The sequence below is a fragment of the Pan troglodytes genome, chromosome 12 (genome assembly GCF_028858775.2).
Source record: "Pan troglodytes isolate AG18354 chromosome 12, NHGRI_mPanTro3-v2.0_pri, whole genome shotgun sequence".
Classification (NCBI taxonomy): Eukaryota; Metazoa; Chordata; class Mammalia; order Primates; family Hominidae; genus Pan; species Pan troglodytes.
In genome coordinates this window covers 35,782,368-35,893,268 of record NC_072410.2, presented here as the reverse complement: position 1 = coordinate 35,893,268, position 110,901 = coordinate 35,782,368, and the positions used below count along the sequence as shown (strand labels likewise).

At 39.3% G+C, this 110,901-nt stretch overlaps 3 protein-coding genes and 1 long non-coding RNA gene across 4 annotated transcripts; all 4 read left to right on the top strand.

Moving 5' to 3' along the window:
• Positions 1-7,983: 7,983 nt before the first annotated feature.
• Positions 7,984-10,820, top strand: LOC134807800 (anaphase-promoting complex subunit 1-like). The gene is made up of 3 exons (XM_063788986.1): positions 7,984-8,253; positions 9,956-10,117; positions 10,610-10,820. The coding sequence occupies exons 1-3, from the start codon at positions 8,041-8,043 to the stop codon at positions 10,634-10,636; spliced, it is 402 nt and encodes a 133-aa protein (XP_063645056.1). The 5' UTR covers positions 7,984-8,040; the 3' UTR covers positions 10,637-10,820.
• Positions 10,821-15,270: 4,450 nt separating this feature from the next.
• LOC134807801 (uncharacterized) lies at positions 15,271-16,306 on the top strand. The gene is made up of 3 exons (XR_010149076.1): positions 15,271-15,324; positions 15,529-15,629; positions 16,225-16,306. It is a non-coding gene; the product is annotated as an uncharacterized LOC134807801 (long non-coding RNA).
• Positions 16,307-20,120: 3,814 nt separating this feature from the next.
• Positions 20,121-87,788, top strand: LOC107973078 (anaphase-promoting complex subunit 1-like). Its single transcript, XM_054677994.2, is given in 27 exon segments — positions 20,121-20,183; positions 23,352-23,497; positions 24,541-24,761; positions 25,829-26,038; positions 30,041-30,136; positions 31,556-31,646; positions 31,768-31,833; positions 37,549-37,683; positions 40,589-40,728; positions 41,255-41,316; positions 44,512-44,699; positions 49,569-49,643; positions 53,208-53,476; positions 54,762-54,853; positions 56,624-56,772; positions 62,221-62,299; positions 62,910-62,946; positions 63,041-63,111; positions 65,484-65,662; positions 68,670-68,884; positions 71,160-71,278; positions 74,492-74,763; positions 80,923-81,157; positions 84,216-84,307; positions 86,258-86,392; positions 86,563-86,645; positions 87,557-87,788. Coding segments are annotated over 27 exon segments (3,552 nt in total). The 5' UTR covers positions 20,121-20,125; the 3' UTR covers positions 87,594-87,788.
• An 8,484-nt stretch (positions 87,789-96,272) lies between these two features.
• Positions 96,273-108,339, top strand: PLGLB2 (plasminogen like B2). Its single transcript, XM_054677531.1, has 6 exons — positions 96,273-96,324; positions 96,646-96,750; positions 100,810-100,945; positions 102,093-102,199; positions 105,453-105,555; positions 107,359-108,339. Exons 1-4 carry the CDS (start codon positions 96,273-96,275, stop codon positions 102,196-102,198), a joined length of 399 nt encoding a protein of 132 aa, XP_054533506.1. The 3' UTR covers position 102,199; positions 105,453-105,555; positions 107,359-108,339.
• Positions 108,340-110,901: the final 2,562 nt, after the last annotated feature.

Here is a 110,901-nt window from a genome sequence, read left to right as displayed (position 1 = left end):
GTACTCAGGCAGTGCAATTGCTGGGTCATACAATAATTCTATGTTTAACTTTTTGAGGGACTAACCAACTGTTTTCCATAGCAGCTGTGACCATTTACATTTCTGCCAACAATGAAAGGGTTCCAATTTCCCCACATCATCGCCAACACTTGTTATTTTCTGTTTTTGTTTTGTTCCATCCTAGTGGGTGTGAAGTGATATCTCATTGTGGTTTGGATTTGTACTTCCTGAATGAGAAATGATGTTAAGCATCTATTCATGTGCTTGTTGGCCATTTGTATTTCTTCTTTGTATGTGTATTCAAAGCATTTGTTGTTTAGAAAACACAAGCTACCTCTTTCTATCCACTCTCTCATGGGCGCCACAGCATTGCAAAAGGAACAACTTTCTCAGTAAATGATTAAAAGTTACTCACTGCTTTGTCAGGTATTGTCTAAAATCATAGACAGGGAACCCCTGGATGCATTAGTTATGGAAACTCTTGCGTTTGTGATAAATTAACCTCTAAATATTAGTGGTTTAACTCAATACAAATCCCCTGCATTGTTCTGTGACATTCAAGTGCAGTTGTGCCAGGGAGTAAGGAGTATTTGCTCCACTCAGTCCTGCAGGGGACCAGGGTCTTTCCCCCATCTTCAACTCATGGCTCCAGGGATCACTGTGCAAAGGGAAAAGAGGATGACTGCCTTCACCAGGGCAGTGTAGGGGGTGCTGGGGCTGGGTACCAGGCCTGGAAGCATCAACATCACTCTATCTACTTTCCACTGGCCAGAGCTCAGTCACATGGACTCAATCATACCGTAAGGGGGCTGGAAAATGGAGTGTACTTGAGTGCCCAAGAGGAAAGGGGAAATGGAATCAGTGAATACATAACCAGCATGGACCGCACTGGTATAGCAGAAAGAGCACTGGTTAGCATCACTTCTCTGCTACTTATGCACTCTCAGGCCTCTGTTTCTACGCGGATAAATGAGGAAAATAATACCAACCATGCCATCTCACTGGGTTATCTTCAGGGCTAAATAAAATCCAGGATCTGCTTGCCCATTGAACTTGGAGGAGGTAACTCAGCAGGTCTCAGATGAAGCTATCACTTTCTTGTGGGACTGGCTTGGAAAAACATTGAGGGCATGGAGATGGTCATATCGATTGAGGTGGGCTGTGGGCGTTTAGTGGGTGGGGTCAGGGAAGCCAGGTGCACAGAAGGACCTTTCCTTTGATGTTCATGTGTGCCATTGAATATTCATTCAGGTGAATAACCTGTTTGTAATTAATTGTCTGAACCTGGAACAAAACTCAGTTTTGCCTGTCAACATAAAGTACCTTTCCCTCTCAGGTTTTGCCTTCTCTGAATGTAGTGGTTTTTAGTCCACCATTCACTTGTGCCTTTGCTCTTCCATTTTCCTGGTCTTGGCTACAGATCAGCTCATGCTCTGACTTCTCTTCGGTTGACGTTTGTTCAGTACAGGTTGGTATAAGTATTTGGGGACCTCACTATATTGTCTTCTGTAGCTGTGCCTGAGTGTTGACTGGTTAAAATACTTGTCCATTTATTATAAAGCAATCTCCTCTTTTATATAGTTCAGGATTTTTGTTGACTTGTTTTGAAATTACGTGTGTAGGTAGAGCCTATTATCTGTGAAATTCATTTCAGGACAGTAAAAGTATCATTACAAAGAGTCGTTCTGGTGAAGGAGGGCTGGTCTGATGGGTTGAGAACTGCTAGATTGGGTCATCGCAGTGTGACCCGCTGCCACTGTGGTGCCTGGCCAGAACTCAGTCACATGGACTCAACCAAACTGTAAGGGGCCTGGAAAATGGAGTTTAGTTGGGTGCCCAAGAGAAAAGGGAAATGGAATCAGAGAATACATAACCTGCCTGGACTGCACTGGTATAGCAGAAAGAGTGCCTGTTAGCATCGCTTGTCTGCTATTTACCCACTCTCAGGTCTCAGTTCCTATATTCATAAATGAGGGGTGCTCTTTAAATAGCTGTGGAAGGAGTGAACGGGTAAAAGGACTAGTGTAAAAATTAAGATAGTGCAGCCAGGCACGGTGGCTCAGGCCTGTAATCCTAACACTTTGGGAGGCGGAGGAGGGTGGATCACCTGAGGTCAGGAGTTCGAGACCAGCTTGGCCAATATGGCAAAATCCCATCTCTACTACAAATACAAAAATTAGCTGGGTGTGGTAGGGCACCTGTAATCTCAACTATTCAGGAGGCTGAGGCAGGAGAATTGCTTGAACCCAGAGGGCAGAGGTTGCAGTGAGCCAAGATCACGCCATTGCACTCCAGCCTGGGCAACAGAGCAAGACTCCATCTCAAAAAAAAAAAAAAAAATTAAGATAATGCAATAAGAAAATTCCAGAATACAAGCAGATTTTTAGATCAGTTTTACAGAGAACATGTTGAACCATGTAGAATAAAAGCTTATTAGGTTGATGCTCACTTTCCACTTGGAAATCTCACACTTAGTTCTAACCCAAATCAAAGAGAAGAAGTCTAGATTGCTTTTTATAGTCTCCTTAGGAAAAAGTCTCAAATATCAAACTAACCACCATCAAAGGGAGCCCAAATCAAACAAAAATATATTGAATAAGCCTCTTTTAGTAGGGAGTTAATGATTCCACTGTTACCATTAAAAGAAATGAAAGCAGAATCCCTCCTACTCAGAGAAGTGACATGAGGTGTAAAGCAAAGAAAATAATGTCTTTAGAGAGTTTATTTCCAAGTTGGAGACCAGGCCCATGGAATGCTCCCCTATTGGAGGTCAAAGTGCAGCTCCATATCTCAAAATCAAGTTCGTACAAACACTTTACTAGTACTACCTCCCCAAGGACATGTTCCACCTTTTTTTTTTTTTTTTTTTTTTTTTTTTTTTTTGTAGAGACAGAGTCTTGCTCTGTTGCCCAGGCTGGAGTGCAGTGGTGCTATCTCGGCTCACTGCAACCTCTGCCTCCCGGGTTCAAACAATTCTCTTGCCTCAGCTTCCCGAGTAGCTGGTATTACAGGCATGTGCCACCACACTCAGCTAATTTATTTTGTATTTTAGTAGAGACAGGGCTTCACTGTGTTGCCCAGGCTGGTCTCAAACTCCTGAGCTTAGGCAATCTACCCGCCTCGGCCTCCCAAAGTGCTAGGATTACAGACATGAGCCACCGCACCTGGCCTCCCACTTTTTTATTTTTCCACATTAATTTTCTTATTTTAGTGATTTTATTTTAAAATGTTGAAACACTATGTTCATATTGTACTGTCAATCAAAAATAAAAATAAAAAATGTTAAAAAACATAAGAAAGAATATCCAGGATTTTAAAAATCACATAAAGAAATGAAAGTCTCTTTTTCTGCTCCTACCAATTCCAGACTCTAGGGTGAGCCTTTTAACAAAAAGAAATTATTCAAATAAGAGAAAGAGGGCCAGGTGCAGTAGCTTGCACTTGTAATCCCAGCTACTCAGAAGGCTGAGGTGGGAGGATTGATTGAGCTCAGGAGTTGGAGACCAGCTCAGGCAATATGGTGAAACCCTGTCGTTACCAAAAAAAATAAAAAATAAAAAATTACCCAGAGGTGGTGGCGTGTGCCTATAGTCCCAGCTACTTGGGAAGCTGAGGTGGGAGGATCACCTGAACCCAGGAGGTTGAGGCTGCAGTGAGCCATGATTGTGCCATCGCACTCCAGCCTGAGCAACAGAATGGAAACCTTGTCTCAAAATAAAAAGGGATTTTTTTTTTCAGGAGATCAAAAATGTTGATCCAGTAGAAAAGTTAATCTCTGGCCAAGCAGAGTGGCTCATGCCTGTAACTTTGGGAGGCTGAGCTGTGAGGATTGCTTGAGGCCAGGAGTTCAAGATCAGTCTGGACAACATAGCAAGACCCCCATCTCTATTAAAAAAGAAAAAAAAGAAGGAAAAGCTAATTTAAAAATTATGACTACCCAGAGGACATCAACCATTTCTGTATCTAAATTAGCAAACTTATTGCAACATAAATCTCTGTTCCTTAAATACTTTTCAGACTAAGTGTGCCATGCTTGTTGGTCTTTTACTTCTTTGTGCACAAATGCAGTAGTAGAAGGAAGAAAATGAGATGGGCTGGGGTACTGAGTGTCAGTTAAGGGATCTGGCTTTGCTCAGGACCTTGGACAATGAGAGATCTATCGGTTCTAATTATATCTATAGCTATATACGCAGGTGCATATGCATTTATATTATTTTACATAGTTCAAAACATTCTCTGATAGATTGATCTAAAATCAGCTTGTATTTGGGAAATTTTCTTATTGTTTGGCGGTCTTAGTTCTTAGCTCAAACCTGGTGAGCAGAGAGGTCTAGATTCGAGCCCCCACTCACCTCCTTGGCTGAGCATCTGTATCTTGTGGCCCTGGGCCTATCAGCAAGATATAAATTGGAACCTGGACTGGACACTAACTGGTGCCCTGCCTTGGGGGAATGGCTTTCCTATCTGGGTCCCACAGTTCTCATATGAATCACACCTACTTCACAGGACATTTTGTGTGATCAGAGTCAGCATGTAATGCAGTGTGTTCTGTGCCCACCACCCCACACATGCTTACTGAGCACATGCTCTGCTATTCCGGGCCCTGTGCATTCCAGGCATTGTGCATATATTGATAAACTAAACAGATAAGATTTTTGTCCACGGGGAGCATAGAGTCTTGTGAGATAGACAAATAATAGGCCAGGCGTGGTGGCACACACCTGTAATCCCGGCAGTTTGGGGGGCTGAGATGGGAGGATCACTTGAGTCCAGGTGTTCGAGACCAGCCTGGTTAATGTAGTGAAACTTCATATTTATTTTTTTAAAAAAGCAAATAATAAATAAATGCTATAAAAATGTGCAATTAATGAGCCTGGTAAAGAAATAGAGGCCCAGATGAGACTTGGAAAATAAATTTTTTTTTTGAGGCAGTCTGGCTCTGTCACCAGGCTGGAGTGCAGTGGCACAATCTCGGCTCACTGCAAGCTCCACCTTCCAGGTTCATGAAATTCTCCTGCCTTAGCCTCCCGAGTAGCTGGAATTACAGGTGCCCGCCACCATGCTCAGCTAATTTTTTGTATTTTTAGTAGAGACGGGTTTCACCATGTTAGCCAGGATGGTCTTGATCTCCTGACCTTGTGATCCACCCGCCTTGGCCTCCCAACGTGCTGGGATTACAGGCGTGAGCCACCACGCCCAGCCGGAAAATAAATAATTTAAATAAGTTGTTGCAACCTTATTCTGTGGCTTGAAGAAAATGTGACTGTGGAACCTGAGCTACATAGCTAACAGCTGCAACTTCTGCTTATCTGATTATAGATTCATCCTTTTAAAATTTTTTTTTGTTTGTAAAATGTTGTGAAAGACTGAATGGCACCAAGATAAGACTCCTTCCCTTCTGAGTCACTGATCTTTTGTTATAGATTAACTTCTTCTCTTGTACCAGGTGGCACAAAATACTCCATGACTATTAAATTACTTAAGATGCAGCTGGAAGCTGCATCAGCTCAAGATGAGCGCCTTTATAATCTCCCTCACCAAAGTCAAACAAAACAAAACAAAACAAAAGAGCTTATCTAAAAAAATATAGAAATACACTTACTTCCAGATTTACAAACAAGTGGAGTTATTTCATCTAGTGGGTGCAGCATGCTGAACATAGTGGGCAAACGTTCTCTAGCAATAAACAAATAATCAATTAATTACCAATACGAGTATGTCTGTGCACAAATTTTGCACTTCTATTGAAAAGAAATCTCCAGATTACACGAGCAACTAGAAACCTACTATCTCAAAATGCAATCTTCTGAACTTTGTACATACTATTTTTCACATTGTCTTCTATTTCATTCCTAGAAATCTCTCCCCTGAGAGTAATTCTATCAATGCACCAACAGAGGAAAATCAATATAGTCCAGAGAATTTCTGCAAACAGCAGTCATCACAGTACAGAACAAATGGAGTAATGTGTATAAAGCAGTCTTTTTTTATTGACCTCTCTTACTGGCAGTGTGTCTTTGGCAGCTAAGAAAGAAATTTATTCTCCCATACGTGCTGACGAAGGAATGCATTTTTTAAAAAAGGAAGAAACAAACTACTTCAAGTAAATTAAGTCTGCTTTTTTTTTTTTTTTTGAGATGGAGTCTCACTCTGTTGCCCAGGCTAGAGTGCAGGGGCATGATCTCTGCTCACTGCAACCTCCACTTCCCAGGTTCAAGCGATTCTCCTGTCTCAACCTCCCGAGTAGTTGGGATTACAGGCACACACCACCACGCCCAGCTAGTTTTTTTGTATTTTTAGTAGAGACGGGCTTTCACCATGTTGGCCAGGCTGGTCTCGAACTCCTGACCTCAGGTGATCCACTCGCCTCGGCCTCCCAAAGTGCTGGGATTACAGGCGTGAGCCATCGCGCCTGGCCAAGAATAACATTTAATTCACAGCAAAATAACTTTGTGGCTTTAGAGGAGCTGCAAAGGAACTACATAGGCTTTGGGTGTTTGTGTAACCATATAGGACTCTTGCCCTATAAGCAGCAAGTCAATACATGGAAACAACGGGGATTGCAGCAGATAAAGTGTTTTACTTGCAGGGCCACCGAACTAGGAGACTGAGGAAACTTCAAGTCAGCCTCCCCAAAGAGTTAAGTTCTAGAGGTTTTTTTTTTTTTTTTTAGTTTTTTTTTTGAGACAGAGTCTTGCTCTGTTGCCCAGGCTGGAGTACAATGGCATGATCTCGGCTCGCTGCAACTTCCGCTTCCTGGGTTCACGCCATTCTCCCGCCTCAGCCTCCCGAGTAGCTGGGACTACAGGCGCCCGCCACCAAGTCCAGCTAATTTTTTGTATTTTTAGTAGAGATGGGGTTTCACCATGTTAGCCAGGATGGTCTCGATCTCCTGACCTGGTGATCCGCCCGCTTCGGCCTCCCACAGTGCTGGGATTATAGGCGTGAGCCACCGTGCCCGGCCCAGAGGTTTTAAAGAGAGGGTAGTGGGCTAAGGTATTGATTGGTCAGAGAATGAAGGATGAAGTCATAAGACAGAGAGATAAACCACATTCTTATGCTAATGTGGTTTCTTGATGGGGTCTTAAGACTAGCTTGCATCATCTCAAAAGTCTTAGGCTCCTAACATTAAAAATGCTGTCTATAGGAACATGGTATATATAAACAGGTCCAGGAAAGTGGATCAAAGGGCAATCTAATTATGCTTATCTGTGCTTTTGTCTAAAGCCTGGCTGCTTCCTAACCTTGTGATGAAGGCTTTAACAGTTATCCACATTTTTTTAGTAATAAACTGTACTGTAATAGATCAATAATTAGATTAATTAGATGTAATAATTAATTAAAACCTAATACCCTTAAATCTGCAAGCATAACTGTTCCGTGGCTAGAGTTATTCATGCCTCAGTTCTCTGGGTTTCGACCAATAATTGAAATTGATTGTAGTTATATATTTAGGTGGGATTGGGGGTGTCACAGCTACTTAAGACATTTGATAACCTATGTTTTTTGTAGATTGGTCAGCTGAAAGCAGTTCAACCTCTGATGAATTAGAGTAATGTGTGGTTTTTTATTGTTTTATTCCAATATGACAATGATCCCTTAGATGTACTTTTCAAATGAGGTTCTGGCATCTAACCAGAAATGACCTTAAATGTTGAGAAGCCATGTAGTTATGGGACTACAGAATACAACTTGTGTAAATACTTCATATATAAAGTATGGAAAAATTAGCGTATAGTAGTGGGAAACACGGGATAGGTGGTGCGGGACATAAGTACTTGTTGCATCTCAGTGGTTTCCTATAGTGGTAACTGTCAGTCTGTGACTAAAATGTAATAATTGCAACTGTCTGAATCAGATCTAGAATGCCCTTTTATGTTATGACCAACTTATACACTTACCAGTCTGATATAATTACTTGACACCTATGTAAGGATTAATGACTTGTGTGTTTATGGTATTTTTATTCTAGTTTTGAGTCTGGAAGCTGACCAGAATGTGTTTGAATTCATACAGAAATAATGTTGATATTTGGAACCCATGTCGAACTTCTATGAAGAAAGGACAACGATGATTGCAGCCAGGGATTTGCAGGAATTTGTTCCTTTTGGTCGAGACCACTGCAAGCACCACCCTAATGCTTTGAACCTTCAACTTTGCCAGCTGCAGCCAGCTTCTGAATTATGGTCTTCTTATGGTGCTGCTGGCTTTGTGGGATCCCTTCAGGAGGTTACAATCCACGAGAAACAGAAGGTTCCATTGAGTTTCCCATTGTGTTTTTGAAATGTAGAGTGATATAATCTACTTGTAATTTAAGGCTACTAAGATGCAACTGAGAGATCAGTGTGATGCCACTTCTAGGGTAGAGTTAAGGTGTGGTAATTTCAATAAATGTTGAAAATAATGACTTTATTACATTGTCATAGCGACTTATTTAGATACCCTCTATAACTTGTGGTTTTATTTATTCTCTATTTTTTAATTTTTTTGTTTGAGATGGAGTTTTGCTCTTTTTGCCCAGGCTGGAGTGCAGTGGTGCGATCTCGGCTCACCGCAACCTCTGCCTCCCGGGTTCAAGTGATTCTCCTGCCTCAGCCTCCCGAGTAGCTGGGATTACAGGCATGCACCACCACCCCTGCTAATTTTGTATTTTTAGTAGAGATGGGGTTTCTCCATGTTGGTCAGGCTGGTCTTGAACTCCGGACCTCAGGTGATCCACCCGCCTCGGCCTCCCAAAGTGCTGGGTTTACAGGCGTGAGCCACTGTGCTCGGCCAACTTGTGGTTTTATAATGTGAGTCAGGTTCAGTAGTATGATTGTTGTCCGTTTTAAACCTTTTTCTTTTCACTTAATATGTGGGGACCAGATTTCATGTTATTTAATGATTAAATGGTAGAGATTAGAAGTAGTCCCTGCTGCAGAAGATTTACATGTTTCTAAAGGAGAGAAGAAATGCCACAAAAGTAGGTAGAGTAATAGTTTTTTTTTTTTTTTTTTTCCTGAGATGGAGTTTCACTCTTGTTGCCCAGGCTGGAGTGCAATGGCACAATCTCAGCTCACCGCAACCTCTGCCTCCTGGATTCAAGCGATTCTACCGCCTCAGCCTCCCGAGTAGCTGAGATTACAGGCATGTGCCACCATGCCCAGTTAATTTGGGTTTTTTTTAGTAGAGGCGGGATTTCTCTATGTTGGTCAGGCTAGTCTCAAACTCCAGACCTCAGGTGATCCACCTGCCACGGCTTCCCAAAGTGCTGGGATTACAGGCGTGAGCCACCCACCACACCCGGCGAGTAATAGTTCTTAAGTAGGGGAATGAGATGTTAAGCGTGTGTCAGAAAATGAATCCCTCCTGCCTTATTCCATTGTCATATCCCTTTGGGATACCAAAATCTCGGGGAGGGAAAGCCTATGTAGTTACAAATGGAAACTTCTCTTTCTTCCATTCATTTTGGTGGGTGGGACAAAGGAAAAGAAGGTGAATATGTATGTGATTGCGAAGCAGGAAGTCTGCATTTGTGCGTGAGCTCCCCGAGTGATTCCACGCGCACCTCACTGTCCTTTCCCTACCCTACCTCATATACTTAATATGTCCTTTTAGTCTCCCAAGCATGTGATTTGACTTTTGGAACTATAGAGAAGGTGTACTTTTTGTTCGTTTTTGTTTTTGGCAGAGGAATATAGAGGAATAATATAAAACATTCAATATAGAGAATTATTGCATAAATTCTTCATGTAATTCTGTAGTGTAATGCATATATCCACATCCTCTGTTAATCAGTGTACCAAACTTTGTAGGAGTTGTGTTTGAATTGAGTCTGAATTGAGTGTGAATTGAATTGAGTTTGAATTGAGGAGTTGAGTTTGAATTTACTCCATGGGCAAATAAATTTTGTTCCAGATTTTTGAAGAACAAAAAAAGAGTGCTTGAATATGTCTTACATGTGTTAATTTTTAAGGAAAGCTGGCAGTTAAGGAAAGGAGTAAGTGAAATTGGAGGAGATGTGGACTATGATGAGGAACTCTATGTTGCTGGAAATATGGTGATATGGAGCAAAGGAAGTAAAAGCCAGGCATTGGCAGTTTATAAAGCGTTTACAGTTGACAGTCCTGTTCAGCAGGTGAGTTGATTTGAATTTTAGCATTTGATTCACTATTTAATGCAATTAAAAAAAAGTTTTGTTTTAAAATTTAACAGAAATGATAAAACCAGCCTAATGATCTCAGCAGCTGGGTGTACGTTGTAACATGACATAATGTGATGTGAAGATAATCGCAGGAAAATAAAAATTTAATTTTATTTTATATATCATCACTTTTTTTACACTCTCCTTTGTCAGTTTAATGGTAATCTTTAAACACTCTGTCCTTATGTAATTCAATTTGTTATTGCCAGCAAAAACCTATAAAACATTAAGAGTACAGAAATATTTTAACACATGATTACTATAATTGATTGCAAAGATTTGAATAAATAAAAATCATGGGATTCATAATGGTAGAGAGAAAGGAAAAAATCTGCTTTGCAACCATTGCAGTTGGCTGTTATAACTAACTGTTCTGAAAGTTGATAATGAAAGGGAAAGAATTAAGCATTTGCCATATTTTTTCAGGAAGACATGCAGTTCATCTCCATTTGATGAAGGAAAACTTGTACTTAGAGAAGAATGCCAGCTAATAAATGTAAAAGGAATTGTAGAATTAGAATATCACCATTTTGTAACCTCCAGTGCAATAATTGATTCCAACAAGGATTGTAAATGGATACTAACACGGTTGGTTGAAAGAATATTACCATGGCACCAACACATCACCCTGTGGATTACCTGGTAAATGTGAAGGAACAAATGTACCTCTACTTTGGAGTTATTTGTCAATCTCCACCTCAATCAAGTGATTGAGTTTAGCATAATTAGTAGTGGTATGAAGGAATATTATGTGCTTCTAGCTGTAATACAGAATGAAGTACGTGATGTCATCTAAGTTTTCTTCCCCAAAATATGAATATTTAGACCTAACTTCCTGTTTATAGGAAATATAGGCAATAGAGAATATTTTAAAATACCATGAGATAAGGAAATAGATAGCTAGGAATGGCTAAAGCTTTATTATTATTATTGTTATTTATTTATTTGTTTTTTGAGATGGAGTCTTGCTCTGGCACCCAGGCTGGAGTGCAGTGGCATGATCTCAGCTCACTGCAAGCTCTGCCTCCCAGGTTCATGCCATTCTCCCGCCTCACCCTCCCGAGTAGCTGGGACTACAGGTGCCCGCCACCACACCCGGCTAATTTTTTTTTAATATTTTTAGTAGAGCTGGGGTTTCACTGTGTTAGCCAGGATGGTCTCGATCTCCTGACCTTGTGATCTACCCACCCACCTCGGCCTCCCAAAGTGCTGGGATTACAGGCATGAGCCACCATGCTCAGCCAAGCTTGATAATTATTAAAACTGGCTGATGAGGATTCATTATCCTATTCTGTTTACTTTGTATTTATTTGAAATTTTCCATTATAAAAAGTTTGTAGTCTACATTCTGGTTTCTTTAAAAAAGTCACGGAGAAAGAAAAAAAGGTGGGGACTGTTCTACATTGAAAGAGACTAAAGAGACATCACCAAATGGAGTAATTTTTGATCCTTGTTAAATGAACTTTGATTGAGTCCTGGTTTTAGAAAACTAGCTAAAAAGATATTTTTGGGGAAAATTTGGGAAAGTTGAAAATTACTGGCCAGTAGCTGATGTTAGAGAAGTATTATTTTTTTCTTAGGGATGATGATTTTATGGTTTTATAGGAGAACATCTTTATTTTTAGAAAAGGCATGGTGAAGTATTTAGGGGTGAAATGTCATGATGTGTGTGCAATTTATTTTTAGACAGTCAGCATTCCCATTCCAAAAATCCCATATGTACACAAATGCACACATACAAACAAATATGGCAAAATTTTCATGATTGTTGGATTTAGGTGAAATATGTCTGCTGAATTATTTCAACTTTTCTTACTGAAAATTTTTATAACAAAAAGTTGGAGGAAGAACTAATGCATTTATTGTAGATGAATTAGGGTTGACAAGAGGTTTTGGAAGCTTTGACTGATGTTAAGGTTCATTTTTGTAAATGCTGAAATCTTTGTATCTGGACACTGCTTCCTCCCACTCCTCCCACCTACTATTAACTATTTCCTGATGAGTACTGTATTCTAACTATTTATTGGAAAGGATAAACTGAATCATTATTCCAACACTGGAGGGCATATGTGAAAGCATTTGTGTCCTGGAGTGTTGAAGCCAGTGATCTTTTTGATGGTAATTTTTTTCCCATATAATTCATATAGTTAGTATAGATGTGAAAAGTGCATTTGATGATATCCAAGTAGTTCTTTGCTTCTATATCTTCATCTTAATTTCTCCAAGAACAGTTGCCTGTTTACTAGATTCCATGGAAGTGCAGTTAGATACATTATCTCCTTTATCTTAAGATCACTTGTAAGTGTAATTGTAAGATTTGGAATTTCAGTCTTTTGATCTGGAAAATATATTGTTACTTAATCATGCTAATATGGAGAAAGATAATTTTCTATTTTGTTTATGAAATAATATCAGGTATATGTGACTCAGATTTTATCTGTTCATTGTTTTACCTATCCTGCAAGTATTTTTTTTGGTTGTTCTTTTTATTTTTTCATTTATTCTTTTTGTTTTTTAATAGAGATGGGGGTCTCACTATGTTGTCCAGGCTGGTCTTGAACCCCTGGGCTCTAGTGATCCTCCTGGCTTGGCCTCCTAAAGTGCTGAGATTACAGGCGTGAGCCACTGTGCCTGGTCTTCTGCAAGTATTTAGTCTCACTCTGTTTCAGACGTTATGCTGGGGCTACAAAGGTGAATGTAGTTTCTGCCATTGAAGGACTCATAGCCTAGAAAGGAGAACAAACAGATCAACTGAAATGCTGTATTCTGAATGCTGTATAATAACTACCTGTGCACAGAGTGATGAGAGCCCAAAGGACTGAGTGCCAAAGGGAGGGTTTTTCAAAGAAGATGCTATTTGTGTTATAAAATGGTGGCAGAAGGGCATTCTAGGCAGAGGAAATCACAGCAAAAAGAATTATGGAAAAAGATGACTTTTTAAACTTCAGAATGGCTGTACACAAAGAGTGGGTGTGGAGAGATGCAAGTGGATGCTGGCAGTATACAGACCAAAGGGCCTTGTATATAAACCAAGGAATTTGGATTTTAAACTGTGTGCTGAAGGGAGCCTGCCAAGGATTTTAAAATGGAAGCGATCAATTTTGTGTTTTGAGAAGAGATTGCTTTGTTAGCAATATATATATAGGATTGACTGGAGAGGAGGGAGACTGTTGTCAGGGGCACTATTTTGTGACTGTTCAGGTAAAAGATTGGTGCCTTGGCAAAGAAGGGGTGATAAAGCAGAGGGAGATGTGGAAGGGGTTAATGATCTCTTAGATATCAGGGATAAAAGAGATGTTAAAATATTTACTTTTAGAGGCTGAGAGGATGGGATTTCATGAAAGGAAGTTGAGACTGTAATCGGTGCATTGTAGATTTTGGACATTTCAGGTTGGAGCACAGCTCTCATGCATGGTTTTCTTCATGAATTTTCATTTCTTAACCATTAAAATCTCCCACAACTCAGCAATAAAACAAACTACCCAATTAAAAAATTGGGCAGAAGGACTTAAATGGACATTTTTCTAAAGATGCACACATGGTCAATAAGCACATGAAAAGATGCTCAGCTTCGCTAATCATTAGGCAAATGCAAATTACAACCACAATGAGATACCACTTTACTAGGTTGGCTGTTATTAAAGAAACATAACAAGTGTTGGTGAGGATGTCCAGAAATTGGAACCCCTGTGCATTGCTGATGGGAATGTAACATAGCTGCTGTGGAAAAGTTTGGCGATTTCTCAAAAAGTTATACATGTAGCCAGGCATGGTGGTGCATGCCTGTACTCCCAGCTGTTCAGGAGACTGAGGCAGGGGGGGTCACATGAACCCAGGAGTTCTAGGCTGCTGCGAGCTAGAATCATGCCTTGCATTGCAGTTTGGGTGACAGAGTGAGACCCCATCTCTTAAAAGAAAAGTTACACTTAGAATTACCATTATGATCCAGCAGTTCCAGTTCTAGGTATATGCACAATTGAATTGAGAGCAGGGACTCACAAATACTTGTATACCAGTGTTTTCAGCAGCATTATTTATGACAGCCAAAAGGTAGAAACAACCCATGTCCATTGACAGATGAATGGATAAACAAATGTGGTATATGCTAACAGTGGAATATTGTTTAGCTTTAAAAAGGGATAAAATTCTGATACATGCCATAACATGGATGAACCTTGAAAACATTATGTTAGGTGAAATAAAAGAGATATAAAAGGACAAATGTTGTACAGTTTCACTTACATGAGATACCTAGCACAGGCCTTTTCATAGGGAAAGTGGAATAGAGGTTACCAGAGCTCAGGGCATTGGGAAATAGGGAGTATTGTTTAATGGGCACGGAGTTTCTGTTTGAGATGAGGAAAAAGTTCTGGAAATGTGCAGTATTGTACAAGCTCACAAATTGTACTAAGCTCGTCAATTTAATGTTAATGCCACTGAATTGTCTACTTAAAAATTGTTAAAATGTTAATTTTCATATTGTGTATATTTGACCACAGTTTAAAAAAAACCACAAAATGCTGTTAAATAATAAGTGATTGCCAAGTATGTCAGTTAAAGTTTAATAGCTTTTCCTAGTTCATATTTTGTAAGATGGGCTTTTAAGAAAAGGAGGAGTTAGTTTTTCTAAATACTTTTTCAAAAGTCAGTCTAGAGAGAGTCTAAGAATAAGATCAATTGTTTAATCTAGAGATTGTAAAGTTTGAATAATCTTTAGTTTTGTATAGGATATAGGGTTTAGTATGGTTTGAGCCACTATTTGAATTTTTGCTGCAAAGTTTCTATCTGGTAGATTTTTTGATTCTTGTCTTCTCTTTTTGTAAAATTTATTTTTTTAATTTAAAATTTTAATTCCTATGGATCTTTTCATAAAATTTAATTGCAAACATATTTTGTCTTTCCTTATCATATTTATCATTTATTACTCTAATTTATTTTTTCTTATTCTTTTTGTTCCCATGATTGTACATGTTGAGCTGAGGAGGCAAAGTTATTATGTAGACGCTATTATTATTATTTAGATGCCATTAGTTAATAGATGATTATTTAGATATAATTTTCTTAGGTAAGCATTTTGTTTTGATTTTAGGCACTGTGGTGTGACTTCATTATATCACAGGATAAGTCTGAAAAGGCCTACAGTAAGTTTCTTTTTGAAATTTTATTTTTCTTATGATGATTCCAAATATTTATCTCATTGTATTTTTCATTCAAATGAAGTAGCCACTAGTAATAGTGGTTTACCATAAGCATCTTTATATTGTGCATTAAATAATTTGTGCTGTTAGGATTGAATTCCTTTGAGGGAAAAAACATATAAGTCTTGTTGTACCCTTTCTTTTCAGGTAGCAATTAAGTAGAAAAATGCATATGTATATTGCAAAGCTCATGTATTAACATGCATAGCATAGAAGGAAAGGATTACATAGCTTCATTACCATTTCAGGTAAACAAGTGTTTCAAATTTTGGGGGGGTTTTGTTGGAGAACATTTTTGAATTAATTGGTTTTAGAGGCATGTCTTATGTCTCATGTTTCGTAGTAGTCAAAAATGTTATTTTTACTCAAAATAACTAAATTTTGGCAGCTTTAGTGGCTTACCATTTTTCTGTACTTCACAAAAAAATAAGTTATTTAATGAAGTAAATTAGGAAGTCTTCTGTGGTATGTGTTTGTTGGTTTAAATGATATGTAAGAACTTTTGGTTATATTAAATAAGGCATATGAATAACACCAGTCTTTTTTTGTTACTCATCGTCTTTTTAATGCCTAGGGCTATTGTTAACACATTGTCATTTTGTTACTGATCCTGGCCAGTGGCAGGAATTTCACATTGAACAACTCCTCTTTATTAGATTTGATTTTATCTTAGAGTTGCTTATTTGTATTACTTTTTAAGAAAATACCGTATTTAATGATTATGTTACTTTGTAAAGCTATTACTAAATTGGAAAATAAAACATTCTGTAATGTTTCTTTAAAACATTTTATAAAGGGGTAGGTTCTCTTACTTCTATCTTTTCCCACCCTTTTACCTGAAAGGTTGCAAATGTTTGGCCCACTAAATATGGATTGTTGTTTGAACGAAGCGCTTCTTCACATGAAGTACCTCCAGGTTCACCCAGGTATTCATTTTATTCACTTCAGAATATTACTGCTTGGGATTTGTGTGTGTGTGTTGGTTCTGAGGTTTATCTAAAAGTTTGAGATGATGATAATTTTCATGCTGACAGCATAGATATATGCCATTTTCTCTCATCTCAGTACAAGTTGAGTATCCCTGATCCAAAAACCTGAAATTCTCCAAAATCTGCAACTTGTTGAGCTCCAGCATGACACTCAAAGGAAATGCTTATTGGAACATTTCAGGTTTTGGATTCTCGAATTAGGGTTGCTGTCATCAAAAAGATAATATGTCATGATCAAATGGGTTTTGTCTCAGGGATGCAGGGATGGTTTAACATACACAAGTCAATAAATGTGACACATCACATAAACAGAATTAAAAATCATATGATCATCTCAATAGATGCAGAAAAAAGCATTGGATAAAATTCAGCATCCCTTGATGATAAAAACAAACTAGGCATAGAAGGGACTTACCACAAATTAATAAAAGTCATATACAACAAACCCACAGCCAACATCATACTGAATGGGGAAAAGTTGAAAGCATTCCCCCTGAGAACTGGAAGAAGACTAAGATGCCTACTTTCACCACTTCTATTCAGCATAGTACTGGAAGTTCTGGCCAGAGCAATCAGGCAAGTGAAAGAAATAAAGGACATCCAGATTTGAAAAGAGGAAGTCATACTATCACTATTTGCTGATAATATGATTATATACCTAGCAAACCCTATAGACTCCTCCAAAAGACCCCTAGATTTGATAAATAAATTCAGTAAAGTCTCAGATTACAAAATCAGTGCACACAAATCAATAGCACCGCGATACAACAACAATGACAAAGCTGAAAATCAAATCAAGAACTCAGTCTCTTTTTTTTCGAGACGGAGTTTTGCTCTTGTTGCCCAGTCTGGAGTGCAGTGGCATGATCTCGGCTCACCACAACCTCTGCCTCCCAGGTTCAAGTGATTCTCCTGCTTCAGCCTCCTGAGTAACTGGGATTACAGGCATGCACCACCACGCCTGGCTAAATTTTTGTATTTTTAGTAGAGACGGGGTTTCTCCATGTTAGTTATGCTGGTCTCGAACTCCCGACCTCAGGTGATCCGCCCACCTTGGCCTCCCAAAGTGCTGGGATTATAGGCATGAGCCACCGCACCTGGCCAAAAATTCAATCACTTTTATAGGAGCAGCAAAAAGCCAAAAACAAAAACCTATGAATACGCTTAACCAAGGAGGTGAATCATCTCTATAAGGAGAACTACAAAACACTGCTGAAAGAAATCACAGATGACACAAACAAATGGTAACACATCCCATGATCATGGATTTGAAGAATCCATATTGTGAAAATGATCATCCTGCCAAAAGCAATCTATAGATTTCACCATAATTCTCATCAAAATAAGATCTTTTTTTAATAGAGTTAGAAAAAAACAATTCTAAAATTCATATGGAACCAAAAGAGCCCAAAATAGCCAAAACAATCCTAAGCAAAAAGAACAAGTATGTAGCCATCACATATACTGCAAGGCTATAATTACCAAAACAGCATGGTACTGGTATAAAAGTAGGCACATAGACCAATGGAACAGAATAGAGAAACCAGAAATAAAGCCAAATACTTGTAATCAAGTATTTGATCTTTGACAAACAAGCATACAAAAACATAAATTGGGGGAAGGACATCTTATTTAGTAAATGGTGCTGGGAAAACTGATACCTTTTTTAGAAGAATGAAATTGGATTTTTTTATCTCTCACCTTATACAAAAGTCATTTCAAGAGGGATCAAAGGCTTTAAGCCCTGAAACCATAAAAATTCTAGAAGATAACCTCGGAAAAACTCTTCTGGACATTGGCCTAGGCAAGGAATTTATGACTAAAACACCAGAAGCAAATACAACAAAAACAATAAATAAATGGGACCTGATTAAAATAAAAAGCTTCTGCACAGCAAAAGAAATGTCAGAATAGACAGATAGTTCACACAGTGGGAGAAAATATTTGCAAACTGTGCATCCAACAAAGCACTAGTATCCAGAATATATAAGGAACTCAGATCAGCAAGACAGAAGCTCAAAAAGTGGGTAAAGGACATGAGTAGACAGTTCTCAAAAGAAGATATACAAATGGCCAACAAACATGAAACTGCTCAATATCACTAATCATCAGAGAAACACAAATGAACACCACAGTGAGATCTCACCTTACTCTTTAAGGAATGGCCATTATTAAAGAGTCAGAAAAACAATAGATGTTGGCATGGATGTGGTGGAAGGGGAATGCTTATACACTGCTGGTGGGAACATAATTAGTATGACATCTATGGAAAACAGTATGGAGATTCGTTAAAGAACTAAAAGTACGTCTACCATTCAATCTAGCAGTCCCATTACTGGGTGTCTACCCAAAGGAAAAAAAAAAGTCATTATATGAAAAAGATACATGAACATGTATGTTTATTGCAACACAATTCACAATTGCAAAGATAAGGAAGCAGCCTAAGTGCCCATTGACCAATGAGTGAATAAAGAAAATGTATATATACACCATGGAATACTAATCAGCCATAACGGGGAAATGAAATAATGTCTTTTGCATCAAGCTGGATGGAACTGGAGGCCATAATTCTAAGTGAAGTAACCCAGGAATGGAAAACCAAATACTGCATGTTCTCACTTCCAAGTGAGAGCTAAGCAAGGAGTATGCAGAGGCTATATACAGAGTGTTATGATGGACTTTGGAGACTCAGAAGGAGGAGGGTGGGAAGAAGGTGTGGGATAAACAAACTACATGTTGCGTACAACATACACTACTCAGGTGACAGGTGCACTAAAATCTCAGAATTCACCACTACATAATTCTGTGTCACCAAAAGCCACTTGTACCCCCAAAAGAATTAGGGTTGCTCAACTGTTAGTGTAAGGTAAATAATCCAAAACACTTATGGTCCCAAGTATTTCAGATAAGGGATACTCAGCCTGTATGTACACTCATGAGCTCTACCCACTTGGCACTTAATTAGCCTTTTTTCCCAATCTAAGTGGTAAAATTGAATATGCAAATAAATGGCTTCAAAAAAGATTTGGCTGCGTACGGTGGCCCACGCCTGTAATCCCAGCACTTTGGGAGGCCGAGGCGAGTGGATCACCTGAGGTCAGGAGTTCGAGACCAGCCTGGCCAACATGGTGAAAGCCCGTCTCTACTAAAAATACAAAAAAACTAGCTGGGCGTGGTGGTGTGTGCCTGTAATCCCAACTACTCGGGAGGTTGAGACAGGAGAATCGCTTGAACCTGGGAGGTGGAGGCTGCAGTGAGCCGAGATCATGCCCCTGCACTCTAGCCTGGGCAACAGAGTGAGACTCCATCTCAAACAACAAAAAAAAGCAGACTTAATTTACTTGAAGTAGTTTGTTTCTTCCTTTTTTAAAAAATGCATTCCTTTGTCAGCAGGTATGGGACACACTGCCAGTAAGAGAGGTCAATAAAAAAAGACTGCTTTATACACATTACTCCATTTGTTCTGTACTGTGATGACTGCTGTTTGCAGAAATTCTCTGGACTATATTGATTTTCCTCTGTTGGTGCATTGATAGAATTACTCTCAGGGGAGAGATTTCTAGGAATGAAATAGAAGACAACGTGAAAAATAGTATGTACAAAGTTCAGAAGATTGCATTTTGAGATAGTAGGTTTCTAGTTGCTCGTGTAATCTGGAGATTTCTTTTCAATAGAAGTGCAAATTTTGTGCACAGACATACTCGTATTGGTAATTAATTGATTATTTGTTTATTTGTAGAGAATCTTTACCCACTATGTTCAGCATGCTGCACCCACTAGATGAAATAACTCCACTTGTTTGTAAATCTGGAAGTAAGTGTATTTCTATATTCTTTTAGATAAGCTCTTTTGTTTTTTTTTTTTTTTTTGACTTTGGTGAGGGAGATTATAAAGGCGCTTATATGAAAACTGACTTATAAAAATAATGTAATGTAAACATTTTACAAAAATAACTTCTATTTTGAATTTCTTGAATATCATGGTATTAACTGCTCAACAGTTATTTTAGTAAAAATAAGGTATATAAATCAGTGAGGAATACCGATATATTTATTAACCTACCTGTAGATGCTTTGTTCTTTAATAGTTAATAAGTAAATGAATGATACTTGGATGAAGTAAAGTTTATTTTTTGTTGTTGTTTTGGGTTTTTTTTTTTGAGAGGGGTCTTGCTCTGTGGCCCAGGCTGGTGTGCAGTGGCGCGATCTCAGCTCACTGTAACCTCTGCCTCCCGAGTTCAAGTGATTATCCTGCCTCAGCCTCCTGAGTAGCTGGGATTTCAGGCACACGCCACCGTGCCTGGCTAATTTTTTATATTTTTGGTGGAGACGGGGTTTCATCACGTTAGCCAGGCTGGTATTGAACTCCTGACTTCAGGTGATCCACCCACCTTGGCCTCCCAAAGTTCTGGGATTACAGGGGTGAGCCACCGTGCCCAGCTGCTTTTTATCTTCTATATTATGTCTTGGCAGACTACAGGCCATGGGCTAAATCTGGCCTGCAGCATGTTTTTGTAAAGCTTGTGAGCTAAGAATGTTTTTTTTTTGTTTTTTTTTGTTTGTTTGTTTGTTTTGTTTTTTTTGTTTTTTAAGACAGAGTTTTGCTCTTGTGCCCAGGCCAGAATACAATGGTGCGATCTTGGCTCACTGCAACCTCTGCCTCCTGGGTTCAAGCGATTGTCTTGCTTCAGCCTCCCAAGTAGCTGGGATTACAGGCGTGTGCCACCACACTCAGCTAATTTTGTATTCTTAGTAGAGACGTAGTTTCACCATGTTGGTCAGGCTGGTCTTGAACTCCTGACCTCAGGTGATCCACCCACCTCGGCCTCCCAAAGTGCTGGGATTACATCATGAGCCACCGCACCCAACATAAGAATGGTTTTTACCTTTTAAAGGGTTGTAGGAAATAACAAAGATTATGTGATAGAGTCAGTATGTGGACAGCAAACTGCACTATTTAGTCTTTGATCTTTTACAGAAAAAGTTCAAATTTTATGTTGTTACTAATTGCAGACAACCCGAATAAACATACTAGGGCCTGGGATTAAATGGCATGTAGCCTTTTTTTTTTTTTTTAAGTACAATTTCCATTTTATTTTTTCTCTGGAGAATAGTCTGTCTTCAATCTTTTTATTTTCATTTTGTTTTTTTTGAGATGGAGTCTCGCTTTGTTACCCAGGCTGCAGTGCAATGGCACGATCACAGCTCATTGCAGCCTCCGCCTCCCAGGTTCAAGCGATTCTCCTGTCTCAGCCTCCCTAGTAGGTGGGATTAGGGGTGTGCCATCATGCCCAGCTAATTTTTTGTATTTTAGTAGAGATGGGGTTTCACCTTGTTGCCCAGGCTGATCTCGAACTCCTGAACTCAGGCAATCCACCCACCTCGGCCTCCCAAAGTGCTAGGATTACAGACTTGAGCCACCGCGCCTCGCCTTGTCTTCAGTGTTTAAGGACTCAGCTCCTTACATGGGCTTTGGTGGGGGTTGTGGGGCAGCACTCCTCAAAGGTCTAAATCGGGGTGGGTGTGTTTGGTCCTTGTGGGCTTTACAAGGTGGATTCCTGACGACTTTTCTGTGAATTGCACATCTCACACAGTAATTTAGCTTCCCATACAGCTTGGGAAGCACATAGGCATTGAAGATACTCGCTTCAGAAATGTCCCTGACTGCTGCAGCCTCCACCACATTTCGAATGATGAATTAATTTCTTTTCTTTTTTTTTTTTTTTTGAGACAGAGTCTCACTCTGTTGCCCAGGCTGGAGTGCAGTGGCGGGATCTGGGCTCACTGCAAGCTCCACCTCCCAGGTTCACACCATTCTCCTCCCTCAGCCTCCCGAGTAGCTGGGACTACAGGGGCCCCCCACCACGACCCGCTAATTTTTTTATTTTAGTAGAGACGGGGTTTCACTGTGTTAGTCAGGATGGTCTCGATCTCCTGACCTTGTGATCCGCCTGCCTCAGCCTCCCAAAGTGCTGGGATTACAGGCGTTAGCCACCGTGCCCAGCCTCGAATGATGAATTTCTTAATGGCCTTGTCCTTGGGCACGCGTCGGGCACAGTTTGTGCAACGAATAGGCTGCATGTGGCTGCGCCCCTTTTTGGCATGATTATTGTTCCTTCTTTTCTTTGTCATCTTGGAGGCACGTACTGGAGGGAGGAGTGCAGCCATTATTGATCATATTTTTGAATAATATTTAGTGAACTAGAAGTTGCTTATTTGTAATGTCAAGTAGGATACAAAACTTTAACACAGTATGATTATAATTTTGTAAAAATATATGAAGTGTGTATATATGTATGAAAAAAACCAAAAATTCTCTAATGTATTAATAGTAGATATTTTGAGATGGTGGCATGATTTTTATTTATAAAGTATTTCTTATGATTATAAAATCATATTTTAAAATTTTTCAATATTTTAACTGAGTGGGAAACATTTCCTGTCAAATAAGGATATGGAGACCAGTCCATGGTACTTTAGATTAAAAGCTGAACTCACTGGGAAAAACCTTATTTTGCATGTGTAACTAGTAAAGCAGAAACAACAGTGTACTGTTCGGCACTGTCTGAATAGTAATTATAGAGTACAGCTTTCATACAGAAGAACAGAACCAATAAGGAAGTCAAACTTGGTAGAATAGTTGAGCGCAATTTATAAATAAGTCAGTTGAAGAAATCATCAACCTTTTACCTGTGGCTGATTCGTGTAATGGTGAGAGTCAGCACAAATCTTAACATTTAGCAACAGCATGTATGTGAAGCTAAAACTTGTAATGCTCTCATCTTTAATGTATTTTAAGGAAGTTGATGCCTAAAGTAAATTTATTAAAAATTCAGAGTTAATTATTTAAGATAGTAATAGATTTTATGCTCTCTTTGGCTTGGTTGTTCTTTATCTTTAACAATTTTAAGAGCTCCGTTCATAAATATCAGTCTTGTAAAGCCCATTGTTCTATACCTGATTTTTCTATTTTATTTTTAAGGTCTTTTTGGTTCATTACGGGTGCAATATGTTGTAGATCATGCAATGAAAATTGTTTTCCTCAATACTGACCCCTCTATTGTAATGACTTATGATGCTGTTCAAAATGTGCATTCTGTGTGGACTCTCCGGAGAGTCAAATCAGAGGTAAGGAGAAAGGCAAGTCACTTCTCCTTAATAGGAAAGGGTAGGCTGGGTGCACTGGCTCACACCTTTAATCCTAGCACTTTGGGAGGCCAAGGCAGGCAGATCACTTGAGGTCAGGATGTTCAAGACCAGCCTGGCCAACATGGTGAAACCCCATCTATACCAAAAATATAAAAAATTAGCCAGGTGTGGTGGCTTCTGTAATCCTATCTACTCGGGAGGCTGAGGCAGGAGAATCACTTGAACCTGGAAGGTGTAGGTTGCAGTGAGCCAAGATCGTGCCACTGCACTCCAGCCTGGGTGACAGAATGAGACTCTATCTCAAAAAAAAAAAAATGTATGTGTGTGTGTATATATATATATATATGTATGTATATATGTGTATATATATGTATGTATATATGTATATATGTATGTATATATGTATATATGTGTATGTATATATGTATATATATGTGTATATATATATGTGTGTGTGTGTATATATATATATGAAAGAGTAGTTAATACTTCATACCCTCACATTTTTTTTTTGGAAAAATCACTTGTGAATAGTTGTTTTATTATTATCATCATCATCATCATCATCATCATCATCATCATCATCATCATCTCTAGAGACAGGGCCTCACTCTGTCACCCAGGCTGAAGTATAATGGCACAATTACAGTTCACTGCAGCCTTGAACTCCTGGGCTCAAGTGATCCTCCTGCCTCAGCCTTCCGAGTAGCTAGGACTACAAGTGTGTACCACCACTCCCAGCTAATTTTTAATTTTTTGTAAAGATGGGATCTTGCTATGTTGCCCAGGCTGGTCTTGAATTCCTTGGCTCAAGCTATCCTCTCGCCTCACCCTCCCAAAGTGCTGGGATTATAGATGTAAGCCACGGCACCTGGCCTCATTTGAGAAATAGATTGAGCTTCTTAGGAAAGAAGAAATACTGTGTCTTTAGTAACTGACTTCAACTTGCATTCTTACAAGGAAATTGCTACTTTATTCTAATTATTGTTTTTTTTTCCTCTTTCTCTTTATTTTGACTTAAGGAAGAGAATGTTGTTTTAAAGTTCTCTGAACAGGGGGGAACCCCACAGAATGTGGCCACTAGCAGCTCCCTCACAGCACATCTCAGAAGCCTCTCCAAAGGAGATTCCCCTGTGACTTCACCTTTCCAGAATTACTCCTCCATTCACAGCCAGAGTCGCTCAACCTCATCACCCAGTCTACATTCTCGCTCACCTTCTATTTCCAACATAGCAGCTCTAAGGTAGAAGGGTTTCCTGGTTTTTCTTTCTAAGCTTTCTGTTTTGTTTTGAAGGATTTAGAATTGCTGTTGACAGCTGTTTTTAGGGGAAATATATTTAGGGGAGTTTTTTTAGGGGAAATAGCCATTATCCCAATTGAGACTTTTTTTTTTTTTTTTTTTTTGAGGCGGAGTCTTGCTGTGTCACCCAGGCTGGAGTGCAGTGGCGCAATCTTGGCTCACTGCAAACTCCGCCTCCCAGGTTCATGCCATTCTCCTGCCTCAGCCTCCAGCTGGGACTACAGGCGCCTGCCACCACGCCTGGCTAAGTTTTTTTTTTTGTATTTTTAGTAGAGATGGGGTTTCACTGTGTTAGCCAGGATGGTCTCGATCTCCTGACCTTGTGATCCGCCCACCTCGGCCTCCCAAAGTGTGGGGATTACAGGCGTGAGCCACCGTGCTCAGCCCTGAGCCAGTTTTACTAAGATTTCTAAGTTTACCATGTCACATTCTTTCCTGAGTCATATTTTGAAGCTGCCTATGCTTGTCCTAAGGTTAGTTGCCTCATTTCTACCACTATGTGGGCAACAGTTTGATGAATATTAATTCCCAAAATATTGTGGCACTATTTTATTTTTGCCTTAATTTATGTTAGTTTTTCTTTTTTTTTTTTGTTATTTGATATCTAAATGTATCTATTTCTCTATATAGATATATATTTAAATCACCAGATATGTATATCTGGTGCTACAGGGACATTGTTTTGTTGATATATATATGTCTGACTATACAGGGACATAGTTTAGAGCTTTTTGAATAATCATTCATTTTCCGAAAAAGAAGATGATCTAAGTTTTAGTTGTAAAAGATGAGTTCTTCTAATAATAATTCTAAATCTTTAGAATATAGTAAAGCACATTGACATGAACCATTTAAATAGCTACTCCTTTTTGAAAAATTTTAATTTCTGACCTGGATTATGCCATGAATGCTCTTCTGTCTGTGGAATTTTGGGAAGTGTCATTGGAGTGTGTGTCATATAAGCCTGCCCTGCTAACTGTGATGTACTCTCTCCTCTGTTTCTTTTGCAGTCGTGCTCATTCTCCTGCCTTAGGAGTGCACTCTTTTTCAGGGGTGCAAAGGTTCAACATTTCAAGCCATAATCAGTCTCCAAAGAGACATAGTATTTCTCATTCTCCAAATAGTAATTCTAATGGCTTCTTTCTTGCACCAGAAACGGAGCCAATTGTTCCTGAACTGTGTATTGACCATTTGTGGACAGAAACGATTACTAATATAAGGTTTGTTATATATATATTATTATATTCAAAGAAAAATGTTGCTGAAAGTCTTGGGAAATATATGGCATTTTATTTAAAGTTTCCTTTTAATGTGATCAGTTATTAATATATGTAAAAATATATAGAGATATGTATTAAGGCCACCTCAGTTTCAGTAGGGGATATTAATGATATTAAAGTGATCATAGGCTGGACGCGGTGGTTCATGCCTGTAATCCCAGCACTTTGGGAGGCTGAAGCTGGTAGATCACTTGAGCCTAGGAGTTCGAGACCAGCCTGGCCAACATTGTGAAACCCCGTCTCTACTAAAAATACAAAAATTAACTGGGTGTGGTGGTGCATACTTGTAATCCCAGCTACTCAGGTGGCTGAGGCAGAATTGCTTGAACCCAGGAGGCTGAGCTTGCAGTGAGCTGAGATCGTGCCACTGCACTCCAGCCTGGGTGACAGAGTGAGACTATCTCAAAAAAAAAAAGTCATCATAAAAATATTATTTTGTCATCTGATATTTCTTCCTTTATAGTAATAATCTCTCATTTTTCAGGTGTTTTTTGTTCTGGGGAGAAACAGTTAATTTCTATCAATGAGGAAATGTGGGTTTTTTAGCATGTTTCCTAAGTTTTATGTTCATGTTAGTTGAGTGCCAGCTTTACTTTTTGGGAAACATAGCTTAGATCTCTGTTCTGGGTGACCTTTCTTCTTTTATATTCTCTTTAATAATTCACGTGTTAATTTATATGCCAATGTGTGTGCTAGTTAACAGTCTAATAAGTCACTGTCCCTGTCCTCAAAAGAGGCAGATAGCTGAAGGATGGTGACACAGGAGGGACTACTTTTGCTGGTAGGGCTTTGAAAGATGAATAGGTATTTGCTAGGCAGGTAAGTTGAGAAAGACCACAGACGGCAGCTGGGATCAGAACAAAAGTTCTGGTGAGTGCGTGGTGTATTTAGGGAATTACAAGTACTCCCACTCTGGTTTTTGCAGAGAGGAGGGAAAAGGCTAATGAAGAGGAGGCTTCCTAGGTGCAGTGGCTCACACCTGTAATCACTCACTTTGGGAGGCTGAGGCAGATGGATCACTTGAGCTCAGGAGTTCAAGACCAACCTGCCCAACATGGTGAAACCCCATGTCTACTACAAATACAAAAATTAGCCAGGCATGATGGCGTGCATCTGTAGTCCCAGCTACTCTGGAGGCTGAGGTGAGAGAGTCATTTGAACCTGGGAGTTGGAGGTTGCAGTGAGCCAAGAGCACACCACTGTACTCCAGCTTGGGTGACAGAGTGAGACTGTCTGAAAAAAAAAAAAAAAAAAAAAGGAGGCTTGAGAGATTACTGATTGCCCTTTAGGCCTCTGGTCTGTTTGATGACAGCGGTAAGAAGGCACTTTATAAGTGTGTCGGAAGTTTGGGAAAGAGCAGAACAATAAATGTGGAATTGTCAGCTTATAAGTGGTGATTGAGGTAAGAGAATTAGATTAGAATTGAAGAATTATTGTATTCAATAATTGTGTGTACATGTAGTATATAGGCCTTTTCCCAAGGAGAGGGTTTTAACAATCCTTAGATTCTCAAAGGGATTTGTGGCCTCCAAATAGTTAAAATCCAGTGGTGTAGAATTAGAAGAGGGCTAGGAACTGAAGTCCTGGAAACTTAAGATTTGGGGAATGGAAAGAGACAAAGCTGGTGCAGAGAGACAAAGCAAAAGAGGTCAGATGGGAGAAGCAGCAGGAAATACAGAATACAAAAAAGAACATTTCAAGAATACAGAGATGCCAGTATTGCCAGGTACTGGTGAAGTGTGGCCCTGAGAGTTGAACCCAGAGAGGAGGAACCTGGGTGGCAGTGGGTTCCTTGGTGACCTTGGCCAGAGCATTTTAAGCTGGGAGGGTGGCGGGGGAAAGTGGAGTAGAAAAAGTAAATGGGGACTGAGGAAATGAACATAGGCATACAGACTCTTTAAGGAGTTTGCCTTTGAATAGGAATGAAGATACAAAATTAGAGGGAGTCTTGGTCAAGGAGAGTTTTGTTTTTGCTGAACTATAATAAAATTAGTTTTCATGACATCTTGCCCCAGTATTTTCTTTTTCTTTTTTTTTTTGAGACAGGGTCTCACTCTGTCACCCAGGTTGGAGTACAGTGAGTGACTCAATCACAGCTCACTGCAGCCTTGGCCTTCTGGGCTCAGGTGATTCCCCAACCTCAGCCTCCCAGGTAGCTGGGACTATAGGCACACACCGCCACGCCTGACTAATTTTTGTAGAGAAAGGATTTTGCCATGATGCCCAGGCTGGTCTCAAACTCCTGGGCTCAAGCAACCTGCTTGCCTCTGCCTCCCAAAGTAATGGGATTACAGGTGTGAGCCACTGTGCCTGGCCCCCAATATTTTCTTACCTAACCACAATACAAGTTTTATATCCAGTCAAATTGAGAAGGTCTTTTATATACTCTAATGTTGAGTCCATTTTATATTTTAAGACTTTTAATGTGAAATAGTAGGCTATACGGACTATACTCAAGGGAAAGTATTGAAAATACAGAAGAGAGGAAACGATTGATGGAACAAGTAACCAGAAAGGTGCACAAGTGGTGAGATTAGCCTTGGGATAAAGAAGTGAAGGTTGATCAGATACGTAAGGCAGGAGGTTGAGCTCAAGCCTTAGAGCCTCGTTTTATCTGAAATGGAAGGCAAATGCATAATCTTAGAGAGAATGAAATGGGGGATAGGTAGTCTGAAGAAAGTAAAGATGTGGATACAATGTTGAAGTAGTCTCTCTGGCTTGTTTCTCATGTATCAAATAAAAGTATCCTACAATTATAGATCATTTTTCTTTAAATAACTTATTTGTAAGTTGAATATATTATAGATTCTTATTTTTTAGATTTATGGGTCTTTTGTAGCACTTTATTTATTTATTTATTTATTTATTTATTTTTTGAGATAGAGTTTCGCTCTTGTTGCCCGGGCTGGAGTGCAATGGCCCGATCTCGGCTCACCGCAACCTCTGCCTCCCAGGTTCAATTGATTCTTCTGCCTCAGCCTCCCGAGTAGCTGGGATTACAGGATTACTGGCTAATTTTGTATTTTTGGTACAGACGGGGTTTCTCCATGTTGGTCAGGCTGGTCTTGAACTCCTGACCTCAGGTGATCTGCCCGCCTCGGCCTCCCAAAGTGCTGGGATTACAGGCGTGAGCCACCACACCCGGCCTTCTGTAGCACTTTAGAAGGAAGGGTTTGGGAATTAGAGATACGATTTCAAAAAGAGATGTGAATGAGGCCTAATCTGAGAAGGAGAGGGGGTAGATAGGAGAAACAGCATTATGAAAGATCTGGCCCTTTGCGGGATAGGAATTCAAGTTTGCATGCATTACTTTACAAGTAGGTGGCTTAGTTTGCATTACAAGTAGGGAGCTTAGATAGTATGTAATTTAAAAGTTCATCAGTAATTGTTAAATTTATTGTAGCTTTCCCCAACAAAGCTGTGTAATGAGCTCATAATCAAAGAACTGAAAGGATCTTAGAGATCATGAAGTTTAATTCTTAGAAATGTTTGTGTCTTTGAGATTATTGCTTGACCTAAGTAGTTTTTAGATTTCTTGCAGAATATTTTCAAAGACTTTTTTTTTCTCTCTCTCTCTCTCTTTTTGAGACGGAGTCTGGCTCTGTCGCCCAGGCTGGAGTGCACTGGCGCGAACTTGGCTTACTACAAGCCCCGCCTCCTGGGTTCATGCCATTCTCCCGCCTCAGCCTCCAGAGTAGCTGTCACAGGCGCCCGCCATCATGCCTGGCTAATTTATTTTGTATTTTTAGTAGAGACGGGATTTCACCGTGTTAGCCAGGATAGTCTGGATCTCCTGACCTCGTGATCTGCCCGCCTCGGCCTCCCAAAGTGTTGGGATTACAGGTGTGAGCCACCGCGCCCGGCCTCAAAGACTTTTAATAGTTACTGTGGTAGATTCTTGGACCAGTGCTGACAGTTACTTTATTGATGTATCTATTATAGAGAGAAAAATTCACAAGCCTCAAAAGTGTTTATTACATCTGACCTATGTGGGCAAAAGTTCCTGTGCTTTTTAGTAGAGTCCCAGCTCCAGTTACGGTAGGTGTATGTATTTCCCATTGTTTCTGTATAAATAACTCAGCATTGCTTTTTCTTTTTCTTTTCTTTCCTTTTTTTTTTGGCTTAAGTAGTTTTATTTAGAAATAATTTACATGTCATAAAATTAACATGTTTGAACTGTACAATTAAATGATTTTTAGTAAATTACAGTGTTATACAACCATCACCATGACCCAATTTTACAAGATTTATGTCACCATAAAAAGATTTCCTTGTGCTTGTTTGTAGTCAGTCTTGTTCCCATTTCCAGCCTCAGGCAACCATGCTAGGCTTCTGCCTTTATAGATTAGTTTTTCTGGACATTTATATATATATAATGTATGTACACACAGTGTAGCTTTTTGTGTTTAGCTTTCACTTAGCGTGATGTTTTTAGGATCCACCGTTTTGTAACATGTATCATTATTTCATACCTATTGCTATGTAATAGTCCATTGTATAGATCTACCACCATGTTTTGTTTATCTGTTCATCAGCTGATGGACTTTTGGTTTATTTCCACCTCTTGACTGCTGAGAATTAGGACAGTATGAACATTTGAACAAAGGTCTTGAGCAAAAATGTGGACATATGTGATTTTATTTTTCTTGAGTAAATGCCTAGGATTGGGTCATTGGGTTGAATGGTAAATTCATGTTTAACTTTTTAAGAAATCACCAAACTATTTTCCAAATAGCCTGTATCATTTTATATTCCCACCAGCAAAATATGAAGGTTAATGTCTCTTTATCCTTGACAGGATTGGATATCATCACACTCTTTGATTGTAGCTATTTTCCAGTGGTTGTGAAGTGGCTTTAATTTGCTTTTCTCTAATGCATTCTGATGTTGATCATCTCATGAAGTTATTAGCCATTCATTTATCTTCTTAGGTAAAATATCTATTCAGATCTTTTGCCCATTTATTTACCTTCATATTTTGAAATACGATAGATCACAGGAAGTTACAAAATAGTAAACAAGTCCTGTGTACCTTGCATTCTTTTTCCCTCACAGGTAACCTCTTATATAACTATAATACATTATCATAACCAGGAAATAGATGATCTCCACACGTTATTTCAAATTTCATCAATTTGACATGTACTCATTTATGTGTATGTATGGTTCTATGCAGTTTTTTCACATATGTAGATGTGTGTAAATGCCACCACAATCAAGATACAAAACATCTTTATCTGTCTTACACTAACTCCTTATAGTCACATACACCATTACCCACTGATCCTGGTAACCACTAATTCTCCATCTTGATAATTTGGCATTTGTGAATGTTTTGTAAATGGGCTCATACAGTATGTAAACTTTTGAGATTGTCTTTTTCTGTTCAGCATAATACTTTTAATACCCATACAGGTTGTTGCATGTATCAAGTTTCTTTTTTATTTTATTATTTAGCTGTGTAAAGTTTCAAGAGAGTAATGATAAAACCCAGCTCATCTTTGGTTCAGTGACCAACATACCAGCAAAGGATGCAGCACCAGTGGAGGTAATGTAGGCACATTTAAGAAGTTGACAATTACGCTTCATCAGATTTTTCAGTCAAAAAAATCTGTTAATTTGCTCAGATTGGGAAATAAATTTTTTGTCTTTTTTTTTTTTTTTTTAAGAAAATAGACACCATGCTGGTCTTGGAAGGCAGTGGAAACCTGGTGCTATACACAGGAGTGGTTCGGGTAAGCAATAAGTAGCACTTCATGCCTTTAGTAGGACTTCAGGCTGCCTGCATGAATATTTGTAATGTTACTTTAGATTGATATTTTAAATTTGTTATGTTCCTGTCTGCACAATTTGGCAGAAGAATTTTGTTAATAATTCTCAGTGAAGCTTCCCATTTAGGTGGGCCCTAATTTGGAGGGCTATGGCTCACTGCTATTAAAAGCATTGGTACTCTAAACCTGTCACAGATGGGAAACCTTCAATGAGTATAGGTAGATTTTTTTTTTTTTTAAGTTAAACTAGTTTTGAAATTGAAGCATGGGTACCTTTGGTAAGTACTAAAGTTTTGGTAAAGTTTCACTATATTAAATGTGGTATATGTTAGCTGTATTTTTTTTTTTTTGAGATGGAGTCTCGCTCTGTTGCCCAGGGTGATCTTGGCTCACTGCAAGCTCCGCCTCCCGGGTTCACACTATCCTCCTGCCTCAGCCTCCCGGGTAGCTGGGACTACAGGCGCCCGCCACCAAGCCTGGCTAATTTTTTGTATTTTTAGTAGAGATGGGGTTTCACTGTGTTAGCCAGGGTGGTCTCGATCTCCTGACCTCGTGATCCACCCGCCTCGGCCTCCCAAAGTGCTGGGATTACAGGCGTGAGCCACCGTGCCCGGCTGTTAGCTGTATTTTTTTAACATTTGTGAAATGTACATAGAGAATATACATTTTACAAATTTAAATTATGAAATTTAAATACATACAATTTGAATAATAATAATGAAGTGAATATTCATCTACCCAGTACTCTGGTTAAGAAATAGAATATTGCCAGTATCCTTATTTTTATTACATTCTTTTCTGATTGCATCCTATCTTCCCCTGCCCTCGAGATAGACAGAATCCTGATTTTGTGATAAGTCAGTTGTTTGTATTACTAGTTTTTACAGTTATGTATGTATCACTAAAGAATGCATTATTTAGTTTTCCTTGTTTTTGAATTTTTATGTAAAAAGTACCATGTACTCGCCTCTGATGTACTTATTTTGCTCAACATTATATTTGTTTTAGATTTGTCTGTGTTGATGTGTACTGTTGTTTACTCATTCAGTGTGATGTATATATTTAATAGTATTCCATCGTACCTCGTTTTGTGCTTTGCTTTATTGTACTTCACAGATACTGCATTTTTTTTTTTACAGATTGAAGGTTTGTGGCAACTTCGTGTTGAGCAAGTCTGTTGGTGCCATTTTTCCAGCAGCATGTGCTCATTTTGTGTCACTGTTTCAAATATTGATAATTCTTGCAATATTTCAAACCTTTTTGTTATTAGTTTATCTGTTATGGTGACCTGTGATCAGTGGTCTTTGATGTTACTATTGGAATTCTTTTGGGGCACCACGAACTGTACCCATATAAGATGAGGAACTTAATTGATAAATGTTTTGTGTGGTCTGCCTGATCATTTGACCCCTTTCCTGTCTCTCTCTCTCCTCCTGCCTCACTATATCCTGAGACAAAACAATATTGAAATTAGACCAATTAGTAACCCTGTAATGGCCTCTAAGTTTTCAAATGAAGGGAAGAATCACAAGTTTCTCACTTTACATCAAAAACTAGAAATGATTAAGCTTCGTGAGGAAGGCGTGTTGAAAGCTGAGATAGGTCGAGAGCCAGACCACCTGTGCACAAGAGCCAACTTGCGCATGCAGAGGAAAAGCTCTCGAAGGAAATTAAAAGTGCTATTTCAGTGAACATGGCAACTGATAAAGCGAAACAGCCTTATCGCTGATATGAAGAAAGTTTTCGTGTCTGGACAGAAGATCAAACCAGCCATAACATTCCCTTATGCTGAAGTCAAATCCACAGCAAGGCCCTAACTCTCTTCAATTCTGTGACGGCCAAAAAAGGTGAAGAAGCTGCAGACGAAAAGTTGTAAGCTAACAGAGGTTGATTCTTGAGGTTTAAGGAAAAAAGCCCTCCCCATAACACAAAAGTGCAAGGTGAAGCAGCATGTGCTGATGTAGAAGCTGCTAAGATAATTGATGCAGGTGGCTACACTAAACAGATTTTCAGTGTGGATGAAACAGCTTTCTGTTGGAAGAAGATGCCATCTAGGACTTTCATAACCTGAGAGGAGAAGTCAGTGCCTGGCTTCAAAGGACAGTCTGACCGTCTTGTTAGTGGCTAACGCAGCTGGTGACTTAAAGTTGAAGCCAGTGCTCATTTACCATTCCAAAAGTCTTAGGGCCCTTAAGAATTATGCCAAGTCAGCTCTGCCTGGGCTCTATAAATGGAGCAACAAAGAGTGGATGGCAGCACACCTGTTTATGGCATGATTTACTGAATGTGTTAAGCCCACTGTTGAGACGTATTGCTCAGAAAAAAGATTCCTTTCAAAATATTACCGCTCATTGACAGTGCACCTGGTCATCTAAGAGCTCTGAGGGAGATGTACAGGAGATGAATGTTGTTTTTATGCCTGCTGACACATCTGTTCTGCAGCCTGTGAAGGAGTAATTTTGACTTTCAAGTCTTACTATGAAATACATTACTTAACTAGAGCTGCCATAGATAGTGATTCCTCTAAGAGATCTGGCAAAGTCCATTGAAAACCTTCTGGGCCGGGTGCGGCAGCTCACGCCTGTAATCCTAGCACTTTGGGAGGCCGAGGCAGGTGGATCACGAGGTCAGGAGATCGAGACCATCCTGGCTAACACAGTGAAACCCTGTGTCTACTAAAAGTACAAAAAATTAGCCGGGTGTGGTGGCGGGTGCCTGTAGTTCCAGCTACTCGGGAGGCTGAGGCAGGAGACTGGTGTGAACCCAGGAGGCGGAGCTTGCAGTGAGCCGAGATTGCGCCACTGCACTCCAGCCTGGGCGACAGAGGGAGACTCCATCTCAAAAAAAAAAAAAAACCTTCTGGAAAGGATTCACCTTTCTAGATGCCATTAAGAATATTCATGATTCATGGGAGGAGGACAAAATATCAACATAAACAGGAATTTGGAAGAAGTTGATTCCAACCCTCATGGGTGACTTTGAGGGGCTCAAAACTTCAGTGGAGGAAGTCACTGCAGATGTGGTGGAAATAGCAAGAGAATTAGAATTAGAAGTAGAGCCTGAAGATGTGACTAAATTGCCAAGATCTTATGATTAAACCTGAACAGAATTGCCAAACTTGAACAGAATTGCCAAAATCTTATGATCAAACTTGAAGAGTTGCTTCTTCTGGATGAGCAAAGAAAGTGGGAACATACAGAAAACAAATATTAAATGGCAGATTTAAATCCCACTAGGCCACTAATTAAATACAATGGTCTAACACAAATAACAGAGACTAGCAGAAGAGATTAGAAAATACAGCCCAACTATATATGTTGGTTATAAGAAGTGTTCTTCAAATATAATGACATAGGTAAGTTAAAGGATGGAAAGAAGATATATTATGCAAACAGTAATCAAAAGATAGCTGGAGTCGCTATAAAGTGGGGGAAAAAAATGACCAGGAACAAAGAGAGACTTTAAAGGGCCATATCACCAAGAAGACACCCTTGAGTATTTTGTAAATGTCAGTTCATTCCATTTGGTTGATAATGTTGTTCATGTCCTCTCCATCCTTGGCAATTTCTTTTCTCTTCTTTTTTTTGATACAGTATCTCGCTCTGTTACTCAGGCTGGAGTGCAGTGGTGGGATCACAGCTCACTGCACCCATGACCTCCCGACTCAAGCGATCCTCCCACCTCAGCCTCCCAAAGTGCTGGGATATTACAGACATGAGCCACCACATCCAGCCTGGCAAACTTTTTATGTAGGAGTTCAGACAAGTATCTTAGCCTCTATGGGCCGCATGCAGTCTCTGTTACATATTTGTCTTCTGTTGTTTTTTTTTTTCCTTAACCATTTAAGTACATAAAACCTATTCTTAGCTCACAGACTGTACAAAAACAGGATACAAGCCAGATTTGGTCATGGAACATGGTTTGCTGACCAAGGATCTAAATAGATGCAGAGAAATCATTTGATAAAATCAAATATCCGTGATTAAAAAAAATCCTCAGCATCTAGAAATAGAAGGGGACTTCCTCAAATAGACGAGGGACATTCAAAATTTTCACTGTGTCTCCTGATGAGGAGGAAGGGATGGCCATGACTTTTTTCATGGTGTTTGTAAAGAATAGGGCAGATATAGTGAAAAGTTTCTGTCCTGGTTGGTCATTCTTTTCCCAACACTTTGGCTGGAAAGAGTAAGATTTTCTTAGGGCGTGTTTTGTCTGTGAACGTTGGCATGTCTGTGTTATAGGCACTTTGAAAGCCTGAGGCCTGGTTATGTAAGGAGTCAAAAAAACCAAAAACCTAGGGAATTCATCATTAGGTCATTCCTGGGTCTCAGGTTACTAGCCAGTTTGTCTTCTTTTCTTCACTTTTTCAGAATCTTCTGTTAGTTGCATTATAAATTTTATTCAGTTTTTTTTTCTTTTTGGTGATTAATGAGGGAATAGCATGGTATGTGCTTATTCCATCTTTTCGTAAATTAGGGGTTTGAGATAGCTTTTAAAAAATTATGCATAATTAGTTCTCACTGTTATTTTTGTTTTTTAAGCCTAAGGATTTTATTGGGGCAACTTCTGTTATTTTGTTAGCTGCTGAGTAGTGTGTTAACATGAATATGTACATTGTTAAGATCTCATTTTAGTTCTGAGCATCTCCTTTGTAGTCTTACCAAGTTTTCAGCCTGTACAGATGTGAATTTCTGTTTTTGCTAAGTACCCTACAGATAGCCAAAATAAGGAGTGGTTAGCACGGATTGTCAACTCATTCTTTTTTTTTTTTTGAGACAGAGTTTCGTTCTTGTTGCCCGGGCTGGAGTGCAGTGGTGCGATCTCGGCTCACTGCAAGTTCTGCCTGCCGGGTTCACACCATTCTCCTGCCTCAGCCTCAGAGTAGCTGGGACTACAGGTGCCTGCCACCATGCCCGGCTAATTTTTTTTTTTTTTAATTTTTAGTAGAGATGGGGTTTCACTGTGTTAGGCAGGATGCTCTTGAACTCCTGACCTTGTGATCCGCCTGCCTCGGCCTCCCAAAGTGTTAGGATTACAGGCGTGAGCCACCGCGCCCGGCCGCTGTTCTTACTGTCTTTATGACCAATAAGGTAGAAGAATACATAGTGTACAGATTTTTATATAATGTGTTGACTATATTAACATTCCTCTCCTTGCCTGCAAAAAAAGTCTTCAGTAATGAAGAGAAGGAATCCAACCAAGAGAAATTATACCAAGGTATGAGAGGTCTAGGTGGGCAGATGGCTTCAGCCCAGAAGTTCAAGACCAGCCTGGATAACATGGTGAAACCCTGTCTCTACCAAAAAATACAAAATTAACCAGGCATAGTGGCATGTGCCTGTAGTTCCAGCTACTCAGGAGGCTGAAGTGGGAGGATCACTTGAGCCTGGTAGGTTGAGGCTGCAGTGAGCTGAGATCATGCCACTGTACTCCAGCCACAGGGAAAGAGTGAGATCTTATCTCAAAAAAAAAAAAAAAAGAAATTATACCAACATATTTGCAGTTGGATAGTGGAATTGGATAGATTATTGACATTTGAATTGTTTCTTTGCTGTGTTTGGTGAGCATAAACTTAGAAATATCAAAAGAAATATATGTTTATATTCCTTAACATTTTATTTAAGGATGTGATGCATTAAAGGCAGTATTTTTTTTCCCACATGTTTTTATTGCTTAAAGGTGGGAAAGGTTTTTATTCCTGGACTGCCAGCTCCCTCTCTGACGATGTCCAACACAATGCCTCGGCCCAGTACTCCACTAGATGGCGATAGTGCTCCAAAGCCTCTTAGTAAACTCCTTGGATCACTGGATGAGGTAAGAAAAGGACTAGGTGCTGCCAAAAAGTTACCATTTTTTAAAGAAGTTTGGTTAAATATTAGTTCTTTCCATGGTTAACTTAATTTTAGTTTCTACTTGCAGAATAAATGTTTTCAAACAGAAGTGATTCAGTTAACATACACTGACCTCCCTTGTGATGTATGTGATACTTTTTGAAGGTGCTGGAGAGATGGAAATGATACATTCTTTTCCATCTAGGGATCTCACAATTGTGTGGAGTTGATGTACTGTCTGCATAAGAAATTAGCATTTAAGAAAGACTCATGACTCAGTAATGTGGAAAAGAGAGTACCATCGTTGATTGACTGATGGGAAGATACCATCCAATGGGAGGCCATGGCAAAATCAAAGCCTCATCTCTGAGAGACATGTCCGTCTTCGTTTGGACCTTGGGGATGAGTAGGATATCTGTAGGTAGAAAGGAGCATTCAGGGCAAGGAGAAACCACACAGGCACAGGCAGGAAGGCCAGATAATGCGGAACATTTTTTAATGGATATTTGTATCTTCATCTCCTAGTCATAAGGACTCAATAAATCTGTAGAATAAATACTTATAAAAGTACAAGTAGTCTGTAGGGTGAGGCAGGATAGGGTTTGGATAACAATAATAACCTTTTTTGAGCATTTTCTATGTGCTAGGCATTGTTCTCAGTGCTTTATCAGTAATAATTATTTCCTTAGAACAGCTTTATTGAGAAGATAGTACTATGATTCTTTTTTTTACAAATGAGATAGAGGTTACAAATGAAATAAACCTACTAAGTGGTAGAACTGGGATTTACACTCTTACTAATGTGCTCTTAAAGGGAGAAAGGATGAAAAGGTGGTTTTCTTCTGAATGCAATTGACAGGGCATTACAGGATTCTGAGAAAGGAGTTACGAGGTTTTGGATCTGTGTTGTAAATAGGTGTATTTTGGGATTAAAGATAAGGAGACCAGTTAGCCTCCAAGTGAGGTTGTCTGTGTCAGTTTAAGAAGTATGAAGAGGGTCTGAGCTAGGGCAGTATATGTGTGGAAAGGAGGGATTAATATGAGAGGCCTTGAGAGGTGGAAATGAGTTTGTCAGCTGATTGGTTTTGTGCTGCTGGGCTGGGGAAAGGTGATGTGGAACGAGGCTCCGAATTCTCTGAACGACCTGGGAAGGTACCTGGATTTACCAAGTTAGGAAGCCTGGAGAAAAGTGGTTTGTATTTAAAGGACATGTGAGTGTGGATGTTTAGGGACGGTTCAAAGGGAAGGTTAGTGCTATCTGTTGTATTTGATAATGTCTATGTCTTCATTATATTTTTAAACATGTGCCACATTGAATTTTTTTTCCTTCAAACCAGCACATTTGCAGAACATTCAAAGGGGGAACTGGAGAAGTGTCAGAGTGTTTTGTGTGATTTGGAAGAATTTCTTTTATAATGGAAAATGGTTTCCAACTTTTTTAGAATTCTATAAGCCTGGTAATAGTGCCTTTTTGATAGGTGTAAGGTCATGGAAATGATAGTCTAACACATTGGCTGATGGCTTTTCCACTTCTCTGAAAGATTTTGCTAGTAGACTTAGAGCCAGGACCAGTGGAGCTGAATTTTTCCTGGTGACTTTTAGAGTAGAATCTGGAATAGAATAAATACATCTTAGTCTTGATTGTCAGTGTTGACAAGATATTCACTTCGAGATATATAAATTGAATTAAAGGAATCAAAAAAGGATCAGTGGTCATGACTAGAGATTAAGATTGGAAGCATCTGCATGTAGATAGTAACTAAGACCATTTAAATTTTTTGTTTGCATATCTGCAGTTAAGCAAATAAATGCTGTTCCTGTATTTTTGAATAAATAATTGCCTATAGGGGAAATACCACTAAATACTGGTCTCATTTGTTGGCTTTTTCATTACTGTCCTTTCTTCCTGGGCTCTTAGTTCCTCAGCTGCCTCAAATCACAGTTTAGTTTTTGTTTTGTTTTGTTTTGTTTTGTTTTGAGATGGAGTCTTGCCCTGTCATCTAGACTGGAGTACAGTGGGGCAATCTCACCGTACTGCAACCTCCACCTCCTGGGTTCAAGCGATTCTCCTGCCTCAGCCTCCCAAATAGCTGGGACTACAGGCACCCACCACCACACCTGGCTAATTTTTGTATTTTTAGTAGAGGTGGGGTTTCACCATGTTGGCCAGGCTGGTCTTGAACTCTTGACCTCAAGTGATCAGCCCACCTCAGCCTCCCAAAGTGCTGGGATTCTAGGCATGAGCCACCGCGTGCCCCGGCTCACAGTTTAGTCTTTAGCCCTGTAAGGTTGCTAACAGTGCTGCTGGCTTCCCTCCCTGTTAGCTATGACTTTCTTTGCATATTGTCAGCCTTTCCATATGTTCCTCTTACCACCAAAATTTGCAGATGGCCAGAGCAGAAAAAGCAAGGTTCTCCAAGAACATTGGCCCCCTTCCCTGCAGTTGCCTTCTCTCCTAGATCTTGGTCCCTCAAGTCCAGGTTGCTTCCACAGCTTTTCCACAGCCACCAATCAGATGTTTTCCTTTTACCTACCTTTTCTAGCTGTTTTCTGTGAGGACCTTGGTTTGCTGGTACTTCATTGTATCTGGAACAAAGTGTTTTAAAGAGCCTGGGTCTTGCCGTGTCATCCAGGCTGGAGGGCAGTGACTATTCACAGGCTCACTACAGCCTCAAATTCCTAGGCTTAAGTGATTCTCCTGTCTCAGTCTTCTGAGTAGCTGGGACTATACAGGTGTGCACCACCATGCTTGGCTTGGAGCAGAATGTTTTTGAATCATTACATATTATTGTTTGTTAGACCATATGCAAAAAAGAAATAGTTAAATTTCCTTGTCCTTAATTTCTCAGAAAAGAATTCATTTGTATTGTATTTACGACTTTTTACAGGTTCTTCTGTTGTTCCCAGTTCCAGAACTGAGGGATTCTTCAAAACTTCATGATTCTCTCTATAATGAGGATTGTACTTTCCAACAGCTTGGAACTTACATTGATTCTATCAGAGATCCTGTCCGTAACAGAGTCACCCTAGTAAGTATAAACATTTGGTAGCTTTCCAAGAAGTGGGCTGGCATTTCAAATTTGACAGAATACAGAATTTTGTCTGAAAAATGACAACAAACATTTCTCATGATTTAAAAAAATCTATTGTGTCATTTTTTGGCACTATTTTACTTTTTACTATACAGTAATTCTGCTTGTTTTCTACAGTTTCTGTATTATTAAAAACTTAGTGAAAACAAAAGCTTGTTGAGTCAGTTGAATTGTATATTGATGTGATTTTTTGTCGTCTCATTAAAAGTAAATGTCCTTTTGATGATGGTGACTCACTGTATAAAGATTAGACACTTTTTATTAAAACAAGCATTTTGGAAAACATTTTGCAAATAATTACATTTAAAGTTTCTGAAATTTGGAAGTGTTCATTTCTGTCTGAAAATTGTTTTTCATTTATTTTATTGCTTTGATGGGCAAAGTCTTGTACCAGCTATTTTTAAGACATTCAAAGACTTAGAATGCACAGATTTTATTTACTTTCTCATTTGTTTCCATCTGGGAACTGAGTAATGGCTCCATGGTTAGGATCACTATTCCTGAAATTGCCACCACTGAGTTAGGTACGATTGAGAAGTTTCATTTATAAGACATGAAGTAATTGTGATTTACATTAATAATTGGGGTTTTAAACATTATTTTGCCATTTTTGAAGCCACTGGATCAAGTTCTTAGCTTTGTAGAGGAGCTTTAAAGTGCTAGGGGGTGCTTTGTGACGTCCACTCTATGTGTGCTCTAAGGCTGGAGTACAGGTGAAGGATGTGCTATTTCTGTTCTCTGAGGTTCTTCTGTTGGGGAATATTGTGCAGTATAATAATATATGGACATGCCTGCTGGGCATGGTGGCTCACACCTGTAATCCCAACATTTTGTGAGACTGAGGCAGGTGGATCGCTTGAGGTCTGTAGTTCGAGACCAGCCCGGCCAACGTGGTGAAACCCTTTCTCTACTAAAAATACAAAAATCAGCGGGGTGTGGTGGTACACTTCTGTAATCTCAGCTACTTGGGGGTCTGAGGCAGGAGAATCGCTTGAACCCAGAATGCGGAGGTTGCAGTGAGCTGAGATCGTGCCACTGCACTCCAGCCTAGGTGATAGAGTGAGACTCAGTCTCAAAAAAAAAAAAAAAAATATATATATATATATATGTATATGTATATATATGGACATGCCTCTTGCAAGAACATCTGGGAAACTGGAAGCCTAAGCGACTAAGATAATTCTTGGCATATTTAATGTTTTTTTCTGTAATGTATTAATGATGTTTTTAATTTTAAAATAAATATCTCAATTTTCAGATAAATTGTGAAAGTAACCTAATTGCCTTAATTGAATAAAACTTAATATTATTGTCAAAATACAATCAGAATTTTCTTAATAAATATTGGATTCTGCTTGAATTATTCCTGAGTTGCAATTTCAAAAATGCTAGAGGAGAATATTTCTGAACATAGCATAGTAAACAAAATATTAGAATTGAAGGGATTTGCCAACAAACGTAGGTTAAGAAAAGAATGCCTGTGTGATATAAGGAAGTTCATGACATATCTTGGTTTCCAATCTAACTGCCAAAGCAAGACATTGGCAGATTGTAGACAAGAATGACTTTTTCATTTTAGGAATTTTCACTGCTGGTAAATGGTATTCCAAGTGGCTATAGAGATTCCTTGCCTTCTAAAAGGTATTTCATAATCACAAGGCCAGGTACCTAGAAGTATTATAAGCCTAAGCAAAATATATAAAAACAAATAATAATGGAAGAAATTAAATAAATAAAAACAAAAAATCTTACCCCTTTATAGCCAAATAGAAGCCCCATAGTTTATGCACGTAAGTTTATGTACTTTACCTGCAAAGGGTTCTCACATACTCATGCAGCATTGGGTTTACACTTATTTTGGATTCAGCTATGACATACTTGGTTATATGGTATTTTAATATTATTTGCTTCCAACCTGTGCTGTGTGAGTTTGCATATTGCAAACTGATGGGATAGAGGATATGTTGATGAGGGTGGGCCCAGTGGCATGACAGTGGAAAGGGAAAAAAGAATCCTGGAAGAGAGGATATGTGAGTACACAAACATTGCAGTTTGGGATTATTTACTACTAAAAGCAGATTTGGGTCTCTTCGCAGTGGTAGCCCTGGCCACTCTGAGGGGATCATTGTATGACAGTGTAGTGCTATAATTGATGTGGAGCCACTGAGAATGGTATAAGGCCAGGTGTGGTGGGCTCATGCTTGTAATCTCCTCCCTTTGGAAGGCTGAGGTGAGGGGATTGCTTGAGGCCAGGAGTTTGAGACCAGCTTGGACAACATAGTGAGACTAGGTCTCTACAGAAAGAAAAATAAAATTAGCCAGGCATGCTGGCATGCATCTGTAGTCCTTGCTACTTGGGAAGCTTGAGCTGGTGGACCACTTGAGCCCAGGAGCTGGAGGTGACAGTGAGCTATAATTGCACCACTGCACTCCAGCCTGGGGACAGAGGAAGACCCTGTTTCCGCTTACCAAAAAAAGAATGGTGTAAATTATGTGGTATTAACTCTTAACCCTTTTAAGGCAGAGAGCATGTGAAACATTTTAGAAACTGAACGACATCAGAAATAAAGTTATAAAGCTTTGGTTAATAGGCATGTTAAGTCATTTAGAACATCATGTAATGCTAGAAGCATTGCTATTCGTGGATGCATATATTGAATATTATATATTTACTGAATTATGTAGGCAGTATTTTATATAAATGTATAAACATAGAAGTTGTATGTTTTTCATAGTGACTTTTTTTTTTTTTTTGAGACAGTTTCGCTGTAGTCATCCAGGCTGGAGTGCAATGGCGTGATCTTGGCTCACTGCAACCTCTGCCTCCCGGGTTCAGGCGATTCTCCTGCCTCAGCCTCCTGAGTAGCTGGGATTACAGGTGCCTGCCACAATGCCCAACTAATTTTTGTATTTTTAGTAGAAATGGGGTTTCACCATGTTGGTCAGGCTGGTTTCGAACTCCTGACCTCAGGTGATCCACCCGCCTTGACCTCGCAAAGTGCTTAGATTACAGGTGTGAGTCACCATGCCTGGCCCATAGTGACTTTTAATTTGTCACCTGAGCTAGAACATCTTTAAGAGTGAAGGGGAGCAGTTAGTAATTGCTGGGCAATGGATGTAAATCAGGACTGTCTCTGGCAAACTGGGCTATTTGGTTACTTTATTTCTGATGCAAAATTAATGATCAAAAAGCTGTCCTTGGCCGGGCACAGTGGCTCACACCTGTAATCCCAGTGCTTTGGGAGGCCAAGGCGGGTGGATCATGAGGTCAGGAGTTTGAGACCAGCCTGGCCAACATGGTGAAACATGGTCTCTACTAAAAATACAAAAATTAGCCTGAGGCAGTGGCAGATGCCTGTAATCCCAGCTACTTGGTGGCTGAGGCAGGAGAATCGCTTGAACTCAGGAGGCAGAAGTTGCAGTGTGCCAAGACCAAGCCACAGCACTCCAGCCTGGGCAACAGAGCGAGACACCCTCTCAAAAAAAAAAAAAAAAAAGCTGTCTTCAGACCCCTTTCAAGCCCTGTTGAATTCAGTAGTTGGTTTTAGTTTCAGATGATGGGTTAGGTAATGTTTGCATCTCATTGGCTCTTTAATGACAGTTTTCTTTTCATAATAATTGGCCTTTACATAGTAGAAGTTAAAAAAACTTGGTTATTGAAAGGGGAAAAGAAATGCATGCAGAGTAAGAATACTAAAATTAATCTTTGCTTTTAATAGTACAAACGTGTTTGCAAACAATTAAGTTTATCCTGCCAAAAGAAATAGCAGTTCAGATGCTTGTCAAGTGGTACAATGTCCACAGTGCTCCAGGAGGACCCAGTTATCACTCAGAGTGGAATTTATTTGTGACTTGTCTCATGAACATGATGGGTTATAACACAGACCACTTAGCATGGACTAGAAATGTAAGTAAATACAATTGTTTTCTTTATGAGTTATTCTGTTAATGTAATGGTTGCATAATTGGTAATATAACATTGAGACTATATAATAGGCGTACCATATTCAAAATAATAGAATAATATTAAGGTTTATTGTATCTATATGTTGTAAATCAAATCTCACTTAATATTTAATGTTAACATTTTACTAGTGATTATAATTACTGAGCTTTAGAATGTTAAAGCATATATGACTATTTCTCATTTCACCTTTGTAAAATGACTGCAAGTTATGCTAGGATTAGTGATAGTCTTGGTTTTATTGATGAAGAAACTGGATCACAAAGAAATCACAGATCTGTGATTTTTTAAAAACTATGACTAGACTGCATCTTCTGACTCCTTGTTTAACATTGTTTTCTGAAGACAAGATTGTCTTTTTACACACATATTGCTTGGGATGTGAAGAGGAAGGTTTGATTTGAGGGAGATTTAAAGTACTTTAGCCTGAGTATCTACTCTGTTAATGGTATAAAGCCTTACCTCTTACCCTCTTCCCCCAGTAACATCCTTACAGGTCCTTATTAGATTATTTACAAAATCAGCAGAGTGGTGTCTTCAGTATTGGTGATCTCCTTCTAGCTTTGGAGATCACTCCCGGGACAACTTTGCCTGGGTCACCCTGAAAAAAAAATCACTCTAGATTATAATTACCCCTTTTCCAGGTAGCTCAGCTGTACCATTCTATATGTTTTAGCCTTGCACACCAAATCCTTTTTTTTTTTTTTTTTTTGAGACAGAATGTCGCTCTGTCACCCAGGCTGGAGTGCAATGGCACAATCTCAGCTCACTACAGGCTCTGCCTCCTGGGTTCATGCCATTTTCCTGCCTCAGCCTCCCGAGTAGCCGGGACTACAGGCACCCGCCACCACGCCCGGCTAATTTTTTTGTATTTTTAGTAGAGACGGGGTTTCACCGTGTTAGCCAGGATGGTCTCGATCTCCTGACCTCGTGATCTGCCTGTCTCAGCCTCCCAAAGTGCTGGGATTACAGGCGTGAGCCACCGCGCCTGGCCAGCAAATCCATTTTTAAAACTTGTTTTTTGTCTTAATTATGAAAGGAAAATGTGGAAAATGGAGGAATTAAGAAAATAATTATACTACTCAGAGATAACCACTCTAAATATTTTTGATGTTACCTTCTATATAAAAATACCAATGAAAATTTCCCGTATCATTAAAAATTTTTTCTAAAATATCTCCATCATTTCTTCATAGTGTAGTTTTATCATAATTAACCAATAGCTAATAATTGTGCCTTGTGAATCTGTTGTTTTCGTTATTGTAATTTATAAACATCCTTTTTCATGACTCTTTAACCACATCTCTAGTTACTTCCCAAGAATTGAATCTTAAAAGAGAAACTGTGAGGTCAAGTAATGTTTGGAAAGGGGTTCGCCGGTGACATTCTTACTAGCATCATTTAAAAGCGCCCATTTCACCACAGTGTTTATTTGTGGTGTGGTGAACCTTTGCCAGCTTCCTGAGAAATTTTATCTTATTTCTCTATAAGTAAATGGGAATGTTTTTTTCAAAATTTCATCAGTTATTTATAGTTCTTATTTTTTGATTCGTATTTCATGTCCTTTGTCTATGTTCCAGTCTCTTCTCAGTCCAGTGGCCAAAGTAATCCTGTTTGATAACGTCAGGTTGCGTTCGTCACGCCTCTGTGTAGAATCCCCCAGTGACTTCCCATGTCACTCACAGTAAAGGCCATAGGCTTATAAGATGCCATGTGACCTAGCCCGTGCTCACCTTCCTGGTCTTATTTCTTAATGCTTTGCACGCATCATCCCAGCCACATTGGCCTCAGCTCTGTTCCCTGAACACTGCCAGCATGTTTCTGCCTCTGAGTGTTTGTACTTGCCATTACCTCTACGGAGAATGCTTTCCCTCCGACAAGACGTGCTTAGGTCTTTATTCAGATGTCACCTCAGTGCTGCCTGTCCTGCCTCTCTCTATAGAATTACACCTGCCTCCATACCTTTAGTGCCATTTACCTGTTTTTTTTTCTTCTCACTTAATTAAATATAATATACTATATGTTTTACTTATTTTGTTTTGTGTCCCTCCTCCCCCAACTGGAATGTAAATTCTAGGAAGGCAAAGATTTTTGCTTAGTTTTGTTTACTACTCTCTCTCTCCAGGACCTGTGGTATTGCCTGGCATAGAAGGATACTCAGTGAACATTTGTTGAGTGAATGCCGTTTTCCATCTGAGTGAGATACTGTTTTTAAGAGTTTGTGTCTATTTCAGCACATGAAGGAATTGCTGTCTGCATTTTCCTTGAGAAAAATCTTATGGGAAAATAGGGACAATTTTCTTTTCTTTTCTTTCCTTTTTTAAGACGGGGTTTTGCTCTGTCGTCTAGGCTGGAATGCAGTGGTGCTATCCTGGCTCACTACAGCCTCTGCCTCCTAAGTTGAAGCGATTCTTGTGCCTCAGCCTCCCGAGTAGCTGGGATTACAGGCATGCACCTCCACGCCTGGCTAATTTCTGTATTTTTAGTAGAGACGGGGTTTTGCCACATGGGCTATGCTGGTTTCAAACTCCTGAGCTCAAGTGATCCTCCCACCTTGGCCTCCCAAAGTGCTAGGATTACCTTCTTTTCTTATTTTAAACAATTGTATCCAAGTGACATTATCCCCAATTTTTCTGTTCTTTATTACATGTGAAAAGATTAAGCCTCATAGAAACTGGATTTCTACATTATGAAAAAGCATGTCAGCTTTCTGTAGTTTTGTGTATCATTGTCCTTGGAACTTGTTGATGAGTACAGATTGTTGTGTCCTAGTCTCTGGCAGAGAACCTATGCCCCCTCGCGTTTCCATGTTTTGGGGAGGACTGAGCAGCTACCCATTTTTTCCTTTGCAAAGAAGGACATGGCTCTTTGACTTACTTATTGCATGATAATTATAAAGGAAGGAATAAGGAAATCAATTCTTGAGGCCAAGTTGCTTTGCCATTTATTTATAGGGCTGCATGGTTAAACCCTTGTTATCTTTTGTCCTCATAGTCAAAGCTTAGGATGAAATGGTCCTCATTGGCAAATGATTTTCATTTTGCTTTGTTCAGATTTATTCTTTTTGTTTTCACATATATAATGTGGTGGAGTACAGAATTTCTGCCAATGACTCGTTACACAATTTTTGGCATTTCTTTGTGCTTTCTTTAATTTGCTGATGTGTTCCATGAGTGCACTGGACTGTGCATTTGGGGTTAACTTTTTGTGGCTTTTGGGCTGCTCTTTTTTTCATTAGATAAATATTGAATCCCTGCTGTGGGCCAGGCATGATGCCAGGTTTCTCACATATACCCCAAACAAAACAGATTGTTCCTCTGGAATTGACTGTCTTGAGGGAAACAAATAAATAATATTTGATACATGTGTTATGACAGATGAAGGGTAAGGGTCCATAGGAGCATATAACAGGGTTGGCTAACCTGAGACACATTGAAAGAGTGAAGATTAAACAGATCCATGTATGGCACAAAGAGCCATCCTTATCAGGCAGTTTCTACTTTCTCATAACTCCAGGCCTTATGAATCTGATAATTATAGCAGGGACATTCTTTTTGACTGTGGGACTTTGTGTGTGTTACATTTTGGTTGAAGTTTTAGGTTAGATAGTTACTGTTATATTTGTTGCTTTGATTTCACTGTTACTACCAGGTTTTTTATAATATATATGAGTTGGGCTGTTTTTTATTTGAATGCTTCACAAGCAAATCTTCTCTCTCAATAACATTTGGTTTTAAAAATCACTTTATTGCTACCTATGTTTAGTTTTTATATAGAAATCAACTCTGTTTAGGTGAGTGAGTTGATAAATATGTAAGTTTTTCAGCATAGGAAAATAGCCATTGCCATTTATAGAGTTACAGTTTATTAGTTGATGGTCAATGCCCATGTGAAGTAGCTGGGGCAGCAAAGATTATGCCAGGGGAAATTGAAGAAGATCAACTTGCAGAAAACTGCTTTGATGTAGTTGTACTAGTTGGAAGATAGGCTCACTATTGTAATAGAAAGGCCTCAAAAGATACAATGGCTCAAACACAATAAAAATGTCTGTCTTGCTTACATAACAGGGCTTAGCAGATAAACAGGCCACACAGTTATTCAGGAACCCAGGTTGATGGAGGATCTTTTGTCTTCGGTTCAAAGCTTGCCGTTGGTTGACTGCATTCCAGTCAGGTGGAAGGGGCAAAGAGCCTGGAGGAGCAGGGGTAGGACTGGACTGGTCCTGGAAGTGATGACAGTGACTTCCATTTATAATTAACTCTGTCAAAGGGTCACACCTAACTTCAAAGGAGGCAGACGTATGTATGTAGTCTGGCTGTGGGTTCAGGAGAAAGAGGAGAAAAAAGATTTTCCAGAGTAGCTACTTGTCTCTGCCATAGGATTGTTAGATAGTTTACTGTAGGTGGACTGTAAATAAATGTTTGCTTAGTTCTAACATTTGACTGATATTGAGTTGATCCTTTGAGACTTGGTATATTGTGGATATGCCTAAAGTTTCTTTTTCTACCAAAGATGTGTTGTAATCTATGTCGTTACAGAAGTAGGAGAGGGAAGGAAACTACCATTAAAATCAGTCCTTAGGAGCCCAGGCACTGTTCTAGATGTTTGCATATATTAATATGATTTCATTTCATCTTTACAGTAACCTAGAAGAAAGATATTTAAATAATGACTTTCCAGATCAAAAAATGAGTTTTGATGGCTTTTCTCAGTTTTCATAATTGGCAGAACTGATTTCTGAATCCTTTAAGTTGATCAGTTGACAGGAATGCATTTATGATTTTTATCTTTTCTTTTGGGGTTACTTTTCAGTTTGACTTTGAAGGATCACTTTCCCCTGTCACTGCGCCCAAAAAAGCAACGCCTCCCGAGACTGGATCTGATGATGTAAGCATTATTATTTCTTGCTAATATAAATTAATTTATGGATATTCATACTATTCTTCCACTTCTGTGGTATTCCTATCAATTCCTCTATCTTTCCAACACCTTTCACTTTATTTAGTTTAATACTGAATAGCAATTATTTTGAAGAGTAGGATCTGTTACATTTTCTATGGCCTTTAATGATTATCTAAAAATTAATGTATGTATTACTGCATGATTTCAGTTTGGGTTTGTAGACATTTTATTATCAACTGATCACCTGAAATGACAGCATTTACCTTTTTTATGCAGTGTTTTTTAAATTAAGGTTCTCAATCATATCAGGTTCCATGGTATATTCCTTTTTTTTTTTTTTTTTTGAGACGGAGTATCGCTCTTGTCGCCCGGGATGGAGTGCAGTGGCACGATCTGAGCTCACTGCAATCTCCGCCTCCCAGGTTCAAGCAGTTCTCCTGCCTCAGCCTCCTGAATAACTGGGATTACAGGTGCCCGCCACCATGCCCGGCTAATTTTTGTAGTTTTGGTAGAGACAGGGTTTCACCATGTTGGCCAGGCTGGTCTCGAACTCCTGACCTCAAGTGACCTTCCTGACCTTGGTGTCCCAAAGTGCTGGGATTACAGGCATGAGCCACCGCACCTGGCCTCCATGGTGTTATTCTTAAGTGGTCCAAATATGTTTTTTTAAATTGTGGTGTAATTTACAAAAATGAAATACATCTTGAGTTTACAGTTTGATCAGTTTTAATATATGCACACTCATGTAACCTACACTCCTATAAAGACACAGAATATTTTTATAACTCCATAAAATTTCCTTGTGCGGTTTTTTTTTTTTGAGACGGAGTCTCGCCTTATCGCCCAGGCTGGAGTGCAGTGGCACGATGTCGGCTCTCCACCTCCTGGGTTGAAGCTATTCTCCTGCCTCAACCTCCTGAATAGCTGGGATTATAGGCATGCGCCACCACGCCTGGCCAATTTGTGTATTTTTAGTAGAGATAGGGTTTCACCATGTTGGTCAGGCTGGTCTTGAACTCCTGACCTCGTGATCTGCCCACCTCGGCCTCCCAAAGTTCTGGGATTACAGGCATGAGCCACTGGGCCTGGCCCCTCTTGCTGTTTTTAATCAGCTTTATTCTCTTCTTCTAGCAATCACTGATCTGAATTCTGTCACCATATCTTAGTTATGCCTGTTCTAGAACTTGATGTAAATAAAATAATATAGTATGTAATCTTTGGTATAAGATTTATTCAGCATAATGCTTTTGAGATTCATTCATATTGTTACCGATATCAGTAGTTTGTGCTTTTTTATTGCTGAGTAGTATGAATATACCATAGTTTGTTTATCCATCCTTCTTCTGCTGGTAGATATCTAGGCTATTTCCATTTTTTTTTTTAAGTCTTATGAATAAAGCAAGCTACTGCCAAAATTCACTGGCAAGTCTTTGTGGATATATATTTTCTTTTTTTTTTGGAGGGGACAGAGTCTTGCTGTGTCATCCAGGCTGGAGTGCAGTGGCACGATCTCGGCTCACTGCAACCTCTGACTCCTGAGTTCAGGCAGTTCTCATGCCTCAGCCTCCCCAGTAGCTAGAATTACAGGTATGCGCCACCATGCCTGGCTAATTTTTGTATTTTTAGTAGAGACTGGATTTTGCCATGTTGGCCAGCCTGGTCTCAAACTCCTGGCCTCAATAATCCGCCCATGTTGGCCTCCCAAAGTGCTGAGATTACAGGTGTGAGCCACCATGCCCGGCCCGTGGACATACATTTTCATTTCTTTTCTTTTTTTTTTTTTTTTTAAGAGACGGGGTGTCACTCTTTTGCCTACGCCGGACTGCATTGATGCTATTGTGGTTGACTGTAATCTCGAACTCCTAGGCTCAAGCCATCCTCCTACCTCAGCCTCCAAGTGGCTAGGACTACCGGTATGCTCCATCATGCCTGGCTAAAATTTTTAAATTTTTTTGGCAGAGACAAGGTCTTACTATAATATGTTGCCCAGGCTGGTCTCAAACTCCTGGGCTCAAGCAGTCCTCCTGCCCCTATCTCCCAAAGTGCTGCGATTACAGGCATGAATTTTAATTTCTTTTAATTTAATTTAATTTCTTTTAAATTAAAATTCACATCTGTAATTTTAATTTCTTTTAATTTAATTTCTTTTACATGAAAATTCACGCCTGTAATCACAGCACTTTGAGGGGTAGGGGCAGGAGGACTGCTTCAGCCCAGGAGACCAGCCTGGGCAACATATTATAGTAAGACCAGTTGTCTACCAAAAAAATTTGAAAATTAGCCAGGCATGATGGCGCATAACCTGTAGTCCTAGCTACTTGGAGGCTGAGGTAGCAGGATGTTAAACACTCTTTCATGTGCTCATTAGCTGCTTATGTATCTTTTTGTGAAGTTTCTGTTCAAATCTTTATCAACTTGTAAATTAGATTTTAAAAAATATATAAGCTGGTGAAGTTCTTACATGTTCTAGACATGAGTTCTTGACCATATTTTCCCTTAGAATGTGGCTTTAACAGTGTCTTTGATGAGCAGAATTTTTTATTTTAGTTATCCAATGTATCAGTTTTTTATTTTATTTTTGAGATGGAGTCTCGCTCTGTTGCCCAGGCTGGAGTGCAGTGGCATGATCTCAGCTCACTGCAAGCTCTGCCTCCCAGGTTCATGCCATTCTCCTGCCTCAGCCTCCCCAATAGCTGGGACTAACAGGCGCCCGCCACCACATCCGGCTAATTTTTTTGTATTTTTTTTAGAAGAGATGGGGTTCCACCGTGTTAGCCAGGAAGGTCGTGATCTCCTGACTTTGTGATCCACCCGCCTCGGCCTCCCAAAGTGCTGGGATTACAGGCATGAGCCACTGCACCCGGACCAGTTTTTTCTTTTATGGTTAGTTCTTTCTGTATCTAGTCCAAGAATTTTTAATTTAGAATAACACACTGTATTAAGCCTTATTAAAAACACCAGTAAATTCCAAGATCTGGAAATAGCATAAACCACATTCTCTGAACCAAATGCAGTAAATCACAAGTAGAGCCAAAATACACTGAACATTTGGAAAATGTAGTCCAATCAGTCTGAATATAAAAATCAGTTGATTATTAGATTATATTACTAGGCCTGGCATCTTATACATGTGGAAAGATGAATACACCAGATGAATGCAGGTGGACCTTCCTTCTTACCAAAACACAGTTCAGTGTAGTGGCCACTAACTTGCCATCTACTTTTCCTATAAAACCTAGCCTGAGATAATCTTAAATTTTCTCTCTCAATCTCTACCTAAATAGTATAATTCTTCTCCCAATGTCTTTCCTAAAAGGGCATGAAAAGATTTTTTTTAATGGTTTTTAAAGGTGGCTTGCCTTAACGTTTATAACAGGCTTGCTATTTTATAGTTACTTCATTCTTAGCATTGTCTCTTTTTTTTTAACATACTCTTAGATCAACTTAATGTGAAAATGAAACTTGAATTGTTTTAAGTGAATTCATTTTCTTATGATATTATAAGGAGGTATTATTTTTAAAAATTAATATTCTTTTTATTCTTCTCAGGACTGGGAATATTTACTAAATTCAGACTACCACCAGAATGTTGAGTCTCATCTTTTGAACAGATCTTTATGTCTGAGTCCTTCAGAAGCTTCATAGATGAAGGATGAGGATTTTTCACAGAATCTCAGTCTGGATTCTTCTACACTTCCCTTTACTCACATACCTGCAATTTTTTTCGTTCTTCACCTTGTGTATGAGGAGCTTAAGTTGAATACTCTAATGGGAGAAGGAATTTGTTCACTTGTTGAACTTCTCATTCAGTTGGCAAGGTAAATTTGTTTGTAGGTTAGAAACTGCCAGGAAGTCCTGAGATGACTCTGTTTTCCATGATATCATATAGGGACCTTGTAAATAAGTTTCTGAAATCTACCTTCTCAGAAAACTAGGGCATCTCTGTAAACCACAGAGTTGTTTGAAGATACTGGTTTTGTAAGGGCCTGTGAGCCATGCAGGGATTTTTAGTCTTTGTCCTGAGATTAGTGGAAGGTCACGAAAAAATGGAGATGACCTGCTCAGATTTTCATTTTGACAGGATGACTGACCGACTATACTGTGATGGGAGTTCTAGAATAACATCTGCTGTTTTGTAATATCCACATTCAAATAGTGCTTTATAGTTGACAAAATCATAGTTTACATATAAAGTCTCAAACAAGGTAAGTTTCCTATTTTAGTGATGAGGAAACTTGCCTAAATTTGTTTCCTGGGATATGAGTGTTTGATAGTTGTAGACTCATTTTGCTATGCTATCCTTGTTGCAGTCTGAGGTTGTCCCTGTCTTTGAGGCACTCATAGTAGATCCACAATAAGATAGTTCTAATAATACGTTTCAACACCTTTCAAGAGCTTTGAAGCACCTTGTGTATGGCTCAGAATTCTAGGGTCATACTTGTGTTTTGTTTGACCTTTATGACCTTTGGTGATAAAGAAGTTGAATTTGAATTGAAATGTCAGCCTCTGAGTTAAGACATAGTACGTTTTCTAATTTCTGTTGTCTTTTTTGAGATCTTGAAATTCAATCCTGAGACATGGCAGTTTTAATCAATGGTAAATATCTCTTAGGATGTCATTACTATCATGAAAATTATTTTGTAATTAAATAATTTCCAAACCATAATCATGGCTGTCTGAAATAAGTAATGTGTATGATGTTTTACATTTTATCAGGTTTTTTTTTTTTACATATTTTATCTTATTTACTCTTTAAAACTTCAGAGTAAGTGAGCTGGTATTGCCCCATTTTCTAGAAGAAAATACTGAGGTTTATAGACATGACTTATGGAAGATCACACAGCTAATAAATAGCAGAGGAGGAACTAGATCATGGTGCTTTTACTGTAGTTTTACTTCCACAAAATTTAGCAAAAAGAGGTTGGGTTCCATTTGTCACACTGGGCACTTTAAAGTCCAAAAATACAATAGAGAGACTCTAGATTTGGTTATCTTTCTCATAAGTAAGTTTTTAAATTGAAAGATTCAACTAATTAATCCTTCCAATTTTGTTGGGAGAAAGTGCTGTAATACCTTCTTTTTTGCATGCCCTTACTGTTTTAGGGACTTAAAATTGGGGCCTTATGTAGATCATTACTATAGAGACTACCCAACGCTTGTCAGAACTACTGGACAAGTGTGCACAATTGATCCAGGTAAGTAGTCGTGCTTTTAAATATTTTCTAAACAGTGTAGTGATATTTCCTTGTATCTTTCTCAATGAATAGCAGAGGATGTATTTCTTACCATTAGCTTCTAAGTCAGGGGCAATGCCTTTCCACCAGGCAGATTTTAGTTCGTAGCGCTTGTTTTCTGACACGTAGTAAGCCATAATATCTTCAGTGTATAGGGAAAATTTTACCCATCCCTAAGGTTCTGACTTGCAAAAGTCAGAGAAAGAGCTTCCAGTGTCAAGGATGCTTTTTTTTTTTTTTTTTTGAGACGGAGTCTCGCTCTGTCACCCAGGCTGGTGTGCAGTGGCGCGATCTCGGCTCACTGCAAACTCTGCCTCCTGGGTTCACGCCATTCTCCTGCCTCAGCCTCCTGAGTAGCTGGGACTACAGGTGCCCGCCACCACGCCTGGCTAATTTTTCTGTATTTTTATTAGAGACGAGGTTTAATCATGTTACATAGGATGGTCTTGATCTCCTGACCTCGTGATCCACCCACCTCAGCCTCCCAAAGTGCTGGGATTACGGCGTGAGCCACTGCGCCAGGCCGCCAAGGATGCTTTTAACTTAGACTTGTAGCGTACAATTAGTACCACTAACCATATGCTACTTAAATTCAATTAAAATAAAACATATATTTCCTCAGTGCACTAGCCGCATTTTGAGAACTCAGTAGCCACATGGGGCTAGTGCTACCACATTGGACAGTGCAGATACAGACACAGAACATTTCCATCACCACTGTACTATCCTAGACCCTGAGCTAAAGGTACTGAAATTTGGGGCCCAGTTGTTGGAACAGAGCTGAATCCTGGATGTTTCTTTTGTTTTTTTCACCTTTAGGTTTAGGGCAAGATTTTTGATTAGATTCTTTTTTTTTTTTTTTTTTTTTGAGACAGGGTCTCACTCTGTCGCCCAGATGGGAGTGCAGTGGTACGATCTTGGCTCACTGCATCCTCTGCCTTCCAGGCTCAAGCGATTCTCCTGCCTCAGCCTCCCAAGTGCCTGGGATTGCCTGGGGTTATAGGTGTGTGCCACCACGCCTGGCTAATTTTTATATTTTTAGTAGTGATGGGGTTTCACCATGTTGGCCAGGCTGGCCTTGAACTCCTGACCTCAAGTGATCCACCTGACTCAGCCTCCAAAGGGGCTGGGATTACAGGTGTTAGCCACCACATCCAGCCTTTGGTTAGATTCTTTATATGCCTTGGGAACAAGGATTTGCTAAATTTCCATCCAGGATGGGATAAAATAGAAGTCATTTAAATTCTACATTTAATAACATAGTTACTTATGTACTGTGGCAGAAAACATGAAGCATTTTGGAGAATATGGAAAAATGTTATTCCTTTTTTTTTGAGACAGAGTCTCGCTCTGTCTCTTAGGCGTGATCTTGGCTCACTGCAACCTCCACCTCCCGGGTTCAAGTGATTCTTCTGCCTCAGTCTCCCAAGTAGCTGGGACTGACTACAGGTGCGCACCACCAGGCCCAGCTAATTTTTTTTTGTATTTTTAGTAGAGACGGGGTTTCACCATATTGGCCAGGCTGTTTTTTAACTCCTGACCTCGTGATCCACCTGCTTGGGCCTCCCAAAGTACTGGGGTTACAGGCGTGAGCCACTGCACCCGGCTGGAAAAATATTATTCTAGTTGTTTCAAAATGACAAGTAACTGTTGATCATCTTCCGTTTAAAATAAAATAATGTTGTCTTAATGTATTTTCGTGTCTTTTTGAATATTTATCTAATTTTAAAGGTCAAACAGGATTTACGCATCATCCATCATTTTTTACGTCTGAGCCACCAAGTATTTATCAGTGGGTGAGTTCTTGTCTGAAGGGTGAAGGAATGCCGCCTTATCCTTACCTCCCTGGAATCTGTGAAAGAAGCAGACTTGTAGTCTTGGTATGTATGTGGAGTGTTACTACCTATCTCCTTTTTCTTTTAAAATTTGGTTTTCAAAAGTACACCTGATATTAAGTTTTTCTTTCTGTGTATAGTTCTGTGAATTTCAGTACGTGTATAGATTCATGTAATTACTACAATGAGGATATAGAACATTTACATCACCCTCAAAAATTTCTCTCATGATTTTGAGACTCATCCAAGTTGTTTCCTGTATCGACAGTTCATTGCATTCTATGGCTAATTAGTAGTTGATTGCATGAATGTGCCATAGTTGGTTTTTCATTCAAGATAATTGGGTTGATTTCAGTTTTTAGCAATTGTAAATATAGATGCTGTCAGCATTCATGCTTAGCGTTTTATGTGAACATAAGTTTTGCTTTCTCTAGGACAGGTACCTAGGAGTAGGATTGATGGGTCATATAGTTAAGTTTATATTTGGTTTTTAAAGAAACTGTCATCTGTTTTCCAGAGTGGCTCTTCCATTTTACATTTTTACCAGAAATATTTAAGAGATCATTTACCTGCATTCTTGTTGGTATTTGGTATTGTCACTCTTTTTTATTTTTGTCTTTCTGAGAGATGTGTAGTTATACCTCATTGTGGTTTTAATTTGCATTTTCCTAATGGCTAATGATGTTTTCAGCGTTCTAGGTATGAGGTTTTGTCAGATATGTGGTTTGCAGATATTTTCTTCTGGTTTCTACCTTGTCTTGTCTCGTCATTCTCTTAATACATCAAAGAGCAAAAGTGTTTAATTTTGATGAAGCTAGTTTATCTGTATTTTTCTTTAATGGATGTTGCTTTTAGTGTCATGTCTAATAATTCTTTGTTTAACTTCAGGTTTTGAAGATTTTCTCCTGGGTTTCTTTGCATGTTTTACATTTAGATCTCTAATCCATTTTGTTAATCTTTTATAACATGTCAGGTTTTAAGTCAAGGTTTTTATTATTTCGTTTGGATATCCAGTTCTTTCAGCACTGTTTTTTGAAAAGACTATCCTTTCTCTATTGCATTTGCACTTTTGTCAAAAGTTAATTTGGCCACATTCTTGTGTGTCTGTTTCTGGACTTTCTATTCTGGTTCATTGATCTTTGTGGCTGTCTACGCTGTCATTACTGTAGCTTTATAGTAAGTCTTTAAAATTGATTAGCGTTACTCCTCCCTTCATTACTCTTCTTGCCTTTTCATACTGATTTTATTTTTATTTTTATTTTTGAGACAGAGTCTCACTCTGTCGCCTAGGCTAGAGTGCAGTGGAGTGATCTCAGCTCACTGCAACCTCTACCTTCTGGGTTCAGGCGATTCTCCTGCCTCAGCCTCCCAAATAGCTGGGATTACAGGATCCCACCACCACGCCCGGCTAATTTTTTGTATTTTTAGTAGAGATGGGATTTCACCATATTGGCCAGGCTGGTCTTGAACTTTCAACCTCAAGTGATCCGCCTGGCTCAGCCTCCCAAAGTGCTGGGATTACCGGTGTGAGCCACCGCGCCTGTCCCATACTGATTTTATAATCAGCTTGTCTATAGCTACAAAGAAAAATCCTGCTGAAATTTTTTTCAAAGAAACACTTCTTTATTTATTTTTATTATTTTTTATTTACCTCTAGCTGCAAATCTCATGATTTATTTATTTTTAGAAATTAGTTTGTTATTACTGGTTAATACATGTCCAAGATCAAACCTTCATATAGAACCATAGGGCTGTAATGGTGAATAAGTTAAGTTTCTTGGCATACCTGTTCCTCAGTCCCCCCATCCTGGAGCAGCCTGCTCATAGGCCCCTTGTGGGCCTTTCCAGGTGGGGTCTTCCCAGGCTTGCAGGAGAACCATATGCTTTTGTCCCTTCTCTCAAATGTTGGCAGACTGCAAATGTCTTTGCCCCCTGCCCTTCTTTTTCTTTAATCTACGTTTTGCTCTGCTTCACGGTGAGAAGTGCTTCAGAGTCCCCCCATGGCTCCAAAACAGACATACAGAATGATGATTCTGTTTAAAAAACACAGATTTTTTTAATGATAGCAAAATATATATAACATAATATTTGTCATTGAAATTGTTATTATTATTATTTCTTGAGATGGAGTCACTCTTGCCCAGGCTGGAGTGCAGTGGCACAATCTCGGCTCACTGCAACCTCCGCCACCTAGGTTCAAGCGATTCTCCTGCCTCAGCCTCCCGAGTAGCTGGGATTACAGGCGTGAGTCACGAAGTCTGGCTAATTTTTGTATTTTTAGTAGAGATGGGGTTCACCATGTTGGCCAGGCTGGTCTTGAACTCCTGACATCAGGTGATCTGCCCACCTTGGCCTCCCAAAGTGCAGGGGTTACAGGCGTGAGCCACTGTGCCCGGCCTGAAATTATTTTTGAGTGTACAATCCAGTGGCGTTGAATACGTTCACATTGTTATGTTGCCATCACCACTGTCCGTACCCAAGACTTTTTCATCATCCCCAACATAAACTCTGTACCTATTAGACAGTGACTCCCCATTCCCCTTCCTCCCAGGCCCTGGTAATTCCATTCTCTTTCTTATGAATTTGTCTCTTGTAAGTACCTCATATTATGGGAATCAAGCAATATTTATCTCTGTGTCTGGCTTATTTCACTTAGCATAATGTTTTCAATGTTCATCCATATTGTAGCATGTATCAAAATTACATTGTTTTAAAGGCAGTATTCTATATAGTATTCCATTGTATGGATATACCACAATTTATCATTTCACCTGATGATGGACATTTGGGTTGTTTCCACCTTTTGACTGTGGAATAGTGCTGCTGTGAACCATGGGTATGCAAATATCTGTTCAAGTCTCTGCTTTCAGTTCTTTTTAATATATACCTGGTGGTGGAATTGTTGGGTCATATGGTAGGTAATTCGATGTTTAACTTTTTGAGAAACTGCTAAGCTCATTTTCATAGTGGCTATACCATTTTACATCCTTATCAGCAATGCAAGAGGAAGGGTTCCAATTTCTCCACAGTCTTGCCAACACATATTATTATTTTCTATTTGTTTTTTTAAAAATTATAGCCATCCTAGTATTTATGAAGTGATATCTCATTGTTTTGATTTGCCTCCTTAATGATTAGTGATATTGAGCATATTTTCATGTGTTTATTGGCCATTTACATATCTTCTTTGAAGAAATATCTATGCGGATCTTTTGTGTATTTGAAAATTGGATTTTTATTTTCGAGTTTAGGCATTTTTATGCTCTAGATATTAATGTGTTAGATACATGATTTGCAAATATTTTCTCCCATTCTATAGGTTTTTCTGTGAATGTCTTTTCAGTAAAACTGGCATGAGTGCTCAGTTTACCTCTCTGGCCTTTCATCTTAGTTTTATCCTCTTGGTATTCCTTTATAACTTGTCAGCTCAGAGATCTATTTATAAAAATATGAATTTATTTTTATTTATAAAAATATTCTGAAAAATATCAACAGAAGCCCTTATTGATAGGTTTTTGGTTTCGTCATTATAAGTTTTATTGGACTTTTTAAATTTTTTTATTTTTTATTTGAGACAAGGTCTTACTCTGTCACCCAGGCTGGTGTGCAGTGGTGCAATCATGGCTCACTGCAGCCTCAACCTCCCGGGGCTCAAGCAGTCCTTCCACCTCAGCCTCCTGAGTAGCTGGGACCACAGGTGCACACCATCACACCCGGCTAATTTTTGTATTTTTAGTAGAGATGGGGTTTTGCCATGTTGCCCAGGCTGGTCTTGAACTCCTGACCGCAAGTGATAAATTTTTTTTATGTGATGTTTAGCTAATGAGACATTTGTAGTAACCTTCTAGCTTATGGTGGCTCTTTTTCTATTGAGTCACTTGTATATGCGGAGATGGCATTGTCTGTGTACCATTTGTTGAAATGAGGGAAAGGAAGGAAGTGAGATAACATTTATTGGGAGCCTGTTGTCTTCAAGGAACTTTATGTATGTTTTCTCATTTAATACAGAGATCTTATGTACTTTTGTGTTTGTGTTATATGTTGAATATTTTAACTCTTTTGAGAGACTTTTTCCTTTGTCTTATCTTTTTCTTTTCCTCTTCAAAGCAAATACCACTACAGCTCTGTACTACTAGATACTTCTTAGATAGTGAGAGAGCACTATTCGATACCTGTTGGAATGACTGAAAATAACTTTTGGTGAGGTTATGGAGCAACCGAAACTCTCATACATTACTGGTGGGACTGCAAAAGTGGCACAGCACTTTGGAAAACTGTTTGGCAGTTTCTTGTGAAGTTAAACATACACTTATATAAGACAAATTCCAACTCCTTGGTATTTACTTAAGAGAAATGAAAACATATGCCTACATAAAGACCCGCATGTATGTGAATGTCTTTGGGGCCAGGCGCGGTGGCATAATCTCAGCACTTTGGGAGGCCGAGGAGGGCGGATCACGAGGTCAGGAGATCGAGACCATCCTGGCCAACATGGTAAAACCCTGTCTCTACTAAAAAAACAAAAATTAGCTGGGCGTGGTGGCGCATGCCTGTAATCCCAGCCACTCTGGAGGCTGAGGTGGGAGAATCGCTTGAACCCAGGAGGTGGAGGTTGCAGTGAGCCAAGATTGTGCCACTGCACTCCAGCCTGGCGACATAGCGAGACTCCGTCTCAAAAAAAATAAATAAATAAAAAATAAAGCAGCTTTGGTCATAGTGACCACAAACTGGAACCAAATGTTCATCAGTTTTTGAGTAGGTAAACAAAGTTTGGTATGTCTGTATAATGGAATAACTCAGCATGAAAAGGAAGAAACTAGTGATCCTTGGAGAGACGTGAATGAATCTCAAAGACTTATGCTAAGTTAAAGAAGTAGCACAAAAAAGACTACATATCATATGATTCATTTACATGATATTGTAGGATAGACAAAACTGTAGAGCAAGAAAGCAGATGAATTGTTTCCAGTGCTGGGTGTAGGAGGAAAGGATTGACTACAAAAGGAACAAGGGAACTTCTTGGTATGATGAAAGTATACTATATTGTGAGTGTGGTAGTGGTTATGTGATATAACATTTGTCGAAACTCACAGAGCTGTACACCTAAAATGGACGAATTATTCTATGTTATAATTATTTTCTAGTTATACTTCAATTATGTAGCTAGGTGTGGTGGCTCATACCTATAATCCCAGCAGTTTGGGAGGCTGAGGCAGAAGGATTGCTCGAGGTCATGAGTTTGAGCCCAGCCTGGGCAACACAGCGAGACTCTGTCTTTACAAAAAATAAAAATAATATAAAAGAATTAGCTGGGCATGGTGGTGTGTGCTTGTAGTCCTAGCTACTCTGGAGACTGAAGCAGGAAGATTGCTTGAGCCAAGGAGTTTGAGGCTGCAGTGAGCTGTGATTGTGTCACTGCACTCCATCCTGGGTGACAAAGTGAGATGCTGTCTCTGGAAAGAGAAAAATAATGTTCAATTTCTTCTTTTGCAGAGTATTGCACTGTACATACTTGGTGATGAGAGCTCGGTTTCTGATGAATCCTCACAGTATTTAACCAGAATAACTGTAGGTAAGTTGGTGCAATGTTGCCTCTGGAAACAAATTTTTGTAGATGTCAGTATCGGAATTGAAAAAAGAATTGAATTTTTCTTGTTTGCTTTGGCGGCCATGTCTTACCTTTTTAGTACTGTTCTGGTCTGTTGCGGTCTGTTGTCCACAACTAATTTTCAGGTATCAGGATTACTTAAAATCGAATAAATCGTGTATTTTCAGTGCAGGTAAAAAGGACTATTTTAGCCTGAAGGAAATTATTGTACCATTGACTCTTGAACAACATGAGTTTGAGTTGTGTGGGTCCACTTACAATGAAATTCTTTTCAGCCAAATGCAGATAGAAAATGCAGTATTCTCTGATGTGAAATCCATATGCAGGTTCTGCAGGGCCAATTGCAGGACTTGAGCATGCACGGATTTGGGTACACATGGGGTGTCCTAACCAGTCCCCTGAGTATTCTGAGGGCCTTGACTGTACTTTTCAGCCTGCCACAGTATTGCTTATTTTATTATTTTTTTAGATGTTGTTTGCTAATGGATTCTTATTTTCAAATGTCTTCTACATGTTACATGTTTTCTTTACCAGGATGACTATCAAAATTAAGTTTCATTTTGTTGCCTTTTAGCCCCCCAGAAGTTGCAAGTAGAACAAGAGGAAAACAGGTGACTTTTATTTAGACTGTGCTTTTATGTCAGACACTTAAAACAATATTATTTACTGTTCTGCTTAATTACTTTATGTTTTATTCTCTTATAGGTTTAGTTTCAGGCATTCTATGTCTGTTTCTAGTCTAGCTGAAAGGTTGGTTGTCTGGATGACTAATGTAGGTGAGAGCTTCTTTGTTACCTCCTAACTAGGCCGTGCTTCCTCCAGACCAGCTAGAAGTGGAAGGCATGAGGAGAGAGGGGCTCTGGCTTTGTGAAAAGGCCTCACAAGATTGAGATTATGGGTCATCAGGCCATGTTCTTTTTTTCTCGACAATCTCACAACTTTCATATAATAATATGTGGGATACCAGCTTTTTATCTTGGTGCATAAGGAATCTTTATTTGCCATTACATTGGAACATTTGAGGCTATGGCTATGTAAGCTGGTCTCTGAGAATGGAGAACTCTAATTACCCTACATATACACCTGAAATCATTGTGATACTCAGATATCAGAAATGGGTGGTTTTGGCAAAGTCTAAAAGCAATAATATAAACATTTCAGGGTATACTTTTGAAGGATAAATGCACTTTTGAAGGGATTTCAGGCACCAAGATGAACATTGAACTGGGAAGAGGAAGAGGAAGGAAAAGAGTTCTATATTCCCTATTCCCCAAACCTATGCTCCTAGGTTTTAAATTAAGTAAAATACCAAAGAAATTTTTTTCACAAAGAACTGAAAAACAAAATTAAAAATTACTGCCACGAAGACATGATTTTAAAAATGAGGATGTTAGATGGGATGTATGTTAAAAAGTAAAGTTTTCATGAATATTAAAAGATGTTTTTGAAGTCTTATCTAAAGTATGTTCTAAATGAAGTTTCTGACAGGTTTTTTTTTTTTTTTTGCATTTTACCTTAAAAATGACAATAACTGTTGCGTAGTATACATACAGGATACCTATGCTGAAAAATATTGGATTAGTTCTATCCATTTGTATATTGCATAATATTTAATAAGTGTTATTCTCATATAAGGAAACATTTTTTGCCTCAATAGTTAATCGACTTTTTATATTATAAATAATGCATAGTATTATAAAATTTAGAAAATCATGATAAGAAAAACATGATTTAATTAACCTGAGGATAAAAAAATTTAAATATGAAATATGGTATACTTACAAAATAATATGTCAAACGTATATGTTTAGTTTAGAGAATGGTACTAAAGTGAGTATTGATGTACTGGTCACCCACCCCTAGAAATAGAACATTACCCGCATAGTAGAAGACCCTTACATATCTGTTCTTGGATGGTCCCCTCCTGTCACACACCCCAATGTTATAGTGAACCACTGCCCTACCTACATTTGTGTTACCTTACTCTTGTTTTTCTTTATAGTTTTACATCTTTATAAATTGCTAAGTTTTATGTAGTTTTGAAAATATATAGATGTAAATATGTTCCTTTTTCTTCACTCAACTTTGTTTTTTAAAGATTCATCCATGTCGACTCATGTAGCAGTAGCAGTGGGCCATTCATTTTCTCTGATATAGAGATTACTTTGTTTGAACATATCACAATTTAATTACCCATTCTGTTAATGATAGACAATCGGACTTACCCCTTTCTCCATCTCTTTTTTTTTTTCCATAACAAACCAGTATTGCTAATGAATATTTTTATACCTGTGTCTTGGTGTACCTGGGTATAAGTTTCTATATGGCTGTTGATGGATCAAATGGGTGGACTGACCTATACATACCAACTGTTTTCCAAAGTGGTTGTACCAGTTTACACTACCATTGGCTACGGATAAGAATTATTGTTGCTCGGGCCGGGCACGGTGGCTCATGCCTGTAATCCCAGCACTTTGGGAGGCCAAGGTGGGTGGATCACGAGGTCAGGAGATCAAGACCATCCTGGCTAACACGGTGAAACCCTGTCTCTACTAAAAAAAAACTACAAAAAAAATTAGCCGGGCATGGTGGCGGGCGCCTGTAGTCCCAGCTACTCGGGAAGCTGAGGCAGGAGAATGACGTGAACCCGGGAGGAGGAGCTTGCAGTGAGCCGAGATTACACCACTGCAGTCCATCCTGGGTGACAGAGCAAGACTCCATCTCAAAAAAAAAAAAAAAAAAAAAAAAGAATAAAAAGAATTATTATCGCTCTACATAGTTGCCAACACTTGGTATTGATTGGCTTTGACATTTATATTTCTCAGTGGCTTTAATTTGCATTTTCCTGATCACTAATTAGGTAGAGCATCTTTTCATATGCATATTGCCCGTTTATGTTTCCCTTTCTAGGAAATGTCTTTTTGTCTTTTATATTTTTCTATTAGATTGTCTTTTTTTCTTCAGGTTTTTACAAGTTGTTTCAAAGAGACTTCCTATACTAGTCCCTGATGTTAAGACATTAGTCTGGCAGTAAGATGAATAAAATGAATTTATTTGTCAGGAGAGATATTGTTGCCAACTTCAGTCAGGATAATTGGGACAGTGGCAAGTCTAAATTAAAATTTTTCTCTCTTCCTTTAACCATTAGGATTCACTTTAAGAGATTTGGAAACTCTTCCCTTTGGAATTGCTCTTCCCATCAGAGATGCAATTTATCACTGTCGTGAGCAGCCTGCCTCAGACTGGCCAGAAGCTGTCTGTCTCTTGATTGGACGTCAGGATCTTTCCAAGCAGGCCTGCGAAGGAAACTTACCCAAAGGGAAGTCTGTGAGTATCAACATAGAAAGTTCAGAGTTCCAATTTTAGCCTTAAATAAAATCATAAAGTAGAAATGTTCTTCATTTTCCTTTAAGGCTTTTTCTAAGTATATATATTAGCTTGTCTTTTATATTATATGCCAGACGGGGTTTGTAATTGTACGCGTCTTATTAATTGTTAAGTTGAGCATAGGAGCAGGAGATTTTGTGAATGTTCTGTCTTGTGCCTGGATCTTTCTTTGCCTTGAATCAGGACAAGTCCTGAGTGTAGTCATGGAAACTACCATGGCTATTTCCCTACTTGTACCATATTAGTAATTAACCACTTTGTAATTATTACATAGGAAAAGGGAGAGCACATATATCCTGAATTTGGATGGGTAATTACATATAAATATTTTCTACTGCATATTTTTCGATGTGTTGAATTTTTTGAATTTAACCTTTTAAATAGGTGTAAACATATTTATTTAATCACATAAAACTGCAGCCCCAGGGAAAAAATGTGTTTTTTTAGTAGAGTTGTTTAAAAAGATGTCTTAAGCTATCCCTCCCGAAATACTGTCTTTCATCAATCATCAAGTCTGTTTTTTTTTTTTAAATGAGTTCTAGGAATCCTGCAAGTAGAAAGTAAAATTATTTCATTACTCTCCAATTATCTTTTTAAATCATCCTCTCTTAAAACTTGAAAATGAAACTTTTAAAACTTATTCTAGAATTCTAGGTAACTTTAAAAAATGACAGTAGAATCTCATCGAGGAGGATTCAGGAATAATAATTCCACTCCTGGTGACTCTTTTATGTTCATGTCCCTGAGAAGACAGTGGGAATTTGGTCTTACCTCTTAGTAGCTTTTGAATCAATACATAATAATCAGTACATTGTAACTATGAGTCACCTTAGGTCTTATTACTACTTCTTCAGAGCCTATATCAAAACTTATTCCTAACCTCAGAGTTGCCTAATGTGTACCCATGCCGGAGTCAGTTTCCATGGGCATCTGATCTCCAGCACGGTCATCCCAACACGTCTCTCCTTTAATCTGCGCCTCAATCACAGCTCTTCGTTGAATTAGTATTTACATCCTGTTTTAAACAGAAAACAAATCTTTTTGCTTATAAAATGATTTTCCTGTGAGAGAGAGCAGTTCAGCACCATTAGCATTAAAACATTAATCTGTATTTGAATGTCATTTTAAGTAATTATGTCTAAATACAGTTTGTTCAGTTGAGGCTACATTTTATAACTAATCCCATCTAAATTTATTTTGTCACTGTTTGAGACTATGTTTTATAGCTAACTCACCCATTAGAATATAGTTTTTTTTTAAATTAGATATTTTATAGGAACTAAAAATGAATTTTTAGGAACTAAAAGTGATTATTTGGTCGTATCTACTTTTTTTTCAGGCTGACCTTGTTGGTTTCACATTAAATGTTGCAAAACTTTAACATTTCAACTTGGAGTTATTCTTTTGTTAAAAGAGTATAATACTGTTTTTGAGAGAATATGATATGATTCCACGCAATTCACATCTGTGTTGCAGTTAGATTTAATTATTTGGACTGGGAAGCCCCATATTAAAGCACATGCTGGGCTTAGAACATGATGACAATCAAGGAATTTACCCTCTTACTTGTTTTGCTGCAGTTCAGTACTTTTCCTTCTAAGAAATTTTTATTGGAAACACATTTTTTAAAAATAGTGAAAACTGGCTGGGTGTGGTGGCACATGCCTGTAATCTCAGCACTTTGGGGTGGCCAAGGCAGAGGACTGCTTGAGCCCAGGAGTTTGAGACCAGCCTAGGCAACATAGTGAGACCTCATTTCTACTTAAACAATTTTTTAAAAAATTTAGCCAGGTGTAGTGGTATGTGCCTGTAGTCCTAGCTATTTGGGAGGCTGAGGTGGGTGGATCTCCTTGAGGTCAGGAGTTCAAGACCAGCCTGGTCAACAGGGCAAGACTCTGTCTCTACAAAAAATAAAAAAAATTATCTGGGTGGGCGGTGCACATATGTAGTCCCAGCTACTCGGGAGGCTAAGGTTGAAAGACTGCTTGAGCCCAAGAGGTGGAGGTTGCAGGGAGCCAGGATCACACCACTGCACTCCAGCCTGAGTGACAGAGTAAGACCCTGTCTCAAAAAAAAAAAAAAAACTTAATAATGGAATCCAACCATGATCCTGTCTATTTAAAGTAGTAAAGTAAAAAGTATTTCATTGTGTGACTTCCCCCAACCCTTGGTGTATATCCTTTCAGGCTTTTTTCCTTCTCCTTCTATTAATGAACAGACAATATTTAAATTAGCATTATTAGCAGTGACTAGTATTCATATTCTACTTGCAATAATTTTTTTTTAAGAAATGATCAGGATGTAGTTAGATTTTTTTTTATAGTTTATTCAGAATATTTCTCTGTTCGTATCCAGCCCCTTGACTGTTGTCCTAAATTTAAACTCTCCCTGTCATTTCCAAATATTTCCAAGTAGGCAATGTAGTACTTTTGTTTGTTTGTTTGTTTGGTTTGTTTGGTTGTTTGAGACAGAATCTCACTCTGTCACCCAGGCTGGAGTACAGTGGCACGATTTCGGCTCACTGCAACCTCTGCCTCCTGCGTTCAAGTGATTCTCCAGCCTCAGCCTCCCCAGTAGCTGGGACTACAGGTGTGTGCCACTGCGTCTGGCTAGCTAATTTTTGTATTTTTAGTAGAGACCGGGTTTCACCATGTTGGCCAGGCTGGTCTGGAACCCCTGGCCTCTGGTGATCCACCCACCTCGGCCTCCCAAAGTGCTGGGATTACAGAGTGTGAGCCACCACACCCAGCCAGCAATATAGTACTTTTTAGAAAGATTTCTAGATTAGAGTCCCAGTATGCATTGCGGCCCCAACCCATGCCTGCTTTGGAAAACGTATTTTCTCTGTGCTAGTATAGTCATGGCACATCAGCCTATATATCCTCATGTTCAGTAAGTGCGCGTTAACTGCTTTTGAAATTATTATTACAATAAATCTGTTACTCAGGTGCTCTCATCAGATGTTCCTTCAGGAACAGAAACTGAGGAGAAAGATGATGGCATGAATGACATGAATCAAGAGGTCATGTCATTAATATGGAGTGAAGATTTAAGGGTGCAGGATGTGCGAAGGCTTCTTCAGAGTGCGCATCCTGTCCGTGTCAACGTAGTGCAGTACCCAGAGCTCAGTGACCACGAGTTCATTGAGGAAAAGGAAAACAGGTGAAAGAAAACACGTGCACTATCTCTTGTCACGTTTCATTGTTACATTTGTGTCTTGTTTATATTTGTTTTTCCTTCAAGTTTTTAGCATTTAAAATCCTAAAGAGATTTCAAAGATACTTTCAAGTGAAAATATGCCCTGTGTTTTAAGTTTTCATCCAACTTCAACAAACCACGTGTGTTAGCAAAATGGCTTTGGCTTTTGAGGACGTAATTGTTGTATTTCATACCGTCCTCCTCTTGAAATACATATAACAGTTTACTCTTTAGAAAAGGTGAATGCAAAACTATTTTGCCTGATAGTTACCTTAAGAATTTACAAACAAAGAAAACACTGCACTTGTTTTTCTGTGTCTTGATCAGGAATAGATTTTGAGGTTAGTGGGGTTTTTAGTGTAGTTTAAACTTATATCAGTATTTTTTTTTTGGATGTGATAGATAATACTCCAAATAAAAATAGATAAGCCTTTCTTCTGCCACTCCCCTGCACAGGATACATCCCTTGATACATTGTAAGACTCACATGCCTGTGACATTCCAGAGCTATTCTCTTGGGACACTTCTATTTTAAAATTCTCTCCTGTTCTTTTATCTGCTTGTCTCTATCATCTATCATTCATCTGCCACTGTTTTCTAGTTCTCTTTACTTTTTTTATGGTACTGTTTTGAGGGGAACCGTCACCCACACTTAGCCACAGGCTGCTGAAGATCTGAATTAGTTGTGATTTCCCTATTAACTGTTTCCTCTCCACATGTACCCAGTTATTAGTCACCTGTGAATAAAAAGATGGAGTGACAGAAGTTGAGTTTAGAGCATAGGATTTATGAGCATGGCCTCTAGAGCCAGGCATGGCCATGCTGTGCTGGGTGACTGGTTAAATTACTTTACCTCTTGTTGCCTCGGTTGCCTCATCTGTAAAAATAGGCATACTTCATGGGATGGTGCTGTGTATCAAGTGAATTATTTTTACATAGCACTTAGAATACTGTCAGGTACATAGTAAAGCTCAGTGCAGTCAGCCATTATTAGTAGTAGAGTTCATTGATTCTAAGATGCAAGTTTTTTCACTTTTTAATATCTCTGAAATCAGATGTGTATTTCAGTGAACAGGTGTCATAGTTTAACTGGCAGTGCTTTTTCTTTCTTAGTTTCTCATGAAATAATGATACATCTTATCAGTGGCATCTTATATTCAGGGGATATAATATTGTTCTCATTATAATTTTGTTACTTGTGCAAAGTTGAAGTGAATTATGTGTAAGATTTCCTCTAAAAAAATTCTATGGGTTGCAACAGCCTCTTGGCTTTGAATTTTGCTGATCCCAAATTAATGTGGCGGTCATGTTCCCAGAGAATCTTTAAGACAGCAAAATTTTTCTTTCCAGTTAGCTGGAAAAGCAGTTATGTGTGTCCAGTTAAGGAGGGAGTATGCTTATGAATAGCTTTGTCTGCAGAGAAAATGTTCGTCAGTTGTCAGCCTCTGAAGGGATATTTCTGTGTCTTCAGATATAACTTGTATAAGCGTTTCTTAGTTATAAATGCCTTACTTCCAAAATTTCTGTTAGTTTTTTTTAAGTGACTATATGGAATGTTAAGCTATTTTAACATAGGAACAAGTTGAAGAGTGGTGTATTAATTTCACAGTAGAGCCGACAGAAACCATTTTAACCTTGAACATACCTGATACATAATGGTATTAGTCCTATAAACCTAGCCATCATGTAAGTGAAACCAATCTGTATTTCCCTTGGAGACACCATGAAATCCATTCACCTCTAACATAGGGACCTTGTTTCTTTTCTTGTGTACAGGCCACAGAAATGGTTCTTCTGAGGCTGTATTGGCAAAAGGGATGGGAGGAGGATCCCACAGGTACTGAGGACAGCTAGACTGAAATTAACACAGTGATAAAAACCCCAAAAGTACGGTATTTTCCTTTGAGAAGGTTAGCATCCATCGGAGTGGAATTTTAAATTTCTTTTTTTTTTGAATGCCTAGAGAGAGTCGGCTTGGTTTATAGGCCAGGTGGTTTTCATTCAATGTAAATATGAAACAAAACAGAGGAAATATGTCTCTCCCTAAGAGTGTAATAGGAACAAGAATATTAAAATGAAAATAATCATGTTTGGGTAGTTCACTCACATCTCTGTATGAATTTACTTTGAGACAACTTCATCTTACACAGTACACCTTCTTTTGAAATACTTACAGATGATATTTCAATTGCGCTTTGCTTTAAACATTTTCACATGTTGGTTTTTACTTTAATTACAGATTGCTCCAATTGTGTCAGCGAACTGTGGCTCTTCCTGTAGGACGAGGAATGTTTACCTTGTTTTCGTACCATCCTGTTCCAACAGAGCCATTGCCTATTCCTAAATTGAATCTGACTGGTATGTTAAATTCTGGGCTCAATGAGAAAGGAAAGTGATTAAGTACATGCATTAAGTGTAGTTCTTTAAATTAGTTAAAACAAAAGAAATGCTCCCTCTATCCCCAGTGATTTTAAATTTTCCTAATAGCTGCTGTAGTGGTTATCAAAGCTCAAATGCCATGTGAAACTAAACTTTGAGAGAAGCAGAATATAGTTCGTTACTCATTTTTGCTTTTTAATGAGGTGATTTCAAGGTATAAAAAGTCACTTGGAGAAGTTCAGAAAGATATAATTGATAATGATGAGACTATTGAATTTTAAATAATCTTGAGTATAATATGTAAAAATATTTAGTTTAAAATGTCTTATGTCATAGTTTAAACAGATGATCATTGTATAAATCAAGAAATGTACTAAGCAAAAAGAGAAAAAATGGTCACTTGCAGTACTCCCACTATTCTGCGTCACTCCTTTTAACATTTTAGTATATATGTTTACTAAGTTTATTTCCACATATTTATAATTTTATATTTGTTTAATTATCAGAAAATTTAAATCTATTTTAGATATTTTTTAAAATTTACAGTGAACATCCTTTTATATCTAGCAAATAAATGTATGTGTTTATAATTATGTGTATGTATTGTATACACGTGTTTTTAATTGATACATTCATTTTTATTTGCTTCAGAGTATTTCATTCAGTGGATATACCATAGTTTATAGAAGCAGCCTGGTATTGTTGGAAATCACAGTTTTTTGGTATTATAAACATTGTTGGGGCGTATTCATTCTATGTATTTAGGCTAAATGCTTAGAAGTAGAACTCTTAGGACAGCAAGATGAATGGTTTTAAGGAACATGTCAAATTGCCTTTCTGGTTGGCACAGGTTTTTATTTCTGCTATGTATAACTGAAGTTATAGTCTTGATTACAATGAGTTTTATAGTGTATGTCCCCCTAATGCTAATTTGAATGTGTTCTAAAGGTGACAATTACATAGTTGAAATTATCATTGAAACTCTATTATAGTATATATGGTTTTGTGAAACCTATACAAAATGTATGTGTAATGTATGTTGTAGTAGTGTATAGTATATGTAGTAGTATATAATGTATAATTTAATATATAATAAATAGTACATAATATATGCAAACATAATTGTACAGTATTTTAAATTGCATACTTTAAAAAATCCAGAGTTCCACTCAGATTTGTGAAAAGCTTGTGCTTTGAGCAGCATGCAGGAAATGAGATTGACTAAGTGAACAACACATTTCCATCTCCATATCATGCTTATTCTGAGCCCTAATCTCACTGAGGGACATAGTGAGCAGAGTTGCTTTTAATATTTAAATTGTCTCAGAGGTAAAGCACCTATGGCAAAATTTTAACAATTATTGATTCTTGATGGAAGGCATGGTATATAGATGTTCATGTTAGTAGTCTTTCCAACTGTTTATATGAAAGATTTCATATAATGAGTGCGGGTTAAAAAGAAAATCTAATGCAAAATTGGCAAATGTTAAAATGTATTCAATCTGGGTGATTTAGCACTCAAGCGATACTTGGGTGGGTTTAAAAAATATATACATGCATCTTTTTTTCTGAATACATTTAATTGAATTTGCATGATTTAAAATGTGTATATGACATTAATCCAACATTTTATTCTTTTAGTCATTCTGATAGGCCAAAAAGAAAGGTTATCCTGTTAATTTAGGAAAAAATATTTTCTTAAATAGTTGCTTAACCCACACTGATGTGGCCTGTTGTACTTTTGTATGTTGTTATTCTCATTGAAGAAAATTTACCTTACCCTTTGCATTTTATTTTCTCTCGTGTATAAATATTATGTCTTTTGCATATGATGAATGAATGTTTCAGAAAGGTCACTCAGTTTTTTCATATTGATATGTCTGCCTTTTTTGAGAAAGTGCAAGTGTAACTTATGAACTTATTACTCATTGTGGTGCTAACACTAGCAGTTGAGTTAGCTTTTAGGTACAAAAAGCATATAGTAAAGACAAATAAGTCTTACTTTGTGCTTTGTGTGTGTATGTGTACATGCTACAAATAAGACACTCTGCATCTACTTAAAATTTATTTTACATAACATCTTAGAACTCTTTAAAAATGGTACTTTTAAAGCTGCAGTGAAATGGATAACTTTATGCAGTAATTAAAATATTTATGTTAATTATTTTATCCGTGACTTAAGACAGTATTCAAAATATATTTAAAAAGATTCAGTGTTTGCTGTATATAATGTAGATCAAAAAGAAAAGAATCAAGAAAAAATTCGTAGGGAACATATAGCATTGTGAACATATAATTTACATTGTTCTTAAATAAATGGACCATAAAAGTAAATCTAGTGAATGCCCTTTTGAAGTTCACTGGGTGACTCAAGTCTATAAAAGGATGCTTTTTACAAAACTATCTCTAAGCATTTTAAACAATAGCATATAATTAGATATCTATATCTGTATGTATATAGAGAGAGAGAGAAAAAAAAAGAGAGAAGGGCGCATATATAGGTAAGAGCTGTAGCAGATTTATTAAGGTTCTTGTGTCTTTTTTTTTTTTTTTTTTTTTTTGAGATGCAGTCTCTGTCTGCTGCCCAGGTGGGAGTGCAGTGGCATGATCTTGGCTCACTGCAACCTCTGCCTCCCAGGTTCAAATGATTCTCATGCCTCAGCCTCCCAAGTAGCTGGGACAGGCACGCACCACCAGGCCTGGCTTTTGTCTTTTCTTAAGATGTCATTTTTCCTTAATGTCCAGGGGAAAATATAGGATAGAACATTTGAAATTAACATCAATGTCATCAGATGTTGGGATTTATAACTTGTATAGTTTAACAGTGATGTTAGTCTTCATTTTGGTTTCTAAGCTCTCTACTGTTTGAAAGAAAGATTTCAAAGCAGTGATTATCCCAGTCATCTCTGTATAATGTTAAATTGGTATCAGTTATCTCATTATATAGCCTCATACATTTTAACAAAAAGGACAATGAACTGTTTAGACAGTGATGGTTTTTCCAGTTCCATTAAGTTTGACTCACATGTACAGAAGTTTTAAGTGGTCATAGAGACCTAACATTCCAGGCATTATGGGGTTAATGGTTTTGAATGTAGAAAATGTAAGTAATCTTAGTCTCAAAGATCTAAATTTAACAATCTTGGTTTTGTGAATTTTTATTCTCTCAATGTTCTTCGTTTGGCTGGATAGGGCGTGCCCCTCCTCGGAACACAACAGTGGACCTTAATAGTGGAAACATCGATGTGCCTCCCAACATGACAAGCTGGGCCAGCTTTCATAATGGTGTGGCTGCTGGCCTGAAGATAGCTCCTGCCTCCCAGATCGACTCAGCTTGGATTGTTTACAATAAGCCCAAGCATGCTGAGTTAGCCAATGAGTATGCTGGCTTTCTCATGGCTCTGGGTTTGAATGGGTACCTTACCAAGCTGGCGACTCTCAATATCCATGACTACTTGACCAAGGTGAGACCTGTGCTCCCAGTGCCTGGCTTTGTGCCTTGCCTGGCTATTGTAGTAGCTCCTAATTGCTCTATTTGCTCTTCTTTCTTCATTCTTGTACTTCTAAGTCCATTTGTCTCATAGTACATGGAATAATCTTTCTAAAGCATAAATCAGAGTATGTCACTTCTCTGGTCAAAGCCATTTAATTAATGATCTCCCATTGCTTTTTTTTTTTTTTTTTTTTTTTTTTTTTGAGTAAGGCAGGGTAGAATTTAATGAGTGACAGGAAAGCTCTCAACAGCGAGAGGGGACCCGAAGGTGGGTTGCCAGCCACGAGGCTGAGTCTAGAGGTTTTTATGGGCTTGAAATGGGGGAAGTGCATGCTGATTGGTCTGTGGGTATGCTTGAAAAAGCACCATTTAGAAGTAGGCAACTGGGGAAGGGCAGGTATATGTAAAGTAGGTGAAGGATAAGGACCAATCAGGAGAGAGCATGCCAAACAGAAATGAGAGCTCTCTAGTCCATGGATTTATCCAGAACTTGTAGCTTGGTTTTCAGGCTTTCAACTGTCCTTGGCTTGAAGGTTGAGTTTCATCTGAGAATTTACCTGCCTCCTATCGCTATCAATCCCCACTCTGAAGAGGTATATCTAACTGCTGTTAGGATAGGGGTGATGACTGTTCTGCTTCATGCTGACAGAGGGTGTTGTTTTGGGAAACAGCAGTCAGGTCTCTCTTAGAGGCCTATCTAAGGGTCCCCTGGTAAAAGAGAGCCATCAACCGAGGTTCCATTTGCATGACCACTTGGAGTTTGATGGCCTCTAGGTGAGAAAAAACAAATTTTACAAGGAGGTTAAGTACACATGGACCAAATATGAGTATTACAATGAGAACACAAAGAGGAACTAAAAGGGGGAAAATCCATGCCCATATATTAGGGACACCTAGAAAGGACAGGAAGAAAGCCTCTGAAAATTGACTGTTCTATTCCAGGATTTTGCAAAATAGGGTTGTCATGGGCATGTCCCCCTAGATTATTAGATATGTTATAATTAGGCATTGCAATGCTTTTAATTAGATTTCTGATCCATAGGCTGCAGAATCCAGTAATGCCTGATAATCCCCTTAGTTAGCTGAGGGTCTTGGGGAGAAGGAAGGAGAAAATGGGTCCAATTCTCTCCTCGCCCAGTGCCCTGGTCCCTTCTGACAAGACCAGGCATAGGTACTTCACTGAAGTCTAACGGAGTTGAGTCTTGGACTTTGAAACTTTATGTCCTCTGTCAGTTAGAAAATTAAGAAGAGCCTTACTGCCTTTCTGAGAAATTTCCTCAGTTGGGGCACAGAGTAGAATGTCATCTACATATTAAGACTAACTTGAGTTTGAAAGAACTCAGAGAGATCTTTTGACAATGCCTGTCCAAACAGGTGGGGGCTGTCTTGGAATCCCTGTGGTAACACCATCCAGATTAGCTGGGTAGTCTGGTTGGAGGGATCCCTGAATGCAAACAAGTTTTGGGAGTTGGGGTATAATGGTATGCAGAAAAAAAGCATCTTTTAATTCCAAGAATGCAAACCATTTAGTTCCTTCAGGTATCTAAGTTAACAAAGTATAGGGATTGGGAACCATTGGGTAAATTGGTTAATTACACCAATTACTCATTAAGGAGGTGGAGATCCTGGACCAGTCTCCAATCCCTGTTGGGTTTCTTTCTGTACTCCCAATATTAGGGTATTACAAGGACTGTTGCAGGGTTTAACAAGGCCCTGCATCCTTAGGTTATTAATGATGGCTTCTAGCTGTTTCCTAGCTTCTGGTTTTAGGGGATATTGTCTTTAATTAGGGAAGGAGATGAGATCCCTGAGATGGATTTGGACTGGTGAGACTGTTGTAGCTCAGCCAGTATTTTCCTGAATTGCCCAAACCTCTGGATTAATATCAGTCTCCACCAGAGGGAGGCAAAAAGTCTGTCCTGGAGCCATAAGGATGGTGGTTCCCATGTGAGCTAAAATATCCCTACCTCAGAGGAGTCGGCCTTTCAGGTATGATTAAAAAGGAGGTAAACAAAAGGTCTCCCTAGGTACAGCTAAGGGATTGAGAAAAATATCGAGTCAGAGGCTTTACTGAGACGCCCCTCAGAGTTGTGCTAAGGGAGGAGGGGAGGCCCGGGATGGAGAGGAGAACAGAAATGGCTGCTCTGGTGTGGAGTAGGAAGTCCGTCCTCCGAGTCCTTTGACCTCCAGACTCACCCGGGACTCCTGGATGGTAATGCAGCCTGGGCTGTCAGAGCTGGGGAAGAGAGCCCTGGGACCCATCAGTCCTACTGGACCATTTGAGAAGCCGGCTCTGAACCTTGGGACGTATGTTTCTGGAGGCAGTTCATCTTCCAGTGGTCTCCCTTACAGATTGGACAGGGCCGTGGGGGCTGCTTCTGATTTTGGGGGCAGACTCTCTTTTAGTGCCCCCACACTGATAACAGCCGGTCATAGAATGAGAAGCTCCCTGGGATCGAGAGGTTTATATGCCTGTATGGCAGCTATTAGTGCCCTGCCTTTTTCTCGTTCCTTTTCTCCCTTTTTCTTGGGCTTCCTCATGGTCCCGATTATAAAAGACCAAGGTGGTGACTTTCAGGATTTTCTTTAGAGTACTGTCTGGTGCAATAGCTAACTTTTTGCAGCATTCTTCTAATATCTGGGGCTGCTTGGGTTATAAACTTGTCTTTCAAAATTAACTGTCCTTTTATAGAGTCAGGAGAGAGATGTGTGTTTAATTAAAGCCTCTCTCAGTTTTTCCAGGAAAACAGAAGGGTTCTCTTCAGACCCTTGGTTTATGGTTAATAACTTAATGTAATTGAGAGATTTGGCTCTAGTTCTCAGACTTTCCACTGTGCATCCCTGAAAATGTTTTCTCGGCCACTTTCCTAGAGCAGTGTCTGAGTCCCATTGAGGATTATTGGTGGATGCTGCCTGCTTGGCTGTCAGAAAGGGCTCCCTAATTTCTTCCGCCTTTTGGTAGGTGCCATAATAAGATAAACATTTCATCTCCAAATGTCTCAGTGACCTGTAAAGCCGCCTGCTTCTCTGAAGCTCCAAGAGTCTGGTTGAGAAGTAACATGATACCCTTCCATGAAAGCTCAGACACTTGAGTAAGGTTCTGAAAGGCTTCAATATACCTATCAAGGTCGACACAATTGTCCTAGATTTCTTTTTATCTGCCTCAAGTCTTGTAAAGAAAAGGGGACTTGTACTTTGATAGGACCATCTTCACTATGCATTTCCTGTAAAGGAAGAAGTGATGCTGGAGCGCATCCAGGTTGAACTCTTCTAACAGGATGAGGTTCAAAAGGGGGCCTGGATAAGGGGGACGAGATGATCCAAGACGAGCTGGGACCTGGGCTGGTGCAGGGGCCTCTGTCTCCTTTTCTAACGAGGCAGACTGTTTTTTCCCTTCTGCCTGGATTAAGTCTGGCTGGATATCACTGCTATAAGTGCAAGGTCTATTATACATTGCTGACAGAGCTTGGGGTTATTCTGCAGGGCAAAAAAGGCCTATACATATGGAATTTTGGACCATTTTCCTTCTCTGTGGTTGAAGAGATCTAGCTATAGGATAGTATTATAGTTGTTATTTTCCCAAGCTGACTAGGTCTCCCCATCTTCCAACTTCTAGCTGGGCCAAGCCTTGGTACTGATAAATACCAGGTATTTTTTCTTCAGAGTCTGAGGATCAAAGGAGTCCCAATGTCTTGCACTTGAGAGGAGTGCAGGCTACCCATTTAGAAAGAGAGAGGGGAGAAAAAGGCATCCTTAGTCTTTCCCTCTGCTGTGCTAGAGTCCAAGGCGTCTCTCAGGCTTGCCTTGGTCGTGGATGTGCACACAACCGCCATTCATGACCGGGGGGGATCAAGCCAGCAGGAGTAGTTGCGTTCACTTGCACTCAGCCTTGACCCTCCTTGTCAACTGCCTTTGATTTCTCTGAATTCTATATGAGCTCAAGACTAAGATGAATCCTGCATATTATTTGTCTATAATTCTCATCTGGCTGGCAGTTTATTTAGCTTCATCAAGCATAACCCAGCATCCTGCCCTGAAAAGAAGCAATTTCTCAAAGAGACACATAACTAAGTAACATTTCTCAGAAGAGCAGTAGGAAAAACATGATAGGAAAGATTGGAAGTCTTTGTCCGACACCTGAACAGGCTGTTGGGGACTGGGGGCCGGTGTAGGGTCCTTCGGATGTACCCTTGGCCAGATACCTTTAGTTGCCCCAGGACCTTATTCTGATCCCACACGATGGCTGAACTTCTGTGAAGGGAAACTGGTTTAGAACAAGGCCAACATTCCCAACACCAGAGGGCAAAGGGGGATCGACCATTGCTCTTAATATACATTCTAGGAGCTGGTGTGATCCTGTTCACTTCTCCAGCCCTAGTTGGTACCACTGTTCTTCTTCGTTTTTGTTTTTTTTGTTTTTTTTTTTTTTTTGATATGGAGTCTCACCCTGTCACCTAGGCTGGAGTGCAGTGGTGTGATCTCGTCTCACTGCAACCTCTACCTCCCAGGTTCAAGCAATTCTTCTGCCTCAGCCTTCTGAGTAGCTGGGATTACAGGTGCGCACTACCACACCTGGGTAATTTTTGTATTTTTGATGGAAACGGGGTTTCACCATGTTGGCCAGGCTGGTCTTGAACTCCTGACCTCAGGTGATCTGCCCGCTTCAGCCTCCCAAAGTGCTGGGATTATAGGCGTGAGCCTCTGCACCCAGCCCCACTCTTCTTGCTCCCCCACACTCTAACCATACAGATTGGATGTTTTAGCTCCCTGGCAAACTAAACTCTTTCACTTCACAGCGTTATTTTTTTTAAGGAATCTTTATTTATATAAATATATAAAATTCACATACCATACAATTCACTGTTTAAAGTATGTGGTACAGTGGTTTTTAGTATATTCACAGAGTTGTGCATCCATCACCACTGTTAATTTTAGAACATCTTTTTCACCCCATAAAGGAACCTTGTACCCACTAGTGGTGACTCCCCATTCCTCTACCTCACCCCCCCACCTTCACTTCACTTCCTGCCAACCACTAATCTACTTTCCGTGTCTATGGGTTTGCCTTTTCTGGACCTTTCATATGAACGGAGTCATACAAAATATGGTATTTTAGGATGGGCTTCTTTCACTTAACCTGATAATTTTAGGGTTCATCCATGTTGTGCCATCTATCAGCAATACATTCCTTTTTATTGTTGAATAAATGTTTTATTTTATGAATGTACATTTTATTCATGAGTTGATGAATATTTGGGTTATTTGTACTTTTTAGCTATTATGGATAATACTGCTATGAACATTTGTATACATGTTTTTGTGCGGATGTATGTTTTCATTACTCAAGAGTAATGAAGTAATGGTAAGTAGTGGTACATACTTAGGAGTGGAATTGCTGGGTTATATGGTAACTCTGTTTAACTTTTTGAGGAACTGTAAACTGTTTTCCATAATGACTGCACCATTATATAACCCCATCAGCGATACATGAGAGTTCCAATCTCTCCATGTTTTTGCCAACACTTGTTATATTGTGTTGAGTCCAGCCTCATTCTTTTGAATGTGTCCTTCCACTTGTCCCAGCACTGTTTTTTGAAGACTGCCCTTTACCTATTGAATTGTCTTGGCACCCTTGTGGTCAGTTGATGTTAATGTGAGGGTTTATTTCTGAATCGCCTCAGAGCCATTTATTTACATGCTGTTTTATCACCTGAAACAGTCTTCCTCACCTTCTAAACTTGAGTGTCCCCTTTCCTGCCACTGTTCCTGGCTAATTTGTTTTCATCCTTCAGGTCCTAATATAAATTTCTTTGTATAATCTTTAGAGATTTCATCCCTAATAATCCTCTAGTCCCTCCCAATCTAAATTAAGCTATTTTAAAATACTCTTTCATAATACTTTGTACTTTCTTATTGTACTACTTTTTAATAATATGTTTGTTTATGTTTTTTAATTTAACACTTTTTTTCCTATTAAGACATTAGGTCCATGAGAGCAAGGACCATGTTTGTTTAGTTTACTGCTATATTCTCAGTGCCTCTCACCTTGCCTGTCAACATAAAAGTACTTCTTGAAAGTGGCAGGCAGTATTTTATTTTAAACTATGTATTTGTTTTGTTTCTATCTTAGAGCCATGAAATGACAAGCACTGGACTGCTACTTGGTGTTTCTGCTGTAAAACTAGGCACCATGGATATGTCTATTACTCGGCTTCCTAGCATTCACATTCCTGCTCTCTTACCCGCAACGTCCACAGAGCTGGATGTTCCTCACAATGTCCAAGTGGCTGCAGTGGTTGGCATTGGCCTTGTATATCAAGGGACAGCTCACAGACATACTGCAGAAGTCCTGTTGGCTGAGATAGGTATGGGATTAATAGTGCTGAATCTTCATAGGCATGTACTCTCCACTCCACATGAACCCAAGTAAAAATGATAGTAAAATTATAAAAATTAAGGAAAGACAATGGTAGCTTTTGTGAGCAAAGAATGATCTAGTACTAATTTAAAAAAAGCAACAAAACTCTAAGTAATGTTATCCAAGGCTAATGTAACTGCAGGTTATTAACCTCCATATTTATTTGCTAGCTCATTACTGAATTCCAGTGGTCACATTTAATGAGGTACCTGTGGTTTTAATCACCTATGAGTATGCTGTTTATCCTGCTTTACCAGCAGTGTCTAGCAGTGGCCTGCACTTAAAACTCAGAGTAGATTGTTTTGGTCCCTGAGAGACACTAAACTAAACACATCACAGTGTTTACTGTGTTGGATAACAGCACTTCCAATAGAAGTCAAGTAATGGACTCCTGCTTTCCTCCTTTACATGCTGGTGGGTATGTTGGTGATGAACCTGGAAATGGTAAGGTCCACACACTCACTTTACTGAACATTGTCTCTGTTTTTTATTGGGTCCAAACTTTTTGGAAATCTGTATTTATGTGTTGTCATCTTTTTCTGCCAAATGGAAATGCTATTGGCATTATTAATATGCTCAACAATTTATTACATACTTATATGTCCTATTCAAGATCTTTTCTATATGCATTTGTGAATATATTGTTAAAGATGTATTATTCTTTAGTATAATTGTATCAGATAGCTATTGCCACAGTGATGCTACATACATACAGGCATAGCATTGGCCCAGGCAGCTCTGCTTTAGGCTGTAGATGTGTAGCCAGCTGTTCTGCTGCTGTTCTGCCTCACCTGCCTCATTCTGGGACCCAGGCTGGAGGGTGTGTTTCTCTCGTGGTGTTGATAGAAACCTAAGAGAGAACCAGTGAAGATTGGGACCCATAATTTAGTCTACTATAATGATAAATGAAATTGTTCCCAAAGTTGAAATGTTTTGGCTATCACAATGCATGGTAGCATAAGTCAGAGATCTGAAAAACGCTTATTCTGAAAATATTCAACACTGGTTGTTAAAGCATGTTCATCTGCAAAGTAGTCTACCCTTCTTTGGCTATATCATGATGATGTCTAATGATGTCATTGCACAGTCTCACAGCTGCGGCATACCTCTTTCACACTGTATATAGAAGATTTCATCTTTAATTCATATGTATATGCCTTCTTATATAATTACTGTCAGAATGTACATTAAAAACTTTTTTTTTTTTTTGAGACAGAGTCTCGCTCTGTTGCCCAGGCTGGAGTGCAGTGGTGCAATCTCGGCTCACTGCAAGCTCCGCCTCCTGGGTTCACGCCATTCTCCTGCCTCAACCTCCTGAGTAGCTGGAACTACAGGCGCCCGCCACTACGCCTGGCTAATTTTTTTGTATTTTTAGTAGAGACAGGGTTTCATCGTGTTAGCCAGGATGGTCTGGATCTCCTGACCTCGTGATCCGCCTGTCTCAGCCTCCCAAAGTGCTGGGATTACAGGCGTGAGCCACCGTGCCCAGCCTAAAAATTGTTTTTATAGATCATTGTTATAAATGGATTTTAAAACACATTTTGTATAATATTCATTGAGTCGATGGTCTGTAAAATGCCTTTTTTTAACTTTTAGAACTTTTTAGATTGTTTCTAATAATCCTTTGTTGTTATGTATAAACATTACACTGATTACCTTTGTGTGATTTTTTCTTTAATTTTTATTATTTATTTATTTATTTAGAGACAGAGTCTCGCTCTGTCACCCAGGCTGGAGTGGAGTGGCGCGATCTCGGTTCACTGCAGCCTCTGCCTCCCAGGTTCAAGCAATTCTCCTGCCTCAGCCTACCAAGTAGCTGGGATTACGGGTGTCTGTCAGCATGCCTGGCTAATTTTTGTAGTTTTAGTAGAGATGGGATTTCTCCATGTCGGACAGGCTGGTCTCGAACTCGTTGACCTCAAGTGATCCGCCTGCCTTGGCCTCCCAAAGTGCTGGGAGTACAGGCAAGGGCCACCACGCCCTTTTTTCTTTTTTTTTAAATTGCATTTTTTTCCTATAGGGATAAAATTTCAGGAATGTGAACATTTTTTCAGAGGGAAGGGTTTTAATACATAGTATGTTTTATCGTTTTCAACAAGGTAGTGTTAGAGTTATAGGATGCTTTTTAAAAGTGTGAATTTTGTATCCAGTCAGACTTCTAGGATCAGTACACAGAAATTCTACCATAGTAGGGCTCATTATTATATACACTCGAAATAAATGTCTAAACATAATATTTAACAGCTTAACAACATAAGTAAGTGACCTCCTTATTCATTATCATCATTCGAACATGTTTCACCACATGTGATGTGTGGATTTGAAAGTAATGAAAACAAAATGTAAGATATTTTGTTGTTGTTGTTGCTGAGATGGTGTCTCACTCTGTCGCCCAGGCTGGAGTGCAGTGACCTGATTTTGGCTCACTGCAACCTCCGCCTCCCAGGTTCAAGTGATTCTCCTGCCTCAGCCTCCCGAGTAGCTGGGATTACAGGCACCTGCCACCCTGGCTAATTTTTGTATTTTTAGTAGAGACAGGGTTTCACCATGTTGGCCATCTGGTCTCCAACTCCTGACCTCAAGTGATCCACCTGCCTCAGCCTCCCAAAGTGCTAGGATTACAGGCATGAGCCAGCACACCCGGCCAAGATGTTTAAAAAAAAAAAAAAACAACTTTTTTTTTGAATACTCTTACCTTTTTCCCTTTAAAATTTTTTTCTACTACTTGGTAATTGTTTTGGTAAGACTCAAAGTTTCACAGTATTTGAATATCATTGCTTATAAAGACTTAAATTGGCAATTTAAAAAGAACTATTTGGGGCCCTTTTTTTTTGGTAGGTAAACCTACAGTTGTGGACACCATTTATTATAGTGTCATAACTTTCTGAATAGAGTTATATTCCATTCGTATCTCCAGTGCAACTTGCTAGAAAGTTAACTCTAAGATTTTTATGAGATGAGATTTTGAGAAGCTAGTTTGAACTGTGTTGCTTTTCTTTTTACAGGATGGCCTCCTGGTCCTGAAATGGAATACTGCACTGACAGAAAGTCATACTCCTTAGCTGCTGGCTTGGCCCTGGGCATGGTCTGCTTGGGGGTAAGCATAGCCTATGCCTTCCCATGCTTCAGTTAGGACATCTACATGTTGAGACAAATAACGTTGACACCTAAACCTGAATATTGTCCCTTACTATGACTTAATCTTCTGCCCAGCTCTCTTGTCTTTTTGGATATTTTTCAAGGTACCAGATTTGCAAATTGAGAGAAACTGTGGTCAAGAGTGAGACTTTAAGATTTCTTTTCCTCCAGCTTACAGTGTTCATGAACAAACTAAAGGGAATAAAGTTTTTTTTTTTAAAGTGTTCAAGACATAGAATGAATAAGTGACAGCCCACTATGACTGAAAACAGAGAATAGTGAAAACGTATATGATCGGGAGCCTTAAGAGTCTATAGTGGCTGCTTGAAACAAACCCTAACCCCCTTTTGCCATAGTGATGTTCACTGTGTATCCCAGAATGTTGTCCCAGTAGCATCTTCCTTGTGACAAAATGCAGTATCAGATTGACCCATCTTTAACTCCATCCAAGAGATGTGTACAGAATTACCAGAAATGTTTCATTAAATGATTGTTTCACTTGAAATGTGGTTCCCCTTGAAAAACCACCAATACATTGTTATGGTCAAACTAAATGATATAAAGAAAGTTATAAGGCCGAGGTGATCGGATCACCTGAGATCAGGGGTTCGAGACCAACCTGACCAACATGGAGAAACCCCATCTCTACTAAAAATACAAAATTATCCAGGTGTGGTGGCGCATGCCTGTAATCCCAGCTACTTGGGAGGCTGAGGCAGGACAATCGCTTGAACCCAGGAGGCGGAGGTTGTGGTGAATCAAGATCACACCATTGCACTCCAGCCTGGGCAACAAGAGTGAGACTCCATCTTAAAAAAAAAGTTATGGTGGAAGGAATTTTTTCTCATGTGTGTTCTGAAAATCCACCTTGTGGTTGACCATCTGTTAGGGCCTTGAATTCACATTGGCACGTGAGCTAAAGAGGCTGGTGGTATAATGGAAAATAATCAGCTGGGTGTGGTGGCTCATGCCTGTAATCCCAGCACTTTGGGAGGCCGAGATGGGCGGATCACGAGGTCAGGAGATCCAGACCATCCTGGCTAACACGGTGAAACCCCGTCTCTACTAAAAATACAAAAAAATTAGCCGGGCATGGTGGTGGGCGCTTGTAGTCCCAGCTACTCAGGAGGCTGAGGCAGGAGAATGGTGTGAACCCAGGAGGCGGAGCTTGCAGAGAGTCGAGATCGTGCCACTGCACTCCAGCCTGGGCAAGAAGGCGAGACTCCGTCTCAAAAAAATAAAAGAAAAGAATCACACAGGGAATTGCAACTTGAATTCTGGTCCTAACTAGTGAGTCAAGTCATTTAACTACATTATTGTCTGTTGCTTAATCAGCTTCATGGGTTGTTGAGCCAGATGGCCGTGTTTTATATATAGCCCTGCAACTTACTATAATAGCTGTATAACCTTGGGCTTAATCCCTCTTTGCCACACTTTCCTTATTTATAAAATAGGGTTTTAATAGTAGCTATTTGATATGGCTGTTCATTCATGTTAAACACACAGAATAGTGCCTGACACAGAGCATGCATTTAATAAATTACTATTATTATCATAGTTATTGTTGGAAAAGTTCTAAGTACAATGATGAAAGTATTCAGATATTTACAGTTCAGGTTTCAATTATATAACTAATATTTTTCTTTATTGTTAAATGTAACTAACTCTAAAGCTCTTATGTATTTTAAGACAGTACTTAAAGTTGAACATTCATGTATTAAAACTTTTATGAGAATTGTTAATATTTATTAACTCATGATTAATGTTTGCTTTAAATTGGAAATAAAAAAAAACAAAACCCGAAATAACCTGCTTTGAAGTTAGTTCATTTTTATATTTGTTATGGGTATGTGTTATGGATCTTCCTCCATAAAATTTCTTTTCACTCGTCTGTTATTGTCTTTTCCAGCATGGCAGCAATTTGATAGGTATGTCTGATCTCAATGTGCCTGAGCAGCTCTATCAGTACATGGTTGGAGGACATAGGCGCTTTCAAACAGGAATGCATAGGGAGAAACATAAATCACCAAATTATCAAATCAAAGTAAGTACACAGCAAAGTAATAGATCAAAAGTCTGGAAGCTGGGAAGTTAATTGGAAAATACTAGAGTTCATCCTGACATTGGTAAATATGTTAATTTTAAGCATAGTTATCAGAGGAATTTTATAAAAATTTAGAACTCTTTTACATGCATAAACTCTTCTTTCAATAGGAAGGAGATACCATAAATGTGGATGTGACTTGTCCAGGTGCTACTCTAGCTTTGGCTATGATCTACTTAAAAACCAATAACAGGTATTTCTACCCACTCACCCTTCCTCCCACGGTGATAGTGTGATATCCTCTCTGACCTTGGTTGTAAAATTCAGTTATCTCATGTGTTTCTTTCCCCTGTGCTGGATTAAGCTGATTTTCGTTCTTTCAAGTACTGTAAGTTTTTGAAAGAAAACTTGCAGTATTTGAAGTTATAAAGATTTTACCTAGAAATAATGTATTTGGCTATTTTAATTGTATTTGACAATATAGTTTTCAATTTCTGTTCATTTCTGTTTTGTAGTTGATGTCAGTAACACCCAAACAATGCCCATGTTTGTTTTCATTAATTTAGCATATTGCTGTGAGGACTGGTTAAGCCAGAAATACTTATCATTAGTGTGATCTTGGCTACCATGTAAAACAATGGTTTTTGCCTACTTCAAGAGCTTTTGTAATTACCAAACCGTCTACCTTCCTAACTTGCTATATTAATGCTGATGCTTGAAAGTAAGATCTTTGGCATTTATGCTTACACGTTGCATGAAGAGTAAGTTGAGTACAAGATGTTATGCCATGTATTAAGTCTATTAATTAAAAACAAATTCTAAGATTCAAGGAGCTTTTCAGTGTTCCACATTTCTCCCTTCAGAAAAAGTAAATGTGTGCAGAATTAACAAAGTGTTTAAAAATAGAAATTTATTACTTTACTATTTGGATGAATGTGTAGGGCAGTGCTTCCTTGGCACTGGGGATATTTCATTGAGCAAAACTAAAAATATCTTCCCTCATGGAGTTTATGTTATAGTAAGACATACATGTACATCTATAATAACTATTACGTTAGAAGGTATAAAATATTGTGAAAAATATATAGAGCAGTAGTGGAGTGGGAAGAAATGTTTTGAAATAGAGCTTGAGATTCTTGATTGTCTTGCCCTCTACTTGAACAGTGTCTCTAGGAAGCCCAGACACATGGAGAAGTTCTGAGTGTTTTGGCCGATAGTCCCAGATGAGGTTCCAGCAACAGCTGGGATCACCCATGAGATGTGAGTGAGGAAGGCTTTGAGATGGTTTCAGCCCTAGCCACCACTGACCTCATGAGAGACCACAAGAAAGAGAATCACCTGGCCAAGCCCAGCAGACCTTCAGAATTCAGAAATAAAATAATTCGTCTTATTTTAAGCCACTGTGTTTTGGTTTGATTCATCCCATAGCAAAAGACAACTTCAACAGGCCCTTTCTGAGGCTCTGGAGGGGCCCTGGCAATGTATCCATTTGGTCATTTGCTTTTGACAAAAGCAGACATTTTAGCTGTAATTGGCTAAAATTCTGATCTCTTTCTGCCCTCTTGTTGGGTGGTGGTGGAGTGGATGTGGGCATTTTGAGGATCCAGCAAAAGAAGAATTGAGTTGAGTCATTGAGTTTGGGTTCCATGGGATTTATTTATGTGGTATGGAGTCATTTCTGTGTATGTTATTGCTAGCTGTCCCTGTGTAAAACAGATTCAGAATAGTCCTCACCTCCCTTGTGCTGACTTACCTGGTGGTGTAATGTAAATATGCAAGACCATAGATTACATCACGATTGTGTCACATGACATGTGCATTTGCAGGAACATGGATGGAGCTGGAGGCCATTATTCTTAGCAAACTAACACAGGAACAGAAAACCAAATATCGCATGTTCTCACTTATAAGTGGGAGCTAAATGATGAGAACACATGGACACATTGAGGGGAACAACACACACTGGGGCCTATCAGGGTTGGAGGATGGGAAGAGAGACAGCATCAGGAAAAATAACTAATGAGTACTAGGCTTAATACCTGGGTGATGAAATAATCTGCACAACAAACACCCATGACACATGTTTACCTATGTAACAACCCTGCACTTTTATCCCTGAACTTAAAATAAAAGTTGAATAAGAAAAATAGAAATGTACAAAGCTAGAAAAGAGTGTAGCTCATCCCATCTGGGAATTATTCCAAATCTTACAGTTCATACATAAAAATAGTTTGATAAAGATTTTCCTAAGTGTGCCAAGAATCCTGAAAACTTATCTTCCATTATCGATCCTGAGCTATGAAGCCAGAAGAAAAATTTACATCTATCAATAATAAAATACTAGAGCCAAAATAGTTTATTATTCTCTTCTCTCATAGACTATGATATTACAACATTATTGAAGAGGCAATCAAAGAATACGCAGGCAAAAATGTTGGGAAAGGAGTATTACAGAGATAGGTCAGGAATTTGTTTAATTAAAATTGCTATTTTACTGAGTTTTACATATGTTTAGTGGTAGCGGTAGCCAGAGTAGACTTTGCTGGAGTCTGGGCCATTGAGATTGGTATTATTAAGGTTATGTTGGCCTCATTTGCTCTTACCTTCTGGCATACACAGGATACATCTCACTTGATTTCTCACAAGTCTTTGGTACCCATGACCACTCCCACCTTTTTACAATTTTCACTTTTGCTGGCTTCTCTGGACTCACACTGTCAATTTTCCCCTCTGGCTAACTGTTCTCAATCATCTCTACAGAATTCTCTTCTTCTGGGTCCTTGTGTTGTTGAGGGCTTTATCCTAGGGCTTCTTTTTCTCTCTCTGAGAAAGCTTGTCCACCCCCATTGCTTCAGTCCCACCTATCTGCTGACAGCTGCTGATTCCACATCTCCAGCTCAGATCTCTTTCCTAGGCTCTACACCAGGAATTGGCAAACTTTTTCTGTAAAGCGATGATAACAAATATTTTATCGGCTTGCTGGTCATTGTACTGTCTCTGTCACATCTGCTCAACTCTGCTAAGGTGGTGCAAATATAGCCACAGAAAATAGTAAAAGAATGGGTGTGGCCATGTTCCAATAAAACTTGATTTATAAAAATAAGCCTGCTTCATGGGCTATAGTTTGCCAACTCCTGTTCTAAACCAGAATATTCAACTCCCTTCTGGAAATTTCCACTTGGGTTTTCTCAAGTTCCTAAACATAACATTGTCCCCAGGCAATTTCATCTTATTCCCTCCTATGCATTCCTTCTTAATGAATGATCCACTGTCCACCAGATGTCCAAGTCAGAAATTCAGGCAGCATACTTGATTTCATTCCCCACATTCAATGAGTCACAAAATCATGTCAATTCCACTTTCTCAACATCCCCCTAATCCATTCTTTTTTCTCTTTCTCCGCTGCTTTCTTTCACCCCCTCTCATCTCTCACCTCCTATGACCTCCTCACTGTGCTGCAATCAGAGGGATCAAGCCACCCTTGGATTTTAAAAGCCTTCAGTAACAGTAGTCCCTGCCTTTCTTTGGCTGAAGTCTAAACTTCTTGAAACAGAGTGAGAAGCCTGCACAATTGGACCATTTCCCCATGTTAGCCAAATTCCTCTCATCTGTCTGCTCCTCCTGCCTCTGGGACCCTGCACATATATTTCTTCTGCTTAAAGAATGTGTAGCAGGTGAAGCAACTATCTGAGGCCAGTATACCATGGGCAGTAAGAAGAATTTACCAAGACAGTTGTAGATAAAGGCAGATTTATTGAAGAAAGTATGAAAATATGTTGCAAGGCAGCAACAGGCAGGCCAGCAAGAGAGGAACTGAATGCCAAGAGACAAAGGCTTGCTGGGGGTTTTATAGGATGTTGCTTTTGCTACGTGATGAAGAGGGCTTTGTGCAGCACTGATAACACCAAGGTTGCAGTGGGATAACCTGCATTTTTCCATCAGCTGAGGGCCTGGTGATAGCTGGGCACAGGAAGATTGTGAGCTATTTGTGCAGGAGGGCTATGGTCCTGGACCATGAAGAAAGGCAAACTTATAGCTTATCTGCTTTCTCTTTCTTTTTTCCTCAGTGTCACCAGCCTGATTCCTTTTGCCTAATTAGGACTCCACAGAATTATTCTCCTTTCTCATGCTTCCAGCTGTCTTCTAAGTCTCAACTTGGATGTTACTTCCTCTGGGAAATGTCTCCTCACCTCTCAAGACTGTCTCTCTGTGCACCACTACAGCAAATGGGACCTGGGCCACTTCACTTTTACAATTGCAGTTTACAGACCTGCATTGCCCCAAACCCATGAGACCAAAAACTCCCTGAGGGCAAAGATGGCCTCTTATTTACTCTTGATTCCCCAGCACCTAGCACAGCACTAAACACTGTACCCACTGAAAGAACATCTGAAGGATGAGAGTTTATAGCAAAAGTGGTTTCCACTGACATTCCCTTCTCTCTTCCCCAACTTTGGATTGAGGAGCCCAGGAGCTGGTCAGGTGGCAAGATAAGATGAGAAAGGAGAAGTCATTACTTGGGGCCTCTGTTTTGCTGGTGTTTTGCTGGTGTGTGGAGATGGTGGGTTTCCCTTGAATACCTGGGAGGCAGGAGCAGGCATGAACTACTCCAACCTCTGGCTTCTGGACCCACATGGGGGGCTGCTGCTCTCTGGCACCCATCAGTCCTTAACCATCTGGTCTCCAGCCAGGGAAGGAGTGTGGTGGTGGAGAAGCCTCTCTGTCCCACCCACTCATCCCAGGAGCTCACGAGAATCAGCCAAAGTCTGAGTTCTGCACCCTGAGTTAGGAACTCTATAACTTTAGACTTTCCCTGAAATTTGGGAATTCTCTTAACTAGTGTGAAAGCAGTTACATCATCCTAGGTCCTCCTAAAATAGACACATGTATCCAAATATAGGCACATGTATTGCAAACATAACATGTATACATATATATAAATATACACATATAATTTTTGTTTTGAAATAAGTATAAACACAACAAGTTACAAATATAGTACTGAGAGGTCCTTGTGCCTATGGCCCCGCCTCCCTCAGGCAGTATCTTACATAAATATAGTTCATGATTACAACCGGAAAGTTGCCATTGGCACAATATCAGAAACTAGTCTGCAGACCTTGGTCAGATTTCACCAGGTTTTTTGTGCACTCGTTTGCTTTCCTGAAAATATTTTAATGTTTTTCTACATGACTTATCTCCCTGACATACTGTGAGATAAGATTTTTTTTTTCTCTGAATGAGCTTCGAGAACAATGAATGTGAGAGATGGGAAGGATGATTTGGTGCATCTCTGTTTTATCCATGGTGAATCTGGACCTCAGAGCAGAAGGACCCTCGTCTCTCCTCTGGGGAGTCCTGGTGCCACCTCAGTGCAGGCTGCTAAGTTATCCGGGTCTGACTTTCTTCTTCTCTGCTAATATTTGTCTTAAGCATGTAACACAGTCATGCTTATTAATGATGAGGAGACAGCCAATGAAAATTAATTTTTTCAAAGATGAATAGATATCTAGATTTTTTCAAGCACAACTCAATTAAGAAAATATCACCTCACTGAGCCCCAAATGAGTTAGGTCTCACTGAGAAAGTGTCTCCTAGTGCCAGGCAAAGTGCCTCATATTTGTAATCCCAGCACTTCTGGAGACTGAGATAGGAGGATCTCATGAGCCCAGGAGTTCAAGACCAGCCTGGGTAACATGGCAAAAACCTGTCCCTACAGAAAATACAAAAAAAAAAAAAAAAAAAAAAATAGCTGTGCATGGTGGCGTGCACCTGTGGTCCCAGCTACTCTGGAGTCTGAGGTGGGAGAATCGCTTGAATCCAGGAGGTTAAGGCTACAGTGAGCTGTGTTTGTACCACCGCACTCCAGCCTGGGTGACAGAGCCAGCCTCTGTTTCCAAAAAAAAAAAAAAAAAAAAAAGAAAGAAAGAAAGGAAAGGAAAATGCCCTTGAGTGGATTACATTTTAACCACTGTGCTAACTTGAGAGATAGCCTGCTATCTCTTTACGGGACATGAGGGCTGATAAGCACCTCATTGCATGGTCCTGGGGACTGATGAACAAAGGCTAACATGTGGAAAAGAGCAACTAAAGAAAGAAGAGCCACCTCCAGGTTAATTAGTACAAGTCTCCTCGCTGATATGCCCTAATACACTAAAACAGCAGTAAAAACAATCTGCACATTGGCATCGAGGGCACAGATAAACTTGCTGAGGACCCTTACCACGACAGAGGGATGCTTTATATGAATCCTTAGTAGATTAATTAAGTTCTTGCTATTTCCAGTTGGAAATGATACTGTCCTCTTAGGGCTATTCAGAGAAGTTCATCTTGATGAAATGAGCTGTCCTAGAATGGCAGTTCCCGGGCAGCAGAGCCTGGGCTCAAGGAAGGTGGAAAGAGGGGGTGGCGAGGAGCTGCCAGGTGCAAATGTCAGGCCAGCAATGCAGTCCAGCTTGCATGGACGTGCATCACCTAGGAAGTTGTGACTTGGCTGCATTTTCCACTTCAGGTGAGATGGAAGGGTGAACTCTACCTCACCTCCTGGTGAGGTTGATGTTTCCTGGTGTTTATAACTTTCTTTGTAAATACTTGCAAGGAATTTACCATTTTAATGCTGGAAGAGACGTCTATTCCTTCATAAGAGGACCTGAGTGGATCTTGATTGCAGGCCTTATGCTGGGCAGAGCTAAGGAAATTCAATTTGTCTCCAATCTTATTTGAATGTTCTTTTTTTTTTTTTTTTTTTTTTTTTGAGACAGAGTCTTGCTCTCTCACCCAGGCTGGAGTGCAATGGCACGATCTCGGCTCACTGCAACCTCTGCCTGCTGGGTTCAAGCAATTCTCCTGCCTCAGCCTCCCCAGTATCTGGGACTACAGGAGCATGCCACCATGCCCGGCTAATTTTTTGTATTTTTAGTAGAGATGGGGTTTCACCATGCTGGCCAGGCTGGTCTCGAACTCCTGACCTCGTGATCCACCCGCCTTGGCCTCTCAAAATGCTGGGATTACGGGCATTAGCCACCGCGCCCAGCCTATTTGAACGTTCTTATGCCTGCTACAAGTGCAGCAGCAGAATCTCCACACATCTTGCGTGCGAAAGTTTCCTGTAGTTCCTTTAGCATGGAGAGGCTGGGGAAGGTTACAGACTGATTTGTACTCTTTAGACATATAGTTGATCATTGAACAACACACGTCTGAACTGTTACACACAGATTTTTTTCAATAACTGTGTTAGAAAATCTTTTGGAGTTTTGCAACAATTTGAAAAAACTCAAAGACAAACCATGCAGCTAGAAATATCAACAAAAATAGAAAAAGTTAAGTATGTCATGAGTGCATAAAATGTATGTAGATACCTAGTCTATTTTATTATTTACTACCATAAAATATAACAAAACTATTGCAAAAGTTAAAATTTAGTAAAACTTATGTACACACTCACAGATCGTATATGGTGCTATTCTCAGTTGAGAGAAGTGTATACAAACATCAAGATGCAGTATTAAATTGTAACTGCATAAATTTAACCGTAGTGCATACCACAGTACGGTAATAATTTCATAGCCTCCTCCTGTTGCTGTTGCAATGAGCTCAGGTGTTGCAAGTATCCACTTAAAACGTTCTGTGATACTCAACATTCCATCATGAGCAGTTCATCCCCAGTGAATTGCGCATCACAGTAAAAAGTGCCCTCTCCCTGTTCACATGGATTTTTCGTCCTGTTTCGTGCTGTACTGTAAACCTTGAATAACACCATGGGATCCACATGAAGTGGCACTAGTGATGCTGGAAGTGCTCCCAAGAAGCAGAGAAAAGTCATGACATTTGACATTACAAGAAAAACTTGATTTGCTTGATATGTAACAGAGACTGAGGTCTGTAGCTGGGGTTGCTTCCATTTCAGACAGATGATTCATCTTGTAAACAGGCGGTGTAAACTTACTGTATGGATAAATACATAACAGTACCATAGATGTATTTTCTCCTTAGAAACGTTTCGTTTTCTCTAGCTTACTTTATTGTAAGAATACAGTATATAATACATATAACATACAAAATACATGTTATTAACTGTTGCTGGTCAACAGCAGGCTATCAGTAGTTAAGTTTGGGGGAATCAGAGTTATACCTGGATTTTCTACTGTGTATGGTCAGTGTGCCAAGCCCCCAAGTTGTTCAAGGGTCAACTGTAATCCTAAAAGAATCTAATACAATATTGTACACAGTAAGTGGTCAGTAAATAAGGAATTGAACTAAATAAGAATACATAAATCTCAGAATATGTGCAACCTGATCGTAGTACACAGAGATCTCTCTATATATCTCTTTTCTCAGTTCATGCCATTATTTCAGGTAGAAAGCACCTTATTTTGAATTAGTTGTCTTTAGAGCAAAAATCCGTCTAAGAGTGCAGTGTGGTTTCCTATGCACAATCTGGAATAGTCCATTGCTTCATGCCTACCCTGGACATGAAGGGCCGTGCCACAGCGGAAGTCTCTATGCATCCACCCCTGTCTATACCTGAGCAACTCATTCCTCTTTGCTGCTCTTTTACAGGCTACAGAGTGCGGTGGCGCCAGCACAGAACTCTGCTCAATGTCCCTCTGTGCTTTCACAATGCTGATGGATTATGAAGGTAGGGAAGAATGTACAGCCAGGAGGCCATTAGGAGGGCAACTATTTTATAAAATCACATTTGTAGAATTTAATGCATCCAACAACTACCAGGGGAAAGGTGGGCAAAAGCTATACCAACACCACCCAAGTCAAAACCAAAACAACAGGAAAAGAAAATTATGTGGATGTAGAATTTCTGATAACATCATTCCCAAGGTGCCTTATCCAAGAGGAACTGCTACAATAATATTTTAAGTGGAAATAAATACATGCTGGAAGCATTATATATTAGTAGAATTTGTTTTTTTTTTCCCTAAAGTACTTTCTCAAGCACATCAACATAAGCCCCTTAAGAGACATTTCACATTAAAAATAAAATGTCTGCCCACTGCTGGTTTCTCAATTTGTCTCCACCTTCTGTCCCCTTTAATGAACTGGGCCACGAGGTGAGTCAGAGAGGATAAAGGGAGTGGTAAGAATTTGAGGAGAGAAGAGAGTGAGGCTAAAATAGGAAATCAGGAAATGCGATTCGGTCCCCCTGTTCCTCACATGGGGCCACCCTCTTGTTGCCCAGTGTGGTTTCTTCTTGAGGGTTCTGCATGATTCCTCAATCCCAGGGAATTCCACAGGACGTTCCACCCAAGACCATTGGGCTCCCACCTCTACTCTTTTGTCAGTTAATGAACAGGCAGGAATTTCACTGCCTGGAAAGACGAACAATGCTTTCTGGTCCTTATTTCACATCTAAAATAGAGAGGTCAATTGATTTATTGCTAAATATCTTTGAACACTAAAATAGAAGTTTTACAACATATATACTACCTGGTTGCTCTAGACTTAAGCCAGGGAAAAGTACAGATTCAACATTTAAAATTGAGATAGACGCTTTCCACTTAGTGCTACCAGTCTTGCTTTATTTCATGAGAATGAGAATATAATAATATGCCATACGTTCATTTGGGGGAAAGATTGATGTCTTATAATTTATAATTACAGAAAACATGTGAGTTCACTGGGAATAAAGAAATTTTGAAGATAATAAGATACTTTCACTTATGTCATAATTTCTATGTCATTTGGTGTAGGATGTGGAGATATTAACATTTACACCTAACTTAAGTTTGTCATCCAAGACCTGAAAGGGTTTTGTCTATCAGCTGCACCCCTGGGTAGCGACACAACCTTGGGGAAGGCCTCAGCCCCATCCCTGGTACAGCAGGAATGAGAACAGCACTGCCTGTTGGGAAGCTTGAGGGAGGCTATGGACGTGCAGCGCTTGGCAGAGGGTCCCGTCATGGAAGGTTCCAGCAAATGTGAGATACTTTTCTGATTTCATTTTCTCCAAAAGAAAGGGAATAAAGGAAGAGGGGAGGAAATAAGACTAATTGTGAGAGATAAAGTACAAGGGTGAGGGAAGGAGTAAGGAGACATGAAGGCAGCGTGGAGCAGCTGAGGGGGGAGATTGCTTTCACCACTTCCCAGCATCTATTGCAGATTCCACCCTCAATCATTTTGTAAGGACCCTTTATTCAAGGTCATGTTTGAACCCTGCTGAGCCAGTGGCGTGGGTCTCTGAGAGAATCATTAACTTAATTTGACTATCTGGTTTGTGGATGCGTTTACTCTCATGTAAGTCAACAACATCCTGGGATTGGGACACACTTTCTGGGCACTGCTGGCCAGTCCCAAAGTGGAACATAAGGAAGTGGTTCTTCTACTTCTTTTATTTCTGAAATCAGGTAAGACATAGTTTTTTAAAATTATAATAATTATTTTTTCTCCCACAATGCAGTACAAATACATATGCCATGGCTTTATGTGCAATTCATTTAATTTTTGATTCATGAAACTCCCAGTTGAAAATCTTGTATAAGATTGAGGAATTCTTCAAGAAATAAGTTTAGTTTTCCTGTGAAGATTGTCAGTGTGCTGGAATGAATGCGCAGAGAAAATAATGGGTGGTTTTTCAAATCTAAATGAGTGCACCCACATAATGGCCAGTCTAATTGAAAAAGAGCCAATGTAGCTAACTATGCAAAGGATGGCTAAGCTCTTCGCCTGGTTCTCAGTTTGACTAATTTCTATAATCTCTGTTACGGTGTCATGCTCCCCTCACTTGCAAGTTAAAACAATGAAATTTCTCTTTGAATATATTCTGTTCTCTCACCAGTTCATGGTGGCGGCAGGGTCAGGGACTCAGCATTTCTCCCTTTGTTATGGCCTGAGGAAGGCTTTCCATCAGTAAACGTTTGCCTCTAATCCCCGGAAAAATCACACGCATCCATTTGCCAGGTGCTGTGTGCAGATAGTGATTCACCAAATACTCACTTAGTGCTTGGGTTAGGTCGCTACATTTTTACACATACATACATACCTGTGTGTGAATGTGAGTGTGAGTGTGTGTCCTTTACAAATACTAGCTTATTTAGCTCACGGTATAGGTAGGGTAGCATATTCATCCTCATTTTATAAACAAAGAAATCTAGACTTAGGAAAATCATGTTATTTGCTCAGTGACCAAATTCTCAAATCTGGGAAATAAAGAAAACTGGATTTAAGCCAGGTTTCCCAGAAGGAATCTAGGGCTCTTCTCACTTTTCAGCTTTGTTTAAGCCTTTGAGATAATATTCTAAACATGTCCTAGTAGTTCTTTTTCTTTTTTTTTAAAAAAAAAAGCTTTATTGAGATATAATTAATGTATAGAATTCACCCATTTAGGCATACAATCCAATGGATTTCAATATATTGAGAGTTGTGCAGCCACCATCAGAATAAATTTTAAAACTATTCATACCCCCAAAAACGCACTCCACTCTCCTTAGCTGTTACCCCCGATCTGCAGCTTCTGGCAACCACTAATCTACTTTCTGTATTTATATCTTTGCCATTTTGAACATTTCATACAAACGGAATCATACGATTTGCTAGTAGTTCTTCATGTAAATAATGTATACTTGAAATTCAATCTATAAATTACCAGATAAAATTTTACAAGTTGCACTTTAGAGTCAAATACATTTGATTTTAGTGGAAGCCATTCAAGGAGCTATCAAACAAAATACAGAGCAGGAGAAAATTAAAGAAATTTTTGTAAGAAATTGGTGTATGTTGGGGGTATGAATATTATATTTCAATGCATGGAAACTATGACATAGATCACTGTGAACTTATTCAGTGGGCTACACCCAAAGGCTAGAACAAACTTCTCTGCCACAGGATTAACATATGTTTTAACCAACCTGGGGGGAACATTCTCTCATAAGCTCTTTTGGAAAGCCAGGCTTTCTGTGGATGTATCATCCTTCCAGTGTGCTGCAATGCCCGGGGAGAGGAAAAAGTTTCTCTTACAGCCATGCTTAGTGGGAAGTGGAGAAACATCTTCCATTTCACAAATTAAGTCTTTTACACATGCAAATATGCATACACATTCACACACCACAGTGAGGAAGAAATTCTCACACCATTAATAAAATACATTTGCATCAGTAGCAATATACATCTGCATTTTGCCTATAATATAAATGTATTTTTCCACTAAAAGATTTGTTTGATGTTTCCTTGCCAGCAAATAAGCCCTATCAAATCCTATTGCCATATGAGTCCTAGAGGTGAATAAGAAAAAAAAAATGGGGGAAAATTATTTCAAATTAAAAAGAAAAAAGTTTGATTCTGTTTTGGGATATTTCCTAGGGACAGGAGCTGGGGAGGGGATCTGAGCAGCGATGAGCTATGAAGCATAATAACATGACACAGAGAACTTAATTGAAGGGGGAAATAAATGGAAGTTTTCTTTTTCTGAATATCAATTGTAGCCTGCTCTGCTACACTTCAAAAAAACTCTTCAGAAAGTTTAACTGAACTCACCGTAGGACACACTTTGTGGATTTATTGTGTGTTTTGAAGTCACACTGTGAGCTATAGAATTAACCAAAACACAACTCTTCTTGGAAATGAGAGTTCAAGTTGGCAGAAAGTGCGGGGTAAAGACATGGATGTGGGCCTAAAGCATCTATTTCTTTGTGATCTTTTGATACATCTCTCAAGTGCTTTTTAGTGGATTAGGTTTAGAATGCATCAGCCAACTCCTGCTCAATAATCCATTTTTCCAGCCCGGAATGTCTTAAATTGAGGAAGGACAAAGTCCCAGACGCGGGGAGCAGGGGGACTTTGGCCGAGGACTTTGCATGAATCGATGAGCATGCATTCTCCTCCCTGTCCTGCCCCTTGTGCTCTGTGTACCCTCAGGAGGTCAGGACGGGCCTTTCTGAGAATGAGAATCTGTTCATTCGCCTTCCTACTGGATATTTGTCATCAGCATACAAACCAATGCGCTCTGCAGTGTGTCATCTTTCAGAACCTCCCCTGACCGCATGTTCCCTGGAGGGCTCGCTGTCTTCAGAGCCAGGCTTGTCTCCTGCTGCCGCCTCCACTGCTCTCCTAGTCACTCTATAACCCACTCCCTCTGCCTGCAGCCCCCACCACGCCCCTCAAAGTGGTCAAGGTTGTCCTGTTGTCTAATTCCATGGAGCTTGGCTATCTTCATTTTATTAGCCTCTTTTGGCCTCTTACCCCTGTGAAAATCACTAGCATTCTGTGCGAAGGATGGAGCTGGCATCTCCAGGCTTGGAATAGACCTACCAAAGCTCAGCCAGATGTCTGGAAGAGCCTCAGGACAAGGGAACACCCTGTAGCCTTGTGGTGGGAGCACAGCTGAGGCCCCCTTGGCCACCCTCTGCCACGACCAGGCAGAAAGCAGCTTTCGGACAGATTCGTTGTCTCAGATTTGATCTCAAAGAAAAACCAAGACCAGTATTTGTCCCAGGTTCTGCTTTTTTACAATTTCCTCCGAAATCCAGATACCTGTCAACACCTTGGAAAAACTGATTTCTCCCCAGTTAGTAGTGTTGTGTGACTGTCATCAGCCCAGTACAAAAATGGCCTTCTTTGTTGGGGAGCTTCTTACCCTCCAGTGTTTTGCCCAATTTTTGTCCAAGGTAGCAACATAATTTAGTTCAGTTCTTGTTTATTTCCACCATCATCTATGCACCAAAATTTATGTGTCTCAAGGAGGGACCATTCAGAGGATGCTTCCCACCAGTTCAAGTGACAGTGTCAGAACCAAAGCGCATATTGTAGGAAATCAAACAATGGCCTCCAAGTTCCGTTTCTACCCAGGGATGAACAAATCAACATCAATCTTGGTAACACAACTGCCACTGATGGTGCCTTACTCTTCTCTCATGACATGGCACAATTGATAGCAAACATAAAATTTGTTCTTGTTTAAGGATTTATATCCACTAATATGGTAACATAGTAGTGGTTCCATAGTTCTAACCTGTTTATCAATCCAGTTAATCTTTTACTATCTTGCAATCTGTTAATGAAACTGTTTTTCTTTGTTTTATAATTTCAACTTTTAGAGTCAGGGGTACATGTACAGGTTTGTTACATCACTAAATTGCGTGACACTGAGCTTTGGGGTACAAATGATTCCCATCACCCAGGTAGTGAGCTAAATACCTACTAAATAGGTAGTTTTTCAGCCCTTGCCTCGCTCCCTCTCTCCCTTCTCTGGTAGTCCCCAGTGTCTTTAGTTGCCATCTTTATTTATGTCCACATGCCCAACTGTGTGTTCTTAACTAAACATTTTGATTGATAGCTACCCATTCTACTTCCAGTAAACAGCAAGTTTTATTTGGTTAATGCTAACCAAATAGATTAAAAGGAAGTCATGACAATTAGACATCGGCATTGATTTACTGACCATTTATTCCACTTGGATCTCCCACCTCTAGGTCAAGGAGAGCCTCTGGATGACTATGTGAATACCCAGGGGGCTTCACTGTTCAGTGTCACTAAGAAGCAGCTGGGGGCAGGAAGCAGAGAAGAATGTGCAGCAAAATGTGAGGAGGACAAAGAATTCACCTGCAGGTATTTTCATCGTCGTTGCACCTACCCAGAAATCTGTAATTCAGATGGCAAGTAATTTACTCACACATTTATTAACGATTTAAGAGGAAAGAGAAATTTATGGAGCCAGAGTTTGGAACTATATTTGCTCATAGTATGTGAAGCCATACTAACAGCTTCTTGTTAAGGTTTATTGGAGTCTTCGTTAGAAAAATACCCTAAAAGGAAGTTATTTGTTTTTACACCGGACATAAACATTAGCAGTTATTGTTCTGAGCTCCAGTTTTTAACATCATGATCAGTAAATGTTTGTTGAGGATCATATGAATGAAAGTGTCCTAGATAGATCTGAGCAATGACTTATAGCTACAAGATCCAGTGCCTGCCCTTCAGTATTTAAGGTGACCGGATATAATGTTAAAAAAAAAAAAAAAGACACCCTGAGTGAGGTACAGGCATAATCAATGCATGCTCTACCCAGATCCAGAAGAAAGAACAGTGCCTAAGGTTGAGGCAGCTAGAGAAGGCTCAGGGAGGAGGTGGGAACCGAGCTGGGTTTGGAGTTGAGAGAGCTCTTGAAAAGCACCAGGAAGGCAGGGGAAGATGCGGCCCTGCACTTTCTGAGGGGGACCATTAAGAGATCAAGTTGACTAAAGCAGAGACTTTGTGTAGGTGATGAGCCTGGGAAAGTAGCTATGGATGCCAGACTGAGCACCCATAGCAGGACCACGGGATGGAGATGGGAGGGGTCGGGGGCCAGGGCAGGGTGGAATGTGGAGCAGAGGTTCAGGGGAACTGATCAGAGTTGGGAGGTCATGGAGATGGACTATCTTGGGGAATGGGTTCAAAGCAACCAGAGTGGCTTCTTTCTGACCCAAAAACAAAAATTAAGAAGATGAGTGAAGAAGAAGTAAAGCAGTTGAAACAGAAAGAAAGAGAAAATTATGAGGGAGGGAAGGTAAGGGCAGATAAGATTTACTGCCACGTTGGTGTATTTTGTTCAGTACTTCATCGATGCCATGCCCAAATAACTGAAAGAGGCAGCAATTCTGAGCTCTCTGGTCCCTCAAGATATTCAATGATCTTTAGCATTTCTCATTTATTAATAAACATTTGTTTTCTTTAAATAAAGAAAAATACTTATTGGATTTCCTGCTTCGTTCTGCAGGGCATTCCAATATCACAGTAAAGAGCAACAATGTGTGATAATGGCTGAAAACAGGAAGTCCTCCATAATCATTAGGATGAGAGACGTAGTTTTATTTGAAAAGTAAAGTGAGTACATTTTCTTCCTCCTCCTCCTACTGTCCTCCCCATCCTCCCACTCTTCCTCTTTCTCTATTCTATCTTTAATTTATGAGACCAGAGGAGGAAGGCGCTATGGTGTTGTAAAATTGAATTCTGAGTTAGGACAGGATTTGATTACTAACTAACCATGTCAGCTTGAGTATATTACTTCACCTCCTAGATTTAATTTTTTTTTTGTTCAAAAAATGAAAGGATTAGATTTACAAAATCACTTCTACCTCTATGACCCTGAAAATAAGATTTTTAAAATATTATTTTATATTTAACAAGGAGATGGGAAGTCTAAGCATTCCTTTTGGTCTTGGCTTCTTATTCTGCAGGGTGACCATGGTCCTCGGGCCCTAACATCTGGACGAAGCCTTGTAAAACAGAAATACTGAGGTGTTTTAATTCTCAGAAACATTTAGATTGGGACACAAATCTTATTTTTTACTCTTAAATTTTTCACATGTTGGGGGACATGGTCTCTATTTTTCTCAGATTTCTGATATGTTGTCTTTTTAAAATGCGTAAAAGTTACAGTTCCTTTTCTATAGTTTATTTTAAAATGTGGGTCAATAGTCCCACTGCTTAGAATAAGAGGCACACAGGATTTCAATAGAAATTGCATGCCTTTTTAGATGTGCGAATGTTTCATTAAGCGTATGAATATTTGAAGAGATGTATGACACTTTAAAAACTGTTTCCTCTACTGTGTTGGTGGCCAGGTATTAAGACCGTTAATAATAACAATTTAGCTCTCCAAATATCCTGCATCACAGGTGTTAAAGAGGACTGGAAACACCTTAGTTCTTGTATTCTTGAGGATGATTTGCCATATTGTGTCTAGTATCACGGCAAAACTCCAAGTAGCATTTTAAATAGTATTTATTTGGGTTGGAATTATTTCTATGCATTGACTCATCTTCCTGGGTTTCATTAGCTGTACCCATTGTACTTTCTTCCTTACCACTATTTATCTCGAATTCTTGAGATTAAAGTACAGATTAAATCTAAACTTTATCTGGTGAAGTTATTAGTTCTTACAAGTAGCAAGCAAACGGTAAACTAAATAGGATCACCTAATTGTACCAGATTAAAAAAAAAAAACAAAAAACCCCTGATTCTCCTGATTCTCTTTACAAAATGCTAACATTTAAATATGTCATTTGTAAATTGTTAACCAGAAGGAACATGGGAATGACTGTAGGTTGAGTTTGAAGTGTGAAGTTTGAAGGCTTAGTTTGCTTGTTTTCAAAGTGACAGAAGGGAGCAAAAGGTTATATAAACTCCGGTGGGTACATACAAACAAAAAAGAAGTGAAAAGTCAAAAGTCAGTCATTTTTTGGTCCTTGTTTCTTTGCTGTGGGATATTGACCTGCTGCTAACTTACCTGCCAGGGTTTTGCCAGGAACAGTCAGTGTTAGATCACATTTACTTCTGCCACTTGCCACCAGCCACACTGCCTTCACCGAGTCCAAGACCCTATCACCACTGGTTGGGGCTACTTGTAGCTGTACACCTGATCTCGAAGAAATGTAACTTCCCTGTTTAAAGCCCTTCCTAGTGCCCTTAAAATAAGACCCAAAGACTTCCCAAATGTGCCAGGGCCCGGCATTATTTACGTAACCCCCGGCTGCTGTTTGCTTGGCTTGCTAAACTTTTCTACAAAGTTTCTGGCCTTACTTCTGTTCCTTCACCACCCCAAGCACACGCCCTCCTGCCTGGGACCCTCTTCACCTTTGTCCTGCTGTGCCAGCTCCTTCTTATCGCCTAGGTGTCAGCTCAATCATCACCTCCTTTGCAAATCTTCCTTGACCCCTAGACCTCCCTTTCACAAAGTACCTTGAGTTTACACTTTGATGAGTGTCTTATGTCTACTGTAATACTATGTCCCAATGAAGATGTACTGGCAATCATAATATGTAGTATTGGGTTAAAAGCATTAGTTTGCTGTAGGTATGTTAGGAGTACTTTCCCCATGTGATTGATCAGTGAATTTAAAAATGGCTAAAGTGGGTAACCTTAAATGATGGTGCAAATATACCTTAAACATTTTATATTTTCATTGAAAACACAAGTGTACTTGACACCTTTTGATGTAGAGCAGAGGCTTTTTTTCTTCTAATATGGGGTCACCAGTAGAAGGTCTCTGGTGCATTTCCTGCATAAACTATGCTCTCGTGCAACATCTGCAATAATTACTTTCCTTATTTTTGAAGTGGACCATATCTCGACATTTATTAATCAATCTGCATGTGTAAAACCTTTAGATTTTTATGAATTCCTCCTCAAGCTTTATAGTCAACTATATGAGTGGATTGCCCTCTGTGGATCTGATAGCAATTTTTTAAATGATTCACGTTTCAACTTGTTAAAAACATTTAATTTAGTTACAAACCAAACAAAAAAGAGCTTTGTTTATTTTCACATTCATTTCTCAGTTTAGATCATCTTTAATTAAATATAAATGTAAGAAAGTTGGAAAATGCAAAGAAATGACTCGTTGTAAGCACATAACTCACGTGGGGGGAACAGACATGGGTGGGCACACTAGCAAACACCTGCCAGCTGCATGTGGACCCAGATGGGCACCGGACTGTTTTAAACACAGGAGACGGCCCATTGTCTAACTGGTGAGTTGGTTGAGTGGAAGCTGGTTGAGAACTTTTACTGCAAACCATTTACAGTAGACCACAATTTTATAGCCCTGTTTGGCACTTTTTCATATCACTGGGAGCCTGAAGAAATAGAAGTGGGTTGGATCTCTTTCAGCCTCGGAAAAGCTTGCCATTCCCCCATCTAAAAACCCTTTCCCCATTCTCTTACTGTGTCTCATCATGTATGTAACATGTATCCATGTATCATCATTAAGTGATCTCATTTTGTATTGTTTCCTTGAATATTTCCTGTAACCCCCCTGCCTGATTCCACTAGAATGTGAGCTCTATGACGGCCAAGCCTCTGGCTGCACTGTGCCCCGTGTGTCCCCAGCATCCTGGTGGGGCTCGATACACAGAGAGCTCATAAGTGGCATTTGAATACATGAATCAAAGTATGGAATGGCCCAGTTTACTGCAGCCTTTTTGCAGATGCAAAAGATGATCTTTTAGAAAGCAGAAACAGGGGGTCTGGTGCATGAGATCTTTTTCTCAATGTGACTATGCTGTGCAGACCTTCACGTGGTGTCTTGTGAAAGACTTTGACCACTGTGTGGACTTTCCTTCGGTGTATCTTTCAGAGTGCAAGACTGGGAATGGAAAGAACTAGAGAGGGACGATGTCCAAAACAAAAAATGGCATCACCTGTCAAAAATGGAGTTCCACTTCTCCCCGCAGACCTAGGTCAGACTTTCCCTTTCATCTTTGTGTTCATCTACTGTAAAGTGTCCCTCTGTGTCTGTAAGGGATTGGTTCCAGGACCCCTGTGGCTACCAAAATCCATGCTTCTCAAGTCCCTTATGTAAAATGGTGCAGTATTTGCATATAACCTACCTACCTTCTCCTGTGCAATCCCTAATATAATGTAAATGCTATGTAATCATTGTTATACTGTATTGTTTTTATTTGTATTATGTTTTATTGTCATATTGTTATTTTCTCTCATCTTTTTCAAGTCTTTTCCATCCACAGTTGGTTGAATTTGTGGATGTGGAACCCATGGATACAGAGGGCCAACTGTATTTAGGATAATTTCATCACTTTTAATTCAAACCAGAATATGTGAATAAGCAGACAGAAAGAATCTTTTTGATGTCGATGTTCAACTATTTTTGGCACCATAGTAGAACATGGTTGCTTTCTATTTTTTCTTGGGTATGGAGGTTTCTTGAAGACCTAGAACATAGAAGAATGCCTAGTTAAAAAAAAAAAAATCAATGAAACTACGAGTTTTAGGCCAAATCTGAGAAAAGACCAAAGATGACTATGTTTGGGACTGAAGTAAACATATCAAGTTAGAACTCTCATCACATGTTTGACTCAAATTGTGGAGCAAAATAGTAAATAAAATATAAAAATGAAAATGAAGATACGTGAAATTCAAATGTCGCAACTTGCCTATTATTTATTTTAGTGCATTTTTTTGTGCTTTTCCCAGTTTGGTGTTAGGTGGCATTAAGTTCTCAGTAATGACACTTATCAAATAGGAACTTAGTGCCTGTTACTCACCTTTATCCATTCCCCCAACACTCAACAAATTGCCTTTGCTATATCCCTATGAGATGAGCAGATCAAATATTCCCCGTGAGTTAATGAAAACTGATTCAACCAAATGGCGAAGTCAGAGACTATCGGGGGCCATGGAGACACTCTGGGCCATTTTTATGAGGTAGTCTAGGCTCATCTTCATGAGGGAACTGAGGTCTTGGGGGGTGGGGGTTACCCCAAATAGGTTCTCAGAAGAACCAGAAATAAAACCTGCCTTTCTAGACTGTAAGTCTTGTGATTGTCATCTAAATGGTTGTCTCTATACAGCAGCTCATCTCTAGAATTGAAAATAAGCTTAAATCCCTCCTCCATCCCCAATAATTCAAGCTGCATTTCAGAGAAAACTAGGACTTTGGAATTAGACAGATCAACTTTGAATTCTTGATCTGCTCCTTCATAGCTATTTATGCTTAGGCAAGTTTTGTTTTGTTTTCTTTTACATTGCCACTCAGTCTTCTCGTCTGTAAAATAGGGATATAACACCTTCCTCAAATGGTTTTTTTATTAGGACTAAAAGAGAGAATGTGTAGAAAGATGTTAGTGGAATTCCTGGCACATAGTTCACATGGACAAAATGGTATTAACTACGAAAATTTTTACAGAGAAAAGGGTAACTGACAAAAGCAGGTGTTTGGAATGAATTAAGACCATGGCAGGCTTTTGAGGCCTTTATATTTCTCCTGACTGTGCAATAAAAATATTTTGGCTCTCTGTCTAAGACTTGGCTGTCACAGTAGCAATGGTAATATTAGCTACTGTGCCAGAAGCAGCCTATCAATAGAGAAATTGAAAATCTGACCACACAAATGCTGCAGCACCCAGCTGAAATGCATTTGGATGACAATCTCAGATGGGAATCGAGAGCATCTCCTTCTGCCTTGCTAATAGCAAGCTGATTTTTAGAATATAGTCTAAGTGCTTCTCTTCCATCTTCCCCAGATTCTCACCTGCTACACACCCCTCAGAGGGACTGGAGGAATCCAGACAACGATGCGCAGGGGCCCTGGTGCTATACTACTGATCCAGAACAGAGATATGACTACTGCGACATTCCTGAGTGTGAAGGGCAGGAGTGGCTCTAGAAAATGTTTTCATTTCTGCCCTTCACCTGTAAAATAATTTGTTGTAAAGCCCCTTCCCACAGAGATATTATTAATAATTGTGTAACGTGTTCACCTCTCGGAAAGGAGCAAAACTTTGCTCAGATCCCAGAATTAACCTGATTTTTTTTTTTTTTCTGAGACAGAATTTTGCTCTCATTGCCCAGGCTAGAGTGCAGTGGTGCGATCTCAGCTCACCACAACCTCCGCCTCTGGGTTCAAGCGATTCTCCTACCTCAGCCTCCCAAGTAGCTGGAATTACATGCATGTGCCACCATGCCTGGCTAATTTTATATTTTTAGTAGAGACAGGGTTTCTCCATGTTGGTCAGGCTGGTCTTGAACTCTCGACCTCAGGTGAGCCGCCTGCCTCAGCCTCCCAAATTGCTGGGATTACAGGCGTGAGCCACCATGCCCAGCAGACCTGAATTATTATTATTAAAATGTTACAACAACATGTACAAATATAAAACTACATCTAAACCCTAAGTACAAACTTCTTATGCTTAAAACTCTTACACAGTGTTAACCCCAAGACAGATTTGCAATTAAGTAGTTAAAATAAAACAACAAAGTCAATAAAAATCAAATAAACAATACACATTTAATATGGTAGACTTTGCTGTTTTGCTGAAGCTAAGCAAGGAACCAGTTTTTAAATCAGCAATCCGTTATTTTCATGGACTGAGCAATTTAATAGTGCACCTCAAAGGTCAATGCTAAAAACTAAAAAAAAAATTCCTACTGAAAAAACTGTCATCGTTTCACATTTCTGGCTACATTAGTGCAAAAGGGAATAAATAAAGGTGAGATTTGTGTGACAGTGTGGATATGGTACTGTGTGACAACTCAGTTCTCCCATCACTTCCACCTGTTTGAATCATCGGGATCCTTTATTTGTACACCATGTTATCGGTATTTGCCCTTAAGCACCACCAATGCACCACTTTTATATTAAGTCTGCCCATTTTCCTTAGTACTCCATAAAATTTAAGTCACATATTACTCTGCCTCACCATGTTACTTCAATAATTCTGAATCAAAGTTTAAGTTTGTGAATAATTTTGCAAAAAAAGAGCCAATCATGCTTCTCGACAACATAAAAAGAGAAGCGCCGTCACTTCAGGTGAATATTGTTCTCCGTGAGGCCATGTGCATAAACAAAAACTCCAGACTAAAACCCTGAGACGGTGCCAGGTCATTCAGCAGCCAGCGGAATGATCAGTGTAATTTCATACAAAGTTTTAAAGATCATTATTGAAATGATGTATTTTGAGCTTCCTGGATCCGTTCCTCTATGTCTACCTTAGTTCATTTGGGCTGCTGTGACAAAAATATCATAAACTGGAGAGTTTATAAACAACAGAAATTTATTTCTCACCGTTCTAGGGGCTGTGATGTCCAAGACCAAGGCACTAGCAGTGTCTGGTGAGGCCCTGCTTCCTCATAGATGACACATTCTGGCTTTGTCCTCACATGGTGTCAGGGGCTAGCTAATTCCCTGGGGCTTCTTTCATAAGTGCACTAATCTCTGTCCTGAGGATAGAGCCCTCGTAACCTGATTGACTCCCAAAAGCCCCACCTCAGTACAATCATATTGAGGATTAAGTTTCAATATAACTTTTGAGGAGACACAAACATTCAGACCATAGCTTTATCTATCATTAATTTGGGGAAATTTTCAGTCACTGTTGCTTCAAATGTTTCTTCTGTTTCTTTCTCTTTTTTTTTTTTTTTTTTTGAGACAGAGTCTTGCTCTGTTGCCCAGGCTGGAGTGCAGTGGCACGATCTCAGCTCACTGCAAGCTCCTCCTCCCAGGTTCACGCCATTCTCCTGCCTCAGTCTCCCGAGTAGCTGGGACTACAGGCGCCTGCCACCACGCCCCGCTAATTTTTTGTATTTTTAGTAGAGACAGGGTTTCACCGTGTTAGCCAGGATGGTCTCGATCTCCTGACCTTGTGATCTGCCCGCCTCGGCCTCCCAAATTGTTGGGATTATAGGCGTAAGCCACCACGCCTGGCTTTCTTTCTCTTTTTCTTCTCTTTCTGGTATTTCCAAAAAGTCTCCATGTTCCACCTTTTGTAATTGTCTCACAGTTCTTGACTCTTGTTCTGTTTTTTCTTTTTCATTCTTTTTTCTCATTGTGTGTCAGCTTTTGAAGTATCTATTGACATCTCTTCGAGCTCACTGATTCTTTCATTGGCCATATCCATTCTTTTGATGAACCCATCAAAGGCATTCTTCATTTCTGTTATGGTGTTTTTTATTTCTAGTATTTCATTTTTATTTCTTCTTAGTGTTTTTATCTCTTTGCTTACATTACCCATCTGTTCTTGCATGTTATGCCGTTTTTACATTAGAGCCCCTAGCATGTTAATCTTAGTTATTTTAAATTCCTGGTTGGATACTTCCAATATTTCTTTCATATCTGAGTCTGGTTCTGATGCTTGCTCTGTCTCTTCAAACTGTGGGGTTTCTTGTCTTTTAGTATGCTTTGTAATTTTTTGTTTGAGGCTGTATATGATGTACTGGGTGAAAGGAACTGAGTTAAATAAGGCTTTAGCATGAGATTTTGTGTTTCTCTGGCTAGGAGTTAGGCTTTGTTTACTCTTTGCTATATAGTCATGGATGTCAGAGGCTAAAATTTCCTCTAGTGTCCTTGTTTTGTCTCCCCTGTCTTCTCTGGGGAGCTCCCTAGAGGCTTCTTTGTAAAGTAGCTCTGAGTCTTGCAGTGTCTATCCCTAATCATGGGAAAACATCAAACAAACCCATACAGCGGGACATCTGACAAACTACCAAGTGTCAAGGATCATGGATTGAATCCTGAAACAGAGGAAGGACACTGAAGGAAAGACTGGGAACACCTGACTGAGGTCTGGAGTTTAGTTAGTGATACTATACCAAGACGAATTTCTTAGTTTTGATAATTTGTTAACAGTTATGTTAACATTGGGAGTAGCTGTGCAAGGGGTGTGAGAAAGCTGTTATATCTTTAACCTTGGCCCATGGTTAAGGTGTTTCCAGTGTAAGGTCACTGTTATTCCTTGTAGTTAACATATATTTGGCACCACAGGATTCATTCTGGAATTCTCCTTGGCTTATTTATAACTTTTTTTCTTTTTCTAGTAGTGAGAAACCTGGCTTTCATGCAGAGTTTACAAACGCCAATTTAAACTTTTGTTTTGTCATATGCAATGATTTTATTACCTGTATTTATTTCAGAGCTTATGAATTTTTAATTATTCTAAGGGCTAACATAGAACTTTTTCATGTTTTCTACTCTTCAAGAGTAGGTAAGACTTTAGTTTGTAATACATTACAAAAGGAATCCTGTGGTTCTCTAAGAGCTAATTTGTCTTGGCAAAAGGCCTTAGTGAGCTGTG

Coding starts and splice junctions, on each gene's coding strand:
- PLGLB2 (XM_054677531.1), top strand. CDS start 96,273: ATGGACGTGCAGCGCTTGGCAGAGGGTCCCGTCATGGAAGGTTCCAGC. Junction 96,325..96,645: donor CATGGAAGGTTCCAGCAAAT/GTGAGATACTTT, acceptor CTCTCATGTAAG/TCAACAACATCCTGGGATTG. Junction 96,751..100,809: donor TCTTTTATTTCTGAAATCAG/GTAAGACATAGT, acceptor TCCCACCTCTAG/GTCAAGGAGAGCCTCTGGAT.
- LOC134807800 (XM_063788986.1), top strand. CDS start 8,041: ATGTCGAACTTCTATGAAGAAAGGACAACGATGATTGCAGCCAGGGAT. Junction 8,254..9,955: donor CAATCCACGAGAAACAGAAG/GTTCCATTGAGT, acceptor TTAATTTTTAAG/GAAAGCTGGCAGTTAAGGAA. Junction 10,118..10,609: donor TTGACAGTCCTGTTCAGCAG/GTGAGTTGATTT, acceptor ATATTTTTTCAG/GAAGACATGCAGTTCATCTC.